The 144179-nt window shown below is 44.8% G+C and overlaps 3 protein-coding genes across 5 annotated transcripts in view; 2 read left to right on the top strand and 1 right to left on the bottom strand.

Moving 5' to 3' along the window:
* Window positions 1–367, top strand: part of ETFB (electron transfer flavoprotein subunit beta) — a 13494-nt gene extending 13127 nt beyond the window's left edge. The window contains exon 7 of the mRNA XM_007436823.3: window positions 148–367. The gene's annotated coding sequence lies outside the window, so the exon portion shown is untranslated. The remainder of the gene's footprint in view (window positions 1–147) is intronic.
* Window positions 368–4961: 4594 nt separating this feature from the next.
* On the top strand, window positions 4962–28739 carry VSIG10L (V-set and immunoglobulin domain containing 10 like). Of its 2 annotated transcripts, none has more exons than XM_088139970.1 (11): window positions 4962–5125; window positions 14428–14757; window positions 15453–15716; window positions 16302–16589; window positions 19247–19504; window positions 19992–20270; window positions 20914–21198; window positions 23304–23417; window positions 24135–24193; window positions 24730–24858; window positions 25888–28739. In XM_088139970.1, exons 1-11 carry the CDS (start codon window positions 5059–5061, stop codon window positions 25969–25971), a joined length of 2157 nt encoding a protein of 718 aa, XP_087996096.1. In that variant the 5' UTR covers window positions 4962–5058; the 3' UTR covers window positions 25972–28739. The 2 variants fall into 2 exon arrangements, with proteins under 2 accessions (XP_087996096.1, XP_087996095.1); XM_088139969.1 differs by having other exon boundaries at window positions 20893–21198.
* A 27097-nt stretch (window positions 28740–55836) lies between these two features.
* On the bottom strand, window positions 55837–143885 carry IGLON5 (IgLON family member 5). Of its 2 annotated transcripts, none has more exons than XM_088139966.1 (8): window positions 143704–143885; window positions 80518–80596; window positions 74477–74709; window positions 69352–69471; window positions 66396–66527; window positions 64994–65114; window positions 58896–59050; window positions 55837–56421 (listed from the first exon to the last, which is right to left on the bottom strand). In XM_088139966.1, the coding sequence occupies exons 1-8, from the start codon at window positions 143870–143872 to the stop codon at window positions 56321–56323; spliced, it is 1110 nt and encodes a 369-aa protein (XP_087996092.1). In that variant the 5' UTR covers window positions 143873–143885; the 3' UTR covers window positions 55837–56320. The 2 variants fall into 2 exon arrangements, with proteins under 2 accessions (XP_087996092.1, XP_087996093.1); XM_088139967.1 differs by having other exon boundaries at window positions 58896–59047.
* Window positions 143886–144179: the final 294 nt, after the last annotated feature.

Here is a 144179-nt window from a genome sequence, read left to right as displayed (position 1 = left end):
GTACCCCAATCTCTAAGTGCTGTACAAAAACTGACAGCAGAGGCTAATTTTAATGACTCATTTGTGATGGAACCCAGTTTCGGAGGTTCTGTTGCTGAGTATAGTTATGGTAACAGGCATAAAGTACCCTTTTCTTCTCTCTTTCAGCCTTGCCTTGAGATGCTGCTATGGGTGGATCCCCTACTACAGGAGTGGGTGTGGCCCTCAGAGAGCCCATCTTCCTGTCTCTTCGGGACCCGGTCCCCCTGAAATCAACCACGCTGCCTTCCATCTCAGCTGGCTGCCGGAAAGAGCCAAATGAGAGCTTAATTCTATTTTCTGTACTAATGATGGGTTAGTTTGCAATAAATGTCATGTGATCTTTGAAGGTGCTCGGAGCAAATGTCATGTCTCTGCTGTTTCTTTGCATTCCCAATTAATTGCTTCAGTCCTCCTGCAGTAAATGATCTGCCCTAGGCATTCAGAATGGTATTTTTTTGTTTCTAATGGCCCATGGTTTGTAGCTGTGGTGTCTGAGCAGCTCACCTCTTTTTGCAAATCATAGTTGGAGGCTAACTTTCCTTCATTAAATGGGTTTAGAATTTGCAGAATTTTAGGACTAGCACTGAGTTCTTGTTGGCAGAGTTTCTTAGGCAAAGAAAACAAACCATGGTCCTTTTCTCTACACTCCGTGAAGATACTTATATTGGGAAATATTCTACGCATAGCCTTCTGTCATTTGTGGCCAGCAACTCTGACATCTGAAAAAAGTAGTTCAATACAGCAGGTTTATACTCTATTCAAAGCAGTCTCAAAGGTACTGCTCAGCTGGGCCTTTAAATAATAATAACCTGAAACGGACACAGCTGTCAATATCTAGAAGCCCATTTCACTTGGGTTGCCCTTCAGTTGCCCTTCTCTTTGTGTAGGCTAGCTCTTAAATGAAGGCTGAGAAAGAAGACATACTTTAATTATCTAACAACTCTTTATAGATTTTTCCAGTTCCCTAAAATTAGCATACTGGGGTTTATGGCTCCGACTTTCCAAGTTGGAGGTGGAATGCCCTTTTCCAGGGTTCGTATGATCAAAGGGGCCTTTAGAAGCTTTCTTTGAGGCTTTGGGCTTGGTCCAAAGCATTGCTTGCATCTCATATTCATCAGGGAAATGAACGGCAGAAGGTTCGTTGACAATGCACATCTAATGTACGTCAGTTCACTTCTTACGCGGGTGGAGAGAGGAATGCATGCGTATGGTTCATCTCTTAGAATGTACCTACAATCTGGTCCGCTTTCCCTTCACAAAGAACGTTCCACCTCCTCCAAGAAATTTCCTCTTACATAAACACAAACAGGATATTTATTCATAACCTTACAGGAAAACAAACTTCCTTAAGTCTCTAGGTTGGGATGGACTAAACTCTGTGATGAAGTGTGTTGTCTTTTTTATTAAAATTACCATCTTGCAGTCAATGTTGACAATAAAGGGAGTGGATAGGATTATAAAAGCCAGAGTCTACAGCAGTGCTTCTCAACCTTGGCAACTTTAAGATGTGTGGACTTCAACTCCCAGAATTCCCATAGCTGGCTGGGGAATTGTGGGAGTTGAAGTCCATGCATCTTAAAGTTGCCAAGGTTGAGAAACACTGGTTTACAAACTTGGTGTTCTCTAGATTTGTCCCAGACCAGTAAAATAAGACACAGAATGAATGCCCGGGTATAATTTGTACTTTTACATAGGCTCTCATTTAGATCTTAGCACATTAAATAAATTATTGTATGGAAACACTACTTCAGCTGCCCCTTTCGTATAACTTCACAAGTAAGTTATCAATCACTTCTGTGCTTCCCAAACAAATTGTCCAGCACACATTGCCTATAAACGACCTGTTATAATTCTGCACATTTCTGCATTTCTTGCTTTGTTGCTTCTTTCATTCCCTCGAGTTGGTGTGAGACAACTCAAAAGTTTGGAGTTTTTTTTGTTTTTAGTGCCATTTTAGTGCCATTTTAGTGGGCCCTAATAAAGGTATTACCAACTGGGGATTTTTTTTTCTCCCTGTGGTCCAACTCAGCTGCGAGTTTATTTTTATTTCATGCTTCGGTTTTTAATAGGCACGGAAGGGGGCAACAGAACTTTGGTCTTCAGATATCTCCTCCCTCTGGATTTCTGCACCAGAGAGACGTGATCTCAGAAAGCCTTCATCCACAAAGCTCACTACTGAATATTTAAATAATCTCATTTGTACTTTTTTCCTGGCTTCCACTGAATTGCAGCCTACAAATAACATTCTGTTCTTTGGTATGATAACGCCGTTCTTTTTCCATCAGCTCTCCTTTGCCTGCTCAGGAGCTCATTCCTGATGTCTCTCTTGAGACACCAGGGCCTGCTTCAAGCACCCACAGCACAGAAAAGGACGCCGCGTGCACGTGCCCACGTTCAACGCTTGTGTGCAAGGAGTCTCTCTGCTTACAAGTTCTGAGTGCAAATTCCAAATGGATGCCTCTGCAAGGAAACGGAGCAAAAGGATTCCCTTCGGAGAATTCCTGTAGTTTAGCTGAGTTGAAGGGTGCGCCTTAACATTAAAAGCTCGGTGTCCTGTTGGCTGGATTTGCAAACAGACTAGGATAAAATGGGATTGGATCGCTTGGGTTCAGGAACTTGTAGGGAAGGGTTAAATCCAAAGTAAGCCTGGGAGAGCCCTTTTGACTGATGACGGAGGCCAGAAGGTAATCCTGATTTGTAGACAGCACAAACCCTTTCAAACGCAGGGTTTTAGGAGCACGGTAGAGCGCCAGACTAGTAGACCTTCCGCGAGTACAGCAACAGATCCTTAGCATGGGAATTACACTACTGCAAACAGGTCCCTCTTCGTACCTGAAAAATATGATATAAGCATAAGAGCGTAAGAAAATTCTACCCTTATGCGTGCATGGCTGGCACAGGAGTATTGCAAAGGAGCATGGCAGGTTATCCCTAGCATGATGATGCTGCTCAGATAAATGAGGTAACGTGCTTATTAGCTTGCAAGATTTGGAGGGTGGGTGATGGTGGTTAAAAACACAGCAGACATGGGCTGGGTTCACATACAATACTAGAGTAGGCTCACACAAGGTTCAGGTAGTTATGATTCAGTAAGTGGGCTCCCCATCACCCCTGAAAGGTTGGTCCTCCAGAATGGCTTCAATTGGCTCCAACATTATCCATCTTCTGGAGCAGTGTTGTCCAAACTTGGCCACTTTAAGATGAGTGGACTTCAACTCCCAGAATTCCCCAGCCAGCTGGCTGGGGAATTCTGGGAGTTGAAGTCCACTCATCTTAAAGTGGCCAAGTTTGGACAACACTGTTCTGGAGGAACCCAAAGCTTTTCCAAAAGGGGTTGGGGTGTTGATGCCAGGGATTGGGGGGTGGGTCCGTATTGTCTGTTTTATCATTTACGATTATGTGATTACGTTTTGCCTCATTTTGTGAGCCACCAAGAGTCTATTTATGGTTGTGGCAGGATCAAAATGTGATTGATTGATTGATTGATTGATTGATTGATTGATTGATTGATCCAGGGGTTGATGGCGATGGGATATAAATTGGGTACAGAAATAAAAAATAAAATCAGTAGTCATGGGATCTGAGCCCTGACATGGTCATACTATTGCTGGTGTATTTGCACATCACACGTTCTGTGAATATAGCATTTGGGTTTCAGCAACCTGAGGTTAACATTTGAGCATCTTCAACGAACCCCGTCTTTGTGCTGAATTTCACTGCAGTAAATCGGCATTACAAAACACCCCCACCTTCGCACGCACTTCTGTTCAGCGGGGTTTTTCATGGTCCAAGTCTGTTTTATAGACCTCTGCCAGCTGGTAGTATATAACCCTGTTTAATCAGCCTGTTATCTATAGCTGTGTAGAGTCCCCAAACCAGGAGCGGAGGTTCAACAGAGAACCGGTCGTGGCAGCAAAGAATTGCAAAGACCCGAGTTTGCAGAGACAATAGCTTCCAGCAGAAATGCACTGGGGTCTTTGCAAAACTGGTCAAGGGGAAAGGATTTTAAATAGAACGGCGGCTCTGCAGGAAGAGTGGAAAGAAGACCAAACCACCCAAAACTGCTTGTCGTTGATTGACATCTGGTCGACCAGAAGCCTCAACCTTGGGTCTTGGAACGAGTGATAAAATCCAAGCGTCTCAGCTGCCTTTGCAATGGGGGATTTTTCCTGCTGTTTGCCTAGTGCAAACAGGAGAAAGCTGGCAGGGCACTAGGAAAAGGATAAGCGTGCCATGAGTGATTTAGTATCTTTAAAGGCTTGGGTGATCCCAACACGCTCGCACATCATCCACATCGGCCTGGCCAAAAGTGAGTTGCCCCAGCTCTCCTTAAATCCCTCCTTGTGCCCGTCAATCACCATCTGCTACAGGCAGATAACTCTGTTGTGGTTCTGCATCAGATGCGGTTGGACCAGTGGCTGATGACGGAGGCCAGAAGGTAATCCTGATTTGTAGACAGCACAAAGCATTTCTTGAAACAAAGGCAGGGTTCCCCCATCTATTCCCCACTTCAGTTCTCCCCACCCCCCTCCTTGCCCCCAATCATCCAGGTTTACTTTCAGGGGTGAGAGGGGACGGTTGGAGAGGGTCTCCAGTTTCCCCTGGCCAAGAGCTGTGCATTTTGGATAGCCGAGTGCCCTTTGAGAAATCCCCTTCCAAAGTCCCAGGGTCCATCTTGGCCGGGGCCTCCCCTCCCTGTCTTGACAGCCAGTGCCCTGCTTAAAACCCTCCACCCCTGGGCTGGCAGAATCCTTGGCAGCTCAGCAGTGACTTTTGAATACGCCCCTCCCCTGTTGGGACTTTCCAACAGGTTTTGCTGGTGCATAACTTGAATATCTGAACTGCTTTCATCCCCGCCGCTGCCCCAAGGGGGAGGATTAGATTTCCTCCTGGCCTTCGGTTTGCTGCTCCTTCCTTCCGCTACCTGGTGACACCTGCCTTCCGGCCCTGCCTTTCCCTTGGCACTCGTTGTGAGCCCTTCTCCGATCTCCGTGGCCTTCCGTGCCTCAACGTCCTCCCTCTCTGAGCCAAGCTGGCATGGCTTACTGGCATCCGGGCGTCCGTTGTCCTTCCAGCCTGGCCATCTGTCTGCTCTTGCTGCTGGGTGAGTTTAGGAAATGGGCTCCAGGGTTTCTTTCCCTCCCCCACCAGCTGGCCTGATCCTGCTGACTCCTGGCAGAATCTGAGCTGTGTGATGGGAACAAGCGAGGCTCTGTCTGGAGGTGTGGACCCCATGACTAAGGGGTGCAGGGCTGAACCTCGACTGACCCGGCTTGGATCAAGAATTGAAATACCAGGAAGGTGCGGGGCTGGTCCTGCTACAAGAGCAGCAATTTGGGGCAATAAGGATGGATTTGATCAGGAGGAGGCTGGGCTGTAGAAGCTGTTGAAGATGTACCTGTGCAAAACACCCCCCCCCTTAAAGGAGCCCTACCACAGGTGGGCTGTTAGGGGCCACCAAATCCTTTCGATTGCCACACCCTGCTAGGAACCACGGGAGTGGAAGAGCAGATCTTTGAGTATTTTAATCCAGGTCAGATTTGTTTGGGAGAGTCATTTTCAGCACATCCACCACAGCAACGTAAGACCCTCCAGGTTGCCCCATTTTTCTTACAAGGGTATTTGCGCAGCAGGATTGGCTGTTGTGGTCAGAAACGCGGTGCGCTACTCAACAGCACTGCACAAGCTGCCTCACCTAGGACTGATCCGCTTTGAGGAGGAAGCTGCGTTGGAGGAAACAAAAACCTTGCTGACTTTTCAGCTTCACCCACACGAGCTCTTACGGTATTTCCCCTCTAAATTAGGAAATTCTGTCTCGGAAAAGGCCGGGTTGTACTTGTTCTGAGTGATGGTTTGAAAGGTTTAGTTGCTGCCTGAAATGCTGTGTTTTAAGTCTCTCCCCTTCGATCCATTTTTGAACTGAGGAAGGGGTGTGTGTGTGGGGTGTGTGTTTATGCACTCGTGCAAGTGCTATGGTTCTCTGTGTGTTGTTCTGAGGTTATAGGCATTTGCCAGAGGTTGCTGGCACTCTGTCTTTCTCTCTTTTCGATAATCAGGAGAACAGGTTGGAAAGCAAAGCTTCACCCAACATGCTTCACCTGACCATTGAGTTAACCGAAATGCAAGCTACCCGAACAGACTGAGCTTACCCAATGAGCAAAAGCCACAAAAGGAACTGACCAAGGTTAACACTAACCAAGCTTAAAATGTGCAGCTCGACCTGCTCCCTCTTGGGCTTAAGCTGGCTAGGATATGGTGTGATGAGAACCATAGAGGAATTTCGACTCTGGGGAAGATGCCAGGGTGGTAGCGGAGACCCACAGCGCAGTATGTGCTGTACCGCTGAACTATGGCCCCCATGAGATGAAAGCTGGAGAGCAGATCTTTGAGTATTTTAATCCAGGTCAGATTTGTTTGGGAGAGCCATTTTCAGCATCTGTCATGTTGGCCAAAAGGGACTTTAGGCTTCATAGGCATCTGGTATAAGGGACAATGATGCCATATGCATCATGATGTCACATACATGCCCACACCCAAAATGCCCGTGTCAGATTATCTGGAAGTTAGCAGAGAAATGCTGATATTGATGACAGTGTTTCTGACTGTCTAAATCAGAATCTATGTCAGCCATAAAAGAACCACATATAAGCCGTATTGCTCTCAGTCTCTGATCCTGGTTAGCAAAAGGAGCCGTACGGTACCAGCAGACCTAACTAATCGGTAAGCGCGAAAAACTGTGTGTGCCCGAAAAGGGCGCGAAGCAACGGAAACCCCGCCTCCTGCGCTCGCCAGCTGGGCTCTGCTCTAGGAAGGAGGCTCTGGCAAACCACTTCCGAAAAACAGTTGCCTTGAAAACTGCAAGGACTCGTCCAAGCAGTCACTGCAGGGTCAGCAATGACTGAGCGCAGACCAAAAAAAAAAAAGTCTCTGGATGGGACATCAGTAGGAAATCTCAGGGTTGTAGGCTACATTGAGAAGCTAGAAGAAATGCTTCAGAAGAAAACAGTGGCAAATCACTTCTGTGTTTTCCCAAGAAAACTACAACAATGTGTACTTCTAATGACTGGGAATTGAGCTCAACTCAAAGGAGACATCACCTTCACCTTCACCTTTCAGATCTAGCCTGAACCTCACTAGGAAAAGGTAATGAATGTGCTTTGGAAAACAAAAGCTGTTTGTGCAACTGGTTTACTCATCATCAAAGTCCTAACCTTTGGCTTAGTATGTGGTGTGAACACAATAGCAATTTATTCAGTAAATGAACCATAGCTTATCGCTTTATCTCTGGGAATAAGGCAACAAACATTGATTTTAAAAGAGAGTTGCCGGATGCAAATAAGGGTTTGAAAGCAATGTGAGGATAGTAATGATGGCACATGTCTGACTGTCTAAGAGCAGCATTTCGACCTGTGCTCTTTCCTGTCTCAAATTTTCCACCTTCGGTTGTCACCTTGCCTTGGTGATGGATAGAAGAGAGTTTGGTGACTCCCTTAACAGCGACAGGACAGATAGCAAGACTTGTTCCATTTCCTCATCCTAGCCAAAGCGTTTCCATGCTGATTTCTGCCTGTTAAGCTGAACTGAAGAAGGGGGGGAAACCCTCACAATTAAAAGATGGCCACCTTTCTATCAATGCCTTCTTCAACTAGAGCCCAGCATGGGGGAACCTGGATGCTCACCCCCACCCACCCCCTCCTGTTAGATTTATGGCCTGCTCCCATCCCTGCCCCTCTCCCTCTCCCCTCAGGGGGCTGGACCATCCATTACAGCCTGTGGTGGCTGCTGGGCTCCCACTGAGCCAATTTTCATCCATCTTCCCCTGTCGTCTTCCCCCGCTGGCTCCCGGCTTTTCTCACTCAGCTCCCGCTAATGCAGCCCCTGGCGTGTGGCCGATGCTGTTGTGCAGCTTTTAATTTACAAGGGCTCAGACCTGGAGGCCCCGCTGGCTTCAGGGTTTGTTATATGGATGGCTTGAAAGAGCTGGAGATGGAAAAGGAAGGGTCGGGATTAGGCTGGGCCAATCAATCGGAGCACATTGTTTCTCCTTGGTGGTGCTGACAGGCAATAAATGGACTTGCAAGAGAAAATGGAAGGAGGGCCGGAGGAACCTTTGGAGAGGGGCTCTTCTTCGCGGCTTGGCACGCCATGTTCTCACCCCAACAAGGGGGGGGGGGGGAGGTGTCAATTTGTCATTCTGAGACTCCCTAAGTTAAGGAAAGCATAAAAAGCTTGGGACAGCTGCATCATGCAATCTGCAAGCATAAATGGCTGGCTCTTAAGTTTGACCGCCATTTTGTATTCTCAGCCAAGCCAAAGGCCAAGAAAAGAGAAGTGAGACCAATCCTTCAATGTTTTAAGCGAGGCCTCTTCAGAAAGTAGGTTGTGTACCTTCAAAGGATGTAGGGAAGGGAGTAGAGTTGTACTCATTCATCTAATTCTTGATGTCATCATCTTAGTTGCCTATCATTTTTGTCCTGAACTGGGTGGAAGATCTAGTGCAGAAGAGTAGAAAACTAGTAGCAATGTTCTCATGAACTTGCATAGGTCCTTCTTCAGGTTGGGAGTTCTATTCCTGTAGGGTTCTCAGTTAATGATGGATCTTACATGACTGAACTCATCTTGGACCTCCATCAAACATTCTGCCCCACATACATCAGTGTTCGAATGGGGCTAGCCTATACATTTCATCACTTGCCCTTTGTATGTGTGGAGATGAATTTCAGACAGGAGTACTCTTTGGGTGAAAACAGATCAAGGACACCAAAAGGCCAAAATAAAGGAGATGAGGTTAACCCACCAGACTATACTGAGGTGGAAGAGGTGCTGGGAGCAAGGATTCAAGTGATTGAGTTCACAAGTAAGTTATGTTTTAGCAAAACAAATGTGAATTTGACCAGGCTTATGGCAAAGGTTGGAGCATTTTGAGATGACAAGATGTTGTAACTATTCCCAAAAATCAGGATGATCCACTTGAGCTGTTCATTGACACAGCAATCCTGGCACAGTGGTTTAGCAGGGAAATAATTCAATAAATAAACCAATTCAGTTCATTCTGAGGCAATTTCAGGTGTCAGAGAGAACCTTTTTTCTTCCTCACTCTCCCATTGTGCTAAGCCCCGGTTAGTTCAATAAGCTACAACTAGCTGAGTTCACACAACATACTAAGTCAAAATCAAACAGAGCACTAGAGGTGTGCAAAAGGTTTCAAAATCTTTTAAGCCTGCTAGTAACTTGAGCTCGAAATGAATTTTTCTGATCGTTCTGGAAGGGGTTTTAAGCTCGAAACAGCTCTCTTGAGTTCAAAGTACTTCTAGAATGGCCAGCAAACCAGTGGCCACCTCAGCATTCCTGTTTCCAGCGTGACCAGGAGCATTTTGAGTGTCCACCCTTACAAAGCACAAGATTTGGGAATCATTGAACTAGGACAATGAGGCTAAAAGTTTGCCCTGGGGTTATCTCACTCATCCATCGGACTGTGCAAAAGGTCTCCTATCTACCCTGAGGCATCCTTTCGATCCAGATGGTTCCAGTCATTGATTCCAGGTGGTCCTTCCAGGCTGAAAATGGAGTCCCTCACCTTGATACCTTAGACTTGATTTGGCGGGCTGCTTCTCCTTGGTGGAAGGGAACCTCTGCCCCGGCCCTGTAACTTCACGGAGGGCTCTTTCTAGCATCTGTTCCAACCCTTCCAATCTTGTAGTCTGAAAGGGAGGGTGGCTTTGAAGTTCTGTACTAATCAGGTCAAGCATTCATGCACGACGCCACATCTAATCTATGCTAAAAGATTTTTAACCATATTCCGCTACTCCAAATGAACTAAATCACACACCTCCTTTTGATTTCTCTGGGCGGTCACCCCCTCACCATGAGAAAGCTTTTGGTTTAAATGTGTTGAATTTGGAATCCCTTAGCATGGCGTGGGGAGGCGGGGAAGGAAGGCCGTGCTGCTGGATGAAGGAAAATAAACATAAATTATTTTCAGATAGTCTCAGAGGGAGGTAGCATCTATGAATTTGCCACCATCACTGTCCAGACGGGATTCGGTTTAGTGTTGCTGGGAGTTCTTGGGGCAAATCTAGGCACCATCTTTTCCCAGTTGTTTCTACCCATCCAATCTGGTCTGGCAGGCTGGGCATGCTCCAGGTCCTGTCAGCCAAGGAATGTCAGCTGGCGCAGACCAGGAGACGTGCCTTCTCTGCTGTGGCGCCTGCCCTCTGGAGCATCCTCCCTCCTGAGATGAGGATGGCCCGACTCTTTTGGCTTTTCGGAAGGCCTTGAAGACCTGGCTTTGTGCCCAGGCCTGGGGCCCCAAGTGTGCGAAGGGCCCCGTTTCATGGTTGTGCTGATACCAATGGTTTTTTAAGATCTCTTGGCTGTATTTATATTTAATTTTTTGTACTGTTTTAAGTGTTGACTGTTTTTATTGTTGTTAGCTGCCCAGAGTCACTGGTCTGAGATGGGCGGCTATAGAAATCAAATGAATGAATGAATGAATGAATGAATGAATGAATGAATGAATGAATGAATGTGTTTTGCAGATTTGCCTGTCTTCTACACGCTTAGTTCAATTCCTGATACTAGGAACGTGCACACATTCTCTTCTGGCCTCTCCCTTAGAAAATTCCATGTTAACAGTCCTAGGTGAATTGTGCTGTCTAAGAAATGGGTCCTCTAGTTTCTTCCTGAATTATGGAAAATGGGGCATTGTATTTGTAAAGCCCTGCAATTCACGATGGAAGTCAAGAGGTCTGTGGGAATGCGAGCGCTGATTTAAGTTGGGTTCTGGGCTGTTTGCAAGACGGAGTGGCTGTTGTTGTTACTCCAGGCTTGGGCTCCTTCCACATGATACCGGGTAGCCTGGATAGGAGCGCATAGCAGGTTTCATGGCATGTGGGACATGATGTGTTAGGTGGAGGATTATGGGTTTGTGAGATGTTTTCAGTCAAGATGTAGGTAAGCTATTTTCAAGAGAGCTGTCTACAGCAAGGGAGGCTGAGTCCCCCTTAACACGTTCATCTTAGTTCTCCAGCCATACAACAAATTACTGGGCAGAAGTCCTTCATACCATAAAATGTGCCATTGGAAGGTACCTAAGGGATCATCTAGGTCAGTATTTCTCAACCTTGTCTGCTTTAAGACGTGTGGACTTCAACTCCCAGAATTCTCCAGCCAGCACCGTTCCCCAATTCTGGGAGTTGAAGCCCACCTGTCTTAAAGCTGCCAACTTTGAAAAACACTGATCTAGTGCAACCCCTGCCCAGGGTAGGAATTCATTATTATAACACCCTCTTAAAAGGGATTATATTTGCTATGCAAGTAGATACTTGGATGTTCTTCTGCATGAAAAAAAAAATCAAACTTTATCTTGATATTTGAAGAGATGAGGGTTTTTTTTGTGTGTGTGTGAGTTTATTTCTTAGGGGAAGCAATCAGAGCAGAACAGGGGGACTGAGTGGAAATGGGATTTTTTTTAGTAATACTTATTAAGAGATTCCAGGTCTTTCCTTTTCTAGGAAAATGTCATGGTGATCAGCCTGCCTTGTAAAAGTAAATTATTTAACGGAAGTTTAATTTATTTAAATGTATACAAATTTAAAACAGCTGTTGGCAAGCTTGGGGATTGAGTTTTAGTATCAGTGCTCATGACTATATAATGTTCATTACAACTAATTAGAAGAGAAAGCTGAGGCTACAGAAATGGGGTTTGAAGGTGGTGGAAAAGGAATCTGTTTTCAGGTGGTATCTGCTCTGGATTCTTCTCGTCTGACCACTTCAGCTGGGCTCCCACATTATGAGGAGCCTCAAACCAACCCCATCTCAGCCTAGGGTGTTTATCTCCTTTCTCCAGCTAAACTGAAGGAAGTAGGAAGGATTCTTAAGGGAATTCTTATTTCAGTATGGTAATTTAGGGAAGGAAGGAAGGAAGGAAGGAAGGAAGGAAGGAAGGAAGGAAGGAAGGAAGGAAGGAAGGAAGGAAGGAAGGAAGGAAGGAAGGAAGGAAGGAAGGAAGGAAGGAAGGAAGGAAGGAAGGAAGGAAGGAAGGAAGGAAGGAAGGAAGGAAGGAAGGAAGGAAGGAAGGACATTTCCCTTTCTCTTAGCTACGATTATAACTGGGTTGGGGAATTCAATAAAGAGAGGGGAAAATATTTGAAGCACAAATTCTGAAACCCTACCCATTTTCAGACGTGCCCAGCCTTTCTACTACTGGTAGTGCTTTACGCCCTGCATTTCTCACAACTCTGTGAAGCTGGCCATTTTAGGAAAACAAAGGGTAAGTTGCTTAAACTTAGCCAAGCTCATCCCTTAAATAGGGTTTGAGCCCAACACTTTTAGGCCTAAGTCTACTGCCCACTTCCAGCGATCCCAAAACAATGCCAGATCCAGCTAGTTTTAAACGTGACGCCAGGCAGCAATATTTGAAGCCCTCTTGACACGCTTAGTTATTTTGAAATAATAATGCCTGACTTTTCTAATGGCTCTGATCTTTGTATCTCTTTATACGTGTATGTGACCTCTTGTCTGAATTATTGCAATGCGCTCTATGTGGGGCTGCCCTTGAAGAGCATTCGGAAGCTTCAACTGGTACAGAATGCGGTTGCATGGGTAGTAAATGGTGTCGGATATTCAACATGTGTAACACCACTATTGCACAAGCTCCACTGGTTGCCGGTACATTTCCAGGGGGAATTCAAGGTGCTGGTTGTCACCTTTAAAGCCCTTCATGGCTTACGACCAGGTTACCTCCTAAGGGACCATCTTCCCTTTCTACCCATTCAATTCAATCTGGCAGGTTGGGCACGTTGTGGGTCCCGTCAGCCAAGAAATGTTGGCTGACGAGGACCAGGGGACGTGCCTTCTCTGCCATAGCCCCTGCCCTGTGGAACGTTCTCCCTCCAGAGATTTGGATGGCCCCAACCCTGTTGGCCTTTCGTAAGGCCTTGAAGACCTGGTTATGTGCCCGGGCCTGGGATCATGACTGTGTTAAGGGCCCTGTTTCCTGGTTACAGTAACATCTATGGTTATGATTTTCCCGACTTCTATATATATTTATTCCTTGCATTGTGTTTGTATTCGGTTTTTCATTGATTTTATGATTGCTCGCTGCCCAGAGTCACTTGGCTGAGATAGGCGGCCATAGAAATTGAATAAATAAGATAAATAAATAAAAATGTTTAAAAAGCTAATTCCAAGGGAACTAGATAACATTTGGCCAGAGCCAGATTGCCTGGCTGATTATCAGTTTTAAAAGTGTGTTATTTGTGGGAACCTGTAACAGGAAGTTATCTCTCTTCCCCAGTCTTTAAGCAATCTTTACGGTTCTTTGATGGCCCACGGAGGGACAAAAATTATTGGGTGAGTGTTTGTGTAAGGAGCTGATGGGGAAAGCGGAAGGAAACTAGGAAAATTTATGTATTGATTTGATTATTTGCTTATTAACATTCACATGAACAGAAGCTATTGCTTGAGGATAGCCACTTATTTAAATTGGCGTTCCTTGGATTTAAGGCTGGGACACAGATGGTGGAAGACGTTTTGATGTCTGCTGCAAAAACTCCATGGTTGTTAGGAAGTTATTTAAAAAGTAAATAACTGACCGTTTGCTTGAATGAGAGGGGAGGGCAGGAGCGGTTTTATATTGTGATGAGAAGATGGCTGATACAAGGGAGACCTGAGCCATCTAGCTACGTGGTTGGGCTAGAGGGCTTCCTCTACCTCCCCACCTGCCAAAATTTTTCCACTTAATTTTCCCACCAATTTGCTATCGTATTATGTTTATTCGTATTTACTGATATATCAGATTTGTCACTGCCCATCTCATTAAACAGTGACTCTGGGTGGTTTACAGAAAAGGTAAAATCCATTAAAATACAATATAAAAACAGTCTTAAATAAATAATAAATTCCAAAAAATGATGGGATGGGAGAATAACTCAGGGAGGGTCATCAGGGTGCCAGCCATCCCCAGGATCAATTAGAGCTCTTATCTCCCCATGCACACTGCCAGAGCCAGATCTTTAGTCCTTTCCGGAAAGCCAGGAGGGTAGGGGGCCGCCGCGCCTCTGGGGGGGAGAATATTCCAAAGGGGTCTTCTCCTGGGCCCCACCAGCCGACATTCTCTCCACATGCCCTCTCTGCCTGACCGGGTGGGACGGGTAGATGTGATGGGTTTATGTTGCCCTTTAGAGGGGTCATTTCCCCCTCTGCAAGGGCTACCATATCTGGGCTGCAAAAATCTGAATGACCACCAGAGTCAACCAAGGGCTACAGAAAACTCTTTCTGCTGCCCTCCGGTGGTCACCGAGGCTTTTGCAGCCCAGAGAAGGTAATTCTACCCAGTGCAATGATTAATGTGTCTCCATTGATAGAAAATTATAATGACTGTCTACTGGTTTTCTCTGTTTTCAGTCCCATTATTCCCTGTTCTGTCTTCATCCCCTCTGGCTGTGCTTGTTGGGGATTCTATTTCTCTCCCCATCCCATTCTCTTTACCCTCTGCTCCGAGCCAAATTGCTATCATCTGGAGGAGGAATGCAACCATTCTGGCAATAGGAAACCTGCGCCCCAATTTTACAGTTGTGGTAGACTCAAGCTTCCGTTCTCAGTTCAGCGTGGACCCCAGGCAGGGTAACCTCAATATTTCTGCACTGAGGACCATGGATTCTGGCATCTACTCGGTGGAGATCTTCCCCCTGGGGAGTTTTGCCCAGAAGGGCAACATCACTATTATAGTTTATGGTGAGTTGGACCAAGTTTTCATTCCATTGTCACGAACATGCTTTCTTTGGTGCCACTAACATCTCAACAGCCCTATTAAAAAGGAAGCTCCTGATCTTGCCAGCCAACTCTTCTTATTTATTTCTTCTCTCTTTTTAATTTTGCTCTGCCAAATTTTTGGAGCCTACATTTGTTGGTGTTGCAATTCAATCCCCAACAGCTCCAGCTGGCACACCGATGGTCAGAGATTCTAGGAGCTGTAAGTCATCTGTATACTGAAGTCCATATTCTCCCCAGCCCTGTGCTACACCCTAGTTAACAAAACACATTGTTGTGTCCATGTAACATAACACACTATGTCCAAACAAATACACTAAACTGGGGTTTCATATGACGACCCAGGTTCACAAATATGCCAAGATAATTACTGAATTCCCACATTGAGCACAAGTTACCTTATCCCATTTTATCTTAATCTGCTTTCTTGCATGAACCCTCCTCCTATGTTTTGGCCATCATGGTTTGCTGCTTGTCCTTACTGGAGACTTTTTTTGCATGAAGTTATGCAAGAAAACTCTTACCTCCATATATGCAGGTCAGCTCATTAATTTGAGCAGCATTAGCACATCAGAGGCTCTTGCCTTGTCTTTTTGCAAAGCCCTTGTGTGCTAAAGGTGCAGGTGCCATAGATGTCTCATACCTGTGTGTTTCCTTAGAGGAGGTGGGCAACATCTCTGTGATCCCATCATCTGCAGAAGTGATAGAAAGAAACAGTTCAGTGGCCTTCAACTGCACCCCTGTCCGTGGTTTTGTCTCCTGGACCAAGGATGGTCACAGCCTGGATGATAATCCCCGATACTTACATTCATCTGGTTACCTGCAAATTAGAAACCCACTACGGACTGATGCTGGTGTCTACTCTTGTACCATCTCCAACCCTTTTGGGAATGCCACTGGTACCGCCAACCTGACTGTGTATTGTGAGTACACCCTTGCAATATCCATTTTCACGTGCTTTGTTTTGTAGAGCTGTAGAACTGTAAAGTTGAATGGACCATTTAGGCCAATGAATGCAGTCCTTTATGGCTCACCAGCCCCAGATTGCACAAACCCCATGAATGGGAGCCCACCTTCAGTCATAAGCCCCACTGTTGCACACATGTCCTGTTAGAAAGTTTTTCCTAACATTCCGTGGCTTCCGATCTTGCAAAGGATTGGATGGAACGATATTGTTTGCTGCCTGAAGTCGGCATCCCCTTCCTCTGTAGGTTTCAGGAGGAAGGAAGTTCAGCCCAGTTGCGAACAAAAGCAGACATGCCAGGCCCTGCAACAAACCCTTCGTGTATCAGAGGGACTGCCCCAAAGGACAGAAGATACAGCTCCCTTTCTATGGATAAATAGCTTCTCCATCAAATTAATTGGCCCCTTCGTCAATAAGGCCAAAGCCTGGGTGACCAATGCCAGGGAGAGAAAGCAGGGCCCTGCAGATGGGCCAGATAGTTGTATCTAAACAGACATTGCATGAATACAGCATTACCTAGTTATGCTCTTTTGATTTCACCCAGATGGTCCAGAGACCCCAACAATTGCTGTCTCGTCCTCTGAGCGGGATTCAGACGCAGGGAGTTTTGTGCTGGTGAACAGCACTGTCAGTCTCACATGTTTGGCACCCTCCAACCCCCCAGCAAAGATCTACTGGAATGTGGCTGACGATAAGGATCGCTACGTCCCTTCCTCACCTGTTCTGCAGCTCCGCAGAGTGCAGCTGAATCAGGGAGGGCTGTATTCCTGCCTGGCTATCAATCAGCAGACGCGGCTGCAGTTTCGCAACACTCGCCGTATCACCGTTGCCCGTTAGTTGACTTTGCCTTTATCTTCCTTCCCTGTTCTGGGGGTGGGGGGGGTGGGGGTGCTGATCTTAAAGGGAAGATGTAGGCATAGAGGAGCCTGAAACATATTTCTAGAAAGGTTTATAGCAGAGCTGGACCTCAAAGGCCTTTGGGAATTCGCTACCAATTTCGTAGAGAAACTGGATGGATGATTGATCTTCACAGGCAACTTTTTTGCCAAGAGTTTTTAAAGGGTGGGTCTCCTTGAACACTGCTACTTTAGAAGGGCTGTAGAAGACATTCTCTCTCTGATCTCTTCCTTTGGGATAAATGGAAGCCAGGGAAGATGCAGACCACTAAACAGATGGGTGCATAATGCAAGAACATACATACATACTTTTAGCTCTCTCTTTTTCTCTGTCACACAACCCCCTCAGCCACCTTGTTTCCTCATAAGTGCAGGAATGCCGCCCTCTACAATGTTCTGTTCTTCAACAGAATTTTTGTAGCAATGGTGCTTTCATCAAAGTGAATAGAATTGCTCAAAGGGAAGAAGGAAGAAGTAGTTATATTATTTCAATGGCAGTACTTCCTTTAAAAAACAGGAGAGTTGTAATTGGCCAGAGGGCCAGCTGGGAAACTTTAGATCTTTTCGAGGTACTACAGTTCCCAGAGTGCCTTGAAGTGCTCTCAGGATTGTATATACAGTCCACCTTCCTTTAAGATCTCAGAGCAGAGGATATAGATGTTACATTATGTCATGCCCCCAAGTACAAGGTTTTACATGACTTCCCCACACACCCACCCTTGGAAGGAGGGTGGAATTTTTCTATTGTTCACCTCCTGGTGGTCACTGTCACCGAGTGCCTTGAGAAGTTGAAATCCAAAATGCAGATCTATAATAGGAGCAGGGAACCTGTTTCATGTTGTAGGCCATACACTCTCAGGGTAATCTATAGAAGGGTTCTTGCTAGTTGTGAGTAGGGAGAAAACTCACCAGGAGTCAAAGAAACAATGAATAAAATTCTATACTTTTCTCTGTCTGCCATCTTCTTTTCTTTCTCCCTTTCCTTCTGCAGTCAGCCAGACAAGAGACAGATCACTTCTGTCCAAATGCTGAGCTGACTGTTACCAAAGAGCTACGGAAATTAAGCCAAGCATTGGAAACTGGGTTCATCACTGTTCTATATGAATGTTTGCACGGATATTTCTCCCACTTCTGGTCCAGCTGAGTTGCAGTAACCTGCTGCCATTGGAACAGAAAGGTGGAGTAGAAGTCAGAATGATACTAATATAAATTATAGCCTTGAAATGTCTTCTGAGTTGGGGTGATTGTGGATGTGCTTTGGGAACATAAATGCGGTAGACTGTTCAGAACAATGTACCTGCCCTTTTCTGGAAGATGTTAGGCAGGATGGACTAATAGAAATGCTGACAGTGAGTAACAGTGAGTTGCAGGAAGAGAAAAGTTAAGTGGCAATTGAGTAACAAGAAAGGAATGGCTGTGAGTTTCTAGAAACCACCTCACCTGTTCATCTCAATCTGCGCTGTGGTGTTATGTGAAGAATTCCAGCAAAAGTGCTCTCCGTGGTCCTTGGTGGTTAACTAAGCTTCTGCTTCTTGCTTTTGCTTTTGTCTTGGGACATGGAGACACAGACACACACACCCCATGGAACCCAACACTGTTGATTTGGTTTGCAGATTCCTTATATAGCCTGTCCCTCTAATCGATCATTGGAATTGGTTTTTAGAAGTAAGGCATGTGATTGTCCATGGAAAGAGAGATGGAGAACGTCAAGAGAAAAATAGGCCATAGGTCAAGGCGTTGTTTGCCACAGTTCCGATAGATGCATGTATGTGCACATGTATACATTTCATGAGACAGAATATGTTGTGCTCAGGGCTTCAGTTCTCTTAAGGAGAAATGGGGATTCATTGCGTGCCTCCCTCCCCAAATTCTGGCTGAAGTAAGGAACTGCCGAGAGACCCACATCCCCCACCCATGAGCTTCATTAGCAATGTAGCTTAAAAGTTTCCCTGCTTCTGGAACCCCATTCTCTGGCTGAAAAAAATGGAGGGGAATTCTGCTTTTTCCTTGGGGTGTTGTAGGTAGAGGAGATTCTAGGACTATGGATGAGGAGAAGAGCACCTGGAAGGCATCCAGACTTGAAAAACAATCTGAAGGTCCCCCCCAAGATCCTCTGCAAATCAAATGTTTTTCTTCCATTATTAAGTGCACACTGATTTCTCCTACCCCGCACAATTGTTTGAAATACCCACAATCTTTGCCTGCCTTCCCCAGTCCCACTCAGAGAAGGTTGGTTTATAGCAAAAGATTACAGTAGGTTACATAGCAGCCCCTAAAAGATTACAGTAGGTTAGATAGATACAGTAGGTTAGATAGCAGTAGGTTAGATAGATGGAATATTATACAGGGAGAGTCCATCTTGGTGGTGTTTTTGAAAAACTAAGTGGACTTCTTAATCATTGGTCACCACTACCACCTTTTCCTGCAGTGACTCCATGCCCTGTACGTTACATTACAGGAATGGTTCAACAAGTGTGTCAAGCTGTAATATGTTGTATCCATGGTTTGCCTCTCTTTTTCTAACGTTAAAGCATTCCTAATCCAGAAAAGTGCATGGATGGTCATCCTCTTCTTCTTTGTTACTCATCTCTAGAATGTCCTTCTGGATCTCCTCGCTGTTCCCTGACTTCAGTGCATAATGGCTCTGCCTTGCTTTTTGCCTGTTCCTGGACTGGAGGTTCACCTGCCCCTAATCTAACTTTCCAGGGACTCCCTGGACGCAAGGAAGAAGTCAGTGCCTCTAATCTGCAGAGTCTGCTGGTCTCCCCATTTCCCGCTGGGATCAGTGGCACTAAAGTCACTTGTTTAGGTCATCATTTAACTGGGCAAGACAATTGCACCTTGATTCCAGGTAAGCTGGAGAAACAGCTGTTCTGATGTGGCTGTTCTATCTAAAAATGCTGCTGGGAGGGACTGGATGATGGGACTGGAATGATTTATTAGCAGGGACTTAAAAGATGCTAATGAATGATGGGTGAATGATTATTTGTGAGCCCCTGGTGTGATGAAATTAGAGAGGTTCAACCCCCCATGCATATGAAGTACCATCCTTTGTCCTTCATCCTGATCAAATCCAAAGAGTTGTGCTTATGAAGATCCGATGAACAAATCCCAACATTTGTTGGTTTGAAAGCCTTGGAAGATAATAAAGGCAAAAGGGGGGAAGGGCAATCGTAAAACATAAATTCCACTGAAACTATTCCATAAAACTAATCAAACATTCCATTCCAGCTATTCAGATTTGAGCTACGTGCTGATGCAATATTTAAACCGCAATTGTCACCATTCGGAATTTGAGACTTCTTTTTCATCAACGCATTTCTCTCCCCCTTCTCCAGAAGCCCCCTCAGGGGTCACACTGTCATTCCAGGCATTCAGTGACTCCAAAGGGCTAGTGACTCTGCAGTTGCATTGCCAAGGCACCTTCAATCCCTTGGAGATTAAATGGTTCGGAGATAAGCAGTCCGTGATTTCTGTTGGAGGAGGCCGTTATCAGCTAAGTCCCGATAGAATGCATCTTACCATCTGGAATTTCACTGCCCCCCAGGATCTGGGAGATTACAGCACCATCTGCTCCAATCCACTGGGATCCCAGCGATCTAACCTCACTATTATTGGTGAGCTATCTCCATGTGAGGACAGCACCAAACAAGTTATTCCAACACTTATAGAGAACATCAGTTCAGTTGATGTTTGAGCTTTAGGTCCTAGCCTTCTCATCAAACCTACTGGTTCTGAATAGGGCCTCAGCATTAAACTCTCTGCTCTCTATTATAAATCAGAATTATGGGGTAGGAAAGGGTAGTTGAAAAGAACAGCCATAGCCATGAGGTTTAATTCTGGAAATGAGGCATCGGAAATTAGAAGAGGCACATGGGTGCAATGGCTGTGCGAATGAATTAAGAACTAAGGTTGTTAGGGGGCAGATCAGTCAGCCTTCTGCAGTCTTCTGTCTGCAGGTGGAACACAAGGGGGTTTCCTCTCATTTCCTCACAATTCACTTGCAAAGTGAGCTGAGCTGAGGGCTAGAGATGGGTGCCAAGTTACCTAGTGAGGACTTGAACGTGGATCTCTCTGATCCCAACATGTCGACGGTTATCTTAACTAAATAAACTTGCAAACTATTGCACTGTGCGATGGCTCTCCTCATCACAGCCATGCCTTTGTAAATCATGACGTGACAGGGATTAACTCTGGGAAGGCCTAACCTGTTGCATTTCACCTCTGTGGAAACAACAGGAAGCCCACCTCTCTTGGCAGGCCCCTCTATCTCTGACTCGACTTTGTCAAGTGGACCCCACTCTGGCACGGCCTACCTGGCTTGGACGGTCCCAAATGGATCAGCGGTGACCAGTTTTTGGATTCAGATGCGAGGTCCTAAACACCGTTCTGCTGAGGAATGGAATACAGTGGAAGTTCTAGGAGCTACCAACCGATCCGCAAGCATTATAGGATTGCAGCCCCAAACTACTTACGCTTTCCAGATAGTGCCTTATCTGGGATCCCAAGCTGGGAATGCCACTCAAATCCACACCCTCCACCCAGGTAGGTATTCTTGAGTTGAACGGAGACAGTAGCCACAGGGTTTGCAGATGGCTTCAGGAATATATTACCACACCTCAACACAATGTGCTGTCCTATTTTCACACACGGGGACAAACAAGCTACTTGGGTTTACATAAAATGAAAGAATCTGCTCAGAGCTATAATGCAGTATACTTCAAAAGCTGTTAATATTTAAGGGCAACTTCATGGCTTAAAAAGATGACGTTTCTTTCCAGATTTGACCTACATCCATTTCTGTCCATGGGCGTGCCATGCCATTAATTCCAGCATCCAAAGAAAGTGTTATGAAATATTTATTTAGCAGTGAGTCTGAACCTGCAGAGAAGAAGACTACTGTAAAATAAATAAGGGAGAGTGTAGCTCGATGAAATCGAAGCTGTGGGGAATCAAGAAACCTCTGATCGTCTGTGTACCCACTGCTCAGATGGTACAGAAGTGGATGTGAGAGAGCCGTGACACACTATTTCCATTCGTGCTTGCTCACCTGAAAACGATGCTTTTTTTAAAGCCTGGATTTTTAAAAAAAGCACAAAAGAGCCAGCTTTTATAGCACAGAATAGACAGGAAGACAGAAGCATTTGAAACAGTTGAACAGCAGTGCTAAGCATTTCCACCTACCATTTTTAGAGACGCACTTCTCAACCATTTAAAATGCTGTACAGATAGTCCTCATTTAACAACCATTCATTTAGTGACCATTTGAAGTTACAATGGTGCTGAAGAAAGGATTTACAACCAGTCCTCGCGCTTACAACCATCACAGCACCCCTGTGGTCATGTGATCGTGATCTGGGCACTTGGCAACCAGCTCGCACTTATGACCTTCCCAGCTGGCTTCTGGCAAGAAAAATTAATGGGGAACCAAATGATTTGCTTAATGACTGCAAGATTTGCTTAACAGCCACAGTGATTTGCTTAATGACTTCTGCAAAAAAGGTCATAAAATTGGGTGTGACTCAGTTAACAACGCCCCACTTAACAACAAACTTTCCAGTCCTTATTGTGGTCATTAAATGAGGACTACCTGTACCATGGTTGTTAAAAATGAGACTTATTCACCAAGAGTAGTATAAGGTAGGGGTTTAAAGAAATGCTCTTCTTGGTGTCAAAAGTATTGCTTTCAGAGGATAAGAAATATTTTTCTCCTAATCCCTAAATGATGTGATTATTCATCTTTTTCACTGTTGACTGCCACTGTTTTCTCAAATTGCTTCTGCTTTAACTCCATACCGCCCCAACCTCACCCCAGGTTATATTTAGTTTCTCTCTAAGACTATTCACAAGGATGATCCCAGGCAACTGGGCACATGTAATAGAAAGGATCTTTTTCTCAACATGATGATGTCACTGAGAGCAAAGCCAATTGCGATACGATAGTCACTTTCGTAAATGCAGCCAACTCTGATATGTATTGAACAAATCCAGAACTAAAGAGCCAGATTCGATTCATTATGATGTGGCTAACATCCAATAAAGTCAATTCTGAATGAGGACAATGCTTGCTGTGTACTTTAAACTCTTTTACAGTAATTACAGAAGTTGAAAGAGCTGAAGGAAGTATAGAATGATTGAAGGAGTTCTGTATTTCTCTAGGCTGCCAAAAATCTTTATGAAAAAATGGCTTACAGGGATTCTGGCCTCTTGCAAAACTAATTATGATTTAAAAACCCAGGATCTAACCACTTTTAGCATCCAATCTGGGAATAGAGAAGGTCCCAAGCCATGTGATCAGCAGAAGCTCCTAATGGAACAGTCCCCATTGACTTAAGGCACAGACTCAGACATGGGTACTTCTACCTTTCATAATAGTGTTTTGAAGATCTAGGATTTCCAGGAAGCATTACATAGACAGATTACTGGATTTGAAAAGTTTTTGAGCGAAATGATTCTTGCGATGATGGCTCTAGACTCCAGTAGGGTCTAAAATTAGAAGAGGAAGTAGGAGGCCGCGGTGGATTTTTTGGAGTCTCAGAAAGGCTTCAATCTTGCATGGTGAATGTGAAATTCAGGAGCTCTATTAAATGACGAAGCTTAAAACTCTGATGATTGTAAATCTGGACTCTTTCTCTTCCTCTGCCTTTCAGATGCCTCTCTGACTGACGGGGCCATTGCGGGAATCGTGATCGGCTGCATCTTTGGGATGCTCCTGATCCTCGCGTTGCTGTTCTTGGTGATCTGGCTGATCTGCCTTCGGAGAGGTGGGCTGTGCACCGGGCCCGTCAGAAACAAAGTTGAATTCGTTGCTACTCTGAGATCAACTAGTCAGGAAAAGAAAACCACCAGCAATTATAATCTTTCTCTATCACAGCCCCCTCCCTCTGGAACAGCAACCCCCAACCTACCCCTGAGATACAGACGGTGCCCCCTCTCCTGGGTTCTGGAAGGCCCTTAAGACCTGACTCTTTTCCCAAGCCTGGGATTAATTGTGGTTAGGTCTGGGTGGGGCCCTTGATGGATGTTTGTTTGTTTTCTTGGTACTGTTTATGGTTCTAGCTGTTTTAGTCCAAGCTGCCTGTTTATGTGGGTTTAAACCATTTTACTTGTGTTTTACTGTTTTTGTTTTTTCTTTTCGTTTGTTTTTTTGTGGGCGGGGGGGGGATATTGTAAGCCACCCAGAGTCTTCTGGAGTGGGGAACCATAACAATTCAATTCAGTTTAATTCAGTTCAGTTCAATTCTTTGGCCCCAGTTTAGCCAAAGTTGGAAGTTGCTGCTTCGGCTCAGACCAAACCAAGTCCAGCATCTTCTGCTGAAACTTAGTTATAGAACTGAACCAATGTCACACTTAAAACCCCTCTTAAAGGTTCCCCCAGATGTCTTGGAAGATTATTTTAATTCCTAATTCCAGAAACTGAAGCAGTGGCTCTTTCTCAATACAAAGTCACAGCGATGTCTTGTCTGCCTTACCCCTTGTAGAAAACAAGAAAGTTCCACCAACACCACCAGAGAATCAGCAATACTACCTGTCACGCCAGGTGAGACCAAAAGTGATGGAACTATAATGAGAGAGTGGGGGCAATCTGAAAAATGGCAGATTATTGCTCTGTGAAACTCACTGGGAAATGCCCGTTTATAACTACTCGGTCTTCTAGGCAGAAGCGGTTGTTGATCAAAGCAAGTCAAGTGGAATTGACTCTCCAAGCACAGAGGTTGTAGATGAATATTTGCCCATGAAGGAGAGAGAAGGGACTTCTTGTACATAAAAGCCCCATTCCCACAATGTTACTAGCTAGTTACTAGTTAGTTACTAATTGACTCAAGTTTCCTTACTGGTGGTTCTAGCAGTACACAATCAGAGTATCTGGGGCAAAAAACTAAAGTGTTGAGTGTTCCCATAACACACTCATCACTCTTGCACTAACAGTTGTGTGGTGGAAATAGACAGAAAACCACAGGTAACGAGTCAACCCAACCTTCTTCCTGACTGTAGTTTTCTAGGTGCAGAGTGACTTGCTGCTGATGTGGCTGATACTTATCACATAAATACTGCTTTCTTTCAATGTGGTTTCAGTTCCCCAATGGGAGGAAGGTTGAGCCAAGTGACTCTTCATGGGACAATTCTCGCTGGTCAGGGGACTCAGACATCTATGCCATCACCTATGAGGAACATCTGCACAGACATCTCAGCCCAACCACCTTGGTAGGTCATGTGGTAAACATCCTGCTGTGGAATAATAGCAAGATCTGGTTGTAAGAAGAGCATTTTCTACACAGATTCCATTGTGGCCCTTGGTGTCCTGCCAGGGCCTCAGACCAGCCCAGACTACAATGGGGAATTTCCCTTCCAGGCTCCTTTATCCTCCAAGGCCTATTCCCCTATTTATCCTTTATTCTGTATACAAAATACCTTCAAACACTCTCCTACTCCCACAAAGCTAGTGTTTGGAGAAGTCAGATGCTGCAATTGGCAAGACAATAAAGCTGGGTCGGTATAGCCGATATCTTCTGACTTTTTTCTGGGAGAGAGATCCTGTGGTCATGCATGATAAGGATGGTGGGGGGTTTGTAGCCCTGTATATTGGGAATATTGCCTTAAACAGTTTGCTGTTGAAGCTGACGTCGCTTCCAATATTATGGGCCCTCTGTGCTTCTCTCCCCTTCCATTTTCCTCAACCTGCTTCTTCTCTCTTTCTTTTTCCTTCTTGCTTCCCCCACTCCGCCATCTGAATGACAAGCCTGCCTTTTAACTTAAACTGGTTTTGCCTTGGTTCACTGAGCCAATTACAAAATCTTAGGGCTGAGGTTGGCATGGCTCGGCTAGGGATTTTCAAAACCTTGCTGAGAAATATTGCAAGTTTGACAAAAACAGTCTCAGCTCCTCGTAACATTGCTCAACTTTTCTGAGTCAAATGAACCCTACCTCCAATATTTGTCTGATGTTCTGCAGCACCTGGATGCTCTCAAGGTTTGGATGGTGGTCACTCATACAGTTAGAGCAGTGTTGTCCAAACTTAGCCACTTTAAGATGAGTGGACTTCAACTCCCAGAATTCCCCAGCCAAGTTTGGACAACACTGAGTTAGCGTTCCTCAGAGATTGCCTTCCTCTACCAGATCCCCCGAAAAGAAGGGGAAGTCAAAATCGTTGAAGAAGAACAATGTTTTGCTTCTATCTCCACTCCAAACAGTTGCTAATGACCTTATTCTCCCTCCTTTCCCAATTCTACCCAGCCCATTGGGATCAGGGAAGGGACTTCCTCCTACCCAGCTGTGCAACCTGGCACCAGGAATGTGCGTAGTGCTACCCAAGTCTGAGATGGTGAAGATCACACCCAGCCAACTATGGTCACTAAAATGGGATTTGTGAAGATCACACCCAGCCAGCTATGGTCACTAAAATGGGATTTGTGAAGATCACACCCAGCCAGCTATGGTCACTAAAATGGGACTTGTGAAGATCACACCCAGCCAGCTATGGTCACTAAAATGGGACTTGTGAAGATCGCACCCAGCCAGCTATGGTCACTAAAATGGGACTTGTGAAGATCACACCCAGCCAGCTATGGTCACTAAAATGGGACTTGTGAAGATCACACTCAGCCAGCTATGGTCACTAAAATGGGATTTGTGAAGATCACACCCAGCCAGCTATGGTCACTAAAATGGGACTTGTGAAGATCACACTCAGCCAGCTATGGTCACTAAAATGGGACTTGTGAAGATTACACCCAGCCAGCTATGGTCACTAAAATGGGTTTTGTGAAGATCACATTCAGCCAGCTATGGTCACTGAAATGGAACCCTGAGACCCCAAAATGGAATTGCGCCTTCTTCTCGTGGCTTCCTTAGAAACAGACAGATGGATCTCATTAGTATGAGATATGAACTTCAACTCTCTTGGCTAGAAACCTCACTCATCTAGGTAAGAACAAGAAAAACGATCTAGTCATCTAAGAAGCTACATTTTGCATCAGCTGAATTTGGAAAATTATTTCTTGGATGCTGAGATTTTCTATGCAGCTTTTGGAACAGAGCACACAACAATGTTACCTGATGCTCTGGCATCAAAGAAGCATTCTAGAGAGCTGTTGAATGGGTGGTATGTTACAAAGAATCCCTAAGCTCCCTTTGCAGCCAAGGACAACGTAAATGAGACCACAGATCCTATAGAAGAAGTGCTTGGATATAGAAGCAGGTAGGGAAAGATAGTCATTGGATTGAGACGTGCCTTACTTTTCCAAAACAATTTTAGCCTATGAAGCTGCTTATTTTCTGAGGCTGTGGTTCTATACCTGCCAAAGCTGTTATTAAAAGCACTGGAGTCTTGCCCAGTTTAGACTCTTGGAGTCCAGCCAAAATGCCCTGCTTGGATATGAGGGAAAACTGTGGTGTTTCCAGAACAGGAAAAGGTATATCTTCCTGGGTTTAGCTAATTTGAAGATGGAGTCTGTTCTTCTTCAATTCTAAGATTACCAAACGGTCTGATTGGATAGGTTCACAGGGATTCTTGCAGCCCCACTTGACACTCGCCTCCACTAAGGTGGGTCCCCAGTTTTCATTAAAAAGAGGGGAAAAGTTCAGAATTTCGGGGTAGGTGGGTGTGGTTAGAGTAGGAAAGGAGCAGAGGGTGCAGTTGATGAACGCTTTTCCAGCCTGTCATATTCTTTGCATAACCAGCAAGTAATTGGCCTAAACATGCAAATCAGGTTGCCCGGATTTGACACACTTTCTGAACCGGTAAGGAGATGGTGGTGCTTCCTGCTTTGGGCTGGGTGGAAGGAGGCAACCCTTCCTTCCAGAGGCAGTAAGAAAAGATTGCAATTCCCTTGTCTGGGATAGGCTAACCAATAAAAGGAAGGATCCAGCTTTCCTGGGCTTTGCTGAAATGGTCAGAAAGATTTCCTGCCTGGACTTGTTGCAAAAAAGACAAGCTGGTTTTGATGCATGGCGAGCTGGTGTCCTCTAGTTCAGGGTTCCTCAACCTTAGCAACTTTAAGATGGGTGGACTTCAACTCCCATGCTGGCTGGGGAATTCTGGGAGTTGAAGTCCACCCATCTTAAAGTTGCTGAGGTTGAGGAACCCTGCTCTAGTTAAGGTTGACCTGCTTAGAAAGGATGCTAGGTGGGAATTCTGGGAGTTTGTGACTCAATATATCTCTGGGGGCTCTAGGGTGGGCAAAGATGTTTTGTGCCTGGAAAGGAGGATGCTCCATTTAATCATCTGCAGACCCTTCTTTTTGTCTAATAACGATTTCTATTGCAACGGTAGCTTTCATAGCTCTGGACAGCCATTGGTTTCAGAGTAAGAAATTCTCAGGGATGAGGAGGAGGCACTCTATGATCTCTCGTGTTGGTTTTGCTCAATGAGAATGCAGGGTCCTCCTCCCTGCCTCCTTTTCTTTATTTATCTTCAGCTTTTTCTTTTTCAATGGAACAGAACTTTCCAAAAATGCACTCAAAAAAAGAATCTCTCGAGTTCCTTGTAGGAAACCACAATGAAGTATCCAATAAACCAGCGATGTGTTGGGTTACTGCTCTCTAAAACCAACACCAAATCCCCTTATAGCAGGCACAAAGGGGGCTATATTTGCAAGAAAATTAAAACTGTGTTAATATATAACACAGTTTTAATTTTCTTAGTTCCCTTGCGCCAGCATTAACGAGAGTGCTTATTTGTTCCTCAGTAGCAATATGAAACACCTTTAATGAATTTCTTCCACAATAGTGTAATTAATGGGGGGGGGGGAGAGAGACCCAACCTGGATAAGAACAAAAAAAAAGGGCACCAAAAATATGGAGTATAAGGAGAGTTATTAAAATAACACATTCAGTGGAGGTTCTGAGAATGGCGGCTAAGGAGGAAAATCCTCCGGGGAGTAGGAGGTCGCTTTGCACCAGATTAGATGCAAGAATCAAATGGAGCAAATTTGATCAAGATGCTCGTTGGCAGGGCCAGCCCTGTCGCTAGGCAGGGTGGGAAGTGAAAGCTTCAGATCAGTGTTTCTCAGCCTTGGCCACTTGAAGAGGTGTGGACTTCAGCTCCCAGAATTCCCCAGCCAGTATGGCTGGCTGGGGAATTCTGGGAGTTGAAGTCCACACCTCTTCAAGTGGCCAAGGCTGAGAAACATGGCTTCAGATGCTGAGGGCCTTTTTAAAGGAGGGGCAGGTGCCCCGATGGATCGATATTTTCCATTCAGCGCCACAAAATGAATTGGGTAGACTAGAACAGCAAGACTCATTTCAGGATTTCAGGCTTCCCGTCACCACTCCTACACTTACAATTATTGAGCGAGACTTCAGTGGAGAAACAACAACACTGTGAGAAGAAAGCATGTGTGAAGGGCAGGTTAATGTTGTGCCCTGGGCCTCAGACTCTTGAAAAGGCTTTTTTTTAAATTTTACCATTCCTATGATCTGCTCTGCAACCACCGAAGGCGCAGTTAAGGATGTGATCCTTTGTTTCAGGCAGTTAAATATTCTCAGCTGGTCCTGCTTGTTGGGTTATAGCCATTTCTCCAGCAATGTGCATGCTCCATCTTCAAGCAGAGGAACCATTCGTCTCCGGAATAAAATGACTCTTAACAGCGAAGAAAACATACACTGTTTGCTTCAAGCTGTACACACCCGTGGACAAAGAAGCAAACGGAAAGTTCAGATCTGTAATTCAGTTTAACAACCTTGACTTGGAAGTCAATCCAACATAAACATATTTAAGTCTAGCAGCATTATTGGTGGGGAAGCCCTATGGCTCTGGTTGTGTTATTTGTTACACTGAAATTTTATCATAACCCAATGGCAGTTCCATTCTCTGGAGAAACGGGGTTCTTTAAGAAGACCGTGTTTGCAAATAGTAACATAAACTAAGCAGAACTCCACCATGTGAATGGAGAGGCAAGCTGGCATTCAGTTATCTGCTAGCTTTTCCTTGTCCTAAATGTCCCAATGATGTTTTCATCTTTAATTTTTTTTTTAAGTGAAGCGTGCATTTTTAGAAAGGTGCTTATTGAATTTTGTATTTTGAGGGGGGGAAATAAAATATATTTTGATATATTCATTTTTGTATGGGCTTTTAAAAAAATGCAGATTAATGGGGAAGGGAGGCATAACGGAAAGGATTCATTACACGGACATCAGGGCAAAGGGAGTGGGAAGCAAGTCACGGGCCATGGTTCTGGCCCTGATGTGAAATTATTCCAAATGCCGTGCAAGAATGCATTTCTCTAGATGTGGAGTGGATGCTATTTAATTAAAAAAAAAAAAAAACACCAAGGGCTTTGTTGGATTGGAGAAGACTGTGGGGGGTGTGGGTGGGGGTATCGGTAAGGGAGAAATGCAGTTCAAAGTCTACCATAGGGCAGGATATGCCTCCATGCACCCCTATATTTCCATCAATTACATCTATGCAATTGTAGGGCCGTGCAAAGCGTCACCTTTACTCATGCAACTCCCCCACCAAATTGCAGACCCAGTTGGGTGTGGTGAATCGGGTGCCTTGGAGTCAACAGGGATGGGCTCTCGTGCGTGGGCTTCGCCCCGTTCAACCGCCATGTTTTTCATCAGCTCCTTCCCAGTGCGCTCACCTCGATGCAATATTCATTAGCTAATCAACCCATAGCTTCTCTCCCACCAAAACATCCGGCCTTCCCACCACTCTTTTCTTCCAGCCGCAGCAGGGATGAGGTCAGCCCCCTCCTCTTTATTTAGAAAGGGGCATCCTTCATAACTGAATCGCCTTCCACCCTTCCGGAGGATCCATCAAGCATCGGCCACCGGAGGTGGCGAGACGGGAAGGGATGTCAGAGCCACGAGGAGAAAGCTTCAAGAGTCACGTGCAACCCACAGGCCGTGAGTTGCCAACCTGAGCAATTCCTCTTTCCTGCCTTTCTGGCATCAATTCTATTCATCTTTCCCCCCCATGCCCACGCAGCACAATTGATAGGTCGCAGGGGGTGTACAAGATCAACCAACACAACGATACAGGGTTGCGGTCCTGAATGCAGCAGTAACGCAGGATGCTCCCTTCCCATGAGATAGTGACCTATTGTTTGGTCCTGTCCCCCCATCCTCCCCCTCCCCCAAAGATGAGCTTTTTGGTCTTTAGCCCTGCTAATCTGTCCTGATGGCTGACTCCCTTCTGGCTCTTCAATCATTTTTGTTGCTTTTAAATGGGAACCGTGATGAAAGCTGAATGAATAGCTGCTCTGTGTTGGGCAATTGCTCTGATTGCAGACAGCCCACGGGAGAGGAAAAGAGACAGAAAGAGAGAAAAACGGGGCCAGTTGGAGATAAGTTGAGAGGAAGCTGCAGGAAGACTGATAGGAATTCTTCTGTTCTGGGGAGGAACAGATGACTTTGTGGAAGAGGAAAGGGTGGAGCCCCAAATCAGGCATGCCATACATAAGCAACCCAGACTGGAAGCCCTCTCCTCCATCTTGAAGTTTTTTGTACAATGGGATGTTCACTTTGCTTTGTACCAGGGCCAGATGGAGAATTGTTGTTAAGAAGGGTCCTGACACTTTCCTTTCAAAGACTCGGTGGCTTCCGTGATCCAAACTGCCTTATATATTCCTCAGAAGTTGATGTCCACAGGAAGATAATAAATTTTCTGGCCTTTGCAACATTTGATCGTTGGGGTGTACGATCATAAATCTCCCTCGGCTGTCTATGTAGCAGGCATTGACATAAATAATGGAGTGCATCTGCTTTCTCCTGTCTATAAATGCAAAGAAGTCCACTCTGTGGGGTGTACCTGTGCTTTGCATGGAGCAGAGTTGCTATTTTAGGAACAACTAAGAGCCGGTTTGGTTTAGTGGTTGAGACTCCAGGCTAGAAAGCAGGAGATGGTGAGTTCTAGTCCCACTTTAGGCATGAAAGCTGGCTGGGTAGCTTTGGGCCAGTCCCTCTCTCTCAGCCCAACCTGCCTCACAGGGTTGTTGTTGTCAGGAAAATAGGAGGAGGAAGGAGTATTAGGTATGGCTGGTGTGGGTCTTCCGGGCTGTGTGGCCGTGTTCTGGAAGTTTTGTTTCCTAACGTTTCGCCAGCACCTGTGACCGGCATCTTCAGAGAGTAGGAGCACAGACAGGAGCAGTTCTCTCTGTGCCCAGGGTGAGGTGACCCTTTTGTGGTATTTAGAGAGATCTGGGGGGGGGGAAAGGGGGACTTGGGGGGGGAAGGGGGGACTTGGGGGGGGAAGGGGGGACTTGGGGGGGGCTTGGGTTACTGAGTGGCTGCTTGTTTTGGTGTCAGAATCTGTGTGTATCTTCCTGGGGATTAGGCAGGTACCCACAAAAGGGCCACATCACCCTGGGCACAGAGAGAACTGCTCCTGTCTGTGCTCCTACTCTCTGAAGATGCCGGTCACAGATGCTGGCGAAACGTTAGGAAACAAAACTTCCAGAACACGGCCACACAGCCCGGAAGACCCACACCAGCCATCGTATGCCGGCCGTGAAAGCCTTCGACAATACAGTATTAGGTATGTTCACCGCCTTGAGTTATTTATAAAACTAATAAAGGTGGGATTAAAAAAAAAAGTGAAAGATTTCCTCCGACTGCTTTGCAGGCAAAGCTGAATCTTGAAATCATCATATCCTTATAAATAAAAACATTTTTTTTCCGCATTTTTGCCAGGTTTAAATTGGCAGTAAATGAAAAGAGCTAATCTCTGACTATGTTTGTCTATCTCTGTGTGTGGTATAGGAGTAATAATCTTCTACTGATCCAACAAGATTGGATAATACATTATATCCCAAGATTAATTCTTTGCATTGTGTAATCCATCATGTTAATGTTCTGTCGGGGAGAACACCAACTTTCCAGGAAATTTTCCAAGTTGGATCCCTGGGATTCAGGATTGTAAAAACTCTGAAGCTTCAAAGAGCTGCTGATAGTCAGCAGTCAATTAACTAGGAATCATAATTAGGAATCACCAGGCAAGCTAACTCTGCTTGGTAAAGAGAAGCTTTCTCTCTTGCTCCTGATCTTGGGGAAGGAGAACATCTACCTTGCTTCCTTACAGTAGTCATTGCCCCATGTTAGTCTGTATATCTGAGTCTAAACCTAGTCCTAGTTCATGGTTTGTTTCAATTCTGGCTTGTTGAATCAGCCACGTTGGACTGAGGTCATACTAAATACTAATCCACAAGACATGGTTCACATACCACAATAGTCACAATTAGCTATATTAGGGCTTAGTGCCAAACTCTCTTGGTGCTTGTAAGTTAATATATGTAAAAGCTGTGTCAGCTTTGCTCAACCTCAGGTTATTGCTGGATCTACTTTACCTTCACACACCATATTGAACTTCTTAAGTTGTGACTAAAGAGATGTGTTTAAATAATGGTGCATTTTACACCAGACATGGGTCCTGTGGACCACTTCCTGGGTCCCTCTTGCACTGATAGTAAAAGTAGTTTGGCAACATCTGGAGAACTACAAATTGCTGACCTCTGGCTCAGGCCAACAGTTAGTCCACTCTGACTCTGCTCCTTCCCAGTGCATAAGCCTGAGATGTATCTCAGTTTCAGACAAGGTCAGAAAGAGCCAGAACTGGCTGTAATCCTCAGCTGCTGAGGGCTGCCATTTTGAGGCAAGAAGGTGCTATTAGGCATCCTGACCATCATGGCAGCATGGCTTGGAGACATCTGGTCTTGAAGGATCTGATCTGACAGGTGCCTTCCAGACATTGCTACCCGCACCCCCACCCTCCTACATGGACACTGTGCTATTTCATTCCCGTCTTTCATGCCAGCTGACTGCCTTCCCTTCCCTTTGGGTACCTAGAGAAGCATTCCAGTTGCTAAAACCAACATTAGGCCAAGGCAGCCAACAAAAAGGAAGAAGAGATCCATCCAGGCCTCCCTTCTTCCTACCATCCTCCTGGCTTTCAGATGTCAACGTAGTACAGCTGCAACCTGCAACTATGACTCCTTCTAATCAAACTCAACTCCTGGTGGGAGTACGGTAAGTGGTTTCCTCTGAGGTATATCTCTATCTCCTTTTCTTTCTATCCACACATACTTCCTTATATAATCTAGGGCCTGGATTTCCTGGCCTGATCAAGTTACTTATTCAATTCAACCCATTTTAGCTTTCTAAGGTCAGCCAAGGTCACCCACTGTAGGAATTTCATTTACAGGAGGAGATAAACCCAAGCTATCAATGAATAGGCGACTACATCTATTATCCTGTTTGGGTATTAAGAGTGAGAAAGCAAAGGGAATATGTATTCTGCCTTTCCACTTTGATCTTTTTGTGTTGAACAAGTGCTGTGTGTGATTAGGACCTGAACAACACAGAAGGTGTCATTGTATGAGGCAAACGATATTTAGCCAAGTACCAGGTAGTCCTCAACTTATGACCACAATTGGAACTGGAACTTCTGTCACTAAGCGATGCAGTCATTGAGTCACAGCCGATTTTATGACCTATTTTGCCATGGTCATTAAGCGAATCACCATGGTTGTTAAGCAAATCACGTGATTGTTAAGCAAATCTGGCTTCTCCCATTGACTTTTCTTGTTGGAAGCCCCTGGGAAGGTCACAGATGGCGATCACTTGACCCTGGGGTGCCGCAACCATCATAAATACATATTAGTTGCCAAGCACCTCAATTTTGATCACATGACTGCGGGGATGCAGTGACGGTCATAAGTGTGAGGACCGGTTGTAAGTCACTTTTTTCAGCACCATATTAATTTCGAAGAGTTGTTAAATGAATGGTCATAAGTCAAGGACTACCTGTATGGATACACTTTCTCTTCCTCATCAATTTGGAGAAGTTAAGGATAGAAGGGAATATATGTCTTGTCTCCCGGTGATATTTAAATGCCTGAATATCTATCTATATGGCTAATGTTCTTATTAAAACTTGATTTTTCAATCTGACCCTCAGGAGATGTAACTGATTTGATGAAGCAATATAATTCTACATTAAATGCCATTACTTCTTGGACTTTCTGCATTATTTAGATTGTTAATAGCTTTTTCCCCCTTTTGGATTTGCAATGCATTTTAAAGACAACAAACATATATCAGTTTCATGCTAATTTTAGTGTCACATCTTTTCTCAAGGGTTCCTGAGAAGTGTAGTTAGTGAAATGTTGAAAATTTCTATCAGGAACTCTCCCCACCACCCTGTGCTCCCATCATTCAATTCCCAAATCCCTAAATTACATTTTTCATTTGTATGGTTTCCAATACCCTTTTTGGGCCTACATAAGCTTCCAACCTACAAACTTGTGCAAAACTGCTCTTGTAGGAGCTACTCACCATATGAATCTGTTCCAAGGAGCACAGAAGTAACTGCAATTTTTTAAAGGATTTCAGATATGCACAGCTGTGTTTGCTACAGTGGCTGTCTGCATAACAAACTGAAGTATAAATTAATCAACCATATTCTAGTCTAGCACATGTGACCACCAAGCCTAGATGGTTATTCTGTAGTTTAGTGCAATGTTTCTCAACCTTAGCAACTTGAAGATGTGTGGACTTCAACTCCCAGAATTCCCCAGCCAGCATGAATTCTGGGAGTTGAAGTCCATACATTTTCAAGTTGCCAAGGTTGAGAAACACTGGTTTAGTGGGTCATGTGAAATCCCTCCCCCCTCTTCAGAATTGAGTTCAACATTGTTGATTGTAGATATTAACCACACTTAAGTGTATCACATGAATAAAACATTGTACTATATGGAATTAGAATTTTGTGATGAAGTGAAGGTAAAAGCATGCAACTATCACCTACAGGAAAGTTCTGGAAAAGATCCACTGGAAGAAATGGAACTTCTACAAGAAGATTGAACTATCCTTTCCCCTAACCTCAGTATCTCATTCCCCACCTCAACTTTTCATTCTAAACCAGTGTTGTCCAAACTTGACCACGTTAAGATGAGTGGACTTCAACTCCCAGAATTCCCCACCCATGCTGGCTAGGGAATTCTGGGAGTTGAAGTCCACTCATCTTAAAGTGGCCAAGTTTGGACAACACTGTTCTAAACTGTTTTCTTCTCTTAATAGATGTGTCAGCTGCTAAACAAACGTAAGAAATGTTTTTTAGAAGTGTTTTATGTTTCGTTCAGTGTAAAATGCAATGATCCTTCCAGCACATGATAAATGATAAAATTCCAACATCACTCTATCTTATGAGTCTTGGCAGAAGTAAAAAATATATCCAGCCTTAGTTTGAACATATTCCAGGAAGTATTTAGGGGAAAATAATGGCCAATCAAAGTATTTATAAATTTAAGTCTTTGAAAGGGATGGCCGTAACTTAAACTCCGTGGCATTGGGTGTGTGTCTGTGTGTGTGTGAAGACATGCTTTCTCTATTTTTTTTTTTTTAATTCATTCTTATAAGGAGCTGGATTATAGATACAGTAGTTGCCATGGCATAGGCTGGGTTCATAACAAGCACTCAACCAAAATAAGGCTTGCTTGGAGCTTAGCATTTTATTTGAAGCCAGCTAAATGTGATTTAGTCAGTAAGTCATGCTTAAGTAAGCCACTGGCCCAGGTAACCAGGTTCTATCAATGGTAGAAGTATTTCTGGATTTCAGAGAAGGCTGTTTCTGAACTTTCACTTGGAGATGCCTAGGACCTTTGGCATATAAAGTAGGTGCTCATTATAATAAGCTATGATACTTCAACTTCATACCACTTACTTTTCAGTGGTAGGCCAAGACCACAAACCAAAAAGTGGACATGCCCCAAGGCAGAAATTATTCAAAGAGTTAGGGATACTTCACATACCCTGGGGCTGCAGGTTGTGCATGCCTCTATGAGACAGCTCATTGTGGCTGTGTCAAGATTCCTCAAAAATCACATCCAGGTCATTCATCTGCAATGTCTATGTTTGATGAGCTCATGGATAAAATGGGCCATTGCCAAGCAATCTAGCCCCATGTAGAGCAACTATGAGAAGAGGTACCAGAGCCTTCAGTTCTAGGCTTTTAATTTTGCAGATTAAAAGTATTACTTATTAAGTATATATGTATTCCTTTCTTTATCATAGAATCATGTTGTAAATGGTTTACCATATATAATTCATGTCATTTGGGCAATGACATCATGATGCACAGAATAGCATTCCCTCCCAGCTGACATTCATGTCTGTATGTAAACCTGGGAACTTTGGAGCGCTCACCACAAGACTTGGACAGTTGGGTTAAGAGCCATTTCAACATTTTTCTGAAGTGAGGCCTTAAGGAGGCTACTGAAGTCAGGCAATCCCTTAGCTCCACCTCAGCTTACAGAGTCTACGTAAATGTCTTCAGATGCCTGCAAAGTTGAGAATCTGCAGAGGCTGTTAAAGGACTATCCTTTGTGTTTCAGCTATCAGGGCATGGGAAGGTGACATCCTCAAGATGACCTTGAATTAGGTTGACCTCATGCCAGTATACTGGGTTTCTTCCTAGGTTCTTGACCATAAGGTATACCATATGTCAACTGTCCTGAGCTCTGGGAAGGACATCTGTTGGAAAGGAACCTTGGTGACCAGGTGTTGGACTGCCCAGTGTTGGACTCTACTATTACAGCATCCCTGACAGACAGACATCCAACCTCTGTTTTAACATCTCTAGCAAAGCAGAATCCATTTTCTCCCAAGGCAGCCTGTGGCATCAACAACTCTTACCTTTACGTAATATGTGTCAGGAACGTGCAAGAGGAAAGTCACCTACATCTCTAGCCCTTTTTAGCAGAGATTCACAGGAAAATGTTGGCAAGACCCAAAGGTTCCTTGGCCTCTGCATAGCAATTTGAGGTGCCAGGAGGTGAGATAAAGCAAGAATTCCCACCAGTGGGAAAACAGCACCCCACAGCTCTAGAGGAAGCATTTCAATATTATCTTTTCAGTGTTTCCTCTGGATCAGCAATGGTGCCCCACATAGATTAGCACAACCCCCCTGCACGTGAAGCGGTACTCAAACTCCCTTCCCAGCACAGTTTGTACTTGGATATGAACACATCACTCACTTTCATGGTTTTCTATGATTTTATTGGAAAAAGGATTATTTTAGTACTTTCATTTGTATTTTTCTTCCTCATGGATTTGGCAAAAATAATAAATAAATTAAAAAAATAACCCAAAGACTCAGGAATTCTTCCGCAAAATTCCCCCCCCCCCCAGGTGTTGGATTCGAGCCCCTTTGCTTGAGGGGTGTTCGAATCCCATGCCTTTGGGAAGGGTACGGCTCCCCTGCGATGGGTGTGGCCCTTAGCGGGCCTGCATGGGATGGAAGACAAGGTGGTTTGTTCATTTTGCTTGCAATAAGTTTTTTTTTTTTTACAATATTTTCTCTCTCTTTTTTTTAGTGTTGAGGTACAGCATCCACGTGCCCCCACCCCTATCCAGCTGCCCTTCTGTCCTGCCCTCTAACCTCTGTGACAGTAACAGAGTGTGCGACCACTGATGGAGGGGGTAAACTCAGTCAGCCTGCTGTAAGCCATCTGTTGCCTTTCCATACATCTGCTGATTCCCTTCTCCAGGTTGGGTCACTGACCTCTCCTTCTGCACCTCTGGATCTCCTCTGCTACTTCTTGTCTTTCAATTACTGCACCAGCCACATTCTTCTAAGGAGCTCCTGCAAAGGGCATGAAGATGCTGTTCCTCTCTTGTGTCACTGTTGTAGGGCTATCAGAACCGGGCTGCAAAGATTCAGACATTGAGTAGATGGGAAACTCTACCGTTTTGCTATCATCTGGTTACCACTGCAGTTTCATAGCTTTCATATCTTACTGGCCACTGATCCATCCTCTATGAACCTGTCCGGTCACTGATCTTAAGACCATGTTCATGAAGCCATTATATACCTGACTCCATATTTTACAAACCTATATTTACTACTTCTATCTTGCTGCATTGGCTCTCCTTTGCCTGCCTCTGACTCTGCCTTTCCTTCTATCACCTTTCTTCTGCTTTACTCTACTACAGTGTTTCTCAACTTTGGTGACTTTAAGATGAGTGGACTTCAACTCCCAGAATTCCCCAGCCAGCCATGCTGGCTGGGGAATTCTGGGAGTTGAAGTCCACTCATCTTAAAGTCACCAAGGTTGAGAAACACTGTTCTACTAGGCATACCATATTTGGGTTGCAGAACTCTGAACAATCACAAGGTAGCAGCCAAGAGTTTCTCTTTGCTCTCTTCTAATGGCCATCTACAATTTTGCAGACCAGATATGATAGCCTTAACTTTACACAATTCCACTTCCTCTACCTGGGATTTCTCCTTTGCTGGGAAGAAGATGCTATGACTTTAAGCAGCTGGGAAACCTGATAAAACAAGTGGTCAGGGGAGCCCACCCTGCCTACCTAAATCTAGTGTGCCTTATGCTTAGCTATGCTATTTATGCTTTCTGTTCAGAGGCTCTGTGACTAAAGAGGTGGGGGGACCTCTTTTTTTGGCTCTACTTCCCAGAGCGTTTTGCTCATTTACAGTGGTTCCTTCTATATCTTTCTGACATTATCACAAGAGGTGCCAGATTTTCTTTCCCAACCCTTCTGCATGTTTAATGACAGGTGATCATGCTATGCATAGCCTCACCTGGAGAAGTTTTCTGTAGGATCTACACACATCTGTTTCTTCCTTCCTCATTGGTAGGCAACTCTAGCCCATACCTTCATACCAATTACCCATGCGACTAATGAGGATAGGCACCATTACCCCATGATGGGTTGGAGAACCTAAAGTTCTCCAGCTGCTGCTGAATCAAAGCTCCCAACAGATTCAGACAGGAGCTGGTGAAGAACGTGGGTGGCTGTGGTTCAGCAACAGCGGCCTACCAAGTCTTCACCCCTTCTATTAGGGTCTCACCCATTTGCTAAATTTTCTTTCAAGTAAAGCTCAACTCCTGGTAACTTCATGAATTCATTCATTAAGTTTACTTAGAAGTACTGTAGAGGTTTGACATGGCCTTCTTCTAAGCCTGGCCTGTGGCCCTGGAAAGAGGACTTCCCCATCCAAATACTAGCCAGAACTGACCTTGCTTAGCTTCTCAGCTTAGATAAGGTCAGACAGATGCTGCCCTTTGTTGAGATGGTCAACTCATAAGTGCCTATCAATAATCACGTGTGCTTCTAATTGTGAATTGCCATCTTTTCTTTCTCCTTCAGGGTACCCTTCATTGATTAGCAGGCAAATATGTTTACTGGGCCTTCCCTGTCTCTCATTGAGCAGGCATTGGAAAGCTGAACCTCCTGGACTTCTGTCTAATCAGGGCATTGTTAATTCCGGAATCTTTGTGGTAATGGAAGTGACATGCTCTACCTCTAGTAGAAGATATGCTCTAGAATTACTCAACAATGCAGAGTTAAACCTACCTTCCCCAACTGGGCGCTTTCCAGAAATGGCAGACTACAACTCCCATCGCTGGATTATGAGGATTGTAGTCTGGCACCTCTGGAGGACAATAGGTTGGAGAAGGCTGTTTTAAATGTTGCTCTTTAAATGAAAGAGAGAGAGAGAGAGAGAGAGAGCACTCATACTCCAAATATCAATTCTTCCTTTCTCTGATGTTTAGTGATGGCAAGTACAAGCGTAGACCTCAGCTCTGAGCCACCCACTCCATCAGAAATCACTCATACACTTCCCTTGGGGGAAAATAATAATAGTAAATCCCCCCTCTCTCAAGTTTTACAGGATTGACATGGTGCATACTAATTAGTGGCTTGCACAAGTAGTCACATGTGCAGACAAGGTGTAAAGTCTGTGTAAAGCCTGGAGATTTACCTTTACCATCCATTCTTATTTTGCAAGATAGGTTTGCTCCTGATTTGCATACTCTTATTCCAAAGATTACATTCTGTTTACATAGACATAATGTGGAGTTTGCAACTCTGTTAAAACCATCTTGTTCAAGCAGCTTTTTAAAAACTTCTCAGGGTTATAACACCCAGCGTTTATGCCTAGCTAACAATGACCGTCCACATGCTTTCCATAGAGTTTACACTCTGTTTCAACATGCTTAATGAATTGTTTACATCTGGTTTGCAAAGAGCCAGAATTCTTTGCAGCACACACACACTTTACAACTATTTTACATTTGGCTTACATGTGCTCCACAAATCATTTACATCCATTTTTTTTGTTTTTTCTTTTGCACATACTTGACATGGTGTGATAGTTGGCAAATATTTGCACTCTGCTTACACATGCTTTTTACAGAGCTTTTTCACATGATCTACACCAAGTTCACACCTTGCTCTGCCTGTGCTTTATAATGAATTTGCATATGCTTTTTAATGGGTTTGCACTTTGTCTGGCATGCACTTTACACTGTGTTTACAAGTGCTTTACACAAAGTTAATGCCTTGTTTACACATAGTTTATACATGGTTTGCAACCTTTTTTTTTTTTTTTTTTAAAGATCCTTATTTCACATGGGCATTAGAAATTTACATGGTCTTGACACACTCTACAACTTTAGACTGTGTTCCTGCTGTTCACATATAGACTGAGAAAACCTTGTGGCTTGATTTGAAAACACTAATCAACTAAAAGATTATAACTTTAGAATAATAGCCAAGATATGCTGTTCTAGTACAAGGCATAATTACTGAAAATCATAATACACTTCCATCACCATGAGCAAATATTGGCTCATGCGTGTGCATGTTTTAATTAGTATTGACATGTATTACATGTGGATTTTCATGTGACTTACACATGGTGTAGACATGGGTTGACACATGGTTTACACATATATTTAGGTAATTTTTGCACTTGGTATTCACATGCTTAGCACGTGAGACACATATTTTTTTGGAAGAGAGTAACTGTGATTGGCACAAAGTGTACATAGAATTGTTCAAAAAGTTAAATGTCACACATAGTTAACACATGCTTTACTCATGGTTTAACACCTGCTTTACTCACTGATTTCTCATGCTTTACATTAATTGCTTATGATGAACTTGCAAATTGAACATGACTTCCTCGTGACTATCACATTGTCTACTCATGCTTTACACATGACTTACTAATGGCTTGCAAAAGATCTATTCACTTATTTCTGGTGTGACTTATGCACAAAACACATGCATGCACATTCATTGCTTGATCTCCAAGTGCGCAACATGTACTCACTCCAGGCTGGAAATATACACATGACCTTAATCCGAACGGATGCTTACTTCACACACATGGCTATATACTTTTGCAGGTAAATTGCACACGGTTGACACAGACATTTTACAATATGCAGTTCTTTAGACATTCCCCCATATGGCTGAAGAAGGTATGTGTGTGTAAAGCAGGATTGTAAACTCATGAAAACATTGTCAACTTTGCATGTACTTGTTAAGATGTCAGAAGCATAGTTCCTACATCAGGGTTGTTTCAAGGATACTAACAACTTTGACCGTCAGATAGGTCACAAGTACACCTGTTCCATCCATAACTGCAAAAATCCATCTGACAGTATTTGGGGTAGTGGGGATTTCGTGTTGTTATTCAAACATGAAACAGTACCATGTGTTAAGATGATGGTGTTATTTTGACCAATAGCAGCAGAGCTGACTGTTAGAAGCATTTGGGACTTAATGCCAGTGGTAGTGGATACCGGTTTTGCATGGTTCAAGTTTATTTCTTTATTTATTGCACTGATTTCACAAAAGCAAAAACCGAACAAAAGAAGGGGGGGGCACACTTTTCAAAGTCTCCAAGCTTTCTCCTGAGCGTTTAGAGAGAAGCAACAGATTAAAAATGAATACAAAACCATGTTAAAAAAATTAAATTCAGATCCTATCAAACAGCTGCAAATATTGCATATATTTAAAGTGCCCAATCGTTCGCTGCTCTCCCCTCCCCCTTGCAATTCAGTCTGCCTGGAAAATAGTCAGGCTGTGACAAGCCCCTAAAAGCTTGTTCGCATCTCTACCCGCGCCATTTGTGCTCCTCCTCCCCATTTGCAGCTCAACACGAGTGAGCTGTTGTAATGCAAGGTGTGTTGAGCAATGAGAACGTTTTACCTCGATCTTGAGTTCAGGATAGCACACATGCGACCGATCCTTTGATTCTGCAGTCCTCAAAGGATGAGCAGGCATGGGTGGAAGAGGAGGAATCTCCAACAGAAGGGCACCTCCTCAACTGACTAGGATTTACTTTCTGCAGATGCAACCCTGATGGCATTGCTCAGGAGATATGGTTGTAGTAGTAGTAGTAGTAGTAGTAATAATAATAATAATAATAATAATAATAATAATAATAGGAATTTTATTTCTAATAGAACTGTGCACCCATTTCAGTTGCTCCGAAATGACCACAATGATTTTGTCTGTATCTCCCTTATGCATGGACTTTTTCCCCCCAGCACCAGTTCTACTGGATTACAGAGAGGACTGCAGAATAAGTATTTTAAAAACCATACTTAGAGAATAAGCATTAGTATTCAGCTGAGATTTACAGCATTTCCTGAATGGCCTGCCAACTCCAATTTTTACTCCCTAACCAAACGTACACTGACCCTATCTCATCCTCATGATTTTAATAGTCTTATCTCAGTATGTTCCACAAAACACACAGCCTTACTCTTTCACAGCACCATGGCGTGAAAGCTTCACAGTACTTTCTTTAACTTTTCAGGGAACTGTGTTCATATTAACTGAGCCTTGATCAACATCAGTAAATCCTCATGCCTGAGTGCTGGAGATATGGGGGAGGAACCTGTATTTTTTACCCTCCTACAGGGAGAGTAAGAAATATATCCCATGGGCTATTCATCAGCCCATCAACACCCAAACAACCACCCATTCACCCATGTGGATATTTGATAGGGTATCAATAAAGACCCAGAGATGCTGATGCTATGACAAAAGATGCGTGCATTGCTATAGTTATGGCTAAACACCAGTAAGGATTACTAGTGAAAAAAGGTTCAAACCATCAACTTCTCTAAGAATTGTCCTGTTAGAGAGAACAAGTCTCAGCAGGCCAATAAAATCTAATGAGATAAAGTAGTAGGTGGAAGGAAGTGAAATGATGTGGTGGGACATGTGAATTAAAAAGCAAGCAAGCATCTCAACCCAAGAGCTAAAGTTTGCTTCTAATTTGGCATTCTTCTCTCAGGAAACAAAGGTGGGGTACTTAATCTGAGGGTATTTTTTAGTATCAGGGTTGCTGCATCCCTCACCCATTCAGTCTTAGTGCTGATACCTCCCAAGTGAAAACCCAGCATGATGAATTAGATGGTGTATCAGACTTGGACATTGGCCACAATGGGCCCTTTGGCCATGCAGTTGAGTGGCTAGATCACTATTCATTGTCTTGCTGCCTGACACCTTCCAGAGTAATCATGAAGCTATAATTCATTTATCCATTTGTTTCTGAAACTTGATATACTATCAGCTATCCCAAGGCACTGAGGTTAGTAGAAGTCATTATGTCACAAACTCCTAGAAGGAACAGTAGAATCCAGACATCATCACTCTTAGAAGGTTGGAGAATTTTGGCCAATGCTTGAAGAAGAGGAAAGGAGTAGCATCAGTATTTGAATCCAAATGTAACCATATTCAGCAACAGCCACTGAGATGGAGCAAGGATAACATAAATTCCCATGATTGTAATGAATTGTCCCCAAATTTACCACCAAGATCCATGATATTTCATCCAATCGCTACTTCAAAGTTGGATCCCACTTTTACTTGTTTTCTATCATTATCATGTTTGCTCATGGCTTACTACCCGCCTTATTTATTTGATCGACACCCTGTCCTTGTGTTCTGGTGAGCACTCAAGGTAGAGAACAAAGTTTAAAACAAAATACACTTCTGAGCAGCCAACCCCCCCCCCCCAACTATTTTATTCTGGCACCCAGCAATTTAAGAGGATTTGTGAGAGATAAACATGATCTGGAGATACCTACAAGAACTTTAGCTCTTCAAGCAGCGTGAAAAGCTCTGAAGCGCCAATGGGCACTGATTTTATAGGCTCACAGGCTGGGCAGCAAATTCTTAGACTCAGTTTCCTAAGCCTAATGCTAAACCCTAAGGGTTCTCCATTTTAAAGGTAAACGATGGTCAGCAATTATTCACTAAGGCCCTAAAGCCAGCACAACTACTTCTGTAGATAGCCAACTGCTTATTTTATGTCCTGTCCACACTTCCTCTGCCCAAACCTCTCCAGCATTTCCATATAGCAAGAACAGGATCTCAACATGCCAGGCGTAGAAAAGCCGCAAAGCAAAGGAATGGCTAGAGCAGTGTTTCTCAACCTTGGCAACTCTAAGATGTGTGGACTTCAACTCCCAGAATTCCCCAGCCAGCATGGCTGGCTGGGGAATTCTGGGACTTGGAGTCCACACATCTTAGAGTTGCCAAGGTTGAAAAACACTGAGCTAGAGGGAATAACCCTTTCATCAGGTCTGCAGCCGGCCACCATGCAGTGTGGCAAAAGAGAGAACATTCACCTGACTCCATGCCAACCTCGCAAGCTGTTTCTTTTTGTCCAGGAGAGCTGTAGTCCTCTTACTTATGACAGTTATAAGATGAATATGGACAGTTGCATAGCTATACTGGTCCCTTTATTTCCCCTCTTCTGGCTGTGAGTACTGATTAACAAAAACAAGGCAATGCGCGCGTTAGTGGGAACCCTGAGATTTGCAGAACTACCGAAAAAATATTTTTTTTTTTTGAAAAAGCAACACAGAAGAGGGAACCCCCCCAGAAACAATCCAGTGAAAACTCAACAGGTTCGGTGTCTATGGAATACTGATGGGCTGTTGCAAGAAATGCCTCCCCGTCAAGGTAAACCGGAGAGGAAATGGAATGGAATATTGTGAAGAGGAATTTCTGACATTGCGCCTCCTTGTTGTAGATTCTGTTGGAATGTACCCAATGTACTCTTGATCAAAAAGTAAAGCTTGATTCAGGTGTTATGCCTGCAGAGCATTTACTAATACACGTGGAAGGCGCACCCATGTTCATCATGACTGTCTGCGTCAGACCACCTTATATTCACATGGAAAGGTTTCCATGCAATTGAAAATCCTGTTTTAGTAGATTTCTTGAATGCGCAACAGGTTCCATTACATATACGTGCAAGGAAGGACAAGAAAAATCCCTTATCAGCTTCCCAGTTCAACACAGGGAACCTGAGGCAAGACCAGCCTAGGTCAGATCAGGAGGATTAAAGACAGTATAGACAGCAGAGTTGTGTTGAAAGAAATAGAACCACCCCAATTACACTATTAGTAACATTCACATGTGCACAGAGTTCCCGAGGTTCTGCTGGGAAACATGCGTGAAAGTGTCGTATGAGGGATTTTACGCAGGAGAGGATGGGTGGAAAGAACAGGGAAAATCTTGGGATGAGGTTAAACCCCTCTGTATGTTTTTATGATGTGCTCATTTGCGCTGTACTGAATGGGCTGTGAGAGCAAATGTTGCCTTGCCTGTAGCTCTGGTTCTCTCCAGAAATATCTCTCTGCCTGATTAGGCAACAGTGTTTGCTTCTCATAGAAAAGCATGTAAGTATTATCCATTCTTGGCTCATCCTAGTTTTATGCTAGGATTGCGAGGAAGTAACACTGGGACTTATGCTTCCTCCAGAGCTGGGTGCCCACGTCCCACCACAACCACCACCACTCATTCATATCCTGCCTTCGTCCTAATCAGCTTTGCCTTTGCTGTGATTAAAATATCAATTTTAAACAGCAAACCAACCCAAATTCCTCTCAAGTCCACTGGAACCTGTCCTTCAGAAATGTTGTGGGGGGGACTAATCTAGAGTCACATGTTGGCTGAAAGACCCTCTTTATTGATTGATTCATTTTTTAAAATATATATATACATCTGTGACTCTGGGCAGCTAACAATACGTCAAATCCATAATCATAAAACCTCCACATCTGAAAAAAAAATGAACACCATGATAACATCAAGACAATGCAGTCATGGTCTTCAAGCAGACTTTCATCCAACAACAACACAACCAAACGATCAGACTCATTTAGCATCCTGGCCCAGCGCCTGAGGGAACAGCCAAGTTTTTAAAATCCAGATCTCAGGGGGAATGGTGCTCCATCAGAGAGGCCCGTGATAGAAAAGGCACATCTCCTGGGTCCCATTAGATGACACTGCTTCAAAGAAGGAATCCAGAGCAGGCCCACCCTGTCATCGCTGGTGGGAGAGGCAGAAATGATTGGAGGCAGACTTCAAACTACAGAGGAAGTAGGGCACTCCTTTGAGAAGGAAGGAAGGAAGGAAGGAAGGAAGGAAGGAAGGAAGGAAGGAAGGAAGGAAGGAAGGAAGGAAGGAAGGAAGGAAGGAAGGAAGGAGGGAGGGAGGGAGGGAGGGAGGGAGGGAGGAAGGAAGGAGGGAGGGAGGGAGGGAAAGGGAAGGCAGGCAGGCAGGCAGGAAGGCAGGCAGGCAGGCAGGCAGGCAGGAAGGAAGGAAGGAAGGAAGGAAGGGACTTGTAAATTCCCCTTGCATTAGAGTCTTGCACCTCTCTGGAAATGTGCAGAGCCTTTCATCTGATCAGAAAGTATAACAATGCTTAGAAATGTCATCCAATTCTGCCAATACTAATTTTAAAAGTTATATGGGGAAGAGATCCACCATCTGAAGGAGATCAACACCTTCTTGCTGTTTCCTGTCAACATCCATGTTATCCTGCTTCAAACATGAGTACATTTTCAGTGGAGGAAATCTGTGCTTCTTTCTCCATTTATATCAAAGATGGAGAAAGTATAGGAAAGTTGCATTTCATGGGGAGAGTACGCTATTTAAAAAAGGGCCAAAATATCCCATCCGTGCAAACTTAGCCAGAACAAATTGATAAACAGGTACACAGCGGTGAGACTATTTCAGAAGAAAGTTATGGATTCTACAATTGATCAAAGAGATGCTTGTCGTTCTGTTCACTGCTTTTGTGCAAAACACCTTTTGCCCCCTCCGAGAGATGCAAGCAAACACGTCAGCAATTACGAGCCATGGCAGTTCAATCAAAGACGTGTGATTAACGGACACTATTGACTTCTGTGATGCCAGGCTAACATAAATCCAGGCAGCTGGATGTGTAGATTATGGTGCCCAAATAAATAGCTGCCATATTGCCTGATAGGGAAGGTCAGTAAACAGAAGCAGTGGGGCGTTGAGGAATACTCTTTGTTATTGTAGGGCAGTGTTTCTCAATCTTAGCAACTTTAAGATATGTGGACTTCAACTCCCAGAATTCCCCAGCCAGCATGGCTGGCTGGGGAATTCTGGGAGTTGAAGTCCACATATCTTAAAGTTGCAAAGGTTGAGAAACACTGTTGTAGGGTATAACAAGGCTGCCAGAATGGTTCTCTACTCCATCTTATACCAACCAAAATCAAGGCAGGGCTATTCTGAGTTTCTTTCTCATGTTTTCTTCTTTCCCAGGACTGAGTAATCTTTTCTGAACTCCTCCCCACTTAACAGTTTGTTCATCCCTTCCCCACTCCCAGGCACAGGTTTACATTCCATCACACCTGGTATAAAACACAACTCTTTTGACTCTCAAGATGTACGGGGATTTTCTTCAACCTGGATACCCTCTGCATGGGTGGATTTCAATACCCAGACTGGTCAGCAATAGCCATGCTGGTCAGGAATTCTTGGAGGGCATTCAGCCTGAGAATGCTTGATATACAGTAGAACGGAGAATGTCTTGTTAAAGGCCAGGTATGCCATGCGCTAAGCACAGAAGCAATTGGTACCACCAGGAAAAAGGATTAAGTTTCACGTCAGAACTGTGGGTGTGGCAGGACGTGATCAGGGCAGTCCTTTCCATATCTCTGGCATGCCTGAAATCTTGGGTTTAATCTCTGTTTCACGATCTCCTGTAGCAGAATTAGGAGAATTGTTTTTGGATATCAGACAGCCACTGCCAGTAGTTTCACACAAACTGTGCTAGATGGAACTGTGTTCTGATTTAGCAGAAACTGAGCTTTCTGACAGTTCGACAAGCGAAATTGCATCTGTCCCATTTGGACTTGCCCTTCTCAAAAGCCCTGCCAGGAAGCTCTGCCTGTCAAATAAAAGACATCCAGTTCCAACAATAAGAAAACGGATCAATGGCTTCTGCATTGATTCAGTGTTGATGATTCTTGAGGACGGGGTGGGGAACCAAATGCTTGGGGGAAAGCCCAAGGGTCATCTTATGATGCAGAATGAGTAGAGCTGTCTTGATGCATTTGGGAGCATTTTTAAACTTCTGTGAAGCCTACTGAAGGAGCAGTACTAGTTATCATGCTTCCTGCCTCAAAAGGGTGAGAAATCATGCTACTAGCTTTCAGCATTAGTAGCAGGAAGGCTTCAAAAAAGGACTTTGGAGAGGGGATCATGAGGATTTGGAGTAGCTGATTGCCTGTCCCTATTCCCATATGCCTGAAATGCCACCTCCCTTCCTTCCTTATCCCTTATCTGTGTCATGGTCTCTTCTGTTCCATCCCTTATCTGTTTCATGGAAGCTCCCTGGAAACAAGGAATGCCCTAGTTTGATCATAACCATCAGGGTGAGAAATCATGCTACTAGCTTTCAGCATTAGTAGCAGGAAGGCTTCAAAAAAGGACTTTGGAGAGGGGATCATGAGGATTTGGAGTAGCTGATTGCCTGTCCCTATTCCCATATGCCTGAAATGCCACCTCCCTTCCTTCCTTATCCCTTATCTGTGTCATGGTCTCTTCTGTTCCATCCCTTATCTGTTTCATGGAAGCTCCCTGGAAACAAGGAATGCCCTAGTTTGATCATAACCATCAGAGGTAGTATTAAATAGTAGTAGCTGCTGATGTGAATGACTAGATCACCAAGGAAGTGAATAAGAGAGGGGGAAAGGGGAGCATTCTAGTGGAATAATGGGAATGAAGGAAAGAAGATTATGGGAATAGGGAGGAAGAGTTCCTGTAACAGATTACTGATAGCCCATAGGAAGAGTTTCTGCATAGATTCAGTTGAAATGAATGGGAGCTATAAAACTGCTCTCCAGAAAGACATTGTACGCTCAGCTCCATGTACAACCCAACTCCAAATTCTGATCTCTTCCAGCTGTAAATATTGAGCTGAATTCTCTGGACACACATGATCAAAGTTTGTGTGTGTGTTTCCTGCAGACTCTCCTTGTTATTAACACTTTTTGGCTCTGGGAAGTCATTGGAAGCTTGCCTGAGCAGAACTTAAATTAATGAAAGCCTAAGGTGGAGATCTGCTAAAAGGCATATCTTCCTGCCACGATGGCCTTCCCCTTTAACCTGGCCCCAAGAAACAACAGATGCAAAGACTTAACCTCAAGGAAAGCCAGTGATAGACCAGAATCTGTAGAAAATCTGGGTGATGATGTAATCTCCTCCTTTTCTCATAAGCCGATAAACATCATGGAGAAAGGAAGTGATGGGGGGAAGATACGGTTATTTGAAGGGATGAAATGCCTGGTTATTCATCTGGTCTGTTCTCCTCCTCACTTATTGCACCTTCCCTTGCAACGTAAGCTTATGCATGTTCATCCAAAAGTAAGCCCCTAGGAAGCACGCTTAAGACTGTAGCTTTCTTTAATCCATGCCATCCCTCAGCCAAGGGCAGCGCCATCTCTCTGCGAGTTGCTGATCTCTGAAGCTAAGCAGGGTTGTCCCTGAGTAGAATTTGAATGAGGGGCTACCTGAGAATTCCAGGGCTGTTTGTTGGGCTGAGGAGAAAAAAAAAAAATAGGGGGTTTCTTTGGTCTGTCACCATAAACTAATACATTGAATTCTGGAAGAAGGCAATTGTAAACCATTTCTGTATTGTGGCCAAGATAAGCATGTGGATGCCTTTACCAGAAGCTGAGCTTAATTGGATGAGGACTTTACCTTTCATGTCTTTCCCACAGTACCAGAATAGCTGACTACATTGGATACCAGTTTAGTAAGGCCGCCTACAAATTAAGTTTAGTTCTTGGTGATTCATGGACACAGCTACAGTATATTGGGAACTTTGGGGGTAACGGAAAGGACTTGGCATTACCTTCTTCTGGGAAACCTCGGTCAAGAGACGTCTGACCGACTATACCAGGTGAGAATTTCTTTTATTGCATGAGTTTAATTCTGTAGGGGAAACTTCTTACCTCGTGTATACACAAAGACACACTACATATACCCACTACATTGACCCACATGGAAGTATCTTCATGTATTGGTGCAACTATCTTCCTCATGTGCAATTACCGTGCTGAACCGTTAGGGAAGGTGTCTCAATTCTGGTGCAATTATAGGACGTTATTTTGACTTTTTGTGTTCAAAAGTGGGTAGTTCAACACTACCCACAATGGAGGAATGGTTGGTGAAGATGATGACGCTTGCAGAGACGGCTAAATTCACTTCTTTGATTAGAGAAAAGACAATATCTACATTTATGGCTGACTGGAAACCCCTTATAGACTTTTTGCATGAAACGGGAAAAAAATGCACTTATGAACTTTTAATAAAATTTATGTATTAAAAAAGGAAAAGAGTTTGACTTTTCTTGGGTGCTACTGGCTATCCTCTGGAAGTGAGTGTCCTGATATTTCAGAAGGCACTTTTCATTACCTCTGATCCAGGCACATCCACAGGGATAGTAAAACAATCAAGATGGCCATGACTGTGCAATCAAACCCCTGCCTCTTTTGTTTACATGTGTTGTGCACTTTCGATCATGCAGTTGCAACTGCCATCCTGACTTTTTTGACCCCTCTATAGGCCAACAGTAACTCTGGCTGAGGTTGATGAGATCTGTGGCTCAGAACAACTGGATTTTCCTTCCTAGTGGGTCACCAAAAATAAAATGATAAGGATATGCATTGGACGTTACCATAGCTGTACCTAATCACTCTGGGAGGCTCTAATCCAGTGTTTCTCAACCTTAGCAACTTTAAGATGAGTGGACTTCAGCTCCCAGAATTCCCCAGCCAGCATGGCTGGCTGGGGAATTCTGGGAGCTGAAGTCCACTCATCTTAAAGTTGCTAAGGTTGAGAAACACTGTTCTAATCTATACAGAGGTTGCGGTCTGACTGATTGAGATATCCAAAGGTCCCAACCACCCCTGTGAATATAAAACCAATACTTAGCAGAATGGTCACTATCACTAATTCTTCTCCTCCACTTTCCTCTTCTGCAAGAAAAAACTGGGTGTCCCATCAATAGCTCAAGAGACGTACAGTGGTAATCTAAAGCAGGGAAGGGCAGACTTCAGATTGGCAAGACCTGTTTGCCCTCTTCCTCAAACAACAAGATCCGGAGGGAGCAAAAGATCTAGGTGTATGCCCAAGACATATCCTGAACTGAATAAAGCACCTTCTACATCCACACCCTCAACATCTTCTTGGCTGTTTTAAGCTTTCTTTATTAGACCGGTCTAACGTCAGCCCTGTGTTACTGTCACTTTTTTCCTTTAATGTTGTAGCATTAAAAATGCCGAAGTGAGAAATCCTTGTGACCTATTGCAAATCTCCCGGAGGTTTATCAGCAAATGCAGACCTAATCCTTATGTATGCAAATGACCACAGTCTTGGAGAACTGCCAGTTCAAACCAGATTTTTCTTTTCCTGGAAAAAAAAAGGGGACTTAAGCAGGGGATTCACAAGCTACACTTTCTCCTTTCTGCTGAATGCATAGTTATAGCATCCCCAATTTTCACCCCAATCTCCTTTCCTGGATTCTCTTCTCCTATCCTCCCTGCTCCTCTGTATGTCTTGCAACGATAAGACATTTTCCCCAGATCTGGAACTCTCCGATGCATTGCATTAGAGCACTCCTCTAGCTCAGCCCACAGAGTCAGGCTAAGGAAAACTGAATGACAACAGTTGCCTAATAAAGGTAAGAATAAAAGGGGCAGGAAAAGGAACCTGGATGGCGCTGCAGAATCCTGCTATTTAGGGAGTTTAGCAGGAGGTGGAAATGCTCCTGCCAAACTCCCCATACAACAGGATTCTGCAGCGCCATCAAGCTGAAGAAGGAAAGAGCCCATCAATGCCAGGGAGTGGTTGGCTTTTCCTGGGTGTGTGTGCACATTCTTGATTATCTGTAGGGCTCTTTGTACTGTCCACTCCCCAAATACCTGAAATTCTGCAGCAAGGTAGAACAAGGAAAAGCTGGGTTTTGCCAGTTGCATAAATTATGCTAGCTAACCAAGCCGCCCTCTCCTTTTGCACAACTTACCCCATTGTAAAAGCAAACTTTCTTTGCATAAGTTTTGCTAGTTGAGGGGAGGGTCAAGGAGGCAGGACCTAGAGAAGGACCTGCATGAAAATTCTCAAGCCTACTGTCATAGTTATCATGGCTAAAAACTTGCCAAAGGAAACTCGGAGCTCAGACAGCTGACTTCCACTTACATGATCACAACCAATGACGTATCTCGTGGTTTCTACAGAGCTGCATTGAGCTGCCCATAATCAGCGCTTAAATATGAACTACACATCAGATCCCTGCATAATACTAATCAAATTCTGGGGTCAAGAAAAGCTGAGGTCTAGCAACTTAAGTAAATGGTGCAAATAGCATACATTCACATACTTTTTTTGCATATTTTGCACACATTATCTTGCAAACAGACATGAGGTGTTAGGAAAACTGGAAGCTTTCATTCCTATGCTGTAGAAATGAAATATGTGAACGCATCTTCACTTTTGGTCCAGGATGGGAAGAGGGTGGAGAATTCTTTACAGAAAATGCATGTTTGCATTCCCCTGTATTTCCTTCTTCACCTCTTTTTCCATCAGTGATTTGTAGTACTAAGAAGAGAGTCCTGGACATAATGGCACATTTTCTGTTTTCCCTACTGCAGCATCATGGTCTAAACATGGTGGTGTCAAAGCCAGAAGAGAAATAGAAAGCTGCAACAGTCCACAGGAAAGACACCGGAGACAAGACCAACAAGATGCCACCATAATTCTATAACATTTAAGGGGGAGAAGGGATAAGAAGATTGCAATTATCTGTTGAAAAGAAGGTTGGAAGTCATTCTTATATTTCTTAACTTTAATCTTTTCTTGCACTTTTTAATTTCTTCTGATTTGTCTTGTATGAAAAAAATCTTAATAATATAATTTTTTTAAAAAAGATCCAACTATAATTCAATCAGCCATTCCTGGTGCAGTTTCACTATCTTCTTCCTAGCATGTTCAGAAATGGTGCTCTTCTACTACTTATGGTATGTTAGGAGAGGAGACACAATATTGTGTTGGAAACAACTGTCTCTGATGAGAGTACTGGAATGGGTGGAGAATTCAATTAATGCAATTACACATGTCTGGGATACAGGGAAACCTTGGGCTGTGAGACAGATCTAGACCCCAAGGGAACCCTTTCTATCTCCTTCCCAAACATTCCTGTCTCTAAAACATGACCTCTCAGAGTTACGTATTTACGATAGGAATTTTTCTCGCTTATTTTTCTTTCTGTGTGGAGACAGGCAGTTCCTTTCTATACACAGAGAGAAGTTTAGCATGTGTGTTGCGTGCCTGGGTCTGCCTAACACATTCAGCTAGGTCAGTTACAAATCCAGTGGACGGTATTCACACGACATGCCAACCTTGATGACTTTTAACCTTGATTAGTTGGGTTTTTAAAAAAATAAATAAATGATCTGGCACATTGTGTGAACCCAGTCCATTTGGTTCATTTACTGTGTAAACCCAGGAAATGGATAAATTCTATAACCAGGCTACCTATGTTGTGTGAACAGAGCCAGAGGAAAGCCATTCCAAAAGATTTATGGAAGCAATTCCATCTTGGCTTGACAGACCTTGTCTCATGCATCTTACTCTAGTTTTCAGCAGGAGCCATTTGTCTTCTGTTACCTCTAATTTCAACCTCGCACAAGGCAGAAACCTGGTAAACTATTTCCAGAAGCAAAAGTAGGATGAACACATTTGCCACAGAAAAATCCTCCATTTCGAACCATATCCTCTTGGGGATATGGCTGCATTCACACGACATATTTAACCAAGTCAGATAAGGACCTAGTACCTGCATTCGCACAGCATGCTACGTTGGATAAGTTTCAATCCTGGCTAATTTCTTTAGGCATTGCATGAAGCCAGGCCATTTGGATTTGCTTACAGTTTAATATCTCAGAAAACGGGTTAATTCAGTAACGTGGTTAAAGAGATGGTGTGAATTCAGGCATTATCAACCTTATTTGTTTAACATCATAAGCCCACCATTGTAAGCATGGCCCAAGTCCGGGCTTGTTATGTCAGCAGAAGAATCTGTTCACACACTCTCAAGTTTACCTTTGCAACTGGAAGGATGACAAGCATTTACATTTTTGCATGGTATCTCTGGATGCTAATTTCTATACCCTACTGTGTACATTGACCTGTTTGCAAATGCAGAAGTACCTGTGATTATTACACCGTCTGAAAGGCAGGGTTTGAAATCCAGTATTCCAAGGTGCAATCAACAAGAACGTCAAAGCATTTCTCAAGGAAATGAAAATAAAATTAAAAACAAATCAGAACAGAGACAGATATAAGGAAAACCTTCCAGCGCATGGTCCTTTTGTTAAGAAATCTACAACTGAGAGAGAAGCAGTTAAGTCAGTAGGTATATGAAGGAGCGCCATGAGTTGGTTAGAAGTAGGGAAAAGATTTTGTGAAAAGTGCAAAAGAAAAGAAAGGAAAACAGAAGTTAATTGGCAGATGTCCCAAGCCACGGTTTTCCAGTGAATAATATACCCCCAAAGGTAAAAAGCAAGGGAATTCCCAGGGCCATCAGAGAGCCAAACCATCCATTCCTATTTCTTAGTCTTTGTCTCTAGACAACAGAAAGTTACCTGTAACAATCGTTATTGGCAGAAGCCATTCTTACCCCAACAGCTTAAATGTCATGCCTGAAAAATTCAGCAGGTTTATTTCATCCTTCTTCCAAAGATGCTGGAACGGCAGCACGTCAAAGAGGATCCTGTCAACCGCTGAGATGCAGCCCCAAATGCTGGATGTTGGCCCACTTTCACGGGGTGAGTTGAACTGATGCCAGTCTTTCTCATGAGGACTCAGACAAGGACAGTTTCATAGCCCAGGCTACGAGACCGGGCAAGATTACTGAGTCTTTGCCTGGTCCTAGGCGGCTAAACTGGCCCATACCACCTGAAATAATCTGGTTAAATGAATGCCAAGATTCTCAACCCAGTAAATAAGAAAAGGAATCTCTTAAAGGTAGCCTCCCGGTGAGAAATTCCCACCAGAAAAAAGAGCAAAAGAACAAAGGAAATCAATAATAATAATAATAATAATAATAATAATAATAATAATAGCGACAACAATCAAATAACCCTTTGTGGAATCATCATTCCGGGTTCCGTGCATTCAAAAGGCCAATTGGCCCAAGGAAGAGGAGGAGATCTCTCTATTAAACCGCAGAGCTGGAGGGGGTGGGGGAGCGATGCGTTGCCATCAACCATTAGAGCCCTGTGTCTTTTCAGTTGTGTTAAACCACAAGTAGTTCAACTGAAAGTGTCTGAGATGAAGTGTGAAGAGAAATGGCGGTAGAAACAAATGCATATTTTTGTTGTTTGTTTTCTTCTATCCCTCACAGTGATGGGTTCTTGATAAATTTCATTTCTCTCTCCCTCTCTCTCTCTCTCTTTCTTCATTTTTTCCAGAAAGTAGAGATGTCTTCCTCTCTCTTTCTCCCCCTCTCTTGGATCCTTTCCCTTTCACCTGTTTCCATTTCGTTGTTCTGCATCGTATCCCAGGTGCCCTAAATCTTAAACAACAGAGTCACAAAAACAGATGACATCAGACCCAAGAAGAAAGGAGGTTCTGTGCTGGCCACTGCTACGTTGTCCAGGGAACCCGGTCCTGGGAGAAAAAGAAAAATGGAGGTTGCCGTTGAGGGTGGTGTGCTTGTTTCAATCAGCAGCCAGGAACCCCTAAAATCTACTCCCAACCAAAGGATGGGGACGAAAAGAGAGTGGAGCCCGTTTCTGAGCTTCAGGATCAGAATCCCCAAGGGTTACTGTCAGGCCCAGCCCAAGAACAGCGGTGAAACAGTCCAGTCAAGTACAGTTCCTTTATTTGCTTACATCTTGTAGACAGAATCTTGCCAAACTAAATCTATACTACAGCAACTAATGGATATACCCTGGGAGATTCTAGGGAGTGGCTATCCTGAATCTCTTAATCTTCTCATGCTCTCCTTGCAGACTGTGTTGTCCTTTGTCTCCTTTCCTTGCTTGGAATGCACCCCCTCCCTCCTGATAGCCTTGATCTCTCACAGCTACCTTCAAAAAGGTGAAGGAATAGGCCAATGAAAGAGAAGGCTGGATGTCCTCTGAGCTAGAAAGAGAGCTCAAAGGTTCTGGGCCAATTTGGAGACAATCTGATTTGACTTATGATTGAACCTAAATTAGGATTTGGAAACCCAAAGGATCAGGCCTTCACAGGTCATCAGTGCCAATAGCAACAGTCTCAGAGTTGAGATGGTCCAAAGTATGAAGCCTTCTGGCAAACACTAGATTTTTTTTTCCAGGGGGCAGGACAGGGAGGGATTGTAAAAAACAATTATGAGAGCCTCTGTTGGCCACAGGCCATGCCAAGAACCATGTTGCTTCTAAGCCTTCAATCAAAGGAGATCCAACTAGCTTACTACCATTATGAACTGCCTTCACAACCATATAAACAATACGTTAAAGTAAAGCATTGTTAAAGCAAGAAGTATATATTATTAAAGTTACGCACACAAGATCCCTTGTAGCAGTGTCTACAAAGTAAAATTTGCTCACCACCAGCAAAATAAACTAAATGAAAGACCACATACCAGAAAAAGGGGTTCTGATCCCTTTTAACAAAGAAAATCCAGTGAGATTTCCAGAACAATAAGCTATAGATGATAGATAGATAGATAGATAGATAGATAGATAGATAGATAGATAGATAGATAGATAGATAGATAGATAGATAGATAATTTGTACATGAATATAAAAATGAACTGGAGTCAATGTCAAACTTAATAATTACGGTGAAAGAGGAAATGGAGAGAAATAGTCTGAAAAAAGAGGTAAGGCTCCCTGGACTATTAAATTCTAGCAAGAAAGACTGGCAAAAATCAATGCCAACAATAAATGAAACTTAACTATCAAAAAAGAGGTAAACCTATGTTTGCACCCAAGGGCCAAGTATGGCCCTTTCAAAAACTCTCTTCAAATGATTACAGCCCTCAACTGGTCCTCTGAAGAAAGTGTTTGAAATCTGCCAGAGGGCTGTCTCTGATCTTTGGGCCACAGGCTGGCTCCCTAAAAGTGAAGTTTCATTTATCGTTAGTGTTAAAAAAAATCTGTCTCCTGCCTAGCAACTTGAGAGAAAGTTAGAAAGAGAAAATGGATGGATGGATGGATGGGGCCATCTCCTTGTAGTTAGATTGGGTGGAAGAAACCTTACTGACTTAATCAGAGATCAGAAACGTCCACAGGATGGGGCCAAAAAAGTCAAAGCCTACCCTTTTTTTTAATATGCATCAGGTATATACATAAAAAAGAGTGGGACTTTGATTGCATGGCCACGGCCGCCACCATCTTGACCTTTTTGCCCTCCACCCAACAGATGCTGCTGGACTCAACAAACATTTTTCAAACATTCTGTATTAAATGAGACACAGTCAATAGCAGAGAAAGTATTGAGACATTATATTCCTGAGCTTGGGGACTGGAGAATGCTTGTTAGACCATTCCCCATGCTTATTCCCCAGGCAGATTTGGCTATCGTTCACCTCCTGCCCCACTTGAAACACGGCATTTTCTGTATGTGGAAAAAGAAAGGCAAAGATCCACTTTTTGATTTTTTACACATATTTTGTTGGTTGTTTCACAGCCCCCTGAGATAACCACTCCTTCCCCAAAATTAGAAAATATCACTCTGCTTTGGCCTGATGTGCCATAAGATCTTACGAAAACAAACTGTTTCAAGCCAGAATCTGATACAGAACATCCTTAGAATATCCTTCAAATTAAGTTAAGCCCTCTGTACCCCTTGCCTGACCGTGTCTACTCTTTCAACAAGTTTTTCTTCCAACACCAGGCTTACATCTCAGACTTCCTGCATACACTGGCCTTTTTTTTTTTTTTTGAGTGAAAACATGCAGGATTTTCCCCACCTTCTTGCTGTTCTCACATCCCCTCTGCCTGAAGGTACAATGACCTAGCCAGAGGGCCTCCAGGTGAGGCTTTCTCCAGGTAGTGCAAGGAGCTCTGGCTCCTAAAAGTTATTGTGGATGGTGTAAAGATTAAGCCCCGGTAGTTTGCAAAGGATAAGAAGCGGGAGAGGAGGAAAGACTCACTGATAAGCCGTAAGCTGACATTGTAGGAGCCCAGGTTGTTGGAAGCCAGGCAGGTGTAATTTCCATAATGTCGAGCAGTAACATTTGTGAAGAGCAATATGGAGCGAGTGCGTTCGTTCTGGATCTGCAGTCCGTCCAGGCCGCTAATTAATCTGCTAGGAAGAGGGAGGCAATGGGAAAGTAAGTAGTTAAAGTATTGTGTACAGAGGGAGAGAAAGAAGCACTCTGTTCGAAGAGTTGTGGGAGAAGAGAAGTTTGTAGCAGATGTGGGTTCATAGTGAAAAGGCAGGATGGGGCAGCTGGTGATCGATCAGTCTATTTGTCTGTCTGTCTTGGAAGACCCACCACCTCACCAGACTGCTACTCTGGCCATTGTGTTCCTACTGATTAGCTAACGTCTTTCAGCTCCTTTATATAGACCAGGCAACATACTATAAATTAAACATAGTATTCTAGTAAACATAGTAAAGTAATCACTCTATGCTTGTAACACTGTTTTCCTACGTTAACTGTTCCTTAGCTCCATTTCGTCCAGGTCTTCAGCTCTTGCAGCCAAACCCTTTTCACTTTTTCATAGACTCGCCAGTGGGTTTCCCCCCCTCCCCAGCCGCCCCGGTCCTCTCTTTCGGGAGCTGCCCTTGCAGACTCCGGCCGGGCTCTTTTCCTCCCCGTCTCTCAGCCGGTCTTGCAGCTCCAGGAATTTGCAGTTTTCTTGGCTGACCTGCTCGCCTTTGGGCTGGAGGTTTCTCTTTCCTGCTTCCCTGCAGTCTTCTTGGCACGACCCCTTTCTTGCCCCCCCCCCCAGCTTGCTTTCAGTCCCGTTTTATGGGACAACCTCTCCAATGGAGGAGGGGGGGCTGTTTCTTTCCCAGGCACCACCTCCGGATCCCAGGAGGGAAAAGAAAGGCCTGCTCGCTCAGGGTGGGGAGTTCGCCCTTCCACAGTGCCCAGTTCTAAGTGTGACTAGTTACCTTTGAAGCACTAGCCAGTGCAACATCCGGGATGCACAGGGCGACGCATCTCTCCCTCCTCTCTGCATGTTGAGAGAGGGCCTCTTGAGCGTCCTCCTCCTTGTGAGGCGCATGAAATACAAACTCTCTGTGGGAGCCCTCACTCTTTGGAACCCGCTCCCCCCAGAAGTATATGTGGCCCCCAACCCTCCTCGCATAAAATTGGCACCACTCCAACATGCCCTTGGCCCTAATATGAATTAACTGTGGGGGGCAACATAGGCCGCTGTGCTGTTTTATTCTTCTATTCCTTTCCTAATGGTTAGGAATCCCGGGTGTTGCAGAGACTTTCTGTACATGCTCAAAGACACGTTTGCTTGGGTTGTCTCTTCAGGTTTTGGGAAGTAGAACCCGAAGCAGTTTCAGGTCCATGGTTAATTTCAGGTCACCCGAGAGAAACGGGATTACAGTAAATCCAAGCCACTAGTGGAGGGAGGGAATTTCCCCGATACACCATTTTCTTGATCAAAATGGGCTTCATAAAACTCTGTTCCACCTCACAAGAAAAGAAATATGGGGGAATAAAAATAGCTAGATTCCCCATAAAACATTTTTCTGTGCAACTTTGCTACAGGGTCCATTATTTAAACCAGTGTTTTTCAAGCTTGGCAACTTTAAGAGGTGTGGACTTCAACTCCCAGAATTCCCCAGCCAGCCATGCTGGCTGGGGAATTCTGGGCGTTGAAGTCCACACCTCTTAAAGTCGCCAAGCTTGAAAAACACTGGCCTAGGCCATGTCATTAGGTCGCTAGGTGGGGTGGGAAAGTTATTTAGATTTGGGGAAACACACAGAAAAGGCGTAAACTCTCTTTCCTTCAACATTACTACTCTGATTCAAATCCAAGTTTGACTCTGTGCCCCATCAAATTAAGAGCCATTTGCTTGTAAACTAAATGCAACTTCAGGATTTTATGGCCATTGTCGGATCTCTGGGTTTTATGTCTTTGCACGCCTGAGTAGTTTCTTCCTTCCCCTCTCCCACTGTGTGGCTGTTACAGTTTCCTTTCTTTTGGCATTTGTCGTTCAGCGCACCCACAGTCCTGTCACTGTTCCCTAATAAAGGAAGATAAAGGGTGGCAGTTTTCCTTCCGCTAAGCAGTTCTAACCACAAACAGCACCCCAGAGATCCCGAAGGGTTGAACCATGAACTTTTATGCGTAACCAGCCTAACACAGGAGACGTGAAAGAGGAATGGCGGAGAGGCTGATCTGGAAGTGACTGGAAATCATCTTGTCAGGTGTCAGTCTCTGCGAAATTGGAAATTGGTCCTGAGAATAATGGCAGCCTCCGATTCTTTCATGAGCCCAGAAAGACAGAATGATGAGAATAATTGGTTCCCAGCACAATTACACCTCTCTTCCCCCAGGAATAGCTGTTCTACTTTTAGACATCATCTTTGCTACGGTACTGTCAAACAAATGTAAACTTCCCAAGGGTTGGCACATTATGCAACTGTGCGCCCACGGAAACTGGGCATTGACAGCCTGTGACCGTGAGATAACACCTGTACTTGCCCTTCTATCACCCGCTTCCCTCCCTCCCCATCTCCTGTTTGCAAGGGAACTTCCAGAGGGCCTTGAGAAGCTGAGCAGATGCAGTATTAAAAATATGGTTAAAGATATGGGCAAGGTAAGCTTCCAGCTAGTTGGACTTTAAAGAAGCAGGATAGGAAGAGTATTCACGCCTGTGATCTTTCGTCTTGGGGAAGATTCCTGAGTATACCATGGCCAGCCAAGAAAACAAACTGATGGATCTGAACAAGAGAGTTCTCACTCAATGCACAAATGACCAGGTGCATATTATCCAACTTTGGATGCACTATGGGAAGATCCAGCTCTTTGGAAAAGGCTAAAATGCTGGGAAAGGTGGAAGTAAAGAGAAGAAGAGGATGGGTGGACTCAGTTGGAAGAGCTGAAGGACCAGGCTAGGGACAGATCGTCATGGAGAAAATCTATTTATTGGTCACTAAGAGTTCACACAAACTTGATGGCACATAAGCAAGCAAGCAAGCTTCCAACTGCTTGACCTCTAAGTCAAAAACAGGTTTAAAGGTTCAAGGGAAATTTCCAGGTCATGATCTGACAGGGCAGCTGGAGAAGTAGGTGCCGTCTCCTAAGTCAGAGAGATGTGAAAGTCTGAGATCCACATGGACATTCAGCCAAGGGATTGAAGCCTGGGGAGTGGAAGACTACTGCAAGAAGTGAAATAAGACTGTGGAAGCCCCTTTCAGATCCTATCTCAGATTTGAACTTCCCAAGACCAAAGAAATCCATATTCTTTTTGCCTCAACTCAGTCTAGCATTCTTCCCTTCACAGGTATCTTCCAGGTTCCATTATTTAAACCTGTGTTTTTCAACCTTGACAATTTTAAGAGGTGTGGACTTCAACACCCAGAATTCCCCAGCCAGTGCTGGCTGGGGAATTCTGAGAATTGAAGTCCACACCTCTTAAAGTTGCCAAGGTTGAAAAACACTGATTTAGACCATGACACTAGGTAGAAAGGTTATTTAGATTTGGGAAAACACACAGAAAAGGAGTAAACTCTATTTCCCTCAACATTACTACTCTGATTCAAATCCAACCTTCCCCCCCATTGCTTTTAGAACCATCATGAATCCCATGCACGATAGAAAGCTTGACTCTTTGCCCCACCAAATTAAGAGCCATTTGCTTGTGAACTAAATGCAACTTCAGGATTTTATGGCCTTCACAGGTACCCTCCAATTTTGTTGGCCTACAATGTCCTCATCTCCAGACCTTTGCTGAACTAGTTAAGGATGATGGAAGCTTTGGTCCAACATACCTTGAGGGGCTCGTCTGGGGAATGCAGCTCTGTGTGAATGATAACGTTGGCCCCTTTTTCACCAAGCTGCTGTCAGGATTATGGAAATAATGTATGGGAACAATCAGAATGTTTAGAAAAATGTGCTACAGAAAAAGCGATAGATCTACACCACATGTGGCAGCCGCTTTCCCACCCCCTCTGAGCTGAGCGTCATCATTTGGGCTTGCCAGGTGCTCGACAAGTCCTTTGCATTGCAATCCCAGGCAGGCAGCCAAAACAGGAGATTTATCACCTCCCCTATGCACACTCCCCCCACTCCCCAAGGGATAGGGTACCACACATGACTGATGCATCATGTTCTGCTTGGTGGATCACAAATTACTCTGCATTAAACAATCATGACTATGTGCCACAAGTTTGTTTAATAAGACTGCAATTTAGAAGGGGGAAACATGGAATGCTGCTTAGCTAATGAGACACACAGCCTGACCACACAGAAAGATCCCTCACCCTGGGCTGTTTCTCTGTCTGCTACACCAGACAATTTTCCCATCTATTATATACTAGATTATTTGACCACTTCCTATGCCAGCACTTTACTAACTGCATGGATTTCCAGCTGGTCTCTGGGCCCAATTCAGGACAATGAGATTAAGTTTTAAAACCCTGGAGGGCTTGAGGCCAGATGATGACCTAAAGGATTGCTTCCCCATAATCCAAGCTCACCGCAGACGGAGACCGCAGCCATGAAATTAAAAGACGCTTGCTCCTTGGGAGGAAAGCTATGGCAAACCTAGACAGCATATTAAAAAGCAGAGACATCACCTTGCCGACAAAGATCTGCATAATCAAAGCTATGGTTTTTCCAGTAGCAATGTATGGCTGTGAGAGCTGAACCATAAGGAAGGCTGAGCACCGAAGAATTGATACCTTTGAATTGTGGTGCTGGAGAAGACTCTTGGGAGTCCCTTGGACTTAGAAGGTCAAACCACTCAATCCTAAAGGAAATCAACCCTGACTGCTCATTGGAAGGATTGATAATGAAGCTCAAGCTCAGATACTTCGGCCACCTAATATGAAGAGAGGACTCTTTGGAAAAGACTCTGATGCTGGGAAAGATTGAAGGCAAAAGGAGAAGGGGACGGCAGAGGATGAGATGGTTAGATAGCATCAGCAAAGCAATGAACATGAAATTGAGCAAACTCCAGGAGGCAGTGAAGGACAGGAAGGCCTGGCGTGATATGGTTCATGGGGTCACGAAGAGTTGGACACGACTTAACGACTGAACAATAACAACAAATCCAAATTAAAGCATCTTCAACAGGTAGCTATAGACCCTTTGTTTGAATTAGTGCAAAAATGCAAAATTCTCTTGCATTTTTAAAGAGTTCTCCTTCAATCTGAGGAAAGGGTGAGTATGTATCTATTTATTTATTGGATTTATATGGCCGCCCAACTTGCAAAAATGCAACTCCAGTGTACAACAATAAAAGCAAGAATGCAATACAACAAAATTCCAATGAAAACCGCAACCAACACACAATTGGGGCACACCAACATATACTCCATCTCATGGAATGAGCTTCTGTAACATCCTAACCCCACTGCTCAAAGGAACAGCCAGGTGGTCACGGCCTTCCTAAAGGCCAACAGGATTGGGGCAAGAATGACATTTTGAAATTGTTGCAAAGGAGAGAAGAATGTTGGTGAAAATTTCTTTGGTGGAAGGGAAGAATGCTGTTGATTACTTTTAAGGTGGCCAAGTTGTATGGGTGAACGTCTTCCCTTTCATTGTTCGGTCTTCTCTCTCAAAGTCTGCACCTTCCTGGACTTCCTTCTCATCCTTCCATTAAATCCCACATGAAGACTTCAGGAGGCAACTGGACCTGTGTTTATTTTTCCCTAGGAGCAATGTTTCTGTCACCACTCAGAAGACTCCTGCCATTGAGAAGTAGAGATGTTCTCCTGGTGGAGAATTTCCAAAGTCCTTTGTGCACAGCTGTAATTTGGACATGTTTAGAAAGTGGGAATTCCATCCTCTCCCTACCTCATGGATCCCTCTGTCACTGTCCTTTCCAGAAATGGAACCAATGGTCTAAGGCCTCTTTGTCTAAAACAAGAGTTCCCTAAGGTAGGGTCCTCCAGATATTTTGGCAGTTCAATTTCAGAATTTCTACCCAGTCCATCCAAAGGCAGCTCTAGGAATTGAAGACATCTGGAAAAATCTGCTCTAAAATATTGGCAGAAGACCATTGTTATTGCTCATGAATGATGCTGAAGGAGATAGGAGGAGACAGACTTACTGTTTGTCATCTTTGAACCACTGAAAATCAGCAGCGGGCACAGCCATGGCTTCACAGCGCAAGAGGGCTGTCTTTCCCATCAAGGGACGGGAGTCTTTTACATCTGTGATGATCGGAGGATCTGGGAAAAGCAATGGATAGAGATATAGATTAGAGGGTCAACTGTGACATCCTCTCTCTGCAGGCCATCTCTTGCAGCCCTTCAACTGAGTGCTGAAAAGACCTTCAGGGAGACCCTAAAAAAAGTTCTGAAAGAGCCAGAGAAGGACCCCCAGCTCCCCCCATTTGGGTTCATTGACCTTCCTGACCTCAAAATAGAATCGCATTGCAGAACTACTTCTCCCATAATCCTTTGTGCTCCAGTTGATGCCAAGGAGGGAAGAAGAAAACTAAACCTGTCCTCCTCCACCTTATTGCAGGTTCACTGCCTCTCACATTGCCAGTCATAAAGAAGAATGAAGTTTATTTAGGGGATGGGGAAAGGACAGGAGACCCCTTTTGAACTGGCAAGGAAAAGCTATCAGTAGGAGAAGGGAAGAAAAGAAGGCAAGTAATTTCTGCCCACCCAGTAAATACAAAGAAAGAGCTTCTATTGGAGGTCCCCATTTAATGAGATGATGGGTGGAAGGGAGCACGGTAGGGGATGTTCTCTGTAGGAGTTGTCCTCCTATGGCAGTGTTTCTCAATCTAAGCAACTTTAAGATGCGTGGACTTCAACATCTGAAGTCCTCACATCTTAAAGTTGCTCAGTTTGAGAAACAATGTCCTATGGAATAGCTTGCTCCTCTAAACAAATATCTCCCATCTTGACCTGAAGTCAATGAAGATAGAAACATAATCATTGGAAAACACAGATATCCATTTTCTATGTACCTTTAAGTTTGCCTGGGGACAATGCCAGAAAAGCTATATTTGGGGAATCAAAGATTCAGAATAGCAACAATTATTTCCAAAAGGTGGGAGAAGCTTTATCATAACTTGGGGATATCTGGAGAGTGCTTGGAAGAGTGGAAACCATTTGTAAAACGCCTGAAAGGTTTCACCAGCTGCATTCACACAACTTGCTTCACCTGATTGCTGAACAAACTTGTTTCCTAAGTTTTCACCATGCATCGATCCATCAACAAACCAAATGTCCTGGGTTCAGACCTAAGCACCCCCCTCCAACCTAACCAAGGTTAACTAATCAACATGAACACATGGTGAAAAGGTAGCTGCTAGGTTTTAAATGAGCTGGTGAGGCCATGAGGTGTGAGCAACACCATGACTTCTCGAAACCAAGCCTAAGGCTGACCCCTAAGCTTAGATCCCCACCCTACTCAGGCCCAGGAGTTCCAGATGCAACTGAACATAAAAACAGCTGCACATGCAGAGCAGAGAGGAACTGAAAAGTTGCCCTCACAATTGACTGTGATAAGGACGTGCTTGCTGTCGGGGGTTGAAACACCGTTTGCCGTGATGCACTCGTACTCCCCAGCTTGTTGTCGGTTGATCTCTGTGATTTCCAGATACTCTCCTTCACTGGTGAATCCATCTGTGGGGAGGGAGCAGTGGGGAAGCAGGGAGGGGGTCAGGTCCAGCAGCAGGGAGACAGACACAAACAGACTTACACACAAGAAAACACATATGACACGACACTGTTATCAAGGCCTCCTCCATGCAGGGGCTGCCCCACACAGGACCCCAAGGGGCAGGCAGAGGTGGGGGTGGCCTGAGTGAGAAGTGAGGGGGGATGAACGCACGGAGAAACTCTGCAGTCTTTAGGTTCACACAACATACTAGACTAGATGAAAACAGCAGTTCGTGCTTCAGTGAGTTGTTGGAACTCAATCGCTGTTTCAGCAAGTCATACAGAAAGGAAAAGTTGTACACCAATCAGATTAGATGAGATTTGTTTTGTCTTTTTTTTTATTTGGACCCCTGAGCCAAATTTGATCTGAACAATGGGTTCAGATTGCATTACCCAAACTGGAACACTGGGCTTTAAATTGAGTTAGGCTTGCACATGTGAGAGAACAAGTTATCTGGACTGGTCCAGATGAAATCCATGTTGATGAATTCAGCCTAGCTTAATAATTCAAACTGAATTGGCAAACTGAGTTAGCCAGTCTGTTCAGTCCAGAGAGTTGATCGAACCGTCTTCAGATGGAAATTCCCCATCAAATAGACATATGCCTGGTAAACCTAGCACCTCCATTTTGTTAAACCAGGTTTAGGGTTTCGTGGCTTGTGAGAAGGACTGTCCAAGCAAACCCAGCAGAAGGACCATAGTAAGCAGCTTTTCTAGGGCTGGACAGACCACAGGACTCCAACTGCCCCTGTTTTCGTGGCAAGGGAGACATGACAGAGCCCAGATAAAATGTCCCCTAGTTGACCTCTATGACGCCAGCGCTTTCTCTGACCTGGTAGGTAGCAGACCAACAGTGGGGATGGGAGATGGGCCAATTTCAGTTCTCACACACGTTGCAAAACTGTTACGTTTTGGGAAGTGATTTCTAAAATAGTACATAATAGAGAACACTATATGGGCCCTGCAACAAAGTTGTAGCATGCTGTGCCTCTGTTCAGGGTGCCAGCAACCCGGACAGCACCTTTCTTTCCATGATTGTTGATTTCACTGCGCATGTCAGCCGGTGCCTGTTGCTATACAGGGAGTCCCTGGGTTAAGAATGCCCAGTTTAAGGATGACCCATAGTTAAGAACAGAGCCTATTGTAGCAAAGTTTGAGTTAAATACACAATGGTTTGAGTTCATTACACCATACTACTTATACAGTATTATACAATAATACTGTTCCAACTTACGTACAAATTCGACTTAAGGACAGACCTTGGGAACGGAACTCGTTCTTAAATTGGAGATTACCTGTACTCACTTTCAGAGATTTTATGTTAAAAACAGAGTTATTATGGAAGATTTCTCCTGCCTACCTAGGAACTTGCAAGGAAACAGGGAGACTCACTGATGTGACCCAGACTGCACAGGTTCAGTTAGCAGATAAAAGGGATGTATTCCAAGTGCAGATTTCAGACTTAGGGGCTTGGAAATTCAAAGTCCAGTTCACCCTCGTTTCAATCGTTATCTTGCACAAGAGTTGCCTTGCACAGCAACTCTACCATTTCTTCGGTCCTACCATCTGTAAAATGGGCGTTCTGACCATCACCCCTTAAAGGATTTTAGCCCAAGTACAAAGCACGCACCGATTTCAAAAAAGCGTTTTGTATGGAAACTGCTATAAAAATGAAGGAGAAAAAGCGTACATCCCAGGCTGAGACGGTCAGAGGGGAGAAAAGCAAATTCAGAGCTAGTGGGGGTCACCATACCTGTTAGGTAATTGCCATATTCTGCAGGAGGCGGCATTGGAATAGGTCAAGCTAGTGCCTGGCTAGTTTTAAGATTGCCTATATATTAAATTCTTGGTGGATGCAATAAACCGAATAGTCAATTGCCTCTAACACAACCCACGGTTAGGAACAAAAGCTCTTCAATACGGCTCCATCTTCTGGTGAGTCAGAAGTGCAGTGTTCCTAATAGGATGTAATCACTCGATGCCTCTCCTCGTTCTCTTCCATTCACAACATTCATGCAAAATGTCAAAACTCCAATTCAGATCTTCAGCAGCATCGCTTTGCTGCAGCTGTGCGCCTTTATGAATGAAGCAAAATTCTGCACTAAGGAAAGGCTGTTTTCTGTGGCAGGAATAAACCAGGCAAAAAATATATATGTATATATATATAAATAAATAGTATTGTTTCCTGCTCCTTATGGGGGATGGGAGGAAGGCTGATATACATGATATTGGAAATCTCATTCCCTGTTAGAAACGTCTGTTCAGCCCAGCTCTCTACTTTTTTCAGTATTTGGGATTTCATACATATTGTCCACACCTTTTCAAACTGATTTTTGCAGCCTTAAAACTAGGAATGCCATTTATTTATTTAAATGGGGGAACAAAGGATGAGATGAAGGCAAAGAAATGCAGATTTCTGCACCTGGGACCAAATTCCACCTGCTTAAAAGATGCTTTGGGTCACCACATCTGGGCAGATGCCCAGGGTGTGTCTAAACACGCTCAATCTGGACAGTTTAAAACAAGCAGCTGAATTCCTACAAATGCTAAACTTGGTTTATTTTAATCTAAGGTAGATATGGGGGGTTAGTTGCCACATGAACTTAGTCTATTTGATTTGTGCATGATTCAGGATATCATGCCAACCCAGAAAATAGGTTAATTTATGTTTAACCAAGTTTGGCATGTTGGGTGAACTCAGCTGTTTTAAAAGAGCTCCCTGACCCATTTGTTCCCATTCATGCCGACAATTAGTTGCTTGTGCAGCCCCTCCTCCAGTTATCCTCACCTTTCAGCTGCCGCCAAATTACCGTCGGTTCTGGTTTCCCCACTGCCAGGCAGAGCAAATTCACATTGCTTCCTTCATTCACCGTCACAGCTGAGGAAATGTTCACGATCCGAGCTGGAACTGTGGAGTTTAAAAGAGAGAGGTGGTGTAATGATATGTGGGAATGACCTTGGGAGACAGGAGGAATTGCTGCAGATTGGACAACCATCATGAAAAAGACGTCTCAACCCACAGAAGGAGGGAGGGCGTGGGATGCATTTCAGAGGGGGCCTCCCTTAGTTTTCTGGAGAGTAAAAGGAGAGGAGGGGAGAAATACGTTCAGTCTTGCAAGACTGTTACTGTAACCTTGCAGTAAAGATAGAGCTAGTACTCCTGGTTGTGCTTCTTGTCTGGACTACCTTGCAGGGCTAACCCCTGCCACCCACCCCTCTTCATGCACCGTATTCAGCTCAGCCCCTCCATGGCAGGCTAAATGCATTCCTCCCTTCCTGTGATGGAATGGAATTATGAAGGCCAGGCTCAGGGAGATAAGCGTTTTCTTAGTTCACCGCAAGAGCGTGGGAACTTCAAGAGGATGAGGCTGGCACCTCCCTGAGGAATTCATGGTGTTGTGGCTGGCTGGCTTGGGAGATGGGGTTCAGTCTGGGGAGATTCTTGCTAGAGGTTGTAGCTAATAAACACAGCTGAACTGATTTTGCATTGTCTCTTGGAGTTCCTTGGGCTAAACCTGATGCTTCCAGAGTTGAAAAGGGTCACGTTCTTCACATAGCAGAGGAAGATGATGTTGGGTCTCGGCTCCTGAATTCTGTTCTCAGCTCCAGAAGCGGTGGGAGCCTCACCTTCCTTGGTCCAATTCCTGCAGATTCCAATCAGCTCCAGTGAGATCCAGAAAACATATTTTCTAGACCAGTTTCTCAACCTCAGCAACTTTAAGATGCGTGGCCCAAGTCCCAGAATTCCCCAGCCAGCATGCAGCTGGGGAATTCTAGGAGTTGAAGTCCACACATTTTAAAGTTGCCATTTTGAAAAACACTGTCTAAGTGATGGGCGTAACCTTAGATAGCAACAGCAAATGATAGGCAGATTCATAAGGATGGGTAGGTGATTTAATGGTACACGATGTAGACCCCATGAAGATCTGAAGTGGTTTGTTTCATCAATGCCATTTTGGAGATCTCTCCTCCACTTCTGCAGGGGAAGAATGAAGAATGGGCAATGTATGAAGTAGAACAGAGCCATGACCAAGTTACTAAATTCTAAGCTTAGCCTAGACGAGTGTTTCTCAACCTTAGCAACTTTAAGATGTGTGGACTTCAACTCCCAGAATCCCCCAGCCAGCATGGTTGGCTGGGGAATTCTGGGAGTTGAAGTCCACACATTTTGAAGTTGCTAAGGTTGAGAAACACTGATCTAGGCTACAACTTCATTTTGATAATACTAAGAACTCCATAAATGTTACATTCATTGGGAGAAGGATACCAAACAGGACAAATTAAATACATAAATTCACAGCACCTACAGCTTCAAAACCCTGGAGCTGCACCAAAATGGCCTTCTAGAGGAGGAAGAAGGTTGGATTTTAAATTCAACTGGAGGTTGAATTCAACTGGAGGTATGGACTTCCTCTATTGTTCCACTTTTATTTGTCCTGGAATTAGATACGATTGCCACTTGCTGTAGGATAGAAACAGGAGCCAGCTGGCCTTGGCTGATCCCCAAAATGGTAAGCAGGGTTGGGCCTGGTTAGTGTTTGGATGGGAGACCACCAGGAAATGCCATGGTTGTAAATTAGACTGGGAGTTTGAAAAAAAAAAATCTGCTAAGGAAGCAATGGCAAACAGTTTCTGTACCGCTGCCAAGCAAACTACGTGTAATCACCAGTTCAGCCTGACTTAAAGGAGATTTTACTGTTGGAAATCGAAAGCTTGCACTTGGGAGAAGTCAACCACCTCCCTCGGCCAATCATTCTGCCATCTAGTGGCCAGCCTCTGCCACTGCAGATAGAAATCCCCCAAGAGAAAATACAAAGGCCCTCGAGATGTGGGGCCAGTAAGTTGCACTGCGACTCTCCACATGAATGGCTTTTCTCTTCATTTCGCAAATCACAGCCCCATCCTGGAAACACCCTGTTTTCGGAGTGCCTCCTCAGCAAATCTCAGCGTTGGAGGCTTCGGGCTCCCTTCCCTGTTCCTGCGGAAGAAGCCCCCCCCCAGTGAAAAAACCACGTCCCCTCCCAGACTGGGTCTAACGATCCCCATTGTTTGCATGATAAGCTGGGGTGCTGTCTGCAATGGCAGAGCAATGGGGGAGTGAGAACAGCTGTTTCCTTAACACCCAGGTTGCTCATTCCAGACTGGGCCCAATCAGCTCGTATTGTAGCAGCTTCCCGACTCCGGCAACTACGGGAAGGGGATGCGCGCGGCTATAATTATGGGGAGGGTAGCACCGCAGTTGTGGCTTTTGCCAATACGGCAGAAATGCTGGAGGCGTCTGGGAATCAGGGAAGAAACTGAAAAGGGAGAAAGAGGGGGAAGAAAAGGTTTGGGCTGGCTTTGACAGCGGGGAAGAGATTCGAGCTCTCCACGGTCAACCCACACCCTTCTTTGGGAACAGATTCACAGATGGGGAAGCGATGTGTCTCCACAGAGCCTTTGGCTGGGTTCACACAACACCTTTTGCTAGCCCTAATCTGGACTGTCGCACGAGCGTGGCCGCGGGGTTGAGCCGTAACCTGGAGGAGTTCAGGGTGATATCAGAAGACAGCAATTGGTTTTGCTGATCTGGACGGAGAATTTAGCCTGTGATGTGAATCACCGTGTCCCTGTCCAAAGAATAACAGCAGCCGTGTTTCCACGGGTCGGTTTATCTTCCGCTCCTGTAATGGGTGGCATGAGCGGGGAAGATTGTGGAATGGAGGCTCCAGGGGGGGGAAACAGTCCAGGGCGAGCGCCTCCTCAGCCCACAGCAAGAGCGTGGAAAGACGAAGAGGAGGAGGCTGGGCCCTCCCTAGAGTCTCACGGGGTATATCCACTAGTTGCTTTAGCATAGGTTTAGTCTGGCGAGATTCTGCCCATTAGGTGCAAGCTAATAAAGAAGTTGTTCTGGTCTGGACTGTCTCTTCGCAGTTCTCGGGCTGGGCATGACAGTTCCCAGGCAAATGCACACTTTCAACCAGGGGCCCATGGTTTTTTCTGGGCCGAGCATCGCTCCTCGCCTTTGCCAGGAGCTGCAAAGGGAACAACAGAGAGTGGAACCAGGAAAAAAAACTGAATTTGATTATTAGTACAGTTCGCAGGATGGCTCTCAGGCACACATTTCCTTTCTTAGATTCAATATTATATTTCAGCAGCAGGTTTTGGAGGCCTCGGGGGGTTGCACTCGAGGTTCTAAGAGGCCACGAGCAACTCGGCTTTTGCAGCTGTCTTAGATGATCTTAATGTTCTTGTCTTCCCAGGCAGGATTGGGAAAATGTGCCTTCCAGATGCTGCCAAATGATGCTCGCTCAGGGATGCGGCCAGGCTGCTGAGAGCCGAAGTTGAGCAGAATCGGGAGGGCCACAAGTTGCCTTCCCTGTCCTGGAATAAGTCTCAGGGAAACATAACACACCTGGAAAGATGTTTTGAAAGCTTTCTGTCCACCATCGCCCTGTGTTAACACTTCACCACATTTTCACGAAAGAGCAACCCATCCTTTTCAACAAAGCCTGCTTAATGGATGGCACTGGGGGGATAGGGGCTTGTTAGCTGAGGATTAGCCTGCTAAAAACCAGTTTGTGGATTTTTTTTAAAGACATACATCAGTGTTTCTCAACCTTGGCAACTTTAAGATGAGTGGACTTCAACTCCCAGAATTCCCCAGCCAAGTCCACTTATCTTAAAGTTGCCAAGGTTGAGAAACACTGACATACATACACAGATCAGGAAGATATAAGGGTTATATATAACATAATATAAGGATATAAGGAGGTGAGAAGGGGAGGGGGCTCTAGATGGAAAACTCCTAGGGCTGCCAATCAGAAGAAGCAGGAATATACAGCAAAGATGAGCAACTGTTGGGTTGTTATATTGTTCCCTGACTATTTTCCAACCTCCAACACATCCCCAAATTGTACTGCAGACATTTTGTGGCAAACTGCCCAGGTTTGGTCTGCAAGTTTTAGCTCCCCCCCCTACTTCTTTTATTTTCTCTTTGAATTGAAATTACTTTTGAAATAAAATCTGTGACAACTGTTTCGAATGTGTGTGTGTTTAAAAACAAAACAAAACAGGTAGAATATTTCAGTCTTGCTCCTACTGATGGTGCCTGTCCTTCAGAGGAGCCCCTGGAATAAAGGGCTTGTTCCTAGTGGATAGCGTTGGTCCCCCCCCCCCCTCCCCACTTTCTTTAATGGAAGAAATGGAAGAAAAAATACTAGAAAAAGGAATAGTGAAAGAGCAGGACAGTTACATTGAGAGACAATGTAGTTTGGAATCTTCTCTCTGCCCTCCACAATAAAATCCCATGAAATGAAGTAGGGCAATTGCACCATAAAAGTCTTATCTGGGCACAATATTTCCACATTTTGGAGTCAGGACACTTCCACACTACCCGTTTCCATTCCCGGATCTCTCAAAAGCAATGTGAAGCCGATCCGTCATCCTCTTGGCCTGTGCCAGCTTTGAAATCTTGAGAACTTATCTGAGTTAATCAGTGTTCCTCTGGCTGACACACAGGTGCATGCCAAGAATGCCGTGTCTCAAGATCCTGTTTATCTCAAAATAACAAAAATGGCTCCCCCATCGCTCTACCAAAAAGAGAGAGAAAATGCAACACCCTTCCCATATGGACATTGACTTGGTTGTACAGAAAATACCTAAGGGATCCTATGAGAAGGATCTGCCAACCGTGCAAACCACAAGTCCCTTCCTGCATAGAGAAGACCTTATGAAAATGTTGCTAGGAGGCATTCAGAAGCAAGACTTTCCACCCGTTGCAATTTCACATCTAACACTGCTGGACCAGAAGCAAACTAGCTCAGCTTCCCAACCTAGCTGAGAGGGTGAGATCAGAGTGATCTGCAGCTGATTTGTGCAAAGCCCCACCTGGAGGTGCTCCAGCCCCTTCCTTCCTTTCCCCGTGCCCATACCATGTACGATGAGGTACACCTGCGAGGTGTGAGGCTTGTCCTGGGTCTGGAAGGAGCATGTGTAGAGCCCTTCATCATACACGTCGACGTGGCTGATCATGATGCTGAATTCAGAGGGGCTGTAATGTAGTAGCTGCACTCGCAGGTCAATAGACCACTTGTCATTGCCAGCATACAAGATGTTGGAGCGGTTCAACCAAGCCACACGCGTCACTTGTTGGTCTATGTAGCAGCTGGAGAGAAGGGAGAGGCAGAAGGAGCAAGAGTGAGGAACAGGAGATCCAGAGGAAGAGGAAAAGCAAAGAGATTGGCTTCCGACCTCAAATGCCTTGAACCATGGCTTCTTGAAGGATCCACCATGGAATAATGGTGTAAGCCATAATTGAATCTGTCACAACTGTTTCAATTGGTGCAGTACACTAAGCTGGGCTCCCCAAACCATAGCAGCCATGTAATGCAGGGTTCCTCAACCTCAGCAACTTTAAGATGGGTGAACTTCAACTCCCAGAATTCCCCAGCCAGCATGGGTTGGGGAAGTTTTGGGGGCTGGCTGGGGAATTCTGGAAGTTGAAGTCCACCCATCTTAAAGTTGCTGAGGTTGAGGAACCCTGATGTAATGGATCAGTGCATGGTATGAACCAGATCATAGCAGGGAAGGCTTTTCTACAGTTTTTTTTTTTAAACACATACAGGCTCTGATGAAAAAGGGGAGCCAAGCTTGAGCATCCTTGCCCCAAGAACTCACCTGGGGCTTAGAGAGAGCAGGGACTCAGCCCCTGAAGAACACACGACTCCACTTACAATAAGTTGTAAAAATTAGCCCATTTTTATCCCTAAGAGAGCGATGTATCTCTCTCTCTCCAGAAAAGACAGGAAGGAAGAGGAGAGGAAAGAACTGAATAACTTCAGGTTCTCCTCACGGGAAGGCCCTTGGCTGCCTCCACCAAACTCTTTGAAGTCCAAAAGCCCATGTTATTACAGCATCTGTTATCAACCCCCCACATCCTGACTCCCTTCCAAATGGCACATTTATGAAAACAACCAGAATTTGGAAGTCAAGGAGGAGAAAACATCCTGAGCTCTGTGAACCTGCTGTCAACTTAATTTCTACAAGGACTCCTTCAAATGCAACCTCTTTCAGCCAGGCTTTGGATGTTTCCCCACGCCACCTCCACCTGACCCCCAACCACCTCCTGACCTGGCTTCTCACCAGCCAGTCCAAGGCCCCTAATTTCTACAGACACGCTGTCACTGCCCTGTTGCTCTGAGATGGATGATTTAATTATTTAAATGTTTTCCTCTTGCTTGAAGGCAAAGGGCACTAAGTAATCCTGTTTCTTGGTCCCTGACAGCTGTCAGACACAGATTGGACAAATGTCGTAAAGATAACGGGAGAGGAGTTGCAGGGAGAGGAGGCTTTGAATTCACCCCTTCCAATCACTACTGACCCCTGAATATGGCAAAAGTGCTACTGCTGCCCTCTCAAGACACAAAGCCAAGCCCTCTGCCAGAAGTATGCCCTGAAGAAAAGGGTCCTAGACCTTACAGGTCCAAACTTATCCATTTAGTGAAGTCACATGGTTATTTCTTCTTCCTCGTCTTTAAAGCAAAGATTTATCTCAAGAGAGGGCTCCTCCCTTATCATCTGCCTTGATATACTTTGGTCATCCTTAGATGCTATCTACCGGGTGCTCAGCCAAGTAAACTGTAGCAGTGGCAAAGAGCAGGCCTTTTCAGTTATGGGTCCTTGCCCAGCACCCATATTTTTGGTTTAAGGCCAAGACATTCCTCTCCTTCTGGGTATTTGTGCAGCTTTCTGCTCAGTTTGAATGTAAATGCCTACTCAACCCTTGAGTAGTGGGTTGTGTATCCTTAATATCTTCCTTGTTCCAGGAAATTTGATAAGCGTTCCCTCCGCCCCCTTTATCCAAGTCACAAATGAAAATGTTGAGGATGACTGGTCCTAGAAATGAACCTTGTGGCACTCCTTTGACATCTCTAATTGATTTCTCCCACATGTGATGAGGAACCACTGATGAGTATTCTTTATTCTTTGAGTACTGTACATAGGAGTTTTAGCAAGTTATAGCTGTACATAATTGCCATGCCACTCAAACCCCACTTAACTATCTTGCTAAGAACATCATGAAATACTTTGTCAAATGCTTTGCTGAAGTCATGATATATTATGTTCACAACATCCCCACTATCTACTCAGGGAACTACTCAATCAAAAAAAAAATGAGAGAAGGTTAATCTGTCAAGACTTGTTCTTGGCAAATCCATGCTGACTTCTGAAAATCACTACATTGTTTTCAAGGTGCTTATAGGTAAATTGTGTTATGATCAGCTCTAGAACCCTCCCAGGTATTCATGTCATGTCAGGCTGGATGACATGTAGGTCCACAGGTCTTCTTCCCTCTTCTTTTTGAAGAAAAGAGGCATTTTTCCTCTTCTAGGGATCTGAAGAGAAATTACCCTCTCTCAAAGATTTCTTTAACTAAATGGATAGAGCAGACTGGGGAATTCTAGGAGTTAGTCCATACAGCTTAAAGTTGCTGAGGTTGAGAAACACTGGGATAGAGGATTGGCCAGACCCACAGCAAATTCATTTGCACATCTTCTAAAGTACCAAGGAAGGGGGTTGTGAGACAGTCATAACTTCTCCTGACCCATCTCTTCTGCTCAATCAACCCTGGTACATCATTCATCCTCCAGCTCCTGTCACAGGGAAAAAAGGGGAGGCTTAGTTGCCCTAGCAGGCCCCATAGGAGGGCTGATGGGGTAAAGGGGAGAAACAGAATCAGAGGCTGTGATTGCCTCATCATTCATTTTATTCCAATGTCTTTAAAGGGATATGCATTCATCTAGAGCAGTGTTTCTCGACCTTAGCAACTTTAAGATGAGTGGACTTCAACTCCCAGAATTCCCCAGCCAACCATGCTGGCTGGGGAATTCTGGGAGTTGAAGTCCACTCATCTTAAAGTTGCCAAGGTTGAGAAACACTGATCTAGAGACAAACAGACAGAGAGGCAGGAGGCAGTCATAGAAATTGGAGACATCCAGTTATTTTTATCGGCAGCTGCTTAGGCACTGAAAAAAGGCAATTTTACTTCTCATAGTACACAAGTGTGGAATTTGCCAGGATGTTGCTAAATGTCAACACCGAGTGGGGAAAGGGGCTGGCTGGGAATAGCCACTTCCATGACACCATGATGGTTTCTCTATGCAATACTCAGTGGGCTGCTTTGGCAACACAGAATGATGGCTTCCATCAGGGGCGGGCAACATGTGCCCTCTCCCTGCCCATATTTGTAGTCCTTGGAATGCACTGCTGAAATCTGCTGGCATCTACAATCCTCATACATTTTCAACAGCATGATGATCTGAGATCTAACTGAGCCAGGAAATTCTTCCCTGGGAAATAGGATTAAAGGCTGATGCCTCTCTTCCTGTGGGCTAATAGAGTATTGAAAGTCCCCGATGCAGCACCTTTCTTTTTGCATTCCTACAAGCCAAAGATTTCCTCTCCTCCTCCTTTTATTCTGCAGAAAACGGAGGAGGGAGAAGTCATGGGAAGTAGGTCAGAGCCTCCACGGATTCAGGCTGGGGAATCCAGTACGGTGCAGGTTGCTCAAGGGGATGGGGGCGGGGGGAGGACAGGGAAGAGCAGGGCGACAAAGAAATGGCAGGAGCAGGATCTTGGCATGTTGACTCACAGCTTCCAGTGTGGGCAGAGAGGGGACGGCTGCCTAGCAGAAGAGACATCTGGAGGGAGGAGGCACCACATAAAATGCCACACAGGGTATAAACTGTGTAAAAAAAAAAGAGAGAGAGAAATTTCCCCCCCAAGAGGTGTTGGTGTTGGAAGTCATGGGGGCAAGACGTAATGTAACATCTGTGCCTCTTTACTTTGATAGCTTAAGAGAAGGTGGGCTGTATAGACCAGTTTTTCTCAACCTTGGGAACTTTAAGAGGTGTGGACTTCAACTCCCAGAATTCCCCAGCCAGCATGGCTGGCTGGGGAATTCTGGGAGTTGAAGTCCACACCTCTTAAAGTTCCCAAAGTTGAGAAACACTCATTTAGAGTCTGGTGAAGCACCCAAAAAGCAGGTTTGGCATCGTTTCCTTGGACAAAATCTTTGAGCCTCTATTTCATTACACCTCAGGAAATCCACTTTCTGGAGCAGCTGACCACCTTGCTAGTTGCCCGGTTGGCATCACCCCCGAAATCCTCCCATTCCAGATGGTGATCCTTTCCATGGGCGATAATGCTAAGCTAGAAGGGGAAGGTTCCCACCCCTTATTAAGCTACAAGCCAACCGCATTATGGCTTGGCAATATGTACAAACCAACCCACGGTGTGTGTGTGGGGGCGGGGGGGAAGAAAGTTACAGAAAGGGGGTGGCACACTAAATGGATAAACTAAGAGCTCCACTAAGCACCATATAATAGTGGCGCTCATAGGGGTTCAGGGAATAGCATTCCCCTAGCCATGGGAAATGGTCTCCTTCTGAAACAATGCAAGAGTATTCAAATCAAGGCCAGGTAAATTTATGCTGCACTTGACAGAGTTATTAGCCATTTTGTAAGTCATTGCTGGCTGCTATTAACGCATTATAGGCAGGTAATCGTGCATTTGGCCACAGAGCCATCTTTTATTTAAACCGAGGCAAGATGCTGGGATGAAACTTTAATAGAACCTGCGAGGGGAGGGCTCGATCACCAAACAGAAGCCAGGGGCATAAAATTATGCTGGGTTCAGACCCTCTGGCCCGCAAGAGAAAACAGGGTAACGGGGTCAAGGAGAAGGACCCCAGTCATGACGCCACACGAGGGACAGGAAGGGTCCAGTGGGTGCTGATAAGGTTTAATTGCACCATCAAAGGTACCTTTAGAAATTTCATTACCTAAGACAGGGTTTCTCAACCTTGGCAACTTGAAGATGTGTGGACTTCAACTCCCAGAATTCCCCAGCCAGCATGGCTGGCTGGGGAATTCTGGGAGTTGAAGTCCACACATCTTCAAGTTGCCAAGGTTGAGAAACACTGACCTAAGAGAACCGTGACTCTTGCATTCAAAGCCCAGTAAGGACTGGTGGCTTACTGGAAGCTCTTTAGCTTCAGGGCCACCCGTAGGCTTCATTCATACCACACACACAGCTCAGTTGCTCAAAACGTAGCATGTACATTTGCCTAAAATACTAAGCTTGGTTTGTTGAAACTTGGCTAGGGGCATGTTTGTGGCTCAGCATGCTGTGTGAACCCAGGTCATGCCTAGTTGATGGTTCAGCGGTGGTGCTTATTTCCTTATTCAATTTCTATCCCCCACTTTCCCAATGACTCCGGGCAGCTTCACAGAGTAAAAACAACAACAAAGACATCCATAAAACAGCACAGGGAATATATCATCCATCTGTATATTTTTTTTTCAAACTTGGCAGCTGAAAGTTGTGTGGACTTCAGCTCCCAGAATTCCTCAGCTAGCAGTGGCTGGGGAATTCTGGGAGTTGAAGTCCACACATGCTGGCTGGGGAATTCTGGGAGTTGAAGTCCACACTTGTTCAAGTTGCCAAGGTTGAAAAACACTGCTCTCAATAAAGGTACTGCAGACTTCACAAATTGTGTCCTGACTGAGCAGAAGGGTGGAACTAAACCTTGTCGCTTAAGCGAGCGGAAGGGAGAAAAGCGCTAAGGAAACTTAGAAATTTTTCTCTAACACCTCCAAAGCTTTGATTGACCCAGGCCTTTAGTTTGTTCACCCTGCATAAAAATAACTTCTTCCCTTGCTCAGCGGTTTGCAAGTGTTCACTCCTCTAATTGGTAGCATCAGTCTTCAAATGTTGCAGGGAATCAGGGTTGGTGTGAGAAAGTCAAGTGAGTTCAGAATAGTGGTGCAGTTCACACATTGGCAAAAGTTTAGAAACTCAGGAGCCGCAGACCAATCAATCAACGGGGAAAGCTTGCTGCAAAAATCCAGCTGGGAGAATCTCAGGCTCACACCTACCACGTACGATTTTGGTGTCACAGGCAGAAACTCACCTCAGCGTTGCATTGTCCCCTTGGCAAACTGTGTAATTGTCGGCTGGCTGATTGAAATCTGCACCTCGAACCAGCAGTCCTAGGCAGCAGAAGACAGAAAATGAGACGACAGGGTTAAAGTTGGGCTGAAGAAGGGCCACGCAGAGATGGCAAAAGCAGAACCTTTAGAAAGAGAATTTTCATGGGAGATAAAAGCATGCAAGCTTTGGGAGCTACACAGAAACCTCCCCATTCCTATGATCATCCAGTCATAATCTGCCTGCTGAAGAGTTCAGTATAGCCCGGAACTGACCATTGCATATCAGTACAGTCCCTTTATCTTTTATACTTACACTTAAAGATATTTTATTTTTATACTGAAAGATATACTTATCTTTTATACTTTTATACTTATACTTTATCTTTTATACTTAGTCGATATACCACTGAGTTCTTCAGCGATATATAGCCTAATCAGAGATGAGAATGGAGGAAGAGATAATGCCCCTGTTATTGTACACGTTAAAGAATATAAATCAGTGTTTTCCAAACTTGGCAACTTGAAGATGTGTGGACTTGAACTCCCAGAATTGCCCAGCCAGCCTGGCTGGCTGGGGAATTCTGGGAGTTGAAGTCCACACATCTTCAAGTTGCCAAGTTTGGAAAACACTGATATAAACGATTCATCAATCCTGGGGCAGTTTTCTTTAAATCTGGGGGAGATGGGAGGCATATAAATGTAATAATAAATAAAATAAATAAAATGGGAAGCCATGAGCATCCGGTATTCAGATTCCTTCTGTGGCGCCTCCTGTATCCCCAGCCCATCCATCAATTAAAAAAGGAGAAGGGGATTGATTGCAGCCTAATACTTGGAATAGGTTATTATCTGCCCAAAAGAAGAACAAGGGCAAACTATAGACAAAGCCTGATTCAATATGGAGACTGAGTTAAACGGCCTTGGAATCAAGTCTCCGCACTGAATTCTTTGCACAGCCTTATCCATTGGGCAATAAGAGCATTTCTGGGGGTGGCAGTGAGCTTGGAGGAGACGCCCCTCACCAGTGGACCTTCTGGTTACATGGATTTTGCACAACGAGACACACCCACCAGAGCAGCCATCTTGTGAGAGCACCCACCACATGCTATCCACATGTCTACCGAGCCCATAGGCCATCCAAAGCTTAGGGAGTCTGTTTTTGAAAAGTATAATTGAGCAAAGAGCACCGGTGCTTCCTTTATCTCTCGGTTGATGTCGTCATCCCACTCTTGGGAACATTGTGGTGAAACGGACAACATGAAACAGAAAATCTGGCCTGACAACTCTATAATGTAACTCTATATCTCCAGGGTTTGTTGTTGAGATTTGATGTTTAAGGGATTATTTATTTTAACTATTTATGGGGGACTTTTAATTGTCGATGGGGTTTCTGATTTTCCCTGTGAGCCGCCCACAGTGACCCGTTGCGGGGAGATGGGCAGCATACCAATTTAATAATAAATAAATAAATAAACAAATAAATAAACAAATAAATAAATAAATAAATAAATAAAATCAAGTTTCTCCTAAGGAAGAGTTCTGGCATCTCCAACTTTTAATACCGTCTCTTCCGAAGGAGGGAGAAGCAAGTAAGAAGAAAGATATTACCCAATGGCTTAAATTCATAGGAACATGCACTGGGTCAGATCAAGATTTTATCTTAAGATCCTGATTCCAATTCAAGATGGGTGGGTCTGCTTGAAAGCTGCAAACTTCTGCAGATATTCTTCCTTAAAATATGCATTTAGAGCGGCACACTACTCCCAAATATATCTCTGATGGGAACGTAACAAGCAATATATATACACCTGACCCTAAAATAAGCATTTTTAGCCAAGAATATATTGCCAGAATTAAAAGTAAGCCAGGCTCTCATTCTCCTGGAAGTGCAAATCAGGTTAATTTATAAAGAAATGTGATCAAACTAATACTACCAAACACCTCTTTTTTTTCCTGACAGTGACTAATTAGATACCGCTTGCAAACTGCAGGTCAGGCTTGGCCAATGTTTAAATGGGAGAGGTCTACAGAATCTCAGGGCTGTGGGCTAAACCAGGAAGGAATAGAAAAGAAAAAGAAAAACACATTCTGCCAGAAAACCATGCAAAAACATTTGCATACTGCTGCTAAAAAAATGCCAGGGATATGTTGATGAAGTGAACCAGAGTGAAGCTTGTCTCCAGGCTGGACTATTAGAAAGAAGGAAGGGTACAGGTATCTTCTGTATTTTTTTTTTTAATTTATTTATCAAATTTGTCACCGCCCATTGAAACGACTCTGGCGGGTTTACAGCAAAAATAAAATTCATTAAAATACAATATAAAACAGTCCTAATAAAAAATAAATAGCTTCCGAGAAGATGGAGAGTTGGCACATAATTCAAGGGAAGGGCGCTAACCACCCCCAAGGGGTTAGAGCCCATCTCACCCCATGCACACTGGCAGAGCCAGGTCTTAGATGCCTCTAAGAGCCAAGCCAAGATTCTTTTTCAGGGTTTCTCAACCCTGGATTAAGGTATGTGAACTTAAGGTATGTGGAATCCAACTCCCAGAACAAGCTGTCTGGGGAATTCTGGGAGTTAAAGTCCACCTATCTTAAAGTTACCAAGGTTGAGAAACCCTGGTCTATTCTGTTTCCCTTGCACAAAGCTCCTACTTCTTTCTCGCAGCCTGAATGTCAGGAGGCTTCAAAGGACACCAAGAAGAAAGGTTTCAAGGGAGCAGGTGAGGTCTGAAGAACTGAACAAGGACCAGAAGCCAATCTGGCCTTGGGGATGATGAGACTGGATGTTTTGCTGCTGAATTAAGGGGGCTTATGGAGATGTTAAGGTAACGCTTTACTGAAGACTGTTGCTGAAACAAGGAAAGAATATACAAGGCCCCCAAACTTGGCCAATCAACCCAAGATTGTGTTTTGAAGACAATCTCAAACGTTCAGACACAGAAGGCTTTTGCAACAGGAGGAGAGATAAGCCATACTATTTGTAGTTTACAAGGTCTGGCTCAGCCATGCCTGTCTGTCACTTGATGTGATGACTGTTGCACCAGATGATGATTAGATGGTATGGATGTGCCTGATCAAGTGCTACAGAGATGCATTCGGGGGCAGAGTGAGAGAGAGGGGGAGGACGATAGGAAGGTATATGCCAGGATACAGAAAGCCACATTGTCTCTTCTGGAAGGCATAGCCCAAGTGATTCATCGGTCAGCTGAGTTTCCACAATGGTGAGGAAAATTTATTCTGCAGAGATTCAGAAATACTTGTTTAAGATGATTACATCTTAGCTTAGACTTCCCATGCGCCCTTTCAAGGGAAGATGCCTTGTATTGGCCAAAGAATGAAAACGTCAGTTTTCCTTTGTCTCCGGTAATCCTGCAGTAACATTGCGGGGCGGGGGGTGCTGTTGAGTTTTCTAGAGGGGTTGGAGGGATATTTTTACAGATAGCAGAGCCAGTCTGGTCTAGTAGTGAAGGCACCAGGCTAGAAAGCAGGAGACTTCTAGTCCTGCCTTAGGCCAGCTGGGTGGCTTTGGGCCAGTCCCTCTCACAGGGTTGTTGTTGTGGGGAAAATAGGAGGAGGAAGGAGTATTAGGTATGTTCTCCACCTTGAGTTATTTATAAAAATAAGAAAGGGGAGATAAAAAAAATGTAAAAAAAAAAATAACAATATGTGAAGCACGCCATTGGAAGGTAGGGTGTATTGTCTTTAAAAAGCAAAGAATCGCACTGCCCAAAATATTATTTGGCCGTCAAAGTTTAGCCACACATTCTTATGGGCTGCTGGAAGCAACAGAAACAGATCTGAGGATCGACGTCATGCAAGCTGCCCATACTCGCTCTGACTCCAGCACCCAGAATTCCCAGCCATTCTGATCTTTGGCATTGAATGGAAAAATCTTGTTCTACACAGACACATCCGTGAATTCTGCAAAACGCCTAGATGGACAATGGTGCGCACAATCGAGGGAAGGTTTTTTGGCTGCATTCACACAACACACCTATTCTGCCTGGGTCAATAGGCCAACTGTTCCTGGCCCCCAATTAAGCTTTTTTTTTTTTGGTTTACACAATACATTGAACCATAAACTACACAAATGGCTCAACTTCACCCAAAAAGCTAAGCCACGCAGAAACCCAACCAAGCTTAACATATGATGTGATTGCAGCTGCTAGGAATGTAATTAATCCAGTTAAACATGCCGTTGTCAAAATGGCACTGTCCCCACATAGTAAGATAAAATCAGGTTTTTGCAGATTGTCCCGATCAATCTACCAGATGTTTTGCCCATTCCAAGCTTCAGCACTGAAAAAAGACCCAATCTAAGCATCAAAACACTGGGACTGTCCTTTTCCATCTTTGTGACACTCAACCTCTTACCGGTTTTGATTGACAAATGCCATATTGGAAGCAAATCGAAGGGGTCAAAAGGTAGTCGGCAGAAAGAAACCCTAAAGGCGACATATTTATTATAGATGTATGTTGTCACAGAAAGTGTGAAGTAATTTCCCTCCATCCTCCCACAGAGCAGCAGGTGCCACTCAACTGTGCCACAGCCTACATTTGCAAAAGCCGGAGATAATCAAACATCTATTTTTCTGCCCCATATGCTTCTCTTCCAGAATAATATGCCGACGTTCCAACAAAATGCATCCATGAGTGTGTGCAGTTCTCAAGAAGGTTCTCCTTGCTCAAAAATCATGGATAAAACGCCAAATCTTTCTTCTTCTTAGTGGTCACACTCGATGAGTTTTTCATGCAATTTATGGACAGCTTTTCAACCATAGTTCTTATGCATCTAAACCAATGTTTCTCAACCTTGGCGAGTTTAAGAGGTGTGGACTTCAACTCCCAGAATTCCCCAGTCTGGCTGGGGAATTCTGGGAGTTGAAGTCCACACCTCTTAAAGTCGCCAAGGTTCAGAAACACTGATCTAAACTAAAGATTGTGTGGAAAGGAATATAGGTGGTCCCCAGTTTAGTTCCCAAGATCTGTCCTTAATTCGAATTTGTACGTAAACCAGAACAGTATTATTGTATAATACTGTAAAAGTGGTATTGTGTAATGAATGTGAATCATTGTGTATTTAACTCCAATTTTGCCACAATAGGCTCCCTTCTTATCTGTGGATTATCTGTAAATCGGGCATTTTTAACCCAGAGACTACCTGTACTCAAATGCTTACCATTTGTGATGTCATGGTTGCTTAAAATGAATGATTGCAACAAGCATGGTTTGTGTGTCTATGCAGCTGTGTCTGTGTGTGTGTGTGAGTCTTCTGGCAATATTTTTGTTCGCTCAAGCTTGAATTAGGCATGGCGTGGGTTGGGTTGGGGACAAACTGGGGTCTCTATTCTAATGACACAATGCAGCCAATAATTCATTGGTGGCAGCCCCCCCCCAAAAGGGGGATAGACAGATGTGCATGGCCCAAAGGTTGCCCACTCCAGTTCCAGAATGGAGCTACCAGTTAGCTATACTAAATTTCTGTATAACCCCCGCCCGTGATTGTTGATCATACAGAGTTTGGTAATGCTTCCTTAAAGGTGAGTAAATAGGACTGCAGCAAAACAAGGAGTAGTTCAGGGTCAGAACTAAAATTTCAGTTCTGAAGCATCAGCTTTTCAATATCTGTAACATTTCCTTTTCACTCAAATGAATCCCTATCTTTTTTTTTCTTTTTCTAACAGGAGCAGTCTTGAGGGAGTAGGAATTCAAAGCCCACTAAAACTACACAATGTTCTTCATTTTCAACTCTGTCAACATACATCTCCCCCTTCTATTGATTTTTGGAGGGGGTGTTCTTATCCTCCCCCTGATGTTTCTTTATTTTTTTTAAAAAATTGGTCCCCCTCTGCCTTGACCTCTGACTTCCATCATAATGACAGTGTTTTCATACAGCAAAATCCCTGTACAACTACAACACTGCCTTGTTCACAGGGTGATCTCTAATTGTCTTTCACTCAACACATTAAACCTGATTATTCCATTAATCCATTTTCTGGGTTTGCACAATACCCTCAATCAAAAAGTCCTGGTTTGCAAAACATGCTGAATCCCACACAGAACAACAAACCCACATTAACGCTAACTTAGCTTCACAAGTTGTGCAAATACAGTTGCCCTTAAACTTATGTGAGCTCTACAACGGTTGCCAACCCTACAACAAAAGCCAAATTGCAACTCCCATTTTTTTTTTATCTACTCCCGGGAAACGTCCATCTTGTAACAATCACTGTCGGTGACTCAAGATTAAAATAAATAAATAAAGACAGACAGACAGACAAATCTAGGAAATGTTGCATGTAATGCTAATGGCTGAAAGCACGAAATTGGAGTGGATATTCTCCTTCCCTTCCAACTCCCATCTCCAAAGTGATTTGAACTAGACATAAAATGATGTGATCTGTTGTGCTTGAGTGTGTCTGGGTAATTCAGACATGGTGAGCAGCCCAGGTGACCTTGATCCTTCTTAAATCTAGCCACAGATCAGCAGCAAGGTGAGTGTGTGCGCTTGCTTGCGTGTGTGAGAGAGAGAAAGAGAAAGGGGGGGGGGGGACCAGCCTGGGTCCTACTGGTGAAGCGGCTGATTAAGATTCCGTCTAGCTGACGGATGGAGCTGGACACCAGCTGAAGAGGCAGACTGATACTTTACATGCACAACCATGGGAGAAGGTGATCAGCAAAGAAAGAGCTATGGACAGAGATCAATCACAACGCTCACAATCCCATTCCTTCCACGTGCCTTCGCACATTTGGTTAGCCCCCACCTTCCATGAGATGTTTGTTTGATAGAACGATAGCCCATTCTTCCTCTAGGAGCTCAAGATGGTGTACATAGCCCCCCCCTTGTCCAATTTTGTCCCACAAGAACTACCCTGTGGGGCGAGCTTCTGTGGTTAAGGATGAACTTGGGTCTCCATGGTCCAACACGTTCATCCCTAGATCCCATGGACTCTTATATGGGATGTAATTCAAACTGAAAAGGCCTGAGTGGAAAGTTCTGACTCCTTTCCTATGGATAGTAAAGCTGTGTTTCTCAACCTTGGCAACTTGAAGATGTGTGGACTTCAACTCCCAGAATTCCCCAGCTGGCTAGCTGGGGAATTCTGGGAGTTGAGGTCCACACATCTTCAAGTTGCCAAGGTTGAGAACCTCTGGTAGTAGAGAGTAGGGGCTGAGCCCAACTCCATAAATTGGGAGTAACAAATGAGCTCAGAAGTAGGTATATCTTTCAGAAGGACTGCCTTGCTGACTTTAATGTCTGGACAGGTTCATATTGACATCGGCAGTCTCTCCGATTGCCAAGCTCCAAGCTGTTTAAAGCATTGCAACCGATTCTGTTTTATTTCTTTAACTGTGACAGTCTCGGTCCCGTTATCTGGGGCAGAGAATTTCCTCAACTCTACCTTCTGTCAGGCTTCCATACTGACTGCTGTCACTGCTGCTGCTGTGAAGAACCACAAGCTGGAAATGTGACTCAGCGGTGACCAGCGAGGAGGAGAGATGGTGCCAAAGTCAGTAATTAGTTGGCCAGGCGTATGAACATTTTCCATTTACAACACTCTCATACATGGAGAACTCCTGTTTTTCAGAAATTTGTCTCTGGCTCAGATCACCACAGTTCACTTTCCTTATTCCAGAAGTTCCTTGAATGCTACAAATGCAGCTTTCCAGGGGTTGGGGACCATGGGAAATGTAGTTTTCCCTGTGGGGATTCGTAAGGAAGCTAGGAGCCCCAGAAACTGAGGCCCTCCATGCCCTTTCTGCCATTATTAGTGAGTCAAGTACATAATGAGAGAGGAGTTTTAGAATTAGTTTAATACGATAGATAGATAGATAGATAGATAGATAGATAGATAGATAGATAGATAGATAGACAGACAGACAGACAGACAGACAGACAGACAGACAGACGATCAATAGATCTAGATCTATCTACATACGCGCACACACACACACACACACACACACACAGAGTTCATCTCACTAACTCAGCCCTTCATATGGGCCTGCAAAACCAGAGCTCAAAATATCAGTTTTTTGAGAGCTAATGACCAGCCTCTAGGACTACCATTTCTGGATTGCCAAAATCCAGGTTCTCACTAGATAGCAGCAAAGAATTAAGAGGTTTCCATATCTCTTTAGGGCTATCTAGTGGTCTTCTAAAGCTTACCGCCCACCTCACCCCGATCTGGTAGCCCTGCTGGTCTTTTTCCTTTGGCCAATTGTGCTCTGCTGCACCATCTGTCCTTTCACTATGTGCCAGAAATGTCTAAACCTACTTTTTAATATCTGAGTTTTCAAAGAAGAGCGATAAGTTCGTGCATACATCTTTGGGTAAGCGAACACAATGTCACAACCATGGACAATAGCCTATCCATATGGATGTCCTCGCTCTTTCTCCGCACCCTTTCTCTCCACATCAGCTCCCCGCCTTCCTATCCCACCAGCATACGTGGTGCCTGTCAAGATCATTCTTTCTACCTGAAGGAGCCGGGAAGGTCAAAACTGGGGAGATGGGAATTCATGCCTCAGAGCACAAGGCTCCCTTCCACCAATCACTGTCAGGGCATTCTCATCATCTCACCTTTGCCAAGCTCAACACCTTCACACTTTAGCTTGGATCTCTGATCTCAACATTTAGCGCATTAAGCACCCCATTTGCCAGAAGGCAAACTAATCAGCTGGCCCCCAGATACCTCCTCTAGTCTGACAGGAAATGTTTGACCTCCTCCCTTATCTCAATCGCTCTCTTTTTCTGAACCTGGGGGTATGTTTTCAAACATAGTCATGTTTGAAAAAAGCCATCTGACTATATGAATACTCCTGAGGAAGAGAAGGCTGGTGCTCTCTCTCTCTCTTTTTAACCAAGCTTAATTAGCTTTTATACAAAGTGTAAGTGTATAAAATCGCCCGGCACATTTCATCTTACAGCACACATGAAATGGGAAGTGTGTTTTCTTTCAAGCTCAGGACGAAACCGACCCACTCGATATTCCATTTTCTTGGAACATTCTGAGTAATCTGTGTTCCATCCGAACAAAACTCCAAAGAGCGTGTTTCATTCTGACCTCAAAATACATCTCTCAGAATCCTCAAGACTACCCATCTTTGAGATCACAACAGCCCACCTTGGAGGTTGTCCTCTATGGCAGAAACGCCTGGAATGACACCGCCTGAAAGATCTAAGATTTGCTCCAAGGGCAGAATAAGACAACAGGTTGCAAAGCTTCTTGAAACACCTGCCCTTTGTTTCAAGCCCCAAACCACCCTTTCAAGTATTTTGAAATCAAAATGTTTTGGACAACTTTACTTCAGCAATGGGAGACTCAAGCACCGATAGGACGTAAGTTGAAACAGCTTTCCACAGCTCGGTACTATCCTAGTGTATTAGAACTTTAGTTCTCAGAAATCCTGGCCAACGTGAATAGGACATCCGGGAGAAACCAGACGGGTGAAGGATGAATGAATGAAGCATACAGTCATGCTGGGGAAATCACACTTTACAATGATTCCAAAATCCATCCTCAGTACAATGCACTTCTGGTTCAGAAGCCTTAGGAAGCTAAATTCAGAGTCCATTTTGAAAGCTACGCATTGACTAAGAAATAGGTCCAAGAAAAAAGACTGGAAACCTTTTGTGGACTTTTTGCTAACAGAAGAAAAACATGAAATGATGATTTATGGATTTAATGATTGAAAAGATGAGAATTAAATAAGACGCTGAAGGGATTTCTGGAAGAGTTAAGAGGGAGGGGAGATGATGGGTTTGTTAATATCTGTTGAAGAGAAGGTCAGAAGTAATTACCGTATTTATCGGCGTATAACACGGGCTTTTCCCCCTAAAATTTGGGGCTGAAATCCTAGCTGCGTGTTATACGCCGATACTCAAGCGGCAGGGCTGGGAGAGCGGAGCCTTCATTTGAGCCAGAGCGGTAACCGGGGCTGCAACCACATGCTTCCCACCTCCTCCTCCGATTGACGGCACTTAAACCAGGCCTCCTCTGTTTCCAGTCTTCAGTAACCTCACCCGCGTGGTCCGGCACTCAGTGTGTCAGAGCAAAGCGCACTTTGCTCCGACTCATTACTACACGCCGGACCGCGCAGGTGATGTCACTAAAGTACCGCGAGCTTCCCTCTTCTCTTTGCAGCGTTCTGGCATGTAGTAATGAGTCAGACACACTGAGTGTCGGACCACGCGGGTGATGTGAAACACTACTTGTTTCAGTTGTTTAAAACTACCGGTATCCTTAATGCAGTGTTGTCCAAACTTGGCCACTTTAAGATGAGTGGACTTCAACTCCCAGAATTCCCCAGCCAGCATGGCTGGCTGGGGAATTCTGGGAGTTGAAGTCCACTCATCTTAAAGTGGCCAAGTTTGGATAACACTGCCTTAATGGAATCAAGACAAAAGCGTTTAGCACAGGGGTCCCCAACCCCTGGGCTGCGGACCGGTACCAGTCTGTGGACTGTTAGGAACCGGGCTGCAGAGCAGGAGGTGAGCGGTGGGCGAGCAAGTGAAAACTGCCACTCCCCATCTCTCGCACTACCGCCTGAGCTCTCTTCGTTCAAAGAGGTGCCTTTTCCTTTCCTATTACGTATTTACCTTATAAGTGGTAGAAATATTAATAAAAAAAAAAGTTCAGAGCTCCCTTTACTTTGCTTCCAAGTCATTTCTTTTCAATTTAAGGTTTCTTACTCAAACTTCCTTCTTAAAATTAAGGTGCGTGTTATACGCCTGTGCGTGTTATACGCCAATACATACGGTCTAGTTCATAACTTTGGTTTCTTTCCTTTTTTTCTTTTCTTGCACATTTTTTTTCTTTCTTTCTCTCTTTGCCAACTTTTTCTTTAGATTTGACTTCACTGTATGTAAAATTCTTAATAAATATAAATTTTAAAAAAGAAAGAACTAGGTACAGGAACGCTGCTTTCTGTCTTCCTCCCCCTATCTCGTGGCCCAAATCCAGGCTGGCATCATTGCCGATAAAAAAAGGGGGGAAAAAAACAAAGAAAAACCAGCTCCTTGGAAGTCAGCCAGCACACAATCCTTCTGGGGCATCTGGCTTTCCTTTTTTTTTTTTTTTTTAAATACCTAGCTTATTTTTGTCTCTCTTATTCTCTGGAACCAATATGGCAATGGCAACCTATATCCCATGGCTGACAAATGCTGGAATGCCATCTGAAAATGGAACATTTGCAATGCCAAGATGGAGAGGCAGAATTAACAATGACATTGGTATCTTAGTTAAGGGCAAAAGCAGAATATCTTTCCTCAAGGTATCTTTTGCTCATGTTAGCCTTCTCCTCTGCTTTAATGTGCAACTTCACCCTCTATATTCTGAGCAAGAACTGACTTTTCAGTACCATCTGATGAAGAGAACGGTGTAGTCGCAAAGCATGTATATTCTTCCGCCAATGGGGGGGGGGGATCAGTTATTGCAAGATGAATACCGTAGTTAACCATTCAGTTTTATTCCCAGTTCTTCATGCCCTGTATAAAAGGCAGACATAATATATTAAAAAGCCAATCACTTGTGAATGATCTGGAAACTGTCATTCTAAGCATACGAACAGGGTTCAGGATAATCAATTCTTTTCCTGTTTCTTGTGTGTGTGTGTGTCTGAGTCAGTCTTGACTCCTGGCAACTGCCTGGGCAAGTCCAGGCTGGTTTTTTAGGCAACGTTTTCAGGAGTTTGCCACTGCCTTTTTTCTAGAGCTGAGAGAAAGTGATTGGCCCAAAGTCAACCAGCTGGGTTCCATACCTAAAGCAGGATTAGAACTCAGGTCTTCCTACTACTAATCCAGCATCTTAACCACTAGACCAGTGTTTCTCAACCTTGGCAGCTTGAAGATGTGTGGACTTCAATTTCCAGAATTCCCCAGCCAAGTTGCCACAGTTGAGAAACACTGCACTAGACCAAACTGGGGGTATGTTAGGTAGTAGATCTACTGTGTGGTAGTCCTCATTTAGTGACCACAGTGGGGATGGAAATTTAGCTGTTAAGTGAAGCAGATGCTAAATGAAACCATGACTGTGCTTACAATCTTCCTTCAGCTTTCCTTTGCTTTACAGACCTGTGAAGGTCGTCAATACGAGGACTGTCGTAAAGTTACTTTTTCATCACCGTTATAACTGTGAATGGTCACTAAAGAAGGCAGTGAGTAAACAAGGACTACTTTTACTCTCTGGAACACCCTCCCTTCAGAGTTATGAGTAGCCCCAACCCTGCTTTCTGGAACAAGTAAAAATTGTGTTGTTCTCCTTCTACCCCAACTGATGGATTGATTGTTTATGCCAGTCCTAAATGGTGGCTTGAGTATTATAGTCCTTGATTTTATAATCTGTGGTTTATTCCTGTACACTGCCCAGAGATCTTCACAGTCAGGGTGGGTCATAAATATGGTTATTAAATAAATAAATGACAGATTTCTGAATTGCCTACATTCGCACAACATAGCGCTGGTTGTGTTCACACACTTTGCTTAACCTAGTCCATGACTTAATCTGTTTTCTGGATTTTGCACCTGCACCACAGCTTCCATAAATGCACCAAATGGGCTGAACCTGTTCAACACACTGCCACCACTACTACCACCGCCACCAGCACCACAACATAAAGTTAAAACGAACAAAGCTTAGCCGGTTGTGTGAATGCATCTGCTAAGACTTTAACTGACTTGTTATGCGTGTTAAGTGAAAATAGCTAGTAACCCAACAGCTAATCGCACGGGCTGAATTCTTACAACAAACGAGGGGAAAATACGGCTTCAGTAGAATTTTATTTCTTTTATATATGGTATTTCTAGACTGCCTTTCTGTAATCCAAGCAAACAAATATTCAGGCAGCGCCCAACCTTCAAGCAACAGTGAAAACACTGTTAAACCAATACACCTTGAAGCCAGGTTTGCACAGTAGACTTAACCTGGTTTACACACTTGGCCTAACCGAAGGAAGAGGATGCAGGATGTGCTGAGCCCCAACCTACCCACCCCAGCTGGATTCACACAACACCAACCCTACATACTAGCAACCACACTTCGCCACTTCAATCAAGATCCTGTGCCAAACCAGTGCAATTTCAATTAAGAAACAGCCAGATGTCCCGTGCAATGAGGAACTTTTGGACCAGGTACAGGCACATCTGCAGGTCTTTGCCTTCCATGACGCAGCTAGAGAAGCTGATTTCTCCCCAGCCTCGGCAGTGAAGCCCTTTCTCCACTCCCGAATGCTGCGTTTCTGCCATCTTCCAGTTCACTGGCTTCAGCTAATTAGAATGATTAATGGTGCCTGGGAATTATGCAAATTGGAGTGAGGTGAATTGGAGAGGCATAAGGAAGAGGGTGACATGGCAGGGCAAGGAAGCCGAGCTGAGAAGATTTGTTTCAAGATGCTGGGAAAGATAGAAAGGACCTAAGGAAGGCTTTTTTGGTGGGGGGGAGGGTGGGGAGATGGGAAATGAGTTCCAATGCTCATCCAGGTTTCCCTGGGAAGAAGATGGTAATAGAAGGACCTGACCGAATGACTGACACGCAAAATCTAAACCCAGGCTAAGGAAAAAGGATGCTTGTGTTCAAGTAACATGCTACCCTCAAACCAATAATCCATACGCTGGTTTGATGGCCCGGCTCATAAGAGAGCATTTTTCACAGATTGCAATGTGCATGTTTCTTCCAATGCTAGGCTCATACAACCCACTAAACCTGAAGCCGGGGTTTGCAAAACATAGCTGTGTTCACAGAACATGCAAGTGCCAAGCAAATGAACCCTGTTGTGGCTTAATGGCATGGCCTGGGTCACCCAACAGGCCAAAGACAAGGGCTGGCTTCTAAAAACACACCAGACCCCAGACCGTCCAGGTCCATTTCAGCCTAGTTGATCTATTCTATATTAAGTTTGTCCCCGCCCATCTTGTCAAAAAGCGACTCTGGGCGGTTTACAGAAGAGATAAAACCCATTCAAATGCCATATAAAACCATCTGAAATAATTAAATAAATTCCAAGGGATGATAAAATTGGCGAACAGCTCGGGGAGGGTCATCAGGGCTCCAGACACCTCCAGGATTGATTACAACTCTTGTCTCCCCATGCAAGCTGACAGAGCTAGGTCTTAAGTCCTTTCCGGAAAACTGGGAGGGTAGGGGCCCGCCACACCGTTGCAGGGACAACGGGACAAATAGTTGATCTATTTATGACTTCTTTCTTAGATTGATCATCCTCCTTTCACACAGGAGCTCCCCTTCCCCGTCCATTCCCCCCACCCCCAAACAACCCTGTGAGGTAGGTTGGGTTGAGAGAGCATGACCGGCCCGAAATCACCCAGTGGGCTTTTGTGTGGACTTGAACTGTAGTCTCCAAGATTGTAATGAAATGCGGAGATAACCTTCATGAAGAAATGGGTGAGGCGTTAAGGGAGGAAAGATGGCAACTCAGCCCCAGGAAAGGAGAAAGCATGAGAAAGAAACTCAATCCTGCCTTGATTTGATTTGATATCAGAGTCTTCCAGAGTGGGCAGCCATATTAAATCAAATTAAATTTAATTTAAACATTAAATTAAATTAAGAGGGGGCAGAGGGAAACTCTGGCAGGCTTTCCAGATTCTGTTATACCCTATGTCAATGAAGTAACATTCCCTGTCATCCTTGCCTATTTCCTGACCTGGCCTACCTCAAAGGGTTGACAATGGTCCTAGGTCAACACTTTACCACTCTGGAATGTTTAGCCTGCCATGCAAAGCAGCCAACATTTCTTTTAAAAAGGGCATTTCGTGGGAGCATTGACAATTCCTTTGGGTACAATTTCCTTTCATGTGGAATGGCCTTTCCCTGTCTGATCTCCGGATGTGTTGCGTTAGCTAATATCTTCCCAAATTTCCAGCCTGCCAATGGAGCTGAATGAACCTCGTACATTCCCCAGAATCTTCTCCAGAACATGTGAAAGATACACAGGAACCTCTCAGCAGACTGGAAAGAAAATAAGGATAACCTCAAAGTAGGATTTTGGAAAAACCATTGGGGTAGAACAGAAAAATGATGCGGTATCTGGTGAAGAGGGAAGGAAGTATCCACTGGAAAAAAAAAATGGAAGCAATGTAAAGGCAACTTTGAACCCACAGCTCTAGCTACCTCATTTATTACACACACACACACCCACACACAAAACCTGGAACACAAATCAAACAAAAATACTGAATGGGCAGGTAAAATATCTGGCAGCTGGCAATTTTTGTTCTCCTTCCATTAATCTTCTTGACTGCAGTGGAATTAAAGCTTTTCTCATCTCCCCAAAGAGCAAATACGATAATTGGGACATTATCACCATGATGATGATGATGATGGCTTAATTGCAACACAGCCTTCCTTTCTCCCTGCCCCTTTTTTCTTTAGAAACTTCCCCCATCAAATTGCATCCCTTTCTGAAGCTCTGTGATGCCTCTCCAGATATCAATCAGCATTATCTTCTGCTCCATGAAAGCACAGCAGCGTAGACGTCCACCCCCCTCCCTTACCTTTAATGTTCTCCCTGACCTTGCCCCAGACTACGTCATGACCTATAAATGAGTCTGGGTCGGTATGTTCCACCTTCCCCACCCTTCTCGACTGGAAGTTCCTTGGGGCAGAACCCAATTTTCAGCTCGTGACTGCAAAACGGTACGTTTATTGGCACCAGCATATTATAATAAATAGTGTGGTACTGCACCCAGCCCCTTATGCATTCAACACGAAAGGCGATGGGGGTGAAACAAATGTCACTATTATAGAAATATTGATATCCAGGGTTTTCTTCCCCCTCTCTTCTCTCTTTTTCTTTCTCTCTGACACACACATTCACACATATGCGTGCATACACATACACAATTGCTTAAGCCTGATAAATCCCTACTTTGAACCAACCCGCCTCCTTAAAACTGCCATAATCCTACAAAGAAACTAAAAGAAGCAAAATCCCCTGGCAAGCTTTTAGAAATTGCCTCTTCCTTCTCATCTCCTTTCACACAAAATCCCATTCAGCACCTCCTTCTATTCCACGGCACCATCAGAGAAACTGAGGCAGGAGGCTGGGACTTTCTCTCTCTCTCTCTCTCTCTCTCTCTGGTCTAGAAAGGAGAATTTTGACAATTGCAGCATCTCCCACGGTACTAAGGGGAAAAGAGACTGTCCCTCCTATTGCCCTGCTCTGTGCCACAATCCGTCTCATGCTGCCTCTTAGCCTCATTTAGTGGCTTACCCTGGGATGTGCTTTAGATTAAATCTCCCAAACCAAAACCATCCAGCCCAATCAAAATAATTATACTCCAAAATTCTTCATTGCAGATTCTGTTTCTTCTTTCCCACCCAAAGGGATGTTGGAAAGAAATTAAGGAACCGGGCCCAAGACTCCATTCATTTTTATACTGTTTTTATTGTATTTTAACTAATATGTATTTGTTGTTTTATTGTAAACCGCCCAGAGTCCCGTCCTCGTGAGATGGGCGGTGTCTAAATTCGAAATATAAATAAATATAAATATAGGATCTCTCTCTGTGTCTATCAGCAGGATCGCTCCCTGAAAGCAAAACAGAACAGGGCCAGTTCTGATGTTGGGGGAGAAGCCAACATCGGAGTTTGAAAATAGGCCAGATGTGGCTGGGGGCTAGGAGGGAAAAAATAGCAGATGTATTGATTTATTTATTACAGCATTTATACGGCTGCCGAACTTAGCTCATGTGACTCTGGCCAGCGTACAAAAACACCAGAAAAGGAACACCATTATCGTTAATACTGTACAAAACAACAAATCTCATTAAAACTGACTAAAACAATTAAATGGCAATTAGAACTGGAATTGTCTATAGGAAAAAAAAATATATCCCCCAACGCATTTCTGCTGGGTTGGTGCTCAGAATATTGGTGACTGCTCCATGCTAAGCCTCCCCCCTCCTAGTCACATGACCCATGCTTGGCAAGAATTCCAGATGTTCACTCTGCATGTTTTCCTTACCTTGCTTAAATACTCTGTGGCTACCATGCCGTTATCTACAAGCATTTCTTTCCAGTGTTGCCTTAGGCATGCATATCTAGTAAATTTAATTAGTTATAATGTTAATTGTTCAGTCCTGAAATCTAGAAGGATGCCTACAAAAACAGGTATTTCCAAGCAACAGCCTCATGTGCTTTCAACCATCCTTCCTAAGTAGCATTCAATTCAGATTTTATGTCCTTGCAATGTTTTGGTTGTACCCCACAGTCCCTTCTCAGGATCTCAGAAATGGGGTTCTCAACTTCTTTATCTCCTGCTGCTCCTGTGCATTGAACAGCAGCTCATGTTTATCCCAGCATCATGGAAAGCTGGGTTGGCCAACGTCTGCAGGCCAAGCTGTTGTCAGAAGCACAGGAGAAGCTAGTAGTATAGGAGATGTGTTTCCCAACCATTGGGCAATCCTTCACACAGGCACTCTATCAGCAACGCTTAGATGCCCAGTGTGGAGTCCACCAGCTTCTTGGAGATCCTTCCAGGGACCAGAAATGGTGTCCCTTCTTTACCTCATCTTCCACTCACTATCTATCTGTTCAGCCACTTGCATTCACCTTATCTTCTCCCATCCTGCCCCGTGCAATCCGTCTCTGTCAGTAAGTAGCTGCCATTCCCCAATTATTCAATTAACCTCTGACCCCTCCAATCACCCTTCACCCAAGCCATACATGTCACTGCCCTGATTCTCTGGGTACCAGTTCAAATCTGACTCAGCAACTGAATTGAGACAACTGGTGGAGAACTAGCCAAAGTCTGGACATTTCAAGAAGGTTGAGTGAAACGAGCCAAGCAAGTAACTCTAATAATTAACTCCTGAATACCATCTGTCCAAATGGGTTGGGGGCAGCATATCTGTTTTAAGTGTCTCATCCAAAATTTGGACCATTGTGTCATCTTAGAGATGTTGGCTCCAGGAAGAACGTAATAGGCGAAAAGGTGAGCTCAGTCGGCCACCTTTTTACTTGTTCCCTTCATCTCACAGGCACTGGATTGAACCACTTAGACAAGCTCACAAGAAATCCAATAACTCTGATTAGTAATAGTTATTCAAGAACGTTAGAAAACCAAGACCAAAAATTTCAACAATGGCTTTTTCTAGAAAAGCCCGTCTAGAGAAACAGAAATCAAAACCTCTTACTTCTCTTTCTCCTTTCCCCTCTATGTAACATTCCTTGGGCCCCTCTTTTGTGTGGGCAGTCTTGTTTCCATCTGTTCTACGTTTTTCTAACCATTGGTTTTGCTCTTGTGTTATTTTCTCCTGACTGTGTGAGAACTAACTCTCACACCTGTACCGGGCAGAGTAATTCTCCTGTGTTTTTTCCTCTACCAATTCTCACTCAGTTGGATGAAAGAGAATTTGCTTTTTCCAAGCCCTTTCAAAAGAAATGAGGATTTGGGAGAGTGGAGCTTATTTTGTGACAAGGTGACCACAAGGTGGGTGTGAATGGCCTCTCTTTCTTGGTACAATCATATCTCCAGCAGCTTGTAGTCTTCCTGGCTTCTCATCCTTCAATTGCATCCCAAGGGAAGTTTTTTTTAAGAGCCATGGAATTACACTGCTAGGATGCAGTCTTGCTGCTGAGAAAGAGTTGGATAATTTTTCCTTCATCTGGAGGGGGGGAAAAAAGGAATTATCCACCCAATTTATCTTCCTACAAGTGGAATGGAGGATTTGGTAATGCTCTTTCTGTTTGTCAAGTTTTGATTCACACATCACTGTGCCCTTTGCTAAACCTGGCCACCTCCAGTTCTGCTTGGATCTTCAGGAAGCACATGTAATGAACATGTGGAAGGGGGAACCCCTTGCTGCTCAGAGAAAGGAGAGATGTTTATCATGATCTTCCCATGTTTCATGAATGACACTGTGGATTTATACAATCCACAGCTCCTTTCCCAGCTCCTTCCTCTAGCCTCCATCGCAAAGGCAAAACTTCCCATTATCTCTTGCTCTAATTTGCATTAATAGCAGTGGATTATCTGCCACTTGATTTGAAAAGTGGAGAAGTCAAGTAAAGGTAAAGATGTTCTCAAATCAAGCTCCATTCCTGCCAACTTTATGGATGCATCCATGCTGTCTTCCTGGCAACAGTGTGTAAACAGTTTGGCAATGTTTTCTTTCAGGGTTTTCTTTTCCCCTCTCGTCTAGCCTACTGTCAATTTTGCGAGGTAGTCTAGACAAGAAGCACAGCCAGCCATACTAGCTCTAACTTTATTGTAAGGTTACATGAACAGAATCTTGCAAGTCTGAAAGGACGTCTCTCCCCGTCGCCCTTACAGTCCAAGAAGGAGGGTCCCTTCTGAGACGTTTGCCACACCCCCATTCCTTCTGCGGACTCAGCTGACGTTTATCTGATTGTTGTCTAGTCTGCTGCTCTTCCTCCAGTCTCCCAAGATCATTCCCGCATATCATTATACCTACAACCACGGGATTTCCTTGTAGTCTTCCAACCAAGTACTGACCAGGCCCGACCCTGCTTAGCATCCAAGCTCAACCAAAATTAGTCAGGTGGTGTCTACTGTGGTGACAAATATGCCACAGTGGGGGGAATATAATCCTCTTACCATTTGATAGCAGCTGTTTCAAACACACCTCAACAATTACAATTTGCACAACGCACAAAGTATGCAGACCTGGGGCCTTAGTCTTCACCCAAATAGATTTAGGTGCAAGTATGTAACAGAATAAGATGCATTTCCTGCCCCACAACACAAATATTTCAATGCTAGCTTGGGGAGAGGGATAAACATCATAGGATGCTAAAAGCCAGCAACAATCACTATTTTTTTAAAAAAAGAGAATAAAGCATTCCCCAGAGGCAAAAACATAAAATTAGGAGTATAATTTCTCAGAGCCAGAAAGAAATGATTGTTTGAAATACACGCCAGACATTTAGCACGCTTGCATGCCACATCCTCCGTCTTAGTTTTTCCGCATTTATTTTTCGTGGGCTTCCTACTTTTTACCCCTCTCCTTCCCTCCACCTCCTCCAGCCTGTCTCTTCCGGGGTCCAGAGTTGACAGCGGCTGTTTCTCTGCCTCGGCCACTGTTTTTTCATCATCGCAGACCAAAGGAAAGTAAGAGAGGGATGGAAATGCGGAGGGACACTTGGATTTTAATAAGAAAGTGCTTCTTTGCAAGCTTATTGATTGTGAAAAGGCTAGTGGGTAGCAGCAGCAAGAGAAAGAGATGTGCCTGCCAGTCCAGCTAAGCTTCACGCAGTCGCTGAGGCAGCAGTTCAAACTGAGATGGGAAGGGCGAGAGGGAGAGGGAAAAAGGAAAAGATGGGGGGCGGGGGGGGGGGCTCCCTGGCTCACGGTTCATCAGGCCAGGCCCTGCTTGCCAAGCCATCCAGAGTTTGAGAGAGGTGTGTTCCCCAGGGGGAATGGGGGGTTCAGAGGATGAGGCAGCCCCTCCACAGGCCGGCAGCATAAGCACAAAACTAAACCATCTTGGTTCTCTAGAGAGGCTTAGCGGAAGAGAGACAGCCTAACCCCGTCAGCATGTCTTGGGTTCCCACATCTCCTCCTTTGGGCTGTCTGAAGGTTCGGGGTCCCGTCTCTAGCTGGAAGGACACGGAACCAGAAACATCTGGATCGATTTGAGCCCATCCGGATGACTGTGCACAAGCAGTTTCAGGAGTCTGATCCAGATTCGATGCCATTCAGCGATACAGTCCGGATGGAGTCAGGGACCTGAATCGAATTCGACTGGCTTCCCAAATCAGTTTGAACATCCAGATCGAACTGCAGCGTCTGCAGGATCTTGCCAAAAAAGCGGCATTGTGACATCACACCACTATCTCTTCCCCTTTTCTACGTATGGGGAACATTATAGTGCATGTACAAATGGGGGAGGGGGGTTGTGTTGAAAGGCTGCATTGCTGCGTTTGGTATCCTGAACCTCCCTTGCCCCCTCTCCAAGATACTGCTGAACCGTGCCAAATTCCCACCTACCCCTTGCTTACTTGAATGTGCAAATTTCCTACTTGCTTTGGGAACAACATCACCCAGAACCAAAGAGAACCCCACCTGTGGTGTCTGGATCATATGAGTATTTCATGGGTTAAAACAACCTTCCCCACCTGGCAACTTCCAGATGTGGCTTCCAGAGGTGTAGGGCTTCAGCTAAAATAATCTTGAGCTGTGGTCTGGATATTGATCCACCAAGATTCTGAATGGCCACTGCAACATATCGGCACAGGGAGAGTCAGGGGTGGGGACTTTGGAGAGTTGCTGAATTAGAACTCCCAGCATTCTTTCTCAACAGCCAGGGCTTCTGGGAGTTGTAGTTCAGCAACATCTGGGTAGCCACATGTTCCCTGCCTGAGTTGGATTATGTTAAATTTGCCCCCTCCCATATGCACATCTGGAATGCCATTCCCAGTCCCTCGTTTACGTTCTCTCTAATATAAGCTTGGGGTTTTCTTATTTGCCTATTTCCCCAACGTAATGGCATTTTTGTATCTGGGGGTGTGTTCTAATGATCTTTCCAACCTTGTATGTCCCCCTGAGTCTTTTTGGGTTTGGTAGCCTTCTAAATCTATATAATTTAACCACAACAATGATACGAGTTTTCCCAAGACCCGACAAATAGCTTGGCTTCCTCTGGGATTGTCTATCCAGCTCCTTAATCCTATAGGTAGGATATAACCATAGAAATACCTGACCTCCCAAATGATGGGATATAATTCCGAAAAGCACACATTCACGCAGCCCCCTAAGAAGAACAGTACACAAAAGGAATCTCCTTCTTTGAAACGCATGAATGGGAGGGTGGGGAAGGAAAGCAATTTCAGAAGGTGCCCATATAAAGACACCATTTCTCTAAAAAGCCACGAAACAGAAACAACGTGGCTGCGGCACAGCATTCCGGGGGCAAACATTCAAGGCTCCACTATTTATCAGGAAGCTATCAGGGATATTTTCAAGACCTGGTGGAGATGTAGGGACAAACTTTCCCCTGCTTGCTGCTTTTTATAAACACCCTTTAGCATTCATAAAATGTTTAGATGTTCCTTTCCTTTTCATTTATAGTCCTTTTATACTTCCCAAGACCAGACGTTTGCTGAAAAGGGTATATACTGCTGCTCCTGGCATCCCCTAGAAGTTTTGCATGGTCAAAACCCTGCTGGTTTTTCTGAAACCCATTCAAACCTGTCTATATTTCAGGAATATATTGGTGATGAGGGGCCCCTTCGGCTCCGGGATTGGACCGTGGCTGTTTCTCAAAGTATTCTTGTTTTCCTTCCTTTACAGTTTATGATGGTTTTTTTATCTTAACCCTGCCGTTCTTTTTTCCTCTGTCAGCTGCCTTGTTGGATTGAGGAGCGTATTGATAAAATTAAACAAATAAATAAATTGCCAGAATTGCTAGCCAGCCTAGCCAAAGGGAATTCTGGGTGTTTCCAACCCACCATATCTGGAAGGCTCGAGTTTACAGAAGGTCACCGAACCTGGTCACTGAATTTTCTGGGTTGCACCATATTTAGACCTACAAACAAACCAAACAGGTCGTGTTCACATGCCACGCTAAGCCACCTCATCATCCTCGCCATCCTTATCATCATCCTCATTATCCTCACCACCACCAGCCAAGGTTAAAAATAGTCCCGTTCCATATGTTCTGCAAAAGCAGGTCTGGGGCCTCTGACCCAGGTTTAAGCATCTTGTGTGAATTCTGATCTTCTCTCTCCAATCCTTACAGCAATTTCCTCATCCTGGCAGCTGCCCAGAAGGATTGTAACATCAGGAACGGCATGGAATTTGGGGAGGCAGCCAGAAAGGCCCATTAACTGGGAATTATGAGAGTTGTTATCCCACACCTTGATTGGGGAAAAGTGGTCCTCGAACAGCTTGTCAGGTAGACCACCAACATTCTCACAACCTGCCCAAGCCAGATATGAAACCCCAGGTGTCCAGAGTGCTAAATCCTCTCATCGCAGAGCTAAAACCAGATGAGTATCTGCTCCTACGTTTGCAGACCAGCCACTATCTGCTGGAGAGCACGCCAACGAAAAATTGACAGGCAGCAGGGGAAACAAACAGGAACAACGAAAAAGCACTTTAATTACTCAAGGGTTTTCCATCTCCTGATCTGAGCTACCAAATGCTTAGTAGAAACCCTGCTTGGGAGGGAAAAAATGCTTTTATAGCCTGCAGCGTCCTCCTGGGGAAGCAGGTCACCTCGACCACGGCACATCTGCCAGGCGGAAAAACCTGGTTTGCTTCAGGCACCGATGATGAGGGAGCTGAGGGTAGAGAGGCTGGGGCTGGGGAGAACGAGGTCATCCCGCTACTGGCAAATGTATTGCTGGCTTTAATCCAGCCTGGATGGGAGAGAGCCCCTCGCCCCCGCAAAGCATTTTAATCCAACCTCTAGAGAACGCTTCCCTTCCTGAGCGGGGAGGGAAGGAAGGAAGGAAGGAAGGAAGGAAGGAAGGAAGGAAGGAAGGAAGGAAGGAAGGAAGGAAGGAAGGAAGGAAGGAAGGAAGGAGGGAGGGAGGGAGGGAGGGAGGGAGGGAAGGGAGGGAAGGGGAAGGGAAGGGGAAGGGGAAGGGGAAGGGAAGGGAAGGGAAGGGAAGGGAGGGAGGGACAAGGGAAGGCAGGCAGGCAGGCAGGCAGGAAGGAAGGAAGGAAAAGAGAGGGAGGGAGGAGAAGGAAGGAAGGAAGGAAGGAAGGAAAAGGGAGGGAAGGAAAAGAGAGGGAGGGAGGAGAAGGAAGGAAGGAAGGAAGGAAGGAAGGAAAAGGGAGGGAAGGAGGGAAGAAGGAAGGAGAAGGAAGGAAAGAGGAAGGGAGGGAGGAAGATAGCTGGGAAAAAGAGAGGAAAGGAGGGAGGGAGGGAAGGAAGGAAGGAAGGAGGCAGGCAGGAAGGGGCATGCTTTTGGCCTCCTGACCTCCCCCTCTACCTTATTGTTTTTCAGCTCCTTTGTTTCACATACAAAGACTCAGAAATCTACATGTGCCCCCTCCCACTTTCCTCCTCCTCCTCCCCCCCTCAAGCTGACATTTTTCGAGGGAGCTGATCTGATCAACGAGAAGCCTAAGTCTGCAGCAGAACCGCCTTAGCGCTATTTCCCGGTTCACTACACCTGCCCACCTCCCGATGCTGTGCTGGGGCCACTGCGGTGCAAGGCAGCTGCAGTTAATCTCCACGCGCTGCAGGGGCAGCAGCAACAGAGCCGCCGGCTTTTGCCTCAATTCCTGCAGCAAAGAACCCGAATTGCAGCTCCCAGCCACCCGCCCTCCCTGGTGTTCCCTCTCTCTTGGTCCAGAAATAATGGAAAGGATTTAGGGATGAAGCCAGAAACCTGACATTTTACTCAAAAGGGATGTTCCCCTCCACCAATTGCGCTCGGCTGGGTCTCTTTTCCACAGCATCCACGTCTTGCCAGGCGAAGCAGATACAACGGACCTCAAAGTAAAGGGCAACCTTTTTTATTTCGTACAAATTAAGGAGGTTAAAAGAAGAATACAGTGGCTCAGCATTTCAGCCCATGGGTTGATCTGCAGGCAGACCCTCCCGGGGCATTTTCTGAAACGGCCTGGCTGAATCCTGCCAACACCTACCGAGGGCCTTTCTCCACTTGTACCTGAACCGAGCCCAAATTACATGCCCCAATTTTTCATCCGTATCCCCACGAGGTTTGCCTTCCTCTCCTCCCTTCCCCAGCCCAGAAGGGAGTCATCCTGAACGACCCCAGTTTTAAAGTAGTTCTTTCCCACTTATTCCCACTTGTGTAATGGCCCCTTGGTTGATTTTGTGTTTATTAGACCATTTTAGTCTGGGCAGTCTGCTTGATTTAATGTTTTTTGACGTTTTTATGTGTTTTCTAGTTTTGTACGCCGCCCAAAGTCCACCACAGCTGGGTGGCCAATACATTCAAATAAATAAAATAATAAATAATAATTCCAACAGCACTGGAGGACAGCCAAAACAGGGGTAAATGGGTAAAATCTGTTACGCTTCAACATCCATTATCCTGGAGAGAAGACAGGAGACTGGCAAGGACTGGAAGAGAGGCAGGATGGAGACTGGTAATGGCGACACCCAATTACAATGCCAGTATAATTTTCTGCTGATTCAAAGTTAGCAATGGGAAAAGGTCCAGAAATGCTAGACAGCTCCCATCAAAGAGGCTAAAATTGCCTAGGCCAGCATTTCTCAATCTTGGCAACTTTAAGACAGGTGGATGTCAACTCCCAGAATTCCCCACCCAGCAACGGCTGAGTTTACAGATATCGCCCTCGGTTTATTTGACCAGAGAGTGTTGGCTTAGCCTGAGGGCTAAGTGCTGCAGTGGCTTGTTCCACAAACTATAAACAAACAAACCATGGTTAAAACATACCAGGACTTAGCACACAGCAGATGAAGCTGGCTAATGTCATCATGGCAAGAATGGGAGGGGGGAAGTGCTTAAAATCTTGAAATTTGAAGAAAAAGAATATGGTGCCTTTAAAGCAGTGTTTCTCAACCTCAGCAACTTTAAGATATGTGGACTTCAACACCCAGAATTCCCCAGCTGAGGAATTCTGGGTGTTGAAGTCCACACATCTTAATGTTGCTGAGGTTGAGAAACACTGCTTTAGAGGACATGACTTCTTCCATTCACAGTAACCCAGGCCAGATCCTGCTTTCAAGCCCCTGCCAATCAAAGCTCAAGAGGTGGGAGTTGATAGAGAGACTGTCCTCCTTACATAATGAGGGGTTTTTTGACCCCATAAGAGAAATGCTTGCTGCTGGTATCTGGAAAGAGATGATAGATAATACTTATTTTGGTCCATAGCCAGTAACTTGAAAGAGGTAAAAATCACATTTAAACCTGGGAAAGATTGCCAGGTTCACATAATGCACTAGACCAGGCTTGGAATGAATTGGAACCATTTGTGGGTTAGCTTAGGGTGGGTATCCACCTTTGGCTTTGGGAAGGTATGAACCAAGCCCTCAATTAAATCCACAGAGGATTTTTTCTTCTAGGGACAGCAGGCCCCGTGAAAACAGGAGCTGTGCTTTGTTAACCCGGTTTTAGGGTTTAGCATGAACCAGCCTTTGGAAGGGAAGTCCCAAAAAACTTCAGAGTTCCCAAATGGCAGTGCAACGAAAATTCTCTCTTCCTGCTGGACTTTGTCACAGGGAGGGAGAGAACTGAGAATTTTTCCCCCTAATTCTCTTTTTTCTTCCTGTCTGTCTCCCCCCTCCCCCCTCCTCTCTCTTCTGTAGCAAGTAAGATGCTCTAGCTGGGGGAGAGGAAGTGGGCTGGGCTCCTCATTTTCTTGGTGGCAGATTTAAAGGGAAGGGAAGATTCTGAAGGCTGCAATTCGATCATCAGTCAGCAACTGTGCAATGATTTCTTGTGATGGGTCGTGGTGATGAATCATCAAAAGATGATTTGCATGGATGGAAGAGCCATCACAAACCAAGTGCCCCGCAGCCAGATTTTTTTCCATATCGCTGGATGCATTAACCCTTTAGATACAGACTTTTCAAGGGGGAGTCATTCAGGGCCTCCTCTAGAATCCCCAAATGGTTGGGTGACGTGGGACCCTGGGACAGGTGCCCCTGTAACCACAGGAAAAATGCATGGGTAGAGAATCACCCCCTATGACCAGGGCTGCTTGCATTTGAGCCCTGGCAGGGGAAATGGAAAGTTCTCTCTTTGCAATCCTGATTCCAGAGGCTCCGGAAAGAGAGGCTGAAATCTGGCCTAATTAATTCGACGGCAGCTGTATGGAAGACACATTTAAACAAATAGCCAGGGGAGAATTATAATCACCTGCTAATCAACAGAGGCTGTGCGTTTCCAGGGGGGTGCTGTGTCTGACAACTGATGGGGGGAGATGCTGTCTCTCCTCTGGCAGGGCTGTTGTTTAAAGCAGGGCTCCTCAACCCCAGCAACTTTAAGATGGGTGGACTTCAACTCCCAGAATGGGGTTTAAGATGGGTGGACTTCAACTTTAAGGTGGGTGGACTTTAACTCCCAGAATTTAAGATGGGTGTTTAAGATGGGTGGACTTTAAGATGGGTGGACTTCAACTCCCAGAATTCCCCAGCCAGCATGGCTGGCTAGGGAATTCTGGGAGTTGAAGTCCACCCATCTTAAAGTTGCTGAGGTTGAGGAACCCTGTTTTAAAGGATTGCTCAGCAGCAGAAACAAAATTAAAAGGTAAAGTCTCTCTGAAGCCAAGCCCTACTTGGTGGACACAACCACAATTCTTTTCCTGCCAGTAATACGAGAGATGCTTTTCTTTACTTCTCAGTCTATCCCAGTGTTTCTCAATCTTGGCAACTTTAAGGTGTCTGGATTTCAACTCTCAGAATTCCCCAGCCAGCACGCTAGCTGGGGAATTCTGGGAGTTGAAGTCCAAACATCTTGAAGTATGATAGCTGGAGCATTCTGGGAGTTGAAGTCCAAACACCTTGAAGTATTATGGCTGGGGAATTCTAGGAGTTGACGTCCACACATCTTCAGGTTGCCAAGGTTGAGAAACACTGAATTAGGAGGAAATACATTCGTGGAAATGAAATCTCCCATCAACTTCTCCTAGATTTTCATTTTACCCTATCCAAAATATGAGAAGCACACTATGGTTTAGATAACTTCTCCCCTCATCTTCCCGGAGAATCTACCAGTACTATTTTAATCTGATACAGCTCTATTCCAAACTCTGCTTTTCATTTACTCGGAAGGCAGATGAATCAAGTAACCAAAAACATTAGTTCAGAGCGGATTCGATTTTCTAGGCCAGGAAAGGTTATGCCGGCCTTCCCATCCAGAGGTGTTTAAGAGTTCAAGTCCCATAATCCACAGCCATTACAAAACCAAGGGAGCCTCTTAGCTCTTCGCATGACACGTTTGGGGTAATATTGTGACTGGCTAAAACTTCCTTCCCTAACAGGAGTCCCTTTCCAGGGACTCCCTCGTATTACTGGCAGGAAAAGAATTGTGGTTGTGTCCACCAAGTAGGGCTTGGCTTCAGAGAGACTTTACCTTTTAATTTTGTTTCTGCTGCCAAGTAATCCTTTAAAACAGGGTTCCTCAACCTCAGCAGCTTTAAGATGGGTGGACTTCAACTCCCAGAATTCCCCAGCCAGCCATGCTGGCTGGGGAATTCTGGGAGTTGAAGTCCACCCATCTTAAAGTCCACCCATCTTAAACACCCATCTTAAATTCTGGGAGTTAAAGTCCACCCACCTTAAAGTTGAAGTCCACCCATCTTAAACCCCATTCTGGGAGTTGAAGTCCACCCATCTTAAAGTTGCTGAGGTTGAGGAGCCCTGCTTTAAACAACAGCCCTGCCAGAGGAGAGACAGCATCTCCCCCCATCAGTTGTCAGACACAGCACCCCCCTGGAAACGCACAGCCTCTGTTGATTAGCAGGTGATTATAATTCTCTCCTGGCTATTTGGTTAAATGTGCTGGCCCCACTCCCATCATCTTTAGGCAGCCTAGCTAACAAACTTGATGAGAGGAGATGATGGGACTTGAAGTCCAACGCCCAAAGGCTGTTTTTGCTGCCAATCACCCTCACAGCTACCTTTCGGCCAACAGCTTCAGAACTGGGTTTCCAGTCCAAAATACCAGTGTGGCTTCTGTCACACTCTGTCCATTTGGCTATTGCAACAGGCCATTGTTTGCTGTTGCTTCTTGACAGCCCCCTCTTTTTGTCTCAGCTACAACAAACTGCCCTTCCAGGATTAGTTTCCAATTATGGTTATTATGCCTTGATCTCCTCCACCCTATACACACATACACAAGCACACCCATTAGCCAGCTCAACCACCAACAGCTAATGCAGGGTGGAAGGGCGGGGCGGGGGGTGAGATTCCAGCCCTTTTCTTCTAACTCAATACAGTTTATATTTTAGGGATTGGGTTACCCTTTTATTTTTTTTTATTTGTTTTAAGGCTGGGTGCAGAGATGCAGCCGGGGCTGGGAGGCAGCTGGCCCAACATCTGCCTTGTGTAGACATGGAGCTTCGCTGACCAGCCCTGCAGAGAGATGTAGGAAAAAAGGAGGGCAGAGCAACCAGGTAGAAAATGCAGAAGCAGCAGAAAAAAAAGGGGGAGGAGGGGGGAGGAATGGATTACAGCTGGAGATAATAAAAAAGCCAGGTCTGCAATCTGGTGGGGCGAGAAAAGAGATGGCTCACGGGGTGCACAGTGCAGGCCCAGGTGCCCGCCCTGACACGCACGTGTACTCAGCCTTTCCCTTTCACACGCAAGCACACCAAAGCTTCCCATCTCCAGCACCTGCCTAGAAAACACCCCCCCCCCGAACGGGGCTTTCAAAATGTCCAAAGGGAAATGAAATGAAATAAACCTCCTGCAATCAGAGTGAACGGCACTTACCCCTTCCCCAGCCCAGGTCAGGTTTCCACAAGGGTCTATCTGTAAATCTTTTTTTGTTTATTTCAAGAGATGTTCAAAGAACGTGGGGAGGGAAAAAATCTCCTAAAGCAGAGGTGGACAACTTTTAGCAGTTATGACACGGACCTAATGGCTCTTGGAGGACACATGCTATAAAAAGGGGACGAGGATAAGGACAGGCAGCATAGAGCAGAAACGAAGTGATTAAAAGGTTGGATTGAGACCAGGAGATCCAGGCTGAAGTTTCCCTTCAACCACAGAGCTGATCTGGGACAAGTCACTTTCTTCCAGCTCAACCTACCTTACAGGGTTGTTGTGGGGATAAGATGAGGAGAAGCCCCTAGATAGGCTGTTTTGTGAAGAAGAACTAAAGAGCCTCTTGATGAGGGTGAAAGAGGAGAGTGCAAAAGCTGGCTTGAAACTCAACATTAAAAAAACTAAGATCATGGCATCTGGACCCATCAATTCCTGGCAAATAGAAGGGGTAGAAATGGAAGCAGTAACAGACTTCATTTATTTGGGCTCCAAGATCACCGCAGACGGAGACTGCAGCCATGAAATTAAAAGACGCTTGCTCCTTGGGAGGAAAGCTATGGCAAGCCTAGATAGCATATTAAAAAGCAGAGACGTCACCTTGCCGACAAAGATCCGCATAGTCAAAGCTATGGTTTTTCCAGTAGTAATGTATGGCTGTGAGAGCTGGACCATAAAAAAGGCCGAGCGCCGAAGAATTGATGCCTTTGAACTGTGGTGCTGGAGAAGACTCTTGAGAGTCCCCTGGACTGCTAGGAGGTCAAACCAGTCAATCTTAAAGGAAATCAACCCTGATTGCTCATTGGAAGGACTGATAATGAAGCTCAAGCTCAGATACTTTGGTCACCTAATGCGAAGAGAGATCTCTTTGGAGAAGACCCTGATGCTGGGAAAGATTGAAGGCAAAAGGAGAAGAGGACGGCAGAGGATGAGATGGTTAGATAGCATCACTGAAGCAATGAGCATGAAACTGAGCAAACTCAGGGAGGCAGTGAAGGACAGGAAGGCCTGGCGCAATATGGTTCATGGGGTCACGAAGAGTCGGACACGACTTAACGACTAAACAACAACAAGGCTGTTTTGAGTTCTCAAGAGAGAAACTGAAAGCCACATACAGCATACAATCAGAGGGAAAATCAGAAACCCAAAAAAGTGACTTGGAGATTTTCTTTTCTTTTCTCTTTTCTTTTCTTTTACTAAAACAGTGATTTGCTTACTATCCCATTGTCTTTTCCTAGCAGAAGTGGTGCTTAAATGGCACCTCCCGTATCGTAATGAACTTGAAACAGGCATTCTGCCAGCCTAGTTCTCACAGGTATGCCCAGTGTGTGGTCAAAAACATCAAGATGGTAGCTGCAAAGGTGTGATTGCAGCCCTGCCTCCTTTTTAGGGGTGTTGCTATGGACATAAAAAATGGGCAGGGCTTCAGTCACACCATTGCAGCTGCCATCTTGACTTTTTTGACCACACCCTGCAGAAACCCCTGCCAATTCTCACCACAGTTATAACAAGACTACTTGTAACCCATAACTTTATTACAACATGCCTTAAGCTTCTTTAGAAAATCCACAGGACTTACTTCTCCAGCTTTTGTTAAATATTTCTGTCCTTTATTAAGCAGCTCAAAGTTTTTTTCAGACTCTCTGCCTTCAGGAAGATGGCGACAGTTACGCGAATCCTGCGCATTGCAGAGGATTTCAGTCCATTCTGCCTCTACCCAGGTTTCCCATCCAACATGAGCTAAACCCTGATTTAGGATGGAAAGACCCAGTTTTGAATCCATCCTCAGCCATGAAAGCCCAGTGGCTACCCCAACCTACCTCACAGGGTTGTTGTTAAGGACCGTGTATTATTCACAGCACGTTTAGCCTGGTTATTCAATTATTTTCATTTTCTGGGTTCGCACATACACTGAACTAATGTTAAAACTAATCAAGCTTAACGGGTTTAGAGCTGATGGGGTCAAGCAAATCAAAAAACACAACTCCTCTGCTGATATAGAAGCAAAGAATGGAAGAATTGGAAGGGACCCAAGAGATCATTTAAACCAACCAACACCGCCCCCCCCCCGCACATACACTCTGTGCAGGAATTCACTACTACAGCCTCTAAAACAGTGTTTCTCAACCTTAGCAACTTTAAGATATGTGGATTTCAACTCCCAGAATTCCCCAGCCAGCATGCTGGCTGGGGAATTCTGGGAGTTGAAGTCCACAAATGCTAACTAGGGAATTCTGGGAGTTGAAGTCCCAAAATGCTGGCTGGGGAATTCTGGGAGTTGAAGTCTGCCTATCCTAAAGTTGTCAAGGCTGCGAAACCTTGCTCTAAAACATGCTATATCCAAACCAATGAACCATATTGAGGTTTAATACGAGAGCCTGATTTATACAATACCTGCTCACCAAATGCTAAGACAAGGGTTGGGCTCCAACCACTCGTGGACCTACAGACTTCCCAGCTTTTATTCTAGGCCAGCGGTTCTCCAACCTTTTGGTCTGAGGACCCCTTTGCGTTCTTAAAAATGACTGAGGACCCCAAAAGAGCTTTGGTTTATGTGGGTTCTATCTATCGATATTTACTGTATCTAATTTAAATTAAAACTGAGAAATTTAAAAATATGTATTTATTGGACTTCTCAGACCCCCTGAAGGGGTCTTAGGGACCCCCGGAGGCCCCAGGCCACACTTTGAGAACCGCTGCCCTGGGCTGGAGTGTTGTGTGAACGCAGCCAGAGGAAAGCAAAAGATGCAGCAGGGCAGGACGAGCCCAGAAGGCGATGCTGCGGATTTCAGCCCAGAGGGTGCCGGAGCCAAACCGACAATCAAGTCCCCACCACTGGTAAACGACCTTCTGAACTGCAAAGCCACCACATTCTAGCTTAGCATGTGGTGTGAGCTCAACCGGGGTTAGTCGCTGACTCAGCATGGAAAGTGGATTAGCTGAATAACCCAAGGGTAACCAAAGGTGGTGATCGCATGGCAAATGCCGCCTGTTTATGGGGCACAGCTCAGTATCCTTCCAGACCTCCGCAGGACAGACAGACAGACAAACGCACACACATATACCCGGGGTCTGCCTCTCGCTTTCCATAGGAAATAGCCACTTGCATTCCCATAATGCCTTGGAAGAACACTCCCCAAGCAGCACTGTGGGTAAATTTAATTCTGCGCTTGATGGATGCCACCTCTTCCGCCATCTAGTGATTCTGCTGCTCCCCCACCAGAGAAACCTGCCCCAGACCCCTGAAAGGGGCCACCTAATTCTTTACCTCCTCAAATTCAAAACTGGTCTTGATCCATTACATAAACCGTGTTCCCACAACCCACTTACTCAAGCCAGCAACAAACCAGTAGCTACCTTTGCCCAGCGTGCTAAACTGCCGCTGATTAGCTTCGACCTTTGTTAACTTTTTGAGCTGTAACGTGGTGGCCAGTCCAGGCTATTTGTTAATATATGTTCACTGCATTGTGCATACCTCAAAAATGGGTTAATTCAGTAACCAGGTTAATGGGTTGGGTGAACACAGCCACAGATTTATATGGGAGCAGGCTATTAAGGGCAAAGTAGGAGTCATACAGAAGACCTTCTCAATGGTTTCCGCCAGAGTAAGGGTCCCTGTGACCCTCAGCTGGGTGCCAGACTACATCTCCCAGAATCCCCTGTGGGCCTCAGCTGGGTGCCAGACTACATCTCCCAGAATCCCCTGTGGCCCTCAGCTGGGTGCCGGATTACACCTCCCAGAATCTCAAGCCAATGAAGGATGCCCTATTCTCGCCGATCTGAGGTTGTCAGATGGCCCCGTCTAACTTACGAAGACATACGGACAAATGTAACGGCTGGATCGTTCGCCAAGGAGTAATGCAGTTAAAAAGAAAAGAGGGTGGGAAAAAAGAAAAAGTCAGACATATTAGGTTATCGGTATCGATGTTCTGTCTGCTCTGCAATTTTTTTCTGGCAGGCAGAGATCCTTCCCACTGCAAAAATGCCTATCTACGGGCCTCTGACTGGGAGGAGGGGCAGGACCGCAAGAGTGGCGATGGCACTTAAAGGCATCAATACAAACAATGCAAGCCGGGGAGGGGGCACTTGGCCCCCCAGGATCGTTCACCACATGTTTCTCTGCCCCCCCCATCCCAGACCACCATTAAAAGGCCTAAATGATTTAGAATCCAAGAACTTACAAGAGCACTTCCCTTTTTAAGAGCTGATCCGCGCAGAAAGGCGGGCCACAAGAGAAGCTATGCAAGTAGGCCTTGCTTATTTTCCCTACCTGCTCTCACGGGAGAGAGTTTTGTGATCTTCTTGGTGTGGGCCTCTTTCGAGAGGCCTCAGGACCACCTCCTCTTAAGAGGAGGCTTATATGGTGTTTATGTTAATATATTTATATTAATAGTTTATATTCATATATATCATAGTTTATATTAATAATTAAATGTAGGCTTATGTTTGCTAATGGCCACTAGGGGGCACTACACATCCGGACTGATCCTTATGGGGACTCTTCAGAGGTAGGTATCCTCCATATCCTCCATATTACATCTGTGCCTGAGGAGTCCCAATAAGAATGAGAGTGGTTGTGTAGTTATAGAACATCTAAAGCAGTGTTTCTCAACCTCAGCAACTTCAAGATGTGTGGAGTTCAACTCCCAGAATTCCCCAGCTGGCTGGGGAATTCTGGGAGTTGAAGTCCACACATCTTGAAGTTGCTGAGGTTGAAGTCCAGACATCTTGAAGGTGCTGAGGTTGAGAAGCACTGCTTTAAAGGCACCATATTCTTTTTCTTCAAATTTCAAGGCTTTAAGCACTTTCCCCCCACCCCATTCTTGCCATGATGACATCAGCCAGCTTCATCAGCTGTGTGCTAAGTCCTGGTATGTTTTAACCATGGTTTGTTTGTTTATAGTTTGCGGAACAAGCCACTGCAGCACTTAGCCCTCAGGCTAAGCCAACACTCTCTGGTCAAATAAACCCAGGGTGATGTCTGTGAACTCAGCTATGCTGGCTGGGGAATTCTGGGAGTTGACGTCCACACATCTTAAAGCTGCGGAGGTTGAGAAACACCAATCTAAAGAGAAGCCTCTGCTCAAACTATGGGCCCTATGGATTTTTAATTTTAAATTATGCTTTCAAGTCAGTGTTGACTCCTAGCGACTGTCTGGACCGGCCCTGCAGATTTCTTGGCAAGATTTCGGAAGTGGTTTACCGTGGCTTCCTTCCTAGGGCTGAGAGAGACGGACTGGCTCAAGGTCACCCAGCTGGCTTTGTGCCTAAGGCAGGACTAGAACTCACGGCCTCCTGGTTTCTAGCCTGGTGCCTTTAACCACTACCCCAAATATAGAAAAAGAGACAGTAAGAGACAGACAGACAGACAGACAGACGGGCAGACTGTTTTGGAAGATACACAATCGCACTTAGGCTTTGTAATTCTGCGGTGGCCTTAGTCACTACACCAAACTAGCTGTCAACCTTTTGGATACAGAGCCCATATATGACCTGGCTGTGGGATGCCTCAAGACAGTTGCAGAGCCTTCTCCATGGTGGCCTCTAGGAGTGTAGAATTCATTCCCAGCTCCCTTGCAGGTAGGACCATCACTTTGTAAGTTTCTGAGATGAATCTGCTCACCTAAGCAGCCTGGCCAACCTGTCCCACTGCGGATGTTGTAGGACCGCAATTCCAAGTCATCTCAGCCCCAAGGGAGAGAATTGTTGGGAACTGTAGTTGAGGACTGTTGAATTCTATAATGGTTGAATCTGTGCTGCTGTATCTTTCTTACTACTCTTTTATCCAGTTTATATGAATCTTTGGTGAGAATGTATGTTAAATCATCTTATTGTCCCTGCCTCAGATTATTGAATGAGAAGCAGATATTAAACTAAAACATATTTGTTTTAAATCACGTTTAACCAGTTGCAGTTCATCAGTTTCAAAAACTAGTGGCTGCTTTTGCCCAACATGCTAATCTCAGTTAGGTTTAATCTTAGTTAGTTAGCTTTGGGGACTTTGGCGTGCATGCCTTCAGATTTTGTTTGAACCACTTGGTTAATTTATGGTTCAATGCATTGGTCAAAACCCAGAAAATGGGTTAATTAAATAACTAGGGTAAACTCTGAGAATGCCAATTAACCCAGTATCATGTCACACTTGTCCGGGTCAGTAGCTAAAGCTGGAAGGAGTGGAGCAAATTCTGGAGATCGAAAAACAGGATGGGGGCTGGCCCAGCACAATGGGGAAGAGAGCCAAGGAAGAAATATTTAACGTGGACCAAAGAGTATCAGGATGATAGGCAGGCACCAAAGGGGACGTGCGCACTGCAGAATGATAGATGGAGAAAAGAGACCTGTGCAACCCAGGGAAATACCATCCAGGTAAATTATGCCTGGCCAAAACAAATCAATGCTCCTCCGAGAGCCTGTGGCCCATAGTAGTCAGAGATGTGAGAGGTCCTTGCCTGTAAAGTAACCCACCAAGACCCCACAGTCACAAAGATGTGAGATGGAAGAATAAGCAACCAGCTTTTATCCAGGCTGCGGGCAAAGAGGTTGTAATCACAAATCAAAGCTCCAGAAAGGCCTTGCAGCGTGCATTTGGTCTCCATGCTCCTAAAAGTCCATACAATTACAAATGGGCATGTGAACGGCTGTGAATATATGCCTCTGACAGCCATCCTCAGCCCTTGCTTGAGGCTGTTTGGACTTTCTGCCTCCCACCGCAGCCCTCAGAGGTGATCAAGGTCTCCATCTGACCAGCAGGAAAGAGTTTGCAGACACGAGCTGCAGACAAGATCTTTGGGAAGACATGGACTTTCCAAATCTAAAAAGCAGGTTGTTATATTACCAACAGATTTTGTCGTAGCCTCTGCTCTTCCAGCCCCCACGCTGTTATGCAACTCATCCATGCAATTCCTACAGTCTTGGGATGTGGGGCGGGAGGGATATTGATAGAGACAGCTGCCCCAAGTGACACACATGGATGGGCCCTATCATAAGTATGGTTCACTATTCAAGATGAGGAGATGAAACAACACCTGCCCTCCCAGGAAGCCCCGCCTTACTTAAAGAGGATCCCAAAAGTTCTTTCCATAATTTGGGGACGTCGTAGGAGAAGAGAGTATTAGTTGATGGGAACCAAAATGCAGGAGTCTGATCATTTTTGAATTATCAATTTTTACTCAAAAGTATAAGCTTTCATTATGTCTCTTGATAACATCTGTTGGTCTAAAAAGGGGCTGCCAGAATCCTGGTTTTCAATAAGGTGGGTTTCTCCACACTCTTCACTTCTGTTTACTAGCTTTGACTTGAATGGAGCTATGAAGGACATTATCAGAGGATGAAGGAGGCCATGGCCGTGCTGGCTCACCCGCTCAGATGGAAACAGCTAGATGATCTTAACTGATTAATCCCCTTCCTATGGACACCCTGCAACAGGATCAAGGTAGGGTATGTCACCTCCATCTGCTAAGAAAACTACATGGATAGATTCCATGAAGTTCTCAGAAATCCAACTCAACTCAAAAGAGATTTTATTTTATACTCCTTTACGTGGCAGCAATGCTTACTGAACTCAAATTTCTTAGTAGACTAGAAATATTAGCTGCTTTTTTCTACAAATACAATACACAGGTAAAGGATATCTTGATTGTGTCTTTTCCAATACACACAGCAGCTCCCGAGGATCGTAGAGACATTGATGCTTCTCAACTCTAGGAAAAAAAAAAATTCCAGCTGGTGCAAATGACTTTTTGAACTTTTCCACCCAATTTGTGGACAGAGAAAGTGGGCAGACCATTTCTCTGCATTTCTCTGATGATTTATCAAAGGTAGGATTCCTGTTTAGCCGCAGTTGTAGCTCTGCTCCTGAGAAAGCCTACGAGAAGGGGTCCTTTCTGATATTTTCCCTTGGGACTAAATGGAAGTTTGGAAACCAGGGGAGATTGTTCAATGAAAGACTGAACATTTACACACACACACACACATCCCTTGGCCACTGGGTAACTAAAAATATTGCAATACCCCATCCACTGTATTCTCTGAAGTTCTCCTCTGAAAGCTTTTCTAAAGCTGATTTTCTCTCATCTAAAAAAAATGAGACCCGAGAGGAAAAAAATGCAAGATTTTGTTTTTCTATCCACCATCTCCGAACTGACAAAAAAAAAAAACAGGAGGAGTCTGGTAGCAGCTTTTCCAACTTACAAATTTCATTCAGAAGCATAAGCTTTTGTGCATCTGATGAAGCGAGCTTCAGCTTTTTAATAAAATTTGTTAGCCGGAAAAGGTTCTAGCAGACACCAGATTTTTTTGTTCTCGTAGACTAACACAGCTCTCCTCCTATAACTTTTACAAACTGATCATTCTTGCTGTTATCCTGTATCTCTCTTCAACTAAGTACAAGGGACGCACTTTATTTTTTCAGGCCAAGGACTACGCTGAGCTTTTCATGATCGGGCAGGGGCTGGATTCTGTAAACCAAAGGAAGTTGTGACAAAGAAACGGCCAGAACAAGAATTAAAAGCATTTGAGACAGAAAAGCTGCAGTGAGAGTCAATCCCTTTCTCCTACCTAATCATTAAAGTGGGGGCTTTATAACGTCCTATTTCTTTAGGGCTGAAGGCCGTATCTGAGTGGCGAACCAGGAACTGCATTCCAAAAGCTAGGTATAGCCAGGTGAAAAATGAGATTTAATGTACATTTAAGTGCAATTAAAATTAGGTTCAATTAAATACATTTCACAGGATTATTCCCTGTGTATTCCACTTCTGCTATGTGAACCGTTCCAATTTGGGGACAATTTTTTAGAGAAGCTGAGGGGTGGCAGTCAAGGATTCAGGGGGCATATATGGCCTCTCAGGACTTCAAATGGCGAACCCTTGCAATGCACTATCATATCATCCACTGCTCGGATGCTCTCCTATTGTGTATCGATCCATCATTCAGAACCACCTTCACGTCTTTGAAAGAGATCCAATGTTCTTCCGAAAAGCTTTCAGATCCGAGAAAATCATTCCTCAGATCCAACCGTATCTATGTCTGTTGTTTTGGATTTGTTCTTCTAACAGCTCAGCTCCCAGACTTTCTGAAAAGCAGCAGGCTACAGTCAAAATAAGACATAAATCACCCACACGGTGTTATTTGTCCAGCCATCCTCACAATGTTGGTATTGGGGCTTGTGCAAAGCTTGGAAGCTTGGCTTCAAAGATGCTTTGAGCGATACACCATCTCAAGGCAGCTTCGTGAAGAAGAGGCAAAATGAAGCAGCCATGTTTCTCATGTCACAATTCTTCTGGGGCCTCCTCTCAGACTTCCAGAGAGCTACAGAACCTCCCCCCCAATCTCATTCAGCTCCTGGAAGCGCCAGATGGCCCACCCCAAAGAATACAAAGCACCATGGCCAGGTGAATCACAGCATCCCTGTGTCTCCAGGGAGGAAACAGCACCAAGTCCATAGCACTGGGTGCCTCATCCAGGAAAAGGGCAAACATCGCATATAGACTAGTAGATATCAGAGTGATGCTTCAAGACAATCCTGTGGGATAGATTAAGCTAAGAGAATGGCTAGATGCAAAGATTATCCAAACCATCATGCAGTTGGTTTGCTTTTGACCATAGCTAGGTTCCTACCACATACCAAACCCTAAATCCAGGTTGACAAATGCAGTTCCTATGTTCCCATAACATAATGTGCCCAAGCAAATAAACTACATTGCAGCTTTATACGATGGCCTGGTTCTCACAGGTGAATACTGGGTTGGGCTCCCACCATACCAGCAACCAAAAAATCACCCACTTCTATCTTAGCCAATTTGTATGCATTGCGTATAGCCATTTCCTGTGGTTGGTTAATCATGGTTGAGAGCTTAAATCCAGCCAACTGTGCCTTCAACAAATCACAGTTCAGCTAAAGAGACCATGGCTTGGCCAGTGACTTGCTCAAAATAAAGTACCTTGGGATGACCAAATTATCTCCTGTTATTCAGCCCCAGTATCTGGCATAAGAAGTACAATCTCTGACGACCTTCCTTTTACCCACCCTGTCGATCAGGCATTGATAGTGGTCTCCTCCATGGATCTGTACCATCTCCTCAGTTTGCTGATGATACCCAGTTATACATTTCTACTGCTGGCCAGGCAGGCAATGTTGTTCAAGCGCTGATTTAGTGCCTGAAGGCTGTGAAGATCTGCATAGGGAGGAACTGGCTCTAACTCAACCCTAGCAAGATGGAGTGGCTTTGGGTTTTTGGCCCCCCGGATCTAGAGAAGTGTCTTTTATTCTCAGTGGATTAACACTCCTCCAGAGCTGGTCTGCACCTTAAGGGTCCTCCTGGACTCACGGCTCCTTCTTGAGGAGCAGGTGGCAGCCATGGCTAGTGGAGTCTTTGCACAGATCCATCTTACGTGCCAACTGTACCCATTCCTTGCTCACTGTCATTCATGGCTTGGTCACTTCCCGGCTGGATTACTGCAATGTGCTCTACATGGAGCTGCCCTTGAAGGCCATCTGGAAATTACAGCTGGTCCAGAATGTAGTGGCCTGCACAGTTTCAAGTGCTGTCAGCTTGCCCATATTACATCACTGCTGTGTGAGCTGCACTGGCCTCCAGTTCCTTTTCAGGAGCGATTCAAGATGCTGGTTATCACTTTTAAAGGCCAGCATGACATGGGGCCAGGCTATCTATGGGATTGTCTCTCCCTAAAGGTATCTGCCACTCCCCCAGTCAGATAGCCTGGGTGCGCTCCAGGTCCCTCCTCTTCAATGTTGTCATCTAGTGGGACCTAAGAAATGTGCCTTCTCGGTAGCGGTCCCAGCCCTGGGGAGCATCCAGCGATCTGGCAATTCCCCTCCTTTAGCCTCCTGGAAGGCCTTAAAAAGCTGGCTTTCCCCCCAAGCCCTGGGCTAGGTTGAAGCTGGAATCCAATGATTGTGATTATTTATAGGGGAGTGTTGTTTTAGGTTAGTGGAAGTTGTTTTTGGATGGTGTTTTTTATTGTGTCTTTTGTGTTTGTGTTGCTGTTGATGTGAGCTGCCCAGAATCATGGCACAGAAGATGGGTATAAGTCTGTTAAATAAATAAATACATGAAATAAATATTGTAATTTTAATTGTTCCCTCCTTCTCCCCCTCCTGGCAACCCACCACACATGTCATTCATTCCCCTTAATGCATCTCTCTCTGTCATCTGCCCACCCAACTACCTACCTATTGTGCACCTCGCTATGTTCCAGAGTTGGATGAATTGTTGCACACTGAAGCCCACGCGAGCTGGCATGTCCCCATCAATTTGCATATTTACTTGCATGCCATTAACATACTCTGCATATCCTTCTGAATGGAGCAGATGCCAAAGTACAGCTGGCAAACATGTTCCACTTGTTCTACAAGATTCTCTTTCTGAAAGAGTTGCCCTCAAGTGTGAAAAGTCTGTGTCAGACCTTGGAAGGTCTTGATATATGGACTTGGAAACCACAAGACCAGAAAAGCAGAGTCTCCTTTCCTTTCTTTAGCACTTCCTCTTTCCTACGGGTTTTGCCAATTTCTGATCGGATCATGGGTTCCTGAAATTCATCCCATTTCTTCTCCCTTTGACATCTTTCCTAAAACACTACTCTAGTCGTCTCTTTCCTTGAGGACTACAGTCCTCAGTGCCCTTCATTTTCATCCAGTAGTTGCTATCCAGACGGTGACACCCAAGTTATTTTTTCCCCATCCATGTGGCCTCCCTCTTTTAATCCCATTTCCGGCTTCCTGTCCACATTTGGTTGGATCCCTGCACAAAATTACCATCTTTTACTACCCTTCCTCCCTTTTGTCTCTATCATTATGACCATCCTGTGATCTTTCATTGATCTCCACTGCTCTTCACCATCCAATGATCTGTTCTCTAAGATGATCCAACCTATCTCTGCAGCCCATTTTTACTTCAAACTGTCTCCCAGGATGTTTCCTCAATTTTCTATTTCATCTGTCCTCAGACCCACCTTTTCCAAGAAAGCTTTGGCTCCCCATACCTGATTGTAACCAAGCCAAAGTACATGTAACTGAAATAAAACTGCCATGTTCATAGAGTTTATCAGCTATATCATCTTTGCAGCTGTGAAGTAAAACATATTTTTTACTTCCTTCTTTTTTAAAAAGCAAAGAGGAAATCCCAGGTTTCTAGATTCTGAAAAGAGCTCCCAAAGTAAGCCAGCCTTATAATCCATGTGTGATCTCTGTGGTCTGTCTGTGAAAACCTTCTCCTACTTGGCACTTTCAAGTGGGTTGTGATGACAACTGGCCATGATTTGTCCATGATACCTTTCTCCAGCCTGGAATTTCCAGGTGCATTGTGATAGCAAGGATCCATGTGGTTGAGAATTATTGTCTACAAATTGAGATGGTTTTAAAAGGGGACAAGACAAATACACAAACAGCAGGGTTATCAGTGGATAACACAATGGCAACGTTCTGCCTTTTGAATCCCATGCCTCCCTGGGCCAGAATTGAATCTGGGCCACTTCATATGCAAAGTATATAGCACATTATAACCCGTTTAGCCTACACGTTTCCTTCTTTAAAGTGTACATATTTAATCCTAATGTGCATTTGAAAATAAACCCCAAATACGTGCATCATTCTGCAAGCTCCATTGAAATCCATGGCTTCTTCTCTCAAGTAAGCCTGCATAAGACTGGTGCTCTGGAGGAATTACATGGTGAAGGCATGCCATGAACTTCACAATGCCTGGGGACAAGGGGCTACAAAACACAGCGCAAACGTTCTTCCCTCTTTAAGAATCCTAAAGTCAATTGTTTTTTCTTAAAATGCATTTGGATTACAGCTCTTGGAAACAGGCATTTTTTGCCCATCTTGCTAGTTTAAAATCAGCCAACTTGCATTGCTCTCTCTAGAATCTGTACAGAGCTCATCAGAGTATTCCTCCTCCCTCCTCTCCCTTCTAAAGCCTCTCTACCCCCCACCCCCACTTTTCCTATTGATTCTCCTGCAGTCTGTTAAGGAATCCTGACTCGGCACTAGCCTACAAACCAGCTCCAACCTCCCCGGGGCTCATGTCAAGACATTTTGATCTGCCTCGTATTCTAACCAAAGCTCAACTCAACACTGGAGCGATCCAGCATGGTCGAAGCAGTCTTAGATGTAAGGCAGCACAACAAAACGGTGCCTGTTTCAACAGGATCAGCTCAAGGGTTTTTTTCAGGAGAGAGGAGGCAGGGAGACAAGGTGTCTTCCCAGAGTTGTTGATCTTCCTTGGTGTTGTTACCATCTGCATCATTGGGCAGAGCAGGCAGGCAGGAAGCAACAGTAAAGCGGTTGAGGAGCGTCAGAGGCCTTTTGGAGGGTCAGAGGGCTGTGGGGAGGGGGTCAGAGGACTCAGTGGATCATCAGTGCATTAGATAGGCTGATGAGTCTCTTGAAGGAGAAGATAATTAAACAAGGACAAACATTGGAGCAGCTGTAGGACAACTACAGATGGTCCCCAAAAGAGCAGAGATGGACACTATCCAGAATGGGGGTGGGGGTGGGGGTGGCATTGCTAGCACTGGAATTTAAAAAATTTGGTCATTCTCTGGTAGGGCCAGTGGGAAAAGAGGGGGGGAAGGGGAAGGGGCGGAGGAAGAGGAGGAGGAGGAGGAGAAGGAGAAGGAGAAGGAGAAGGAGAAGGAGAAGGAGAAGGAGAAGGAGAAGGAGAAGGAGAAAACTTGGCAAATTAGAGGGGGAGCCAGAAGACAACCAATTCAAAGATGTAAATAAAGGTACTTCCATGTAGCTACTGTTTCCATTCCCCAGGCCCTCAAAAGCACTTTGCAGATCATGTGCAATCATCTTCAAACCTCCCATCAAAGAGCAAATTTTGCTCTATAGTAACAAAACTCCCCTCACCTCCACCACATAAAAGGGAAATAGATTGATCCATGCCCTTTGTAGTGTGCATTTTCTGGTCATACACACGCACATAATTTTTAGAGAAAGCACAGCAGACCATCCACCTACCATTCTCCTTAAAAGACCTGATGCTGAGGAGCAGGGAAGTGAAATGAAGTAGGAGCGCCTGCAAAGGAGATCTCTCCAAAATTTGCCGTCACCTTTTAAGGTGGCAGAAGGGGAAATGATCCAAGGCGCACAGAGTAATCTGCTTAACTCGAATTAATTAATTTAGTTTTAATTACATGTAAATATATATTAAATCAAATTTTGCTTTTGTCCTGGCTCCATCCACTTGGAGGAGCTGGGACCTTGGCACACCATTCAAAATACCCTTGAGAGAACAAAATAGCCCAGGTCTGTCAAAATTGTAGTTTAAGTGGGTTTTCCAAAAAGTAGAATTGGTAAAGTATTAGTCTCCTAGGAGCCCTACCATGGACAGCAACCGCTGAGCAAAAAAGACTGATCAGAAAAGGTGGGTTATCTCAGAACCCGTTGCAACATCTTCTGTTCTTTATCACCAAACAGGAGTAAGACCTCTAATGTTTCTTTCTTTGTTTTAGAGGGATTTATTTCTCAGACACCAGGGTCAGAAAATGCCTGTCTGGCATCCCAGCAAACTGTTGTCAATCAAGGAGAGCTGAAACACTCCAAGGTCTCCCACCTACACACACACTTGCCCCAAAGTGTAACAAAGCTCCTTGCTTCATGTACCTACCAATGTTCAAAATGCTGCAAACAAGTTTTCCAAACACACAGGCTTCTTTTTTCCAGAGGAAGGATGCTCAAGTGACAAATCAAAAATTAAAGGACGCCATTCCGGCTTGTCCAAGCGGATGTTAACTAGCAACGCCAAGTGGTGTGAACCTTCAAATCAAGGGTTGTTGACAACTGGCTTGCAGCTTCTCTGGGCCTTTTGTAGCAGACCCACTCTCTCGTCATTCACAAGGGCTAGAAACGTATCCTCTCCCTCCTTGTTTATTTTCATCTCTCGTATCAGAATAACCTTAATGAACCGCCTGAACAAACAAAGCAACCATTATCATCCATACCTGAATAAACAATTTCCATCAAAGTATTAGATACTGTGCGTAATGCTGGTCTTGTCTTATTTTCATTAAAAATGTAGCAGAATAATTATGAGTCAAACTTTATCAACAGCGAGATGCAGAGATAATTAAAAATGTAAATGGGACTGGCCTTTCCTTTCATCTCTACTGGCCTTCCCTGGCCTCCTGTCCTTCACATATAGGACAATTCCATACCGGCTGGGAATTATGGGGCAGAGGGCAGCAAGTAGGGAAGGTGCCTTTATACCTCCTATCAAAGCTATATTGCCAACTAGAAAATGCAGCAGACGCCCAGCTAGATGACCTCCTGAGAACATGCAATCTCCCAAGCCAACTGTAGCCCACTGGAAAGCATTAAAAGCATTCAAACATTACGCTCAACCATGATTTCTTTGGTTTGGGCTTAGTGTGTTGTGGGAACCCACGCAGGGTGGTTTGTTACTCATGGACCATGGTGATCCCAACCAGCCAGTCAGAGGCATTCATAGAGTCAGGTGGTATATGGAACGTTGCAAAGCAAGCCCCTCCCCTTTTGTATGAACATGCATATTCAAAGAGGGTGGAGCTTGCATCACAACATTCTATCTGCCAGTTTTTTTATGCCCCTCCTGGTAAATGCCCCTGGTTGGCTGGTTGGGTTCATATAGTGCCCGGTGCCCCCAACTATACTCCATGAGGACCAAATCCCAGGGCTAAGAGTCCCACAACAGACTGAGCCCAAATGATTGTGGCACAGTCATGGCTGAGCAAACCATGGTTTAGCATTATTATTATTATTAGATTTTTTATCCTAAAACACACACACACACACCTCTACCTCCATCTCCATCTCTTTGGTTAACTTCAAGGTAGCGAACATACCTAATACTGCTGCCTCCTACTTTCCCCACAACAACAACCCTGTGAGGTGGGCTGGGCTGAGTGACAGGGACTGGCCCAAGACACCCAGCCAGCTTTCACGCCTAAGGGAGCCCTACAACTCACCATCTCCTGGTTTCTAGGCCAGCACCTTCACCACCACACCAAACTGGTCTCTAATGTATGAATCCAGATCTAGCACCAGATTCTACATGCTTGGGAGAAGGATCAAAACCAAAGCACGACTAAAGACCCAGACAGGCTGCCCAAGGATAAGAGCGAAAAGAGAGTACAGGATCCATTCACACAGCCCGCTGAATCAAATCAGGGATAAAACTAGCGACTATATTGCCGCCACGTGCTAAGTAAGTTTCGTTCGTTGAAACCTTGGTGAGATGTTTGAAGCTTAGGGGGCTGTGCAAACCCAAACGTTTGGTTAATTTATGGTTCAGTGAGCTCAGCAAATTGGTTGATTCAGTAACAGGGTTGAATGTGTTGTGCAGATACAACCACTGACCGATTATTTGCTTCCAGGCCATCATCCAGAAAAGCAAAGGATGTGGTTGCACGCCCCATCACTTTAGCCCTTGCTATTTTTAGCTGGTCATATAAGCATCCATAAGCTGCATGCTCTGTCTGTCCAGGCCTATCAAAACCCACTCTGATTCACTGCAATGCTCCCTTTATCCATCCAAAAACCAAAAAAGATTTGGCCACCTTTCAAAGCTAACTGGATGCCTTCAGCCTTGTGGATTGGAGTCCCGGGTCTGTTATAAAGCTGCTCACCTCCCTGAGCTTTACTGAAGCTCAAAGACAGGGACAGAGAAGAAGTCACAATGAGAAACTGCAACGCACTTTGGACTGAAGTTGTCCTTTTCATTCTGGAAAGAGATGGAGCAGGGCCAGAGTTTTGATTTGCTGGATGTGTTATTCCAGGACCATCTTCCTTAGAATAAATCCGCCAAATGGCCGTGAGATACAATGACAGCAACCATTGCGCTAGACTTCTCTATTATATTAAATCCTGCAATTGTGATGTAAAGAAGGGATAGTCGGGGAGATAAAGTTTCTGTGATTTGCATTCGATTTGGGTGGCTCTGAGAGCTTCAGAAAGCAAGCAGATTGCCTGCGTGTCCCTGCTTCCAGCAACATATCAATTCTGTTCAGTATGATGGGCTGTCACATACACACATACACCACACACACACACCTGCTTCACTTAGAAAAGCCTGCTTGGTCCTTTCTTTAGGTCTTAAAAGGTTCTCTTCAGCCTAACCAATTCACACGTGCAAAAAACCTTGAACTCCATTAACTGAGAGGCAAAGAATGAATTGGATGTATCTATTTCATTTTTACTGCCTCTGTCCTATCCAGAACCCACATTCAGGTTTTGCACACTGCATTTGCACCACAGCATGTGAGAGCGATCACATTCCCATACTGACCCCTTCGAGCAAACTGTCCTACTGCTTGTGCACCGGATGGGCTCCTTGGAAAGCTAAGCATGTCTTGTGAATGCAGCCCCTTCCTTGGATAAAGACTTCACCCATATTTTGATTGCATCATATATTGAATCACAAACTAACCAAAAGGCGCCATCAAAAAATGAAGCAGGGTTAACTCTAACTGAACCTACTATATCGTGTGAATGCTGCCACTAGATCTTTAACTGCCCTGGTTAAGTATTTGTGCAAATCCAGTCCATGGCTCCACTTCCATGCTTTGGAGCGAATCATGGTTTTGACACTCCTTCAGCCTGCATGCCCTCCATTTTGGTTCATATTTCTGTTTCATTCCCTTTTTTTTTTTTTTTTTGCAAATTATCAACAGAGAAATAAAGTCTTCACACAACTCTTTGGCTGTAAAAATGAAGCTCCTGTGAACTGACAGGGAAGGGTGCGAAGGGGGCAACAGGGAGAAGAACTACAGCGATGCAACTGCAGGAGCCGTGGCCTGTTGCCACCCCTCTTGCAACCTGCCTTGTTTTCCTGCAGGACTCCTAGAAGACTAACTTACACATGCATCATTAGCCTGCATTTCAAAGCCACAGCCCATGCTGTTCATCTGAGAACAAACGACAGGAAACAGTTGTGTCTAACGATCTCACGCTGACATACAAAGGCTACATTCACACAACATGCTAAACTTGCATTGGTTTAACTTGGGTTAGCTTTTAGGGACTCAAGGGGTTGTGTGAATGGAGAAGACTTGGTTAGTTTATGGTTCAAGGGATTGTGCAAACTGCTAAAATGGTTTAATTTGATGTTCTGCGAATGCAGATCAAGTCAGTGGGCTTCAAAGGTAGACAACATGGTAAGTGAATCCACAATATGGCTTGTTGTGGCATGAAGAATAGCCAGTTGGCTACTTCAGCCCATATACTTATGTTCATTATTCCATGCAATAGAACTATTTCATACAACAGCGTGCAAAGTTATGGCATTTCCAGCACAGAATTTTAATAGCAACATCACGTCATGTGCCATTATTTACAGAAGCTCTTCCTGACCAGAAAAACTTTGGGCACCCTGGGAAATATAAAATGGGGGAGAAAATAATCCTGCAGAACATTAAAACCCAAAGCCATGATTTGCAATGGGGAATTGACCAGAGGCTGCTTGATAAAAAATTCAAGCCCCTTTTGAATAAGGGATTTGCATATCAAACAACATGGCCACTCGGAGCAGCATTAATTTTAACTTCTGCTCCTGGATCCCAAGAGTGGGGAGTTTGCGTCATTTGCCAGGGCCTCAAGACCGGTTCACACAGTACAATGCACCCAGTGGAATCTACTTCTTTGTGGTGTGCTTATCCTGCTTCTCAGACAATGAATGTTTTGTGAAACAATGCATATGGATAAGATGAGGCACTCAAGAGAAAGGGGATGTAGGCAACATGGAAAGGAAGGAGCAGATTGGAGCAAAGGTGCTTACTCTAGATCAGTGTTTCTCAAATTCAGCAACTTTAAGATCTGTGGACTTCAACTCCCAGAATTCCCCAGCTAGGGAATTCTGGGAGTTGAAGTCCACAGATCTTAAAGTTGCCGAATTTGAGAAACACTGATCTAGATGTAGCTAGAAAGGTAAATCCACTTTCTGGGAACCCTCTATGATCTACAGATCTTAATGGATCTCCACATGGCAGTGGTGGCAAGGAATGCATTGGTACAACTACATGGAGTTGGAGTTGTATGTACACCATACAACATGTTGATGTACACCAACAGTGACCCTTTCTAAGTCAACCAGATCTAGTAATGGTTAACCCTGCCTTGCTTACATTACTGTTAGACTTCTGCAGACCAATTGATGGGTGCTACCTTTGGAAACTATCAGGAAACTTCGCTGAGTGCACACTGTGATAACTGGGATGCTCATCAACCCATAAAAACATGAACATCATGACCTTGTCAAGCTTGTGGGAGGAGGGTTTGTCTTGCATCACTCCCCTGAGGATGACACTTGGTCTGTAATATTTCCATTTTTAGGAAAGGCATTAAGACATTCAGCCATGTCTTTTGAGTCCCACCACTAATTATTTTAATGTGTTCTTACTGGGCTTTTAATTGTTGATATTTCATTTGAGGATATGAACAACCTTCAGTGCCCTTTAGACAAAAAGATGGGATCTACACTGAGAAACAGTTAAGATATCCTAAGCTAAATAGGTTAGGAAGACTGGCCACTACCTCTAATTCAACTTCTTTTGGGGGTGTGGATGTCAAAAGGCAATTGATGGTCTTCCGTACCTGCTAATGGATTAGATCAGAACATCAGCAGGATCCAAAGATCAGAAACAGCAGGAGAAAATGCCAGTTTTGCTGCTTCCACCTCTTTCAGGTCAAGCAAATGCAGAGCAGTGCTACAATGCTTCCTCCCAACTCTTGGAACCATCCTGGTTTTGTTTACTTGTTTTACAGGCAAGAAAGTGCTCCACTGCAGATGCTTTTCTGATCGGCTCACTCTTCTCCCAACACATAAAGCGTTCCTCAACCACAAGTTTCTAGTGCACTATAAATAGACAGATTCTTTCCCGTATATCCACCCAAACAAACGTTGCTAAATGGAAACCTTGCCAGCACCCTGATGTTTATGTAAAGTTTGACATCCCACGCCTGGCAGATGTGCCTTTTTGTCTGGGCTGAGTGGCTGCTCCTTTTATCACCCTGGCATTCAGAGCCGGAGGTGAGCATCGCTAAGGAAGGCATGAAAGGACTGGCAGAGGAGGTGCAAATCTCTAATGCAGTGTTGTCCAAACTTGGCCACTTTAAGTTGAGTGGACTTCAACTCCCAGAATTCCCCAGCTGGCTGGGGAATTCTGGGAGTTGAAGTCCACTCAACTTAAAGTGGCCAAGTTTGGGCAACACTGCTCTAATGTGTGCAGGAAGTGTGAATCCTGGCTTCCACCTACAGGCTGGATGGTCTTTATTAGATAGTTCAGCAGACTGGCGACCTGCAGGGAAAGTTGGCCTGGGTTGCCTTGGGACGGAAGGGCTGGGACAAGGCTCATGACTTCAGCCTGGGCCCCACAAGGAGATGGTACCCCATGCCCACCAAGCCATCATGGCAGCTACAAAGGATTTGCTTCTCCTCTTTCAGCCCAAAAGACCTGTTAGAGCTGAGACCAACCCAGCTCCCATGTCCCACCTTGCATTAGCTAGGTCTTATCTTTACATATCTTCTGCTCACTCCCAAGGTTTATTTATTAAACTTGTCCCCGTCCATCTCCCCCCAATGCGGGACTCTGGGCAGCTCACAACATATTAAAACAATAAATAAATATACAATTAAAATCTGTAACAGGACACATTCACAAAAATTAAAAAAAAAATACAGCCAACACGCTTTGGACTTCAAGAGACGAAAAACAAGAGAGGAAAGATAAGCACCAGCGTTGGAGGTTGTGAATAGAAAGGGGAACCCACATGAACTTTCTGGCCCAAGACCTATCAGAGTCCTGACACAATAGCTCACAACTTTCCCATATCATGGATTTCCTCAAACCTGGAAGAGCCCATAAGTGGGCAGGCCAGGAAATAAAAATCCTTCCTTTTCCCCTTCCACGTGTCCAGCAAATTGTATTTCTGCTTCGGAAAAAAGTTCATCCATTACTAGATCTTCTTAAGAAGAATAGAAGAACAATTCACTTCCTGGGAATTCCCTCGACTTCTGATGAGCCTGCCTGCCTGCCTGCCTGCCTTCCTCCCAGTTGCCTGCCTGCCTGCCTTCCTCCCAGTTGCCTGCCTGCCTGCCTGCCTTCCTCCCAGTTGCCTGCCTGCCTTCCTTCCTCCCAGTTGCCTGCCTGCCTGCCTGCCTTCCTCCCAGTTGCCTGCCTGCCTGCCTGCCTGCCTTCCTGCTTTCCTTCCTCCCAGTTGCCTGCCTGCCTGCCTGCCTTCCTCCCAGTTGCCTGCCTGCCTGCCTGCCTGCCTGCCTCCCAGTTGCCTGCCTGCCTGCCTGCCTGCCTGCCTCCCAGTTGCCTGCCTGCCTGCCTGCCTGCCTGCCTGCCTGCCTCAACCAAACTCTACAAATCCATTAAAAAGTAACTGGGTCAAGGTCCCTAAAAATCACATCATTAACACATCAAACAAAACCACATCCATGCTGGAACTCCATCAACACCCCAGCTCCAGTGCCTGGGGGAAGAGCCAGGGATTCAAAGCCTTCTAGAAGGCCAACAAGGTAAGGGTTATCTGTATCTGGTTTTGGCCAGGTGAGATCTCAGTACCCTGTTTCTCCATCTAGCTACCACGTCTCTTTTCAGTCTAGGAGACATCCTTCAAGGATCTCTTTTTTTGTTGTTATGCATTAAATGACATTTCCTCCACTCCTTTTCTTGTTGGCAACCCACCCTGTCAGTTCTTCCTATCTCTCTGCAGAATTATGATAAAAACAGTTACTTTCCCAAGCTGCCAGATCTGGAGGCTGGTTCTCTAGTCTTCCAGAAAAGAGATGGGCATCTATGATCAGCCCTGGGATAAGACCCTGCTGCAGCCTTTCCTTGTGAGAAAATGGATGTATATCCATCAGTCTACTGAATGTCTATCCTGCCCAATCTTTATCACCCATTTGATCACAGCAGATGTCTATCACTCCTATTCCACAACTGCTTTGCCTTAGATTTGGAGGCTGACTGGTTCTCCAGAGATTTAATCAGGGAGGCATGGAACACAAGGCCGAAACCTGGACAGGGGAACTTCCAAAAACGGAGGGAACAAGAGCAGACAACCTGGGTTTTATTCCCAGGGCTGGCCTTTGTAACTTGTCTGGCTCCAGCTACAGTATGTCCTCTGCCTTCCACATTTAAGATGGACTTCAGCCCCGGCTGCTGTGCAGTGATAGCTCTGACCCAGGTGCCTTATGTCATCATATCATCCAAGGGCAACTGACACCCATCGATTCACACAATACACTAAACCCAGGTTCAGAAAACACAGTTGCTATACTCATAATAAACTGGGCCCCAACCAACCAACTATATTGTAGTTTAACATGATAACAAGACATTGGCTGGATTCCAGTTGTCAGATTAATTGTCTCTTCTCAGTCCCCATTTTGGAAGGATTACTGAAGACCAGAATCTTGTGTGGATAAGTCACCCAGGGGACAATACGCATCAGGGCAGAAGCTTCCTGTAGGATCTCATGGACTTTAGTTTTTACTCCCTTCAATTTTTGAGATAGTTAATGCTCAAGCAGAGAACGGATCATGAGACAAAGTTCATTAGAAAGCAAATTTCTAAGCAAATTACTTCTTTTTGAGTGAGATGAGACCTTAACAAAAAGAATCACAGCTAGTCCAAGAAAGTAAAATAAGGAAAGAATGCATAATATAGCAAATAGCATGCTTTGATCCTTAAATTTCAATCTAATCCCACACCCATATACGGATAATCTTACACTTCAAATCACAGTTGGGGAGGGGGGAGAGGTTGAGGAAGAAGTCAGTTTCTTTCTACCCTGTCCTCTTCCGGTCTGGTGTTACATTTCACATGTGAATTCATGGCATACATGTGTCTAAGGGAGTTTTCTGTAAGAGTATTCCCTTTATGTCTGCAAGCAGAGATTTGTCTGCATCAGGACATTTGCCACAATATAGGTTGGGGGATAAGCCCCAAGTGTGTTTCACCTTGAACCAGGTTAATACCTCAACAGCTTCTGCCTAACTAGCTCTGTTTGGTGCCTAACTAAACCTTTGCCCATTCCTAGTTTGTTATCAGAGAGCTACACAGGAGTTGTGAGTAATAGGTGAAGACAGGCCTGCTCTAGTGCTCTTAAGTATCTAGAGTAGTGTGTAGCACAGTGTTTCTCAACCTTGGCAACTCTAAGATGTGTGGACTTTAACTCCCACAGGCTGGCTGGGGAATTCTGGGAGTTGAAGTCCACACATCTTAGAGTTGCCAAGGTTGAGAAACACTGGTGTAGCATGTACTTTGTAGTGTGCAGGAGCGGCTGATGCAACTGCAAAATGGCTGAGGAGTTGTCTTTTTGAACATGATCTACAAACACAACGCACTGAACCACAAACGACCCAGCCCCAAAGGAGTACATTGCACAAACACACCTTCGGTGCCTCAGCTTCTTCCTGCAAAGCTTCATGGTTTGAAAGGTCACAAGCAGTGACTGAGTTTCCTCAAAGTGCTAACCACAGTTTTGTTCATCGTGTTAGGCCAATTAAGCCAGCCGCAACTTTCTGGTTCACACATTGCGTTGTGCCACGAAGCATAGAACTGGCTGGATTTGCAGATTATGCTAAAACACAGCAAGGACACGACACAATGGTTAGAGCCATGTTTGAACTCTATCCGCCTCTGATGAAACCTCCAAAGTCAGAAGCAAGCCGGGTGATACTTCTTGCTGGAAATAAGAAGATAGCATCCTGCAAGAGTTTGCTCTTTGTGTAACCCCTGCAAGCAAAATAGACTTGAAGTGATGAACCAGTAAATGCAAAGAGGGTGATTTAGAAAGAATTACTATGGCCACATCCTTCAAGTGATGGGCAAAAGACCCATATAGAGATGAGGATGAGAAATCTATATTTTGGGTGGCATAGTCTGATCCCTTAAGTGGCTTTCTGATTAAATCTGAATCCTGTTGCCAGACCAGATGGTTATTTTTATTTACTTTATTTTATTTTACTTTTTTATGAACTCTGGGTGGCTCACAAACAAACAAACAATCAAAAAGCCAGACAACCACAATAAAAACTTATTATGGTTATGGAGAAGCCATGACCTGCTCACCTTTTATGTTGCTGTGTCACCACAAATTCTGAATGAATTTTTCTGGATTAAGGTGGGCAAAAACAGATGGACGTGCCAAGGAGTCGTAAACCATTCAGATCATAAATGTAGACTTCACAAATCACCCTAAGCCCTGTTTGTTTGGTTTAGGCTTAGCATATCCTCTGCAGCCAGCATTTTTTTTTCTTTTCAAAAAACCATGATTAAACAAGGAATGGTTAAATGCAGTGTGTTAATCAAGGGTAAAGGGTTGGGTTCTGCAAAGGGGAACTCTGTTCTGATTTATTCTTCCTCTCTCAGCTGTGGAGGGAAGGGGACAAGGGAGTGGTGGACCTTTTTCAAAAAAAAGTTGAATTCATCCATCATGGTATTTGACTCTTCCTGAAATGTGCTGCAGTGCACTTCAGCATCGTTCAGTCAACAACGCCTTAAAGGTTAACGGTTCCCAGCCATTTTTGCTGAGTAGACATAGGGGGTCTTTGGAGAACACTTTCACAAGCTTCAGCAAGGAGAAAGATCTGGTCTTCTTTGTCAAAGAGCTTTCATAGCACATGGACACAAACCACCATTTGGCAGAACAATGAGGCTGTTCCTCATCAAGTTCCTTATTACTAATTACTGACCATATGTCAGATGGGACAAAGAGCCTCATGTTTCCAGTAGAAGTGTCCAGAGCAGTGTTTCTCAACCTCAGTAGCTTTAAGATGTGTGGACTCCAACTCCCAGAATTCCCCAGCCCAGATACTGGCTGGAGAATTCTGGGAGTTGGAATCCACACATCTTAAAGCTACTGAGGTTGAGAAACACTAATCCAGAGAATCATTAATGCTCCAGGCACTAAACCTGGGGTTTTCAAACTTTTTCAAACCAGGAAAACTGTCAATTTTTTTTTTTAATCCCCAGATCTCCTGCTCAAATTTTTATGAGCCCCTGGCAGACACTCCATTTTTATGTGGATCATGACCCCCTGGCAGACCCCCAGGCTTCATTCAGTTCAATATCTTCCTTCCTTCCTTCCTTCCTTCCTTCCTTCCTTCCTTCCTTCCTTCCTTCCTTCCTTCCTTCCTTCCTTCCTCTTGATCGTGCCTTGTCTCTTATGGAACCCCATCAGGTTCTCACCGAACCCATTGGTTCTACAGATCACAGATCACAGTTTGAAAAACCCTGCATTAGGCTTCCAAACCTGATGACTCTCTAATTTCTGCTTAAAATGTCTCCCATGGAGAAGAACTCAGTTGTTACTGTGAGAGATTGTAGGGAGGCTGGAGAAGGAAGGGAAGAGAAGACAGACAGTAACAATCAAGAGACAGAGGGATCCCGATCATCTCATAAACAGCAACTCGGTCCAGGTGGCAGGAAATCTGGGAAGAAGCATTGCAAATTCTGCCTTCATGCACTTGCTACAAAGGAGGTTGGGAAATTCCACTTACAGTTGTCATAGATGTCCCAGATGAGCATTCCATTCCCATAACATCTGCCCAGCCACTTCAACCTTGCAGGAACGGCACGCTCCGGGTTCCTTCGATTAAACAATGTCATCTATCAGGACTCTGGAAGCATGCCTTCTCTGTACCAGCACCTGCCCTCCGGAATGAGGTCCCTCCCCCCCAAGATCTGGATGCCCCCCACTTAGTTGTTTAAAAGAGCTGAGAAGACCCAGATCTTCACCCAGGCCTTCGGCGAGGGGGAGTGAGACCCCTCGCTTCCTTCCATCTGGTCGGCTGTACTTGTCATCTTTTATCTTTTACTGATTTTATTGTAATGTCTTTGATTGTCGTGAGCTACCCAGAGGTGTTGGAGGTCAGATGACATAGAAGTTTAAAATAATAATAATAATAATAATAATAATAATAATAATAATAATAATAATAGCAGCGTTCCTGAAACCTGCAGGGATCTTCCTTCCTTGGCCCTTGCCCAGCTGACTGGGGCTTTACAGTTTCCCCTGATACTTAGCTAAAAGCTACTTCCTTGCAATTCCTACGCATCGGTTCAAGCCTTCCAGAATTTCAGTTGGACAGACTCCATAACTTGAAATCTCCCATTTAAGCATACTTTGTATGGCTACGGTCTCATTTTGGCCATGGGAACCTGGAGCAGGAACAGTCGACATCCTTTTAGGCAACCTTCAACTGTGCCTGGCTTGGTTCATGAACTCTGTAAACCAGTGTCTCTCAACCTTGACAACTTTAAGATCCATTGGGGGAGGTCAAGAAAGTCAAGACAGTGACCATCTTGACTTTTGACCTCCTCTCTCCTGTGAAACACCCTTAATGGTCATCTTACTAACAATGAAGAGTCTTGGCAGCGTGTTAAAGACTACTATTTCATTATGGCATTCACCTTGATGACTAATTACTAAGAGTTGACCCCTACTTGATGGCACATAATCAATCAATCAATCAATCAATCAATCAATCAACCTTCATGGACTGTAGTCCCTTCATTGACTGCATGGAGTATTATCTTGAATAGTATATACCATGGTTGAGGTGGGGATGTTAAATTGGGAAAAGGCAGTGTAGAAGGTACAGACAAGGATAATTTTTTCTTGAAAGTGGCCATTCACAAAACACTAGTTAATACTATGTCTGAGGATGCCCTTCATAAATGTATTAAAGTCCCACAGGACCTTTTCTTCTTTTGCAAGATTTATCCTCTAGAAGTCATTCCAGAAGAGATTTCCACCTGTTTAAAATGGAAGACTCATAAGGTGGACTTTCATCACAGCTGTAAGAACTGAATCAAATGTAAGTATTCCATGTTGGAGCAGGCACATATGCAAATTTAGCCCCCAATATTCTCAGGACCTTCTCATGTTACCTCTGATCTTTTTTTGTTCGCTGCAAAAGTCTGAAAATAGTCGCTAAACACATCCAGCCAAATGTGCTTGGAACTGTTCGTTCAAACTTCATAAAAAAGGCCAAGAGTTCTGAAGAACTGGATCAAAGGACACATTTGTGCTCCCATCACAGAAACAGCATTCATTATGCAGAACATATGAAAAATGAAGAAACCTTGCTCAAACTGGACAATTTTTGAAAAAGTCTTTGTCGCTTTTTTCTCCATACTCAGCTTTGGATTCTCAAGCCCAGCATTTCATTTCATTAATTTTATGGAATTTTGTTTCTTTTCTTTTTTAAGGCCTTCACGTCAGTCTGGACTCCTGGTGACTACAAGGACAAGTCCCTGCAGGCAAGATGTCAGACGTGGTTTGCCCTTGCCTCCTTCCCGGGGCTGAGAGAGAGGGACTGGCCCAAGGTCACCCAGCTGGCTTTGTGCCTAAGGCAGGACTAGAACTCACGGCCTCCTGGTTTCTAGCCTGGTGCCTTTAACCACTACCCCAAATATAGAAAAAGAGAGAGACAGACAGACAGTTTTGGAGGATGCATAATCACACTTAGGCTTTGTAATTCTGTGGTGGAAATGTTTTACTCAGTCCCATTCTTTCCCCAGGTCCTGAGCTCCACAGCTGACTTAAATCAACCAATAACCTGGGATCCCTCTGAGAAAGTGATGTTGATCCAAATATTACCCAAAGGCTGATCATTTCATCTCAAATCTGTACTAGGCAATCTGATTAATTGCAAGGAGGCACATTTGTTCCACTTGGCAATCTAAATTGTGCTGATCAGCTTATCTAGTTATTTTCATCCTGGATTTTTGTAGCTTGCAATGTCCTAAGGCCCAAAAACCAAACCATGGAAATGAACTGAATCAACCCAGCTTGGACTCTCCCAACTCTTACCAGCTTAAACAACAAATTTGCAATGTATAATTTATTCCACTTCAACAGATAAAGCAATGAGACATCTCTTTCCACCTTCTGAGCCACAGAAGTCCTGCTCAGCTCTGCTATTCATTTCACTTGCTCAAACAAGTATTGGTTGGTGAGATTAGCGCAGTGCAGAAAAAATTCTCTTGACCCTTTTTTTCTACCAGTTCTCATTTAGCTCTCTGCAAGAGGATTGGCTACCAAAATTTCTTTGCAAGAAGAAGAGGACGTTGCAATCTCATGAGTAGAGTTGGATGTTCTAGTATTTATTCAGTTCTCCCATATATCTTAATGACAAGATGTCGTTTCATATAGCAGCTGTGTGAATAACCCCAACTGGTTCTAACCATTTATTTTAATTTCTCCAATCTTATGCCCTTCAGAAGTGCTGGGATCAGAACTTCAGCCAGCATTAGCCGGGCTGACTGGGAATTCTGGGAAACGTAGTTCCAGTATATCTAAAAGGCACCAGGTTGAGGAATTCTTTTAAGGAAGAAGAGAATTTTGGAGAAATGTTCATGGGTGGAAGGTGAGATTCTTATTTATAATGATGAAGTGAACAAAGTGTGTGTATGTCTTATCTATAGCTTTCTCTACTTCAATTAAATTCCAACAAACATCAGAAGGAACTTGTCTCCTAAGACTTTTTTGGTGGAAGAAACATGGACAGCCAGAAAGGCTTCAAAGCTGTCACTGCTGGTGTTGTAGCTGTGGAGCAGAAGACAAAGCTTTGCCAGCAGAAGTCCCTTTCCACCTTCAAGAATAGAGCTCAAAAGTGGCACAAAGAGAAATTAGAAAGAAATTCTCAAGCACCTTGAGAATAAGGCAGAAAAACAGAAGCCTCCTTTGCAGGGGAAGAAAATCTTTCTGCAAAACTGATTTTGGCATAGGATCAAGTGAGATGGTTCTGAAGAAGGAATCACCCACTCCTGCTGGATCTTTCTCAATTACCATTAGGAGGGAGCAGCAGTGATTTTATTAGTACCCTTCCAGGCTATGATTGTTGACTCATTAGCAAGTCTCTGCATCTTCTGCTTAAAATCCTGGAAAGATTCTGCTAGTCAGTGTAAATGGTACTATTCAGTACAACAAGGTTAGTCAGACCATGGTTTACAGTAGGTAACCCTGATCCCTGTAGAGAAATGATAACCCCTCAAATATCTGAAAGGGCCATATAAAAGAGGCTGGTGACTTATCTTCACAGTAGTGGGCTTAAAGCAGGGGAAGGTAGATTTTAGATGAACACTAGAAGCTTCTAGGTCAGTGTTGTCCAAACTTGGCCACTTTAAGATGAGTGGACTTCAACTCCCAGAATTCCCCAGCCAGCCATGCTGGCTGGGGAATTCTGGGAGTTGAAGTCCACTCATCTTAAAGTGGCCAAGTTTGGACAACACTGTTCTAGGTCATCACAGCAGTTTGACAATAAGAGGGACAGAGGATTCTCCACCACTGAAGGTCTCCAAGAAAATGCCCAATAGCCATCTGTCCAGGCTGTTGTAGCTCTGCAACCCCTTGCCTTAACTCAGTGTTTCTCAGCCTTGGGAACTTTAAGATGTGTGGACTTCACATGCTGGCTGGGGAATTCTGGGAGTTGAAGTCCATACATCTTAAAGTTCCCAAGGTTGAGAAACCCTGCCTTAACTCTTATCAGAAGAGAGCCTCCAGTTGGATGACAGGTTACCTTCCAGTGTCCAAAACTATGAATAAGAGAGGATGGTTCTTAGCCTTAGGCCCTATTTACTTCCCCAAAGCATCTGGTCAGCCTTGGACGGGAACTGAATGCTGGGCAAAGTATAGCTTCAGTTTCCTCCAGAGAGATTTAGAAACATTCTGATGGCCTAAACTATTTGAAAAGACATTCTTCCTCTCTGCGGATCCAAGCTTGGTGCGTCACTTCTTGTCAGAACAGTACAGCCTTGGGGTGGAAGTGAAGTCTCTGGAGGTCCCAGTTCTGGAGGTCCCACTACTTAGGTCCCCTGATCAAGGGATTCCTAACCTACAAACATGGGCTCAGATCCAGTCACAATTCTGCTTTCTGGATTGGTTGTAAGCATTTCTGCTTCTAGCGCGGTATGGATCTGGCTATTCCCTCCTTGTTCAAATTGGAGTTGGAGTCCACCTTAGGGATCCTGCTGACCGCTTGCCTACCCTACTGACCCCCATACTTTCCATTGCTCTCTTTATTCTAACAGCAGCAATATGAAGAGGAGCAAATGCCCAAACTCTTGGATAAGATCAGGGTTTCCCAAACTGTGAGGTGTCCCTCCCTTGGGGAGATGCAGACAGAGTCCAGGGGAGGTGTGAAGAACTTTAGTTGCACATGGTTACAATAAATCCACCTTCCCCAAAGTTTCATGGTATTGTTTTCATTGTTCAATTGTGTTCATGTTGGTGTTCGGATTTTTAGGGGAGGTGTGTACATTAAGATTACACTCAAGGGAGGTGTGATGGCCAAAAGTTTAGAACCCCTGGCATAGATGAATGTGAGGCTTCAGTTCCTAACATTCACAGGTAGAAGAACTTTGGCACCAGATCTGACTATTTGTTCTCTCCAACCTGTTATGGCAGTGTTTCTCAACCCTGGCCGCTTGAAACTGTGGGGACTTCAATTCCCAGAATTCCCCAGCCAGCCAGGCTGGCTGGGGAATTCTGGGAGTTGAAGTCCCCACAGCTTCAAGCAGCCAAGGTTGAGAAACAATGCTTGATGGTGTTTCCTGAAGTGACAGTAACATCCTTACCATTCCCATTTGATCCTTTTAATCAGAGAAGCTGCCAGCCTTTTGAGGTAGGCCAGGTTAGGAAACAGACAGTGCAAAGATGATAGGAATGCTACTTTATTGTTGAAGAATATAATAACAGAAGCTTGAATGTTTCCCTCTGCCCCCTCTTATATCAAACAGGTTTGAGTTCCTTTCTGGCTCCTACTCCTTTCCTAGAACCGAGCGGTCCCTTATTTTCCCATCACTGTTCCTGCATTCCTTCTTCACGGCTTCCTCTGTACAGTAGTCCTCTACCAAAGCCCTACACTGACCCTCAAGCCTTATCCATCCAAAGCCCGTGCTGGTATCCTTCTGACCTCTCTCCAGGTCATGCAGAATTTCAGTTCTGGCTTTGGAATGTGCTGAGAGTCATCTGCTGCTCCAGTGGGCAGAACAGGGTCGGCGGTCCCTGTTTGGGACTTTTCATTACCTTGTCTCAACCCAATGATGCCAATCCTATGCACTCAACCCAAATACTTCCTGATTTACCAGCTCCCTGCACTGCCAATCATCCTGAGATCAAAGCTCCCCAGATCCAGCTCAGCCAATAGAACCGCTCAGTCCAATGGCAAGTCCAATGACACCACTGGTGGGGCACCAACCAAACGGGCCTGCTTTGCAAAGCCACCTTGCCAACCAATGAGAACCCTCTGCTCTCCAAAGGAGGCGGGCTTTAGAACACATTCTGTCCAAGCACGAAGCCCCTAGGACCTTCTCTGGACCTTCTCTGTAATGGCTCAACACTACTGGAGAAGGCCTTTCTGGGAAAGGCATTCCTGGCTCTTTGGGCTGAGTTTTCCAGAAAGAGTATGTTGCAGCAAAAGCAAACATCCCAGTGGTATCTTAAAGGCAAGCAACTCTACCGTCAGATGGATCTAACGGCTGGCGGCATAAGAGCCAGCCAAGAAAAACAGATGCCAGGAGGAATTTGCTCATCTTCAAGGTTCCACAAGACTCTTGCTCATGCATGTGAAGAATGCCAATCAACCATCTGCAAATATGATCAACTGAGCAATGCTAAAAACAGAACTTCAGCATCAACAGAGGCCTGGGCAAAGCCGAGCAATCATCAAAACGATGCCCGTGAAAATGTTACCAACATCAACACTTGCTGTCGTACCACTTGTAAATCTGGAAAGAGAGAGTTCTGTTTTCTCTCTTTTTTAGTACCAGAACTCAGATGATCTGAGTTAAATCGCTTGGCAGTTGGATTAAGAAAGCACAGATGAACCATCCAGAATTACTCCATCAAATCCATTACTACAGAATATTATTATTACAGAAGACTAAGATTGCCACTTGGATGGGTTTTAGGAAATGATTAGGCAGATTCAAGAAAAGATAGATCTGTTCAAAGCAGCTGGGTTTTATAACTCAGTGGAACTTCCCCATTCAGGGATAGTATATCCTCAAATGACAAATGTCAGGGAAAATGACAGGAGATGTCTTTCTACAATTGAGTAATGCTAGACCAATTGATCTTTGGTCAGATCCAGCAGATTTCTTCTGCTGTTGTGAAATCAAGGAAAGCCACTCCTGGCATTTTAAAATGCTGACCTTAGAATTAGGGTGATCTACAGCCCTGCAAATTCAAGGAACTCCAGGAACCTAGTACGCCCTATCAATGCCAGTGAGCCCACCCAAATGCCCGTCCTAGAATCTGCACCAGGACATGGCACCATTGTTCAAATCACATTAACCCTTGTGATGTTGTCATGCCTATGCCATGACAATAACAGCGCTGTCTACTTCCAAGGCCTGGGATGCTGGTTTGAGATTTACCCCAAGGGTGGAATATGGAGTTGGAAGGGCAGGACCCAGAGGCTGCACTCACATAGCAGCCTTCACCTGGTTACTGAAGTAACCCATTTTCTGGGTTTCTACAACACACCGAAGCACCTCCTGGCAAATGAGTCCGAGTTCACACAAGACACTAACCTACACCACCGCCTCCGCAAAAAAACCCCCAAACATTTCAAGGTTAAAACTACCCAAGCTTTGCCTGTTGTGCAAACGCAGCTAGGAAGTTTGCAACAGTCCTGGTTAAGTATGTTGTGTGAACACCGCCACCGAGTTCTACAGGCCTAACTTCCAGGTAAGCATGTACGGGTTTGCAGTTTGGCACATCCCCTGGGAGCTTTGCAGACCCGGCCATCCCTTTGCCACCTATATCTGGATCTCTCCCCTTCTATCTTCCATCTCTCTGTCGGGTTCCTGTGTGCTTCTGTCAATACTCCAAACAGCAGAAGCATTACCTAGAGGATCACCTTGTTCCAGCCCTTCCTCCTTGCAATTCTCTCCTGGGTCCTGCGCATATTACACAACTGCCTTTCGGGCTCTGTTTTTTTCCCCAAAGAGACAGCTCCGTCCAGCAGTGAAGGACTCGACCAAGACGTTGCAAAGCGCCCTGCTTTGCTGTCTCTCGGCAGCGCAGCCCTTCCCGTCTCTCTTCGCCCTGGGTTTCTCTGCCGAGGACCCTTTGCAGATCTTTGCACAGCTTGTTCCCCAGCTGGGTCTGATCTTTTCACTGCCGCCCACGGCAGGGACGGAAGAGCCAAATCCAGCGCAAGAGCGGGGCTGACAGGCACATTGCGCTTTCCACGAAAGAGAAGGAAGGCTGCCTCCGCCGATGAATATTCATCAGGGGCCACAATTGTGCATTCCTACAGCACGCCTGCAGTTGTTGTGACATCTCCTCGGGGGGGGGGGGAAGGGGGTTTCCAAAGGCATGCAGCCGTGACACCCAACGTGACACAAATCTGCAGAGCGGGGAGCGAGACCTCGAGGAAACGCGCATACCGGAATTTTGCCCCCGGGGGTGCGGGCAGGGGGTATATCTGGGGGAGCCAGTGCCTCGCGGGGACTCAGCGCCCCCCCCAGATGCATAGGTACGATTGCGCTACCTTCGTGGCACGCAACCCTGTTGTGATTCCCGGCGGCGGCGGCGGCGCGCGCGCGCATTCACACACAAACCCACGCGTGCCCAGAGACGCATTGGGTATTCCGTCCGCGCACGACTTCGCTCCCAGCTCGGCTTGACCCTCTCCCCAACCCGCCCGCCCGCACGCACAGACACACAAACAGCCGGCCGGCCGGCGGGCCCCCGGCCCCCCAGCAGCGCCGATCGGGACGGCCGTACCTTGAGAGAGGAAGAGCAAGCCCATCTTGTAGAGGAGCGCGCCCAGCAGAACGCGGTTCATCTCTCCGGCTGGTCCTGGATGGAGATGAGGGAAATTCTGCAGCCGCGGCAGGAGGAGCGGCAGAAAAGAGGGGGGACAGCGGAGGAAGGTACCGGCTGGCTCTCGCATTCAACCCGCCAGCCTTGCTGCATCTCATAAGGGGGGGAGGAGGGGGAGGAGGAGGAGGAGGAAGAGGGGGAAGAGAAAGAAAGCTACCGAAGGGCTTGAAAATTTTGACAGACAGTTGGGCAGAGATGAGGGACGCCCCCGAGTGGGCCAATCAGGAGGCGGGCTGGGCTGGAAAAGGGCGGGGCATGCAAATGAGGCCGAAGGGGGACCACCAATGGGTGGGAGGGATGGCGGGCTGGTGGGCAGGTCTGGCGGGGGGGGCGCTGCTGATTTATGAGGGGCTCTTTGTTACTGCAGCAGGGCTGGG

Source organism: Python bivittatus, unplaced genomic scaffold, assembly GCF_059951505.1.
Source record: "Python bivittatus isolate LINGU-HERP-01145 unplaced genomic scaffold, Pbiv_v1 ctg000310_np1212, whole genome shotgun sequence".
Classification (NCBI taxonomy): domain Eukaryota; kingdom Metazoa; phylum Chordata; class Lepidosauria; order Squamata; family Pythonidae; genus Python; species Python bivittatus.
Note: the sequence above shows the minus strand (reverse complement) of the source record. Positions and strands in the feature narration are given on the sequence as shown.

Excerpts from the sequence above, each read along its gene's own strand:
- IGLON5 (XM_088139966.1), bottom strand. The coding sequence starts at position 143,872 with ATGCGAGAGCCAGCCGGTACCTTCCTCCGCTGTCCCCCCTCTTTTCTG. Across the intron at positions 66,528-69,351 it reads AATTTGGCGGCAGCTGAAAG|ATGGATTCACCAGTGAAGGA; the intron begins GTGAGGATAACT and ends CCCTCCCCACAG. Across the intron at positions 56,422-58,895 it reads TGTCAGCTTACGGCTTATCA|GACCGGGTTCCCTGGACAAC; the intron begins GTGAGTCTTTCC and ends TTTTTCTCCCAG.
- VSIG10L (XM_088139969.1), top strand. The coding sequence starts at position 5,059 with ATGGCTTACTGGCATCCGGGCGTCCGTTGTCCTTCCAGCCTGGCCATC. Across the intron at positions 16,590-19,246 it reads TCGCCGTATCACCGTTGCCC|AATGTCCTTCTGGATCTCCT; the intron begins GTTAGTTGACTT and ends ACTCATCTCTAG. Across the intron at positions 19,505-19,991 it reads CAATTGCACCTTGATTCCAG|AAGCCCCCTCAGGGGTCACA; the intron begins GTAAGCTGGAGA and ends CCCCTTCTCCAG.